Genomic DNA, 144,179 nt, shown 5'->3' with positions numbered 1-144,179 from the left:
TTTTCATTAAAGCTAGGTCAGACTTTGCTCTATATGCAAGGCACAGGTCACCGCTGTGCAGTCTATATGACACACAGATCTTGAAGACCTGGAATTTTTTTATGTAAGCAACCTTTTGTGGTCTCTCTAACTGCTGCAGGTGTTTGGAAAGGAACATATCAAAGGGACTGTTTTACTCTATTATTGGCCTAATGATGGAAGAGTACAAGGGGATTATAACCTCTTTCTTGAGGCAACGCCCTTACTTATGAGATGAACAATATAAAATGCCTTTCTTTCCATTGTGGAGACATGATCAAAGTTAAGGTTGCTGTCAACCTGTGTGCCCAGATCTCTCACCACTGACTGTATGCTTAGGGTATTGCAATTGATGTGGTAGTTTGCAGGAACATCACTCTTACTGAAGGGGGTGATGATGCATTTTTCTGCATTATGTTTAGGACCATGACTTTGGCACCAGTCAGTCTGTGTAAGCCCCTTTCTTGCAGGATGTTGACATTGCTATGGGCTTCAATGATCACTCTTAGTTTGAAGTCATCAGCAGACTATCAGCAACAGTCCTTTAGTTGTAGCCTGTACTTTGAAGTAGATTCCAAACATCAGGGGTTCCAAAACCGATCCCTATGGAACCACTGGTAGGTCTGCTGGAGGAGGAGGTAGAATCCCCTATTTTGATCATATGAGGTTCTCTGTCCCTTGTAATTTTGAATTTCTGGTCAGTGAGGATTACAGTCAGTTACAAGCGCCAACTATTTTTGAATCATAGTTTCATTGATTGATAGGACATACAAGGACATACAAGGCAAACAGACCAAAGGCCATGTGCAACTTGCCAGTAAACAGTCTCTCTAACACCCTTTAGCAGGATGGTATGCCTTGTAAAATAAATATTTGTACTCTAATTCCAGCATGGAGCAACCATATATTTTGGATAATATTTGGCTTTGTCAGTCATGCGTAGAATTTAGGTGAGGACGGGCTCAGTAATATACAAGTGTTGTACTACTTTTACTGAATTACTCTGGTCTTTTCCTAACAGATGGTAATGACCCAGTCTTATATTACACCTGTACCAGGAATATAATGAAGGTCTACTCAACAGGTAATGAGCAGCAATTATCTGTACATAAGGGGTTCGCTTGGATGAAGGTTTCATTTTGGTGCTTGTACATACCAGGAAATGTTACTGAAGGGTCATTTGGGGGAAATGCGGTAGGGATATTATTCAGAGTTTGGAGACATTTACTGAGAAGAGCTTTGCCATGGCTGTTTCAGGCTTTGTTTGGGATAAAAGCCAAGATTTTTTTTAGAGGTCTCCCTGGTGTATGCCATTGAAGGAGGTTAGAGACCAATGAGAGTCGTTCAGGTTGATACAAGATTTTGAATGCTACTTTAACTTGGGCATGCTGGCGTATATTTGTAAGTGCTAACCATTTCATTTTCTTGAGACCTGTGCAGTAATGAATTCAGTTTCATTAGAGGGCAAATCAAGCAATGCTGCTGCAGCTTTGCTCTACTTTCACCAGCTGTCCTATCTGCAAGTTAGGGAAGATGGAGAAGACGTACTAGGCCAGCTAATAGGATCCATGGATCCACACCAAACGTTTACTAGAAGACCAAACATTTATTAGAAGTGAAGAGCTTTCATTCCCCTCTTTGAAGGACTATTCTGATGAAGTTCCTTAACTACTTTTAAACTTCTTTCATCGCTATTGGTGTGTATCCATGGCTCTGGTCTTACCGAAAGAAGGTGGATTTTATTACTAGTTTGTGAATCCTTGTGGAAAAGCCTTTTCATAATTGGACAATACACAATCAGATCTACTCCAGTTTTAGAAATGTTCTGTTATTTTGTCCATTATAGTGCAGGCTATAGGTATCACAGGAAAACAGTTATTGTTTTCTAGTAAATGGAACTGTCCAGCTGGATAGGAGCCATTTTTCATTGGAGGCAAAGGCAGAAAACCTGTAAAATACTCATCCGCATATATTATGGGAATTTGGCATCTCTTACAGACAGAGGATATTGGTCAGACAGATTATTACTATGATTACTCATTTTTTTTAGTTAACCAGGGTACGTTTGCATAAACAGCTGGCATGGTTGTCTTTGTGTTGAATACAACACTGTTTGTAGAGCCATACCTCTAAAGTGTCCCTTGATTTTCAGAAATGTCGATGGTTTTCATGCAAATTTTACCTCTGTCCTTCTTTATCCCTCCTAAAACCAATGACTTCTGGAGAAAAGGTTATGAGTTACCCTTAATAAAGGGCAATAATATTATAATTATGGTTATAGAGTTTTTACTTCAAATGTTTAGCAAGTCACATTATCTAGTTCCATCAATATCTCAAGTTAACAACACTAATATTTTAAAAGTGTCCCTGATTATGTTGACATGGTGGATAACAGTAACAGTCCCGATAAATATATCCAAACGTTCTGACCGTATATTGTGATTCAGTCTTTCTTTCTACTGAATAATGTATGGGTAGTAAGAGAGGCTCAGTATTTTATTCTATTGCTGATTATTGGCATTGCTCAACCAGATATTTTGGACAACATTTGTGCCTTTTTAACTTGTGTCTTATTGTATCCAGAGGGATGATTAGGTAAGATAACATGAATTACTACTTTTTGGACTAATTATTACACTAATTAATGAGATAAGTTTGAAATTTCTGCTTGTATTATTCTATTTCTGATTATACTCAGAGATAAAGGTTATTACTTGCCAACTACTACCAGCATGGAGCTACCATATATTTTGGGCATTTTTTCTGGCTTTGTCAGTCGTGTGTGGAATTTAGGTGGGAGAAAGGGCTCAGTGATATACAAGTGCTATAGTATTTTATTGAATTACTCTGGTCTTCTCCTAACAGATGATGATGACTCTTATATAGCACCTGCACGAGGTAATATGACTGCCTACTCAACAGGTATAACAATAAGGAAAGTATCCTAGTTTGGATAATAATAAACAACAATCCTGAATTATATAAATCAGGCCCCCTACTTGAGGACATGAGTGACCACTTCCTTACCTATATAATCAGAAAAAAGAATGACATGCCTCATCAAATTACCTTTAAAACCATTAGGAACACTAAGAACTTTAATCTAATTTCCAGGCCAAACTTAACTCGTGCAACTGGTCCCAATTTTAAACTACTTTCTCTTGATGAAGCAGTCTCAGACTTCAATGTTAAATTCCTCGCCATCTTAGATAGACATGCTCCCAAATGAACTATCAGAACCAAAAACAAAATAGCTCCATGGCTAACCAATGGTACAAGACAAAAACTTATTGCTAGAAATATAGCATGGACCTCCTGGAGATCAAACAAATCCCCACAGGACCACATCAGATATAAACAATTGAGAAACAAGGCAAAGAAATCCATTATGCTAGACAAAATTACTACTACAATTTGCAGCAGAAGCACCAAAATCAACCAGAAAAATCCTGGTCAGGCCTAAACAAACTGCTCCACCCCGGTAAATCTTCAACCCTCAACTACCATACATCTACCCCCTAAACGTGTTGCAAAAACCTTTAATACTTTTCTTACAGAAACAGTGCAGTCCCGAGCCAATAAACTATCTCCCAACACCTCTAGTACTACCATACCCACACAAGAAAATATACTCCCCTTCAAATTTGATCCAATACCTACAGCCTTTATTAAGACCTTACTTAAGAAACTGAAATCCACCACCCTTGCAGCAGGCCTACTATCTGCAGAATTTCTCCAAAAAGCCGCTAATGAAATAGCATATCCTATCTCTATCTTAATCGATCGAATTATTAACGAATCCTGCATCCCCTCCATCTGGAAAATCTGCCACATTATTCCACTTCACAATGGAAGAAACTCCACTGAACTCTCAAACTATAGACCTATAGCCATCCTATCTCCCTTGGCCAAAATAATGGAAAAGTGCATACATAAGCAACTTCTAACTCACCTTACTCAGAACATTCCTAGCCCCCTACCAGCATGGATTTAGACCTGCCCATAGTAAACCACAGCCCTTCTCTGCTTTTCTCACAAAATAAATCAAAACCGTAATTACAACAAGCTCTCCTCAGCCCTCTTTCTAGACCTATCCAAGGCATTTGATATGGTGAATCACCACCTACTCCTAGACCCACTACAATCACTTTGCTTAGATAACCTAGTAATCAGCTGGTTCCATTCTTACCTGCATGGCAGACAAGCTGTACTATGGAAAGCCCCCCTTCTACCAGTCACCCTTGGTGTCCCTAAGGATCTATATTAGGCCCCCTCCTATTCTCCATATTCATTAATGACCTACCCAAAGTTATCCCAGAGGCAACATGTATGCAAATGACTCCACCCTAATCTGCTCTGCCACCACCCCTACAGAATTACAATCCCTATCCCAAATCACCTTCAACAAAGTAGAGGACTGGCTCACTGGTCGCGGTCTCCTATTGAACCCAAATAAAACCAAACTAGTACTTTTCTCCCCTACCTGTAAGGTCACATCACCACCTATTACAATCTCATCTAACAATGGCACCATAATTTCTCCAGAACCTTGCACTAAACTACTTGGAGTAATCATCGATAGTAATCTGAAGTTTGATGCTCACACAGACAAAACCATCAAAACAGTTAACAAAAAACTAGGCTCTTTATATAGGATTAAACAATTCCTAACCCCATCTGCCAGAACTGCTATCGCGCGAACACATCTCCTATTGACCCTTCTGTATACCCCACTCATCTTCACAAACCTAAGCAAGTTGAACCTTAAATTTACTAGCTGCTACAACAATACAGCTAGATTTGCCACAAGTTCTCCCTGCAGAACCCATCATTGTCTAAATCTTCAAACACCAAACTGGCTATAGCTACCCTATCAACTTCAATATAACCAACTCATAGTTATTCATAAAAATCCTCTACTAACCTAGCAGTACACCCATTCTGACAAACATTATCACCCCTACAGTATCCTAACATCCCTCTGCTCATCCAACAGAATACTAGTCCAATCTGCTAAAGTCAACAACTCAGCTGCAGAATCACTCTTCTCCAGCTCTGCTGGTAAAAAAGTGGAACTTACTCCCTGCAGATCTTACTACTACATCCTCCTTATCCCAATTCAAAATATCCCTAAAGAAACACCTAAAAGCAAATTGGCTATGTCCATGTCCAAACCCAGGCTAACCCCAATCTAAGCACAATTCACATAGTGGAAACACCCTAGAAGAATAATTTTATGAGCCTTTTACTACCCAGACTAAATACGCTTCTCAATAACCGATAAGACTTGCATATAAGGATGGAGTCTTATGTCCTAGCCACTCTAAGGCTATGTTATTCCCCTTTAATATGTAATCTCTAACTACTTGCCTTCTCAACTAACTGACCTTCTGTTGTCATCTTGAAAACCAAATGTTTAAATATTTCATTTTATAAACTTACAATGCTGTTAAATTTCAATGTAAGCATGACTGTGTATTGACACTTGTTATGTATATGTAGCGGTTTTCTCCCTGGGCCTCCGCTGAAAATGGACATGTATCCAGTCGGACTCTCCCGGTTAATAAATGTAAAATAATAAAATAATTATGTGCAGCAATTATCACCTGTGTCTGAGCATGCATAACTTTGCAGTAAAGAAATGCAGGTCTTTATTACATTAACAATAAGTGCAGTTACAATATAACACCAAGTTATTCTCACTTTTCAAGTAAAACTTTCAGCAGCTGTCACTGTTATTCACATAAGTAGAAGTCATCACATTGATGAATTCACAAGCCAGATTTGGGTTTTTGTCTATGTGGAGTCATTTCAAGCACCTCCCCCACCATCGTCCATGTCATTTTTAAAATGTGTATGATACACAGTAAAGTACCTGTTGTGGTTACGTTTCATATTTTTGTGATATTCTGCAATTAAACATAATATATCATAGTCACTTCCTGTATCACACACTCACTATATAGTTTTCTGCTGTGTTGATTTACACCTGCCTCTGTGCAATTGCTGCAAGATAAGGGAGACTGCTGACACTGAAGGAGGTTATGAGATAGTAGCACTAGCAGCAGTCTGAATGGGAAGCCAGCACAAGTATCAGACAGATCAGATGCTCTCAAGTGCCACTGACGTCCCATGCCTGTCCTGGCGTCATTAGTGGAGTGGAGATCCTTACCCTGCTTTTTCTCTCTCTATGTCCCCTTTCTGTAGCTTTTTGTCAGTACCCATTCAGCAATATGTTGGCTACACCAAGAATGCATATGTTTATATTGATACGAGTCTACTATTAATCTGATAGTGTGTGTGAGCTGCTAGTTTTCAGGTTGTTAGGCTTGTATCTCTGCATCATCTTTACAAATAATGAACCAAGAGAATAATGTCTATGTGGATAGCAGTGAGGATGCCAACAGGCAAACAAGGCAATGCACATTATATACATATACATGTCGTAGTAATGCGATAAATCCCTCAATCATCATCAGTAACAGACTTGCATTTCTTCGTTGTGCAGGTACTCTACTACCTTGTGACAGTGACATGGCTTCAAGAGCAGGGGAACAAGTGAGAGTGTGGGTGTGTGGCCATTAGTAAGTTCACTAGGCTGCCAGCCATGCCTCCAGAAATAAAATACTACAACTTGAGCTTCCCCACATCTACGGTGAAGGTACACTGGATTGCAAGAAGACGTGTTCATTGGTGTGGACTCCTGCAGTTGTTGAAAGAGAAGCGTTTCATCTACCCTGAGCCTGACATTCTTGTCTTGCACACGGGAGGGAATGAGGTCATCGCTCATCTACTTGGAGAGCTGAAGTTTCAAATCAAGGAGATTTTTGAACACATGCAGTCACAGTGGCCACGTTGTCATTTTGTGTGTGCTGACATAATTCCTCGCCAGAACTGGAGACATGCAAACAGCCAACTGGCAGCACACAAGGCCAGACAGTTACAGAATGGATTCATGTGTCGATTGATGTTCAGAGTTGGTGGATCAACAATCAGCCATAAACAGCATCACTGCAAAAGATGATCACCTTTTCAGAAATGACAGAGTTCACCTAAATGAAGATGGCATTGGCCTGTTCTTGACTGATCTTCACAACGGCATGATGGCAGCAATGCATGACATACTTGCAACATGCACCTAGTGTCAAAAGATGGAAAACAACCATGACCAGGTTGGAGTAGTATGGTAAGTGAAAGTCTATTAAATTTCATGAAAAACTTTTTCACTACTTAGAACACAGTAAAAAAAACGTAATTATACCTTTGCTAGGGAACAAGCAAACATGCTAAGTAACACCTCATTTGAAGTCCTTACAACGTGGTAAAAGAACTGCCCCCATGGGCTGTACACATGTAGAGATATCACAGTTTGTTTAGTCTTGTAGGATTATGAAAATTATACATTTGCTATATTTCTCATTATGTCCACATATTTGCAAGGGAGCATGGCGATGACAAATGATGCATCATTCTGAAAATGACATTGAGCCACACAACCTGTACACAGACATGTTGTCTCTGTCTGTTACAGGTGATGAGATGATATACTTTATCAATTGTTAGAAAAATATGTATTCACATATAAGCTGTTAGGAAAATATGTATTCAAACATTCAGACATATATAAAACTGTGTGGTCAGACATATATAAATGTACTTGAACATATATGAAGTGCAAAGATTGAAAAATAGAATAATATGTAATGCATTTAATTCTGTTTTACTAGAATGGTAGTAGAAATGAACTTGCATATTATTGCTTGAAGCATAGCTGCAGTGTGATTAGAAACTTGACCCTGACAGTAACCAGCTCGGCTGGCTCATGTCTGTCAATGAAAGATTATTTTGCAAAGTTAGAAAATAATGAATCTGTGTGCATGTATATCTTTTCCTGCTTCCACCAGAAGAATGGCCTTGTGCGCACTATCAGAGATAATGTCCAGCTGGCGAACAGAGAGACAAAGAAATGTATTAAAGAGACATTCATCCATTGTATTCGAGCTAATCTAAGAGCCTTGAATTGGCTACATCCTCGGAAGGACATTGTGGTTGACCAGGTGCTTTGCAAGGCTGTAATATTCTCATGGGAAAAAGATTTTTGAAAAACACTATCTCAGCACTTTTTCATAAGTTACTATGATGTAAAGACCCTGTCACTGACCACGTCAGTGAGGTGGGCAAAAGCTGATTGTAAAACATATAAAATGGCAGGTATTTCCTAAATAAAGTTAGACAAAATTCTGTACATGCTTGTGTATGGTTTTTTGCCTCCTAATGTACATTAGAGTATACGTATACAGTAGATACCTGAGTTTCCTGCATTACTGTCTGTTATTGACTGTCATTTAAAAATGCCTAATGATTTTTACAGTCTGATTTTAACAATTTATCTAACATTTTGGTCCTTCGGACCGGAATTCCCTTGGTAAGCTGCAGGTCAGAGTGCATGAGTGGTGATAAATCTGCGCAGGAGAAGCTGCCAAAACAAAATGGTTCTTCTTAAAGTGAAAAGACCTCCGACTGAATTGTTGTGTGTAAAGAGGCTGTCCACTTTCTGATCTGTGGCTGAAAAGCGGAAGACTGGGCCCCAAGAAAAAAGACAGTCATAAAGCGGGAGGCTCAGGTAAGAAGAATTTCCCTCTTTGTCTTTGTTTTAGATCAGGGACCAGGTTACACTGTGCTATTGCTAAGGTTTGTGATAGCAGGGAGAGAGAGAGTCGAAGTATTGTATCTTGAGTCATAGATCAGGGAATAACAAAGCAAAGTAAACAGTCATTCTAGACACTACTGTGGATATGGGGAAATAAGATACCACGTGGTACAAGAGAAGGGTTACGTAACAGTCTTTTTAAGACATGGGAGATCAGTGCACTAAGAGATCACGAGATCCGCCTAACGGATAATGTGAAGCATATGCAATTGCAGTAAGCAGATAATGTGAGATATTTTGCAAAATGTGTTAACAACTATAAATTTGATAGTAAACTAGATAAACTTTCACTAGTTAAACTCCTTAAACAAGCTTTAATCTGATGCAGGGCGTCAGGCAAAAGAAAAACAGCACCAACTAGGCATACCTCAAGCACATAGGTGGATTGAGGAAGCAAATTGTAAAAAAAACAGAAGCTTAAAAATTCTGAAACATTTTTAGACAACAGAGTGAAAGGTCTGACAGACAGATTCTCTAAAAAATGAAAACTTAGAGCAGACTGGACTTGCATTAATTAATGCATACAACAGGAAAATGAGACAGTAGATGGATATTATGCTAGATTATTAAAATGCTTTAAACAACAATTAAAAAAATACATTTTTAAAAGGTTGCATTGCCTCTGTCAGTAGCTTTATTACAAGGCATATGATAGATCACTGAACAAGCAGGCTGCAAGCCTTACTTGAGTATGCTAGACGTACTGAAAGACACTTTAATAGTAAAAGAAAAAAAGGCACAAGTCTTCACTGCTGAAGACGGAGCTGAAGTATTTGTATTACAGTCAGATAAAAAGGGCATCTAGCTAGGGACTATAAACAAAATAAGAAAGCAATGACAGAAGATAAAGGAGATGCGGACTGACTATATGATAGTGATAATAACCAAAAATCATCAGGAAAGGTTAATAAACAAAAAAAAATGTAAATGTAGTAGAGGGAATAGAGGAAGTACAAACAGATGTAGAGGATAAAAATGAAAATAAAATTTTAGATTTAGCATTGTTGAGCCTGGAGCTCTACCTAGCAGATACAAAACCAGAAGTAACACTTCTGGTGGAGGGAAGGAAAGTCAAATTCCTGTGCGACTCAGGAGCGTCACGGACTTTGATACACCCCTCCAAGTTACCAAAACATTCTGAATCACCTGATTATATATTAGTAAAAGCAGCAAATGGACAGCTATACAGGGAACCACTTTCCCATAATATAGCAATAACTGACCCTGTTTCAGGTATGACTCAGAAAAGTAAAATTGTAGTTTCTGCAAAAATATCCAGTAAACTTACTGGGAAGAGACCTTGTGCAGATATTTGGCATAGCAGTAGTTCCTACCATGCAGGGTATGGAAGCACAAAGACAAATGGATGCTTTTGTGGTGTGATCAGAGGGTGAAGCCTATTATTGGTACAGCCAGGACTTAGTTATGACTGGTCCAAGGGCAGTAACCAAAGAACTGATAAACGTAGCCATCAGTAAGGTACCCTCCCTTGACACTGATCAGCAGCACTTGTTACATTGTACTCTATACTACTGTAGCACACCAGGACCTGATAAGGAATATAAGTAAGAATCCTGCTGACAGATTAATATTACGAACTTTATGTTGGGATACTGAGGAAAACAGTGTAGTAAGCTGTTCATTACCTCAGGAGTTCATGAGATTGTATAAGTCCAATAGACTGCCACATGTCAGCTTGACAAAAACAAAAGTGTTAAATGGGCAGACTTAGAAAAAAAAAGGTAACAAAATGGAAAAACAGACTGATTTAAAAATGTCAGGACAAGGGATATAAAAACAAAACTGAATTGGTTGACACAGACACATACAGCTGTACACTTGCAATCTAGTAAGAACAGCTGATTAGCATTTTATTAAAAGAAAAAGAAGAGGCCTTGTGTAAAATTCCAACAACTCTGTGGTCAACAGGCAAGTTAAATGTAGGGCTTATTCAAGCAGCAGGACCAGTTACAATTACCCCAAAGTCAGCTTTTAGACCACAGAAAAGACAATACATTTTGGAAAAGAATGCAAAAGTAAAAATTAAGCCTATAATAAGCAGCATTACTCAAAAAAGGAGTACTGGTAGAATCTCCTGATTCACCATGTGATACACCCCTATTTCCTGTTAAAAAAGCAAACGGGGAATGGCAGATGGTACAAGATTTACAAGCTGTAAATAATGCAGTAATACCTAGAGCACCTACGGTGCCAGACCCACATACCTTGTTAAATGATTTAAAGCCACAACAGAAATATTTTACTGTGGTAGATATAAGCAATGCTTTCTTTTCAATACCTATACATCCTGATAGTCAATATTGGTTTGCATTTACATTTCAGGGTAAAAGGTATACATATACTCGACTACCACAGGGATATTGTGAGAGCCCAATAATATTTGCACAAAAAATGGCTAGCAACCTGGCAGGGTTTACCCCACCAGAAGGTAGTCAAATTTTACTTTATGTAAATGACATCTTGCTAGCAGCACCCAGCAGCAGTGCAGGGTGGATACAGTAGCATTATTAAAATTTTTAGTAATACAAGGACACAAAGTAAACAGAAGTAAGTTACAACTTTAAAAAAAAACACAGGTTAGATACCTGGGATATGTGATATTCAATAAAGGTAAAATACTAGATAATGGGAAAGAGAAAAGAAAAAAAAACAGCAATTTTGCAAGCACCCAAACCAACAACTAAAAAAGAAATAATGTCTTTCTTAGGTACAACTAATTTTTGTTGAAGCTGGGTACCAAATTATTTTACGATGGAAAACAAAAGCAGAAATGGCTTTCTGCAGGTTGAAACAGTTAATAGCTTCTTCATTAGTTTTAAGACTTCCAAGTTATCACAAACGTTTTTTAGACCATAGATTGTAAGCAATGGTACATGACATCAGTATTAAAGCAACAACATGGGGATAAGCAATGCCCCATAGCTTACTATTCATCACAGTTAGACCCAGTGGTGCAATCTTTGCCTCACTGTGTACAAGCAGTAGTTGCAGCAACAATGGCAGTGCAGGCTTCAGCCTCAGTGGTGTTATTCCACCCTCTCACATTGAGAATGCCTCATGCAGTTGCAATAATTCTGCTACAAGAAAAAGTTGCATACCTTTCTCCTGCTAGACATCTTTCATGTATGACCATACTGCTGAGTCAACCTCATATGAACAGTTAGCTTTACCTAGACAAGATCTTACAGATATGCCCTTGGATGATGCTGAGGTGACATATTACGTGGATGGCTCATGCAGAAGGGGTCCTACAGGGAAAAATCTGGTGGGGTATGCAGTAGTTACAGACACTAAAATTTTAGAAGCACAAACTTTGCCACACAACTTGTATGCTCAAGCAGCAGAACTGGTAGCTTTGACAGGAGCATGTATTTTAGTAAAAGGCAAAAAAGTAAACATATATACTGATAATCAGTATGCTTTTTCTACAGTGCATGTGTTTGCACAACAATAAAAAAAATAGAGGGATGATTACATCCAGTAAAAAACCTATTAATCATGCGCAATTTATTTTGGAGCTATTAGAATCTATTCAGTTGCCTACCAAAGTAGCTATTTGTAAATGTGTAGCTCATACAAAACAACAGGATAAGATTTCAAAAGGTAATGCACGAGCTGATGCAGCTGCAAAGCAAGCAGCCTCAGAAACTTTATTTTTAAATAAAAAATTACAACCCTTTGAGATTTTAGATTTAGACATGTTAAAAACAATGCAAATGCTTACTACAAAAGCAGAAAAACAAAACTGGGTAAAACAAGGTGCAATTTTTGAGAATGGACTGTACATTTCCAAAGGAAAAAAAACAATATTGCCGTCTAATTTATTTAGATATGCAGCTTTGTTGAGCCATGGGCAGAGCCATGTCTCAACAGGGGGGATGGTACAGTTAGTAAATAAAATATTCCAAACATATGGATACATAAATTATACAATAAAATTTTGTGCAGCTTGTCATACTTGTAACAAGCACCATGCACAAGGAGCATTTAAAAACAAGCAAGGGAGTTTCCCTACACCACCATATCCATTCCATACTATTTGTATGGACTTCATAGAGTTGAATAAATGTGAAGGAAAGAAATACTGTTTAGTGATCATAGATATGTTTTCAAAATGGGTAGAAGCTTTTCCAACCAGGAATCCGGATGCAGCAACAGTGGCAAAGGCCCTAGTAAAGGAAATAATTCCTAGATTTGGCATACCGGAAAGAATCTATAGTGACAATGGGACACATTTTGTCAATCAGACAATTCAACAACTTGGGAGATTTTTTTTTGGGATTTCCTTAAGGAATCACTGTGCTTACCACCCACAGTCAGCAGGACTGGTGGAGAGGTACAATGGGATTTTAAAAAACAAGTTAAGGAAGTTGATGAGTGAGACTCAGAAGAATTGGATTTGCTGTTTACCTCTAGCATTGCTGAGCATGAAAACAGTAACAAATGTAAAGGGTTTGATCCCCTTTGAAGTAGTATTTGGAAGGGCATATTATGTGCCTCAGTAAAAAGCTCTCATGCCTGCAGAGCTGGAGGCTGACAGTTCACTAGCTAATTATATAAAAAAACTGTTAATAAATAAATCTGTTTTGCAGTTTAACTCTTTTTCAGACAAAAGAACTTTCAGCTGAATAAAAACTTTGTGACTGATACACAAGGGCAAAATGGCCAAGAGTAAAGCAAACAAAAAGCAGAGCAACCCAAGAACTATTGCATAATTATTTTCTTTGGCAGTGCATTTGTTGACTAAATATGACAATTTTTCTCTTATTGTGGTTTTTCCCTGCACTCAACCACACAAGTAAAAGTGAGAAGACGTGATAAACTGTTTATAGACTGGCATCCAAACTTTAACACATACCTGACCATGAAGCTTGTGCATACAGAAACTATGCACATTTCAAATTGCTGGGTTTGTACAGCTATACCAACAACATATAAGAGACTGTTAATGTCCACTGTCCCTCTGGGAATAAAATGAGACTTGGAAAAGTTTTCTTGATACAGAAACTGTGAGATCACAGGACAAAATAGCTTTATTTTTACCTGTCACACAAAAAGGAGTTGTATGTTCTACAAAAGTGATACCCTCCAGGTGGGCTGGAGTAATGGTAATATAATAATGTCTTATAAATGTTACATTAAAGTCAAAAGTGGGGGTACTGTTTGTAATACTAACCATGATTCATATCTGAGTTCAATGAAAACTACATTAAATGCAGTATGTGACAATCCAGTCTTAACTAAGCAATTGTCTATTAAGGATAGAAAAATGTTTCATGCAGGGATAACACGTATTAGTACCAAAGTAATAATTTTATTTGTGGGAAAAAGGCATATGAATGGTTACCTGAGAATTGGTCCAGCAGTTGTTTTTTGGGTTATCTGGTTTCAGCAATAAGACATACTGCAGAACTACCTTTGGGTAAAATACGAAACGTAAGAAAAACAGCTCGAAAATCTGAAGGTCCAGTTAAGAAACCTGTAAATCCAGTTGGTAAAATTGAAGCTGGTTGAAAAGACCATAATTCAGTAAAAGACAAAAGTAAATTGACTCATATGGACTTGGGCAACAGTGTTATATCCAGGGCAGGAATACCACCAGCCTATGGAGCAGTCAAATCGATCTGGGAGCTGAAAAAGCTGTCAAGAAGTCATGAGCAATGCAACTTTTTCCACCCTAGAATTGGTGACTGATAAACTGAATGCAATAAAAACTGTTGTGCTACAAAATCGAATGGCTCTTTACTTCACCCTAACGGCAAGAGGTGGTACATGAAGAAGAATGCTGTGCTTTTATCCCTGAGGATCGTCACGAGACAAATAACCACCTAGAGGTAATTCAGCAAGTATCAGCAATGACTAAACCAGACCCAAACCCACTGACGGACTTTTTCCAGAATCTGTTTTGGGGGGGTGGGGTTCCATCCTATTAAACATTTAATTTGTGTGGGTATACTCCTAATAGGAGCATGTGTTTACTGTGAAATTCCCTGCATGAAAAGATTAATCAAAAATTTGTTGATATATCTGTTACTAAAACTTTTTACCAAAGTGTTGAAATTAAAAGATTAATTTCAGATGATGCTTTTTCTGAAATATAAAATAAATGACTTACTTAGCTGAAAGTCCTTGAAAAGGAAAAGGCTAAGAAATGAAATGATATTGTTTATGTTTGAATAGAATGAAATGCATTAACAGGAGGGAGAATGTTAGAAAAATATGTATTCACATATAAGCTGTTAGGAAAATATGTATTCAAACATTCAGACATATATAAAACTGTGTGGTCAGACATATATAAATGTACTTGAACATATATGAAGTGCAAAGATTGAAAAATAGAATAATATGTAATGCATTTAATTCTGTTTTACTAGAATGGTAGTAGAAATGAACTTGCATATTATTGCTTGAAGCATAGCTGCAGTGTGATTAGAAACTTGACCCTGACAGTAACCAGCTCGGCTGGCTCATGTCTGTCAATGAAAGATTATTTTGCAAAGTTAGAAAATAATGAATCTGTGTGCATGTATATCTTTTCCTGCTTCCACCAGAAGAATGGCCTTGTCGCACTATCAGAGATAATGTCCAGCTGGCGAACAGAGAGACAAAGAAATGTATTAAAGAGACATTCATCCATTGTATTCGAGCTAATCTAAGAGCCTTGAATTGGCTACATCCTCGGAAGGACATTGTGGTTGACGAGGTGCTTTGCAAGGCTGTAATATTCTCATGGGAAAAAGATTTTTGAAAAACACTATCTCAGCACTTTTTCATAAGTTACTATGATGTAAAGACCCTGTCACTGACCACGTCAGTGAGGTGGGCAAAAGCTGATTGTAAAGCATATAAAATGGCAGGTATTTCCTAAATAAAGTTAGACAAAATTCTGTACATGCTTGTGTATGGTTTTTTGCCTCCTAATGTACATTAGAGTATACGTATACAGTAGATACCTGAGTTTCCTGCATTACTGTCTGTTATTGACTGTCATTTAAAAATGCCTAATGATTTTTACAGTCTGATTTTAACAATTTATCTAACATCAATTATGAGAAATACATTAATCATATTTCTGTGAATATCTCAGTAAAGCATCACGCATTAATGGTTTAGGTATCATTTTAAAGCTGACATTCAAACAAATTAATTACAAATTGTATGGGTCTACATGGTAAATTCACCAAGATATTGTGATTTGTCTTACCAAAAGGTAAAAAATATGCATAATATCAGCATTCCTTTGCAAATATTTAATGAGTTAGATACACACTATCAACATTTACACTGAAGGAAAGGTCAGTGTCTGAACAACTTTCACATTTACATTTTTAGTCTAGCTCTTATGGTTAAATAGGTATGAACATTTGTTTTCTGTATGGCATTACAAATAGATTATTTGAAAATGAGCTCAGGCTGCACTGTTCCTATGGTGGAAGGAAGCAGGCAGCATTTTCTGAGCTGCTCTGGAGTGAATGAGTTAACCCAAATGTTATAAGTCACAGTAAACACAGTAACTATTACATTTGTAGTATTTTGTAAACAACTTACAATATCTCAGCAACCACTCAAGTTACAAATACCGTCAGCAACATTTTATTCATCCTGCTGAGAGCTTTCATGTGAGACTAAGGAGTTCTGTCTATGTTACTTGAATGTTGAGATATTTAGAAAAATGTGAGAATTATATCTATATAAATTAATATGATAAAAACAGTTAATATCTATTTACCTGCACTAGACAGAGGTAAAATATTAATGCAGTTGAGCTTGCCATTATGTAACCTTTAAGATAAAATATTTTAAGACCTTGTACATAGCATGGTTTTGGTATCATTGAAGCAAATATGAAGCAATATTTGATGCCTAGAGGCATCTGTAGTAGTTAACTGCAGATGCACCTGGAGGCGTCACTCGGATGTAATGAGTTAACTGATATAAAACAGAGGCCACCAATGAATGCGCTCAGCAAACACAGCCTTAATTCTCCAGGTCATGACCACTTCTCTTTCCATGTACTCAAGCATCTAGAACAAGAATTGCAAGGTAATTACAATGACAGACTGGAGAAAAAGGAGTTGGTTTGGCAACTGAGACTTGAGGCCAATAAGCCTCCTGGCCTCAACACAACTGAGACTTGAGGCCAATAAGCCTCCTGGCCTCAAGACAATGGTCTCAATCAGCATTCTTAACCTGAGGAAACTCTTCCGCCATGCACACTATTAAACACAGATTACTACCTAGATGATCACTTAATGACTTCATTTATAATTTTAATACTTTCAATAATTTTTAATATTTAGAGTGCATTTTACTTTCAGTAATTTTCAGTAATTTTCTATCTCTTATCTGTCTTATTCCACGTCACCTTGGTGTATATTTGCCTCTCCAGTTGCTTTTTTCCCCCTCCCTTTATTTTCCTTTACAGGCAGATCTGAGGAAGTTTGAGCAAAAGCACTGAACCAATGGCTAACACCTTGGACTCAAACTGGACTTCAGCTGGATATTTTTAGATATATGCGGTGTTCCTTTTTATAATGAATGAGTTTGATATCTCGATCTGTGTGTTACAAGTGCTTGAATTGGATAGTATATGAGGATGCAGTTTATGGTTTATTTTTATTTTATTTTACTTTGTAGTTGATTTTTCCGATAAGAGTTTAATTTAATTCAATTTATATCTTAACGGTTCAATTCATTAGCTCTTATTAATGTTAACTCTCGTACCCCCATCTATGTGTGGAACAGAAATCCCCTTGCATCTGCTCTCGCTTACTTTTAATTTCTTCATCTAACTGAATCTTTGCTTTGTTTAATCCACATGAGTACGGTGAACTGCATAACCACATGGGGACGGGGTTACATGATTCTTCTTTGGGAGCATAGGGGATTGTTGAATTGGAATCAAGTCTTCACAGATTAACAGATTCATTTTTTCATTTTTCTTTATATTTGTTCTATTGTTATGGTTCTTCATGGGTGGCTTGCACTGTTAGCACCATTAGTCATCTCTATTTATATACAGGCAAGCTCCCCAGCAAAACAGAGTTTAAATTGTTTTTTATTTTAATTGCCAGTTCGGCGAACCGGAATTAGTGAAAGTGCACTTTTGCAAAAGTAAGGTCATACTTTGTTTGAAATAATGGTATTTCAAAGAAAGTAGACCCATATATAGAGTTATTTTTTTCATGCTCACCGATGGTTAACATAAAATCCACAGCCGACTTCTCTATTACACACACTTTTACCAGTCCTGCCATTTTTTCCTCTGTTGACCACTCTCAGAGCACTAATTTTTGAATTCCTTGTTATCACTTGCTATTCCACGCCCACTGCCTCCCTCTTCCACATCCCCGCTACCCTACTGTTTTTCCCCTTCGAGCTCTTTCAGAATTAAGCCCACTGGCAGCATATCTTTGGTGGCATCTATATTATTTTCCATAGGATCCCCCCTCCATTAGTTTCCACGCATCTAAAGGAATTAGATTAGTGGCTGATACACCACCCTTCCTCTATTGGTCCTCCTTGTTCACACCCACTCTAATTGGTTATAAGAACCCCTTATTCTATCAATCACCTGAGGCCTGCCATAATTACATATTTGAATCTCATTGGCCATCGGCTACAGGTGACATCTCTCTAACCTCCCCCTTTTTTTAGTACTAAGCTAAGCCAAGCAGACAGGCCCTATGATGACGTATGCATTCAATTGGTTCCCTCACACCACACATCATCAATAACGAGATTCACGTTTCCAACATCACCATCCATTATCCCATTGGCTAATTTTCCCCACAACCCCTGTATTGCTATTAGCCACCTGACATAGGGCCAACTATGAATCGAGCTGTTTTTCACTGCCACTTTCTCGCCGGCACTGAGACGTGATTACACTAACACATTTTAAGTGTGATAATTTCAGTTATTATAATTACATAGAAAGCAAACAACTAAAACAAAGTTTACTGAACTGGTATTCCCTTTCAAGCCCCACAGCAACTACGTACTAAAAAACAAACATGAAGAATAAAAAGGAATCAAATAAACCACTATTGGGGAGCGTCCATACAGAAGACATTGAACACTATGTAATAGGTTATTTGGAATTGGTTATTGGATATATTGAATTTGTTAATGCTTCATAACGTTGATGTTGATATATAAAGCCATATTTTATCAAGTTTTAATCACATGTACAGCGCTCATCTGCCTCACTTGAATAAAGTCACAGATCTAACCAGAATACTGTGAAGTAGTCATTTTTATTTAATGATCTAATGGTTTAAAGTAAACTGAATATATTTTCTAATTTAATTTCTGAAATGAGTTCACATTAAATTTTACTGACTATTTGGCTGGGACACCAAGTATATTTTGTTTGTACTGCTTTAGCCTATTCTACAGAGAGAAAAATACCCCTTGAAAACATGGTTTCCTCCATGAGGGGTAAAGCTAAGAGGTTGAAGTTCTACAGGCACAATGGGTACAATCCATCCTACAATATGGCACTTCAATCCTGGCTCTGGCATAACTTATTCTTTCAGTATGATCATTCACTGTTTTTAGCTTTCCCTATGCATTTCCAGTCTATTCTATACAGAGAAAAATACCCCATGAATTCCCACATTTCTCCACAAGGGGTAAACTCAGGAGGCGGAAACTCTGCAGGCACACCAGGTGCTATCCAACCTACAATAGGCACTGCAATTCTGGCTCTGTCAATTTTCAGGATGACCGTTTATCGCCTTATCTACGCATTTCCAGCCTATTCTACATATAGAAAAATACCCCTTGAAAGCTTGGTTTTCTTCATGAGGGGTATATAGCTAGGAGGCTGAAATTCTGCAAGCACAACAGGTAATATCCACCCTATAATAAGGCAATGCAATCCTGCTTCTGGCACAACTTCTTTCAGTATGACCATTCACTGTTTTTAGCTTTCTCTATGCATTTCCAGCCTATTCTACATAGAGAAAATACCCCTTGAAAACTTTGTTTTCCCTGTGAGGGGTAATCCTAGGAGCCTGAAACTATGCAGGCACACCGGGTTCTATCCACCCTACAAAAGGGCACTGCAATTCTGTCTCTGGCATAACTTTTCAGTATGACCGTTCACTGTTTTTAGCTTTCCCTATGCATTTCCAGTCTATTTTGCATAAAAATCAAGTAGAAAGATCTTGTGTGAGAATCAATAGCTCCAAAGAGCACCAAATAAAACCAGATAGTGTCCAACATTCGAATAAATGATAAAATTTCCCAATATATATTAACATCCACTGTAATAAAAGCTTTAGGTTAAAAATCAGTCAAATGACATTCTTCGAGAAAGCTTTTAATCGTTTCAACACAAGTATGGTAGGCGAGTGTTTACATTATTAAACTGAATTATAACATCTCTCTTATTTATACTTATTATTGTAAAAATCCACAAGCAAACTGATTTATAAGAACACTTTCTAATTAGTCTGCTGGTCATGGCCTGGATGCTGATAGGTAGGGTTTGCAGTGTGTCTGATTGGTTGTGAGAATTGGCTTCATGCAATCAGTGTATGCATGGATTCGTGAAAGAAATTGGACTAAAAGCATGCACAAAATATTAAAATCGTTTCTCTGTTAAAACTTTAATTTGTTATACTTCTCCATTTCAAACTTCCTTTATAACTACAACTTAAAAAATGAAAAAATCCTTTCAATTAGAAAATCATTCGTAAGTGCTCCCCCGTATAGTGTTGGAGTCCCCGTAGTTATTTTAACATAAAATCTAAAAATTATATGATTTAATCCCCTAGATCAGCCAGCTTTCCTAAAAAGTAAACAAGAAATACTCTGCTAAGACTTATGGGTCTCAGATTTGGTGCCATCAAATCTAAATAACAAAATACTCAATTGTATTTCTTAAGTGGCATCATGGATATACCAACCATAATTAAAATAAAGGACTGAAAATAAAACAGGTTCATAGGTTATAGGTTCATACTAGGCTATCTGTCCTAGGGCATTTATAAGCCTAGCCAGAATGTGTTTGGCTTTCGCCACCCATTTTAAATTAATTTTGCTATGCCCTTTTTTGAGGTTAGTATACTCTGCCTCTGCCTAACAGTGACACAGAAGTGATACCCGGGGTAAACCTACGATCTCCCATCCACTCATCAAGATTCTTCTTGAAGAGAGTCAATGAGGGACTCTGTCTAACCTGGACTGGAATTTTATTCCATAGTGAAGGGAGCCTCTGGGTTATGAATCTGTCCCTCCAGCATGTCCTATTTATTTCAGTGCTGAGGTTCAAGTCTCTCGAGCGCATAGCTCGATGGGATTTGGATTTTCTGAGGTGCAGCATGTCCATTAATTCCAGGTTGGACATGGCTTTATATGTCAGGCACAGATCGCCTCTGAACAGGCAGTATGCCACTGAGTAGAGCTGGAGTTTCTTTAACCGGGCAGCTTATGGCATTTGTTTGAGCCCTTTGATCCTCTTGGTGAGGTACTTTTGGGGTCTTTCCAGTTGCTGCAGGTGTCTTGTAAGGTACATCCCAAAAGGGGCATTGTACTCAATTATGGGCCTGATGAGGGATGAGTAAAGAGGCACAATGACCTCCCCTGATCTAGATGCAAATCCCTTCATGATTAGGTGGGCTATATAAAATGTTTTTCTAACCACTTTGGCCACGTGGTTGTCAAATGAGAGATTGCTATCAACTTGGGTCCCCAGGTCCCTAATTACTTCTTCAGTTTGGGTTTAGCTCTTCTTGGAGTTCATGTAGGATGCAGCCCGGGACACCGTCTGGTCCCATTGATGCTGTGTTTTTTGCTTTGGAGAGGGTGGGGCTCTTACCTGAGCATCTGAGATGTCAGGGGGGTAGCACTCTGCTGGGATAGATATTTGCCCTTTTGGTGGGGAGGGGGGGGAGTTTGCGCTGAACCTGTCAACTAGGATGTTGGCAATGTCTGTGGGTTCTGTGTATTTTTTGTCATTTTGGACTAATTCTGAGCATATCTGGGAATTACCACCCAGGTTCCTAACATAACTAAAGAAAGCCTTGTGATTATCCTTAGTGTCCTGTGCAATTCTTCTCAAGATGCACGCACTTGAAACTCTCCTGGTGTTCACTTATTAATTTGCGGCTGTATCACTGTTGAAATCATCCATAACACCAGGTCTTCAATTGAATAAAAATCAATAAACTGTGTGAGACCCAAGAGAAATGCGCACCAAATTGACATCCTGGGTCCATATGTGTGCGACAGGGTATGTTGGGATATCCTAATCCATAATAACATTAACTCACTGCTTAGAAAATAACTAATCTAATAACCTCACTGAAAAAGTGTAGAACACTGCATGACTTTCAAACCTCAAATAAAAATATGTATTCATGCCTGATGAAAAGCTTCCGGTCAATAAATTCAATTTAATTTAAAAATAATGAGAAAACTTTAAATATGTAACTTTTTTTCATTTATCTGCCAATAAAAATAAAACTTGGGTAACAAGACAGTACTGGGGGAAAATAATCCTTATGTATGGTTTCAGGGCATGCTAGTAAGTGATTGGTACCGTTTGATTCAAATGTCAAAAGAGCCATGCTAAATATACTGGGCGTGGAAGCTTAAAAGGAGGTAGAAAATTGATTGGTATAATTAAACCAGTTCAACCAATGGTAAAGAGTGGCAGGAATTAGTCATAGTTAAAAAGTCTCCTGTTAGGAAACTATGCTAGCTAACCGAAGCTAAAAAATAAGAACCAAACCAAAAGTCAGCCATATTAAACAGTCAACAGTGGAACCCATAAATATCAAAACAAAACACTTCATCTAAAATGTCACTCCTCAAAACATGTACTGTGCCCTAAAGGAAAAACAGAGCCACTACCCTACATGGACCCCCCCCCCCCCCCCCCCATAAAACACTGCCATTCCACTCACCAACCCAAATCGAACCAGGGAAACCAAAGTCCAACAAAAGTGAAAAAAAAACAAAGCATTTCATCAAATGATGCAGGGAAACCAGTGGCCCAAATTGTCGCTTAACCAACGAGCAAGAAGCTGTAAATGCCTCCATAATGCACTAAAAGCTTAAACATGCTCAATAAACAGCATTAACAATGATGCCCTTCCTATAATTAAACCTAAAACCTAGCTTGTTCTTCATTAAAGTAGAAAATAAAACTAATTTGAGATTATTGGGGTTCAAGGACCTATTAAGATAACTAAAAAAACAGGGAAGTAATATCAAATCCAGTCAAAAATAAACTGGAATGTCTTCCTTTTAAAATGGCTGGCTTGTAATAGCTAGAATTGCTGACCTACTTTATATATTCTGGAGCTATAAATACTCATACAAATTTTGGTGTTCACTCAGTCAGATTAAACAAAATGGGATATGAGAAATCTACATTATCCTGGAAATTTGCCCTATTACATGCTCCCCCTGTGAAGCTAAAGAAACAAGAATATTGATTACACTATTCACACTTCTAAAGTATTATATTACACTGAACTGGAAAGACAGAACTCAGAAGTCTTGAAATTAATTCAAACAAATAGCTATTATAATCATAACAGCACAGATTTTTAATGCATACCCAAAAATGAAATAAACATTTTGCTGAATTTTGGAACTCACTAATGGATCATATACTGAGATAGCAGCCAATGACTCATACCCATCTCCAGTTAAGGAATAAAACTATTTTTTCTCCAGACTCCATCCCAGACACCTCTCCCCCTCCATCATTTACTTATAATCAATTTATTATTTTTATTTATTTTATCTTACATTTGTTGACCGGGATAGTCCGACTGGATACATGTCCATTTTCAGTGAAGGCCCGGGGAGAAAAGCTCCAAGATAATACACATTGAACATTTAGTAAATGCTAGTTTCAAGTAGATTACAGTCATAAGCAATACCAGCATTTAGCACATACAGTACTTATTATAAAACACTTTAAAAAATAAATTATTGTCAAAGTTATATATACATAACATTACATTCAGGTTTAAGACACATTGAGCAGCAGTTATACAATTGACCCTTCCTGAAATGATGTGGTAGAAAAAAGTTACAAGTAGTTGAAGGTAAGGCACCTAAGTATTAGAGAGGTCACTAGTCGGGGTTAGTGCAAGGACATAACCAATGAGTTTTGAAGTTTTTCTTGAGTTTGTTTTTGAATCGAGTTAGTGAGGGTTCTAGGGTCAAGTCAGCTGGGAGTCTGTCCCATGTTTTTCCAACAGAGTTGGCAAACAGAGTCCCCAGCTGAGAAGTTGGATTTATATGTTTGAACTAGGAGTCTAGTAGATGATCGCAGTGGCTGGGTGCTGGTGTAGGGGCTGATAATATTTTTAGTGCAGGTGTATTTTCTGGTTGGTAAAGAACTTTATGTGCCACTATTAGCTGGTTGAACTGCAGTAGGCTAGGCAGTTCAAGCCATCCTAGGCGATTTAGGTTGTGACAGTGGTGTGTCCAATAGGCTGTGCCAGTAGCAAATCTGGCACTGTGGTTATAGCAGGATGATAGTTTATTAATATCTGTTTTGTTTAAGTTGGAGAATAGAGGTGAGGCATAGAGAAGAGCTGATAGTAGATGGGAATGTGCAATTGCAGTTCTAGCAAGTGGGGTAAGTAAAGGTTTGATTCTGTAGAGAGCAAAGTTTTTATTAATGGTTTTGATAGTTTGATTGATATGAGCATCAAACTTCAGGTTATCAACTATGACACCCAGTAGTTTAGTTTGGGCTTCTGGGGAGATGATAGTGCCATTGTTAGCGGTTATGTTGAAAGATGGCAGGGGGGTGCTGCATGTGGGGGAGAAAAGCAGTTTAGTTTTGTTGGGGTTTAGGATTAGATGTTGATTGGAGAGCCATTTTTCCACTGTATTGAAGGTATTTTGGGTTAATGTGAATAAAGTATCTGGTGATGTGTCAGAACAAATCAAGGTGGAGTCATCCACATATTGAATGCAGGTAGCATCTGGGATGACTGAAAAGAGGAGAAAAGAAGGGGTCCTAGTATCGAACCCTGGGGGACACCTAATGTGGTGGGTCAGCGAGATGATAGCTTGTCCTGACATAAGACTGCATGTTGCCTGCCCTGCAGGTAGGATTGAAACCACTGGAGTGCATGGATGTTTAAGGAGAAGGCCTTCAAGGTATTTACAAGCATTTTGTGGTCAACCATATCAAAAGCCTTGGATAGATCTAGAAAGAGTGCGGAGGATAGTTTATTGTTATGGTTGTGGTTAATGACATTAGAGAAAGAGGGCAGAAGTATTACTGTGGTGTGGCTTAAAGCCATGCTGAAAGTTGGACAACAGCTTGTTCTGTGGGAGATAGTGCATGAGCTGTATGTGTACACACTTCTCCATAATTTTAGCTAGAGGTGACAGAATAGCTATGGGTCTAAACTTTGACAGTTCAGTGGAACTGCCTCTATCAATACACTATTCTTCCTTAATAGAAGTAATGACATACCAAGTACACCTACAATGTTCATCATATTGGTTGTTTTACTGGCAAGCAGTACATATGTATTATGTATATAGTTCATTGAATGATTTAATATTTTTCTCAATTTTTTTTCTCGTATGCAAATAACACCATCCCGTCACTCTTACATTTCATTGTACATAACATTATCTATTTTTGTTTTCTGTTCCGATAGGTTTGTTCTTGGTATTGAACTCAATGGAAATGTATTTAAGAAATGTCAATAAAGAGATTGTTAAAAAAAATGGCTGGATACGTTTTATGTTGCGGAACGGTTTAGGTGCAAAAACCATCTAAAATTAAAATTAACTCTTTGAAAATAAAGATATTAATGCTTTGACATAAAAAAAAACAAAATATATGTAAAAAAATGGGAACTACATAATGTCAGGAAAGCAGTAGCAATCTAGAAACTTTGGAAAAATAAAAACTATAATAACTATACCAAATCAATAACTAATGTTTAACTAGTGTTTAAAGCTTCCCTTTGCCTTTTAAGAAAATGAGTTCCGATTTACTGAAACAAAAGCTATAAAAGATATAAAAATATGAATACTTCATTTAAGAAAAAATGCCTGTACCATCATAGCCAACAATTAAATCAAATTCAATGATCAACAGTCTCAATGCCCAGTAAATAGGAGGGGACAGAAGGAGGAATGTAAATTCTTAAAACTAATTAGATGAAACAGATTTAGAATCCAGTAAAAAACATACGAGTTAAATGACATGAATACTGGAAATGCCTTATACCAGATAAAAAATAAATAACCAAAGCAAATAATTAGTGACAACAAGAATAATAATACAGCTTACAGGAGGAGTAAACATTGAGACAACCAAAAACATTTTGTGACACAAACTATGCTAAAAGGGGAGCATCCTATCTAGTATCAACATACTGTGAATCTAAATGCAATGATGCTTCTATAAAAAAACTTTGAATGTTAGATCATGTATAAAATATATAAAGGAAACTCCAAAATATAAAACGGTATAGTAAAAAGCAATAATCAACAAACCTTGTCACTTTCACAAATCCATGAATACAGTGACTGGATGAAGCTAATTCTCACAACCAATCACAGACACACTGCAACCCTACCTATCAGCATCCAGGCCATGACCAGCAGACCAATCAGAAAGTGTTCTTATAAATCAGTTTGCTTATTTGTACAATAAGTATAAATAAGAGATGTTTTAATTCAGTTTAATAATGTAAGCAACAACATTCGTCTGATTTTTAACCTAAAGCTTTTACTACAGTGTAGGTTAATATATTGGGAATTTTATAATTTATATGAACATTGGACGCAATCTGGTTTTACTTGGGACTCTTCAGAGCTATTGAAGCTCGCACAGGATCTTTCTACTTGATTTTTATTTTTACCATGGCACGAGTAACTAGGCAAGGAGAGCTTCAAGGTGCAAATTCCCTTTGTGGATTTATTTGTTTTGCATTTACTTGATTTTAGCCTATTCTGCATAAAGAAAAGTACCATATGAAAACTTGGATTTCTACGTGATGGATAAGGGTAGAAGGCTGAAACTCGGCAAGCACAGCGGGTAATATCCGCCCTACAATAAACCACTGCAATCCTGGCTCTGGCATAACCTTCTTTCACTATGACGTCTGTCTGCGTGAGTAGTCATGCAGCGGGGAGGCTCTGCTGAAAGGCCGTCAGGCTTGCAGCCAATACTAATCTAAACTCCTTTTTTGCTTCTACAGGTATTACAATGAAGGAACATGATTTGAGTGGTGATTCAGTGGATTTGAGTTATTTGGAGAAAAAATAAATTTTTTCGAATGAGGAAGCAGCCACAACCATGGCAGAGAAGGCTGACAAACAGCAGATTTCCAGCCAGTAGGGAAGCACTCAGCTCTGCCTGAATGCTAATGCTAGCAGGCTCGCGGATCCACGGGCTGAACGTACAGGTGACGTACTTTCAGTATTTAATGAAGAAAATTATATTGTTAGCAATGACAAAATGGAGTCTTAAAGCATCCCACCTCAGAATATTGAAGAACAAATTAAACATTTTGAAGCTAAAAATGTTAATAAATCTTCCAGGAAAGCAGGACAAGATTTTCATGCCCGCAGGGGGACACTATTCCCGGCTTAAAAACTGTTGCAGAGCTGCTAATGCCGTGGCTAGCTTCCAACTTTTTTCCTTTACAGAATTAAAATGCTATTTTTCAGGCTGGAAACATTACAGAAGATAATCAATTAATAAGAGGTGCAAGTAAAAGTAATTCTGGATATCCAACAGTATGGGAAAATGTTTTAATGATGGCAAGAACTAAGTATAAATGAAGCCTTTAGATTATTACAGTCAGTAGCAGCAGTAAAAGAAAATCCTTTGGGATTTTTTGATAAATTTTTGAAAATAATGTAAATAGAAAAGGAAGGACTAAATTTTTTCTCAAGTAACATTGACTGAATACGACATTTTGGGACAAATGTGTGCAGGTTCAGAAGGTAATAATGAAATGACTTGTAGATAAAACAATGATACGAGTCGTGTTACAAACAAGGAAATGAATGAAACGTAATTAATGAAAAAATACAGAATATGGATTTGTGCAGTCAGGAAACTGACGACAGTTTGGGACAAAATAGACGCAGCAAGAATGTCAGACTTCAAAACTGCTTTTCATTTATACAACAATGTACCTACTTGTGAAGTAAGACCTTTAGTTTTTTTAACAATTTTATGGATTTCATTTTGCAGTAAGACTATTAGTACAAAGACAACAGCTTCTTAAAGAGAGAGCATGTGTTTTTACCGCGCAACTGTCAGCAGAAAATAGGGCTATAAATGAAAAGAATGATTTAAATAAACCAAGAAATTCCAGGGGAACAGTTAAAAATGTTGCTATGCAATGAAAAGGCAGAAGTTAAAAATAAGAAATTAAAAGGAGAAGGTCAGACAATGCAGCAAAATTTGAATAAAGAATGTAATGAAAACATGAATGTAAATGGCTGGGGAACTACTATGGGCATAGTAGGCCCAATAAATACAGACAATATGAATGTAGGTAACAGTAGGCAGAACATAAAGGAAATACTTATGCAAATATTTTGAGATAAAAAAAATTGGTAAACAAATGCAGACACTACACGTACTACATTCAGACCATTGGTTAGGATAACAACGACAGCAGAGGGAATGATAGGGGAAAAAAAGATCATGGACAGAAGAAATCAAGCCGTTAGGGGCAACATCAAGTACAATCCATGCAATGATATTTATGGAGAGGGAAAAGTATGTAGATTTATTTTTTGAAACACAGATAGTAGCAGTACATTTTTATACTTTTCAATGCAAAACAGATCAGACCCTTTGGAATGAGTATTCTGTCTCTGCATTAGGATTTAACATAAGGTAAACATCTCTACAATTTAGCTCACTTTATGTTGAAGAACAGGTAAGGAATTACTTAAGTCATTGTGCATAGATTTTCAAGTCATTAGATAAGGATGTAGAAAACATATGGGATGGGGGTGGCATGCAACAGTAGCCTTGACAGTAACAGAATCAGGAATTAAACATATACCAGGAGTGTTTCGTAGCAGGCCAAAGAGGAACAGTGAGGTATTCTGATCACCCAAAAATTGTTTCTTTTGTGGTTATTTTACTCGCATGTTATCTGATTGTCCAGCTAGACAATGTGCTAAACGTGGGGCTACAAATCATTTTTCTAAGCAGCGTCCTACGAGGTGTAGATACTGCACTGGAGACCATGCTTGGTCAGAATGTGAAAGTATTTCCCATAATGAGAGAGACTTTAATAGAAGAAAATCAGGAAGAAAATGTCAAAAATATACAAGAGAATGTGGGAACAAAATGTAGATGCACAACCAACTATGGAGGAGGTAGAAAGCGTCAAGGAGATTGGAGAAAATGTTAAGAAAGGCACGAGAATACAGGATAACACAGAAACGGATATTAATGAAGTTAAAGAAAAAATATTAGAAGTTAATGATTTAAAACAAAAAGAAAAAAGGGAGATAAAAAAGGAGGAAGAAATTCAAGGGCAAATAATGAAAATACGCCAGCTTTCTTGGTTAATAAGATCAGGGAGAAAGGGAATATAGAATCTGATACACGATTAACTCCAGAAAATTAAGTACCAAACACAACACAAATAGATATAACATCACAACCATCTACACGATTAAAAGGGAGATCTTTTATTATATAAATCTTCATCTGAAAATGGTAAAGTAGGGGACGATGAGTCTTTGAAGTGGATATTACATTCAAAAAAAAAAAATAGGCCACCTAAGGGACAAAGTTTAATACATCTATATACAAAAATAATCAATAGGGATATGGTGCAAGATTATCTTTCTCGGGATTATTGTAAAGATTCTGACTTTTTAATGGAATTGTTGAAACAATCTTTTACAGAGAAATTGGCAGAACAGAACTGTGAAGTATTTTTTGAAAATTCTCAGATAAAGGAAGATTTGCAGTTAATGCTTCAGATAATGTGGGCAACAAAATGTCACGTATCACAATCTTTTTAAAGGGTTGTAAAGCCTAATAAGGAGACAATAATATGTAAGCCATATAGAAGATGGAATTTGACTGTACAAAAAGTAATAAAAGAATTTGCATGGCAAATTATTCAACCAATAAGAATTTAATTATCTTTGATGTGTGCTATATACATTGAACATATGCAAAATTATATAGATTTTACTTTGAAAAGTATGAAGCAATAAGTTTTGATGAAAAATTCAAGGAAATGAGTCAGTATTTTCCATGGAACATCTTTTTCATATCAGCTATAAATATATGAATGAGGAAAAAATAGAATTAAATTTCACACTATTTACATTCAAGAACAAGAAATAAGGGAGTATTTTACTGCTTTATGTGAGACAGTGCATGGCATCTCTAAGTTTTATAACCCAGAAATAGATGGGATTTGGGATGGGTCATATGGGTAGAACTTAAATTTGATAAAAATGGAGTACAACACTTACCAGGTGTGTGTTTTATCTCTGGAAACAGAGTATCACTAAGATATGATGGACAACCTATTACATGTATTTATTGTGGAAAATTTGATCATTTGATTACTCAATGTCCTTATAAAAAATGTAAGATGTGGTTCTGTATCACATTTCACAGAAGCATATAGTAATTTGTGTAGTTTGTAATAAGTCACGTTTTTTCACAATGTCCTATATATAATATAGATAAAGGAAAGGAAACCAAGGAGGACAGGTATGACAACATGAAAGAAAAAGATAATGAATTAAATGAATGTACATCACATTTGGAAGCTGATGGAAGTAAATCTTTGTTAGATGATACAGAAGTTTTACTATGCCTTTCTGTGTTGAAATATGAAAAAAAAAATTAAAGGGTAGATGCATTAGAAACAAATAGCTAGTGTTAAAATCACACATTGCAACATAAATGGCATGCATTCATTGTGAGGAAGATTACAAGTATATAAATGGGTCAAATGTTAAAGGATGATGTTATATGTTTGATAGATATAGGAAAAAGTATAGATAAAATACAATTACAATGGGAACATTTGTGGGGTGAAGGATCTGTATGGTCTCTTGGTAGAGATCAACACTCTGGGATTATTTTTATATAGAAAACAGTCAATCATAAGAGACATTTTACATGCATTACCAGGTAGAATTCTAATTGTAGATACAATAAGCGAAAGACATTTTGTAAGATATATTGTAACATATGCGTTTGTACAAGTCACACACAAGTGTAGAATGTTTGAGTTACTAGAACCTTTTTTTATTAATAGATAATTCTATAATATTTTGTGAGGACTTTGTCATTTGAACAGAACTGTGTTTAGAAAGGAAAGTTATAAAAAATGTTTAGAATTACAACTGAGAAATCCGAAGACAGATGGTAAAGATGAAAATATATATTCATACTATGAATCAGACTAGGATAGATTGTTGCTGTCACAGTAAAACATTAAGTTGTCTAACATGCAATTCTGTATTATTGCCTTTGACAGATCATAAAGCTTTATCTTTTAATTTTGCAAAAGCAATTACAGGAAGAGGGAGAAATCTTATAAGATATAATACTGTATGGTTACTAAATGCCATATGGAAAAAGATCTTCAAAGAATTATGGGAAGATCATTCAACTCTCATCTTTGTATCAAAATATTTCTGAGTGGTGGTTAGATTTAAAGGATAAATGTCATGATAGATGTTGTTTTGCAAACAATTTACATGTACAATTGAAAAATGTTACAAGAGAAACCATCAATGAATACAAGATATCTTTGCAAAGTGATACAAGAGAAGATTTTACACATTTAAGAAACTGTATAACTTTAAACTGTTTACAAGTAAAAACCACATTGTGGTATTTGGCATTTTCCTTGAAAGGTAGAAGTGAACAATTTTTACTGTATGCAGGAAAAATAGAGTTGGAAAAGAGACACAAATTGACTTTTTAAAATCAAAAGATTGTTATTTATTTATGGATAAGGAAGGTATAATGAATTTAGTACAGCAGTATTTAGAGACTGTATGCTGGAAAAAATGTTATAAAGTAAATTTGCCAAGACCCCCCCCCCCCCAGTACCTTCGGGTTTCAGAGAGACATTGGATGCAGCTATTACTATGCAAGAAATACATGTGATTTCTATTATGAGGGTTAAACATTCAGCTCCAGGCCTTGATGGACTTGCACATGAATTTTATAATCATTTAATGAGCTGAAAATTAAAATTATAAATATGCTTTTCAATGAATGGTATAAATATGGTATTTTAAATGAAATCCAATGAAATAGGGAAATTCAGCTCTGGTTTAACGAAACAATCCAAAAGAAAGAAAATAAAACCAGTGAAGAAAAATCCACTTTAATAGTTCTAGAACTTCAGTAAGTGTTTACTTCCTCAGACTGGTCAATACAATTACAAAACATTTAAATAACCAAAGAATAAGTCACGACAGGCTTGCTCAGTGTTTTAACCCTTTGCATTTCAAAAATATAAGTTCAGAACAATTCGTATTTTCTTTTTAGTAGTTTGCATCCTTACAAAACTAAAATAAACTTAGCCAAAGGTCAACTGATGAGAATCAGTGAGTTAACTGTTAGTGAGGATTATGTAATAGAACATGTTTTTGTGACAAATTACAAAATAGGGGGTATCCACAGAGTTTGTTTCTTAATACTATGTCTATGGTCACACAGTAAAGAAGTGCAGCTACATCTAAAACACAAAAAATCAGAACTAATGACCATAAAATTAGAGTGTCTGTAACAAATAGTTTGGATTCTAGTATTATAATAAAATATAACAAGCAACAATTGGAATCATTTTAGAGGAGCTCTTGATATTACAGAAAGTATCGGTAATAAACCTCTTTTTACACAAAGAAGGGCCAAGAACTTTAAGAACTTTGTTCAAGAAAAATTGAATTTGCCCAAAGTTAGGAATGAAAGGAAAGGCATGATCAAATGCTACTATTGCAACATGTACAATTTTCTGTACACCGAAGAGAGACCATTATTAACATGAAAATTTATATCAATGAGACATTCTCTTGCAAGTATAAATTTGTGATTTAGTATTCCGCACAACATATAAATATTACATTGGAAGAACACATGACAAACAAGAGAATGTATGAATATGAGTATACCATTTCCATAGGGGATGAAAAGAATGCATTAGCTAGGCATTTTAAATCTGGAAATTGTAAGGTTTATTTTAAGTTCTTGGTTTTATAAGCCATAAAAGATGGGGAATTATGCTTGAACCCTGAAGATGAATTAGGATGGCTTGAATATAACTGGCAGGAAAATTAAATGCATGCCATTTTCCAGGCTTGAATAATGGGGAAGAGTTCATTATGTTTTTGAAATGCAAAGGGTTAAACACCAAGCAAATCTGTCATGTGACTTATTAATTGGTTATTTAAATGTTTTGTAATTTTATTCACTTCAGTCTGAAGTCTAAGATGAAAGCACTTACTGAAGTTCCTCTACTATTAAAGTGGAATTTTCTTCACTGGTTTTATTTTCTTTCTTTCGTATTTTAAATGAAAATTGTCAGTGGCCTTGAAGTTTATTTGGAAAAAAGGAGATAAGACTGAGTTAGTTAATTGGAGGCCAATAAGTCTATGTAACACTGATTACAATTTATTTTGTAAAATTTTACAACTACAGCTGAGGAAACAAAGGCACCTTATAATAGATCCTTGAATTTATGGTGCATCAGGAAGGCCACTGTTTGATTTGTTACATATATATATATATATATATATATACACAAAACAATTCCAGCAAATATAATGCAATCAAAAAAATGCATTATCTTGCGGCTTGAAAAAAAGCCTTTGATAATGTTGCTCACCAAGCTTTGTTTGGTATTTTAGAAGGCTATCATTTTGGAAACAAATGCAGAAATTGTATTCAAAAGATTTGTACATTAAAGATTATACCTGTTGTAAATGGTTGGAAGGTAAATTCAATTAGTATGAGAAATGGAATAAAGACAAGGCTGCCCTCTTAGCAGCTATATTTATACATTAGTTATAGCTGCAGTTATTTATAGAATAAGGTCACAGTTATCTTTGACTCTCTATTCGTTTTTGTGTGCAGAAGTATTAATTCCTAATTTGTATGCCTATGCTAATGGCATATCAACTGTTGAAAAATCAATGGGAAAGCTAAAAATTGTTAGAATATTTTATGCAGAATATAAAATTGCTTGGGCTTAGTCTAGGCAAGACAAAAACAAAAGGATTTTTTGCTAATCTGATATTATCCCATTACAGGGAATTACATTTACAGATAAAGGACTTATTTTAGGTATACCATATGGAAAGAGTGAATATACAACAAAATGCCGTGAGGATGTGGTCATTAAGGTATTTAGAAAAATGCAATTTTGAAGGACTTATTTGCCATATGACAAAAAGATTTATGTTTTAAATGGAACGTTTCTAAGTTCTTTATCTTATGTACTTTGTTTATTTTTTCCCTGAAATATGGGTTGCAAAGTTGCATAAGCATTTTTTTCCATTTGTGATAGCATTTTATTTAACCCTGGTAAAAGAGGAATGCTGTATTCATCTGAAAAACAAGTTGGCTATTCTGAAGTTCTTTTTTTTTTTTTATTTTTATTTTTTTTTTTTACATACAGAATTTTTGTATCCAATTATGCAACATTATTTAAAATCTGGACAAACAAATATTATATTTAGATTATTGACTATGGAAGGAATTTTTTGGCAGAAGTGTTTTTCAGGGAAAATAGTATATAATGTACAGGGCATAGAGTTGAAAGAGTCTTATTAAAATCCAAAAATACTATTATAACTCTGCCAAAGAATAGAAAAGCATGGTATAACAATATAATGCAGCAAGGACATTTCATTAATCTACATCATTACTTTTCTTCAGATTACAAGCGATTAATAACAGAAGGAAATTATTTTAGAGATTGCCACAGTTAAAAAGTTTTTATGTTTTATGGAGATGCTTATTAGATAAATTGCCAATAAGAGCAAATTTTCTTTGATGAGAACAAAGAATTTGCTTCAGAAAGGATTGTAAAGGTCTGGAAGACTCGAGACATTTTTAAAGAATGCGAAAAAAAAAAGAGTGAAACCATTCTGGGACTACGTTAAAAAGAATTATATAGACTGCCTTTTTTGCTTTCTTTAAGTAAAGAAAACATTTATGGAAATTATCCTTGGAATAATGTATCAGACATACAGACTTCTTTCTTATAATTGCTATGTTTATATTGTGGAGAGCAAGGAATACAGAAATCAAGGCAGATAAGTTATTCTTTATAATGATTAATATGAATAAAATGGTTATGTATTCTTTCAGTAAGACCGTTCACTGTTTTCACTTTCCCAATGCATTTCCAGTTTTCACTTTCCCAATGCATTTCCAGCCTATTCTACATAAAGAAAAATACCCCTTGAAAACTTGCTTTTCTCCATGAGGGGTAAAGCTAGGAGGCTGATACTCTGAATGCATGCCAGGTACTATCCACCCTACACCAAGGTACTGCAATCCTGGCTCTGGCATAACTTTTCAGTATGACCATTCACTGTTTTTGGCTTTCCCTATACATTTCCAGCTTGTTCTACACAGAGAAAAATACCCAAGAAAACTTGGAATTCTCTGTGAGGGGTAGGGCACTGTAATCCTGGCTCTGGCATAACTTAGAAGTGTTATGTCTGGCTCTGCTGTCAACAGAAAAAAATCTCCTTTCTGCTGCTGTTATAGCTGAATCTAATACTGACTTGTTTAATTTTCAATTTAAACTGACTAATTCTGCCTCATCTTTGCCAGATTAAATGATTCTTTCATGATGTCTTCTGTGGACACTAAAGGGACAGGCCTACAAGCAGGCCTTCATCTTCCAGTCGCTACTTCAGTTTGTTATATAGCTGCAACTGCTTCAACAGATCTCTCTTCTAAGCCACAACCCCTTAGTTCTCAGTGACAGTCTGAACAAATGAATACTTTGACTCCTGCACCAGCATTTCAACAGTCTCTGCTTACATCCACTCACCAAAGGACTGTCATAACTACAGACCGGCCCTTCATTAGTCATCATCAGCTCTCATTTCTCGGGCACCTTCCATCTCACAAGGGAGTAGCGCATAGGGCAGTTCTCACTCTCCATCTAGTCTAATTGCTTTTCAGGCAGAAACTGTATCAGAGAAATTCTCATTGTTTTTCTTCATGCTCACAAGCTCAGCTGGTTAAAGAATGCACTATGGACTTTACTAACACGGTTATTTTTCTAACTGCTGTAACGGATGCTCCTGCTACTCCTCAGCCGGTAAGGCATGATTTCTCTGCAAATCCTGGTTCTCCACTTTATACAGCCATATCAACTGCATCTTTGACTACCACACAAATTTTTTGCTCTGTGCTCTCTAATTACAGGAGAAATAACACTGCACTTGTGACTGACGGCTGTTCTCTAATGATTCCACAGCCATTAATAATGGCTTACTAATGACACAGCGTAGTTCTCATTCTGCTCAATCCAGGGGTGGCCCATGCTATCGGACTGCCGGACTGCAGCCCCCTCAACCTCAAAGTACTGATAAAATAAAAAATAAAATGAAAAAAAAATTTTAAATTTCGCGGACTTCGCGCATGCGTACTGCTGCTGAGACAGTCTAGTGCATGGAGCATGCGCACGGCAGTCCTGATTGAGAATCATGGACAGGAGCGCTCCCACAAGTCTATGCAGTTTTAAACTGCCTGGGAAACGCATCGGGGTCGGACTGCAACATCGGCAGTCAGGGGAAGGATCGGATTGGAGTTTGCTGCAGGGGAAGATCTCGCGACGGGCAGGGTAAGGATCTGGATTGGAGTTCGCGACGGGCAGGGTCGGATTTGCACGGGATTTACTTACTTACTGGATGTATGGTGGCTGCAGTCTTGTCAGGATTTACGTACTGGATGTATGGTCGTTTTGCAGACAGGGATTTACTACAGGACCAGGTAAGTGGAGTGTGTGTGTGGTTTTGCAGACAGGGATTTACTACAGGACCAGGTGTGTGTGTGTGTGTGTGTGTGTGTGTGTGTAAATGCCTCTGGTGGGATGTACTGGTGATTAGACTCATGGTGGTGTGGTAGGGAATACCTCAGGCTTGAACCCTGTACCTTGCATGCAAGTGTTAAAGACCTGAATTCCCTACCCACCACCATTTGTAAAAAAATTGCAGATTTTTGCCTCACATTTGATCTGATCTATTCCTCATAATATCTGTGGTTTTTAAATATTGCAATGCTTGAAATTTGATGGTGCAGTGGTAGCATTGATGCCTCACAGCTGTAGGTTCTTGGGTTTGGTTCTTGGCTGGGGTGCCTTCTTTGTGGGGGGGGGTCTGTATCTTCTCCCTGTGTTTGTGTGGGTTTGCTTTTGTGTCCTCCCATGTTACAAAGACATGTCTGCATTATTTCTTCCTGGGCCTCTGCTGAGAATTGTTTTTTTGTTCCAAGTCAGACTGTCCTGATTAACAAATGTTAAATAAAATTGACAGGCATTTGAATTTCAGACTTCAGGTTTCTAAATGTTTAATTCCTTGCATATTTGATGGTGCAGTGGTAGTATTGTTGCCTCACAGCTATAGGTTTCTGGTTTGATTCTTCGCTGGGGTGCCTTCTGTGTGGAGTCTGCATCTCCTCCCTGTGTTTGTGTGGATTTGCTCTGGTGCCCTGTCATTTTACAAAGACGTGTCTGCAGTATTAATCCCTGGGTCTCTGCTGAAAATTGTTTTTGTTCTGTCAGCAGTAAAACTGACAGGCATTTAAATTTCAGACTTCATGTTCTTCAGAATACATAGTAACACAACCTTTTTTTTCTAGCAATTTTCTAAGTTTATAAGATGAATATTTGAAATTTGTCCCTATTTTTGGGACTGTATTCCCCCATTATTGGCTTCGTCCAGGTTTTTGTGCTAAGGTTGACAGCTATGGCAAGAACTGAATTCACTGAATATGTTTGAGGGCTGTATTCCCTCATTACTGGGTTTGTCCAGGTGTTTTGTACTAAGAGGTTGACAGCTATGGTGAGAACTGAATTCACTAAATGATAGCCATTTAAGTTTCAGTCTTCCTCTCTTTTACAAAGCAGCTGATGTGGCATACTGGTATGTTACTCTGACTGTTTTGCTCAGGGACCTTGGCAGTAAAATGTATGGTGGTAACACAACATTTTATTCTAGCAACTTTCCAAGATTATACAAGCAATGTTTAATGTGTCCCTAGTTTTTGGGCTTTTGACCCCCCCCCAATACATTTTGGCTTTTTCCAGTTTTCTTGTGCTGCGAAGTTGAGATGCAGTTGAGTATGGAGTAGATTTTACAAGGAGCGGAGAGCTGCAGGGGAACAGAAGTTTAGTGTTTTGCCTTGTTAATAGCACAACAGGTTGTGTACTTGCTTTTGATGCAGAAGGCTGTGGGTTCTACTCCCACAAGGGGTGGATGCTGCCGTACTGAGAATGTTCTCCTTGGATAAGATACTAACTATGAGTCTGTTATCAGTTTGCCATCCATTTCCTCTTGCAATATTATTACTAGCTTATCATTTTTTAATGTAATATAGGCAATTTATTCCTGAGGGGCAACAGACACTTTATTTTTCGATGAAACCATGAAATATAAAGGTGATTGCTAGCAGCAACCTCTTCATTAGTTACAGATTTCTTTAATGTGGAATTATTTAGATGACTTTTACTTCAGAGATTGTGCGTATTTACTGATAATGGACTGTAGAATTGTGCATATTTACTGATAATGGTGGGCAGTAGAATTGTGCATATTTACTAATAATGGTGGACTGTAGAATTGTGTACATTTACTAATAATGGTGGACTGTGGAAGTCTGAGTAGACTTTTTTATGATAAATGTTCTCAACTGGGCAGTTTTGCCATTATGGGTGCATACGTTTTGTTTCATTGCTTACTGGAAAAATGTTCAAAACAAATTTAAAACACCCTCTAACAACTGTACTGTATTGTACAAGGAATATAATTTTAGTACACTGAGGAAGGTGTATCAAAGAGCACATGTATGTTTCATATGCAAGGGGCCTATGATTTGAAAACAGCCCAAAATTAATCTTTATCTGCCACTGGCAACATGTATTTTCTTTGAATGTGGGTTTCAATGCTGTTTCAATGGCAGAGAAGTTTTAATGCTAAGTTTTCATTGTGAGACTGCATTGCTTTGTTTAGCAGATGGCTTAGTGTTTGTGCTGTAAAATACAAAATAAAACTTTCAAATGAAGTCCAACTCATCATAGAAGTAAAGCAGTATGCACATTAGTGTTTATGGTAAATGGAGTGAAATAGCCAAGTAATGGTTCATTGGAATGGCTGCAGAGGCTCCATTCAACCATGATTTTGTCAGGGGGGAAGGGCAGCAAACTCAGACATGCTCAGCTGAACTATACCTCCCAACTGTCCAGATTGTCAAAGAATGAATAGATTTTTGCTTCTTATTTTTGGTTTGTTCTTCATAAAATTTGTAGTTTTCTGGCAAATCATTTAGGAATTAAGTCACTAAATAATGATACACTGAGTTTCAGACTTCATAACCTTCAAAAAAATGCATGTTAAAGTAAGAGCTGTTCTATTAACTGTCTCAATTTATACAAGAGCAATTTTTAGTACTGTTTATATGTGCCCCCAATATATTTGGCCTTGTTCAGATTTACTGCATTAACAGGTTGAGAGGTACATGCAAATAAATTGCTTTATAGAATTAGGCATAGCCAACCTCTCAACTGTCCCCGATTTTGGCTCAAAATGTTGCTCTTCCCCCTAATAATCCCTCCGCAAAATAGCAATTTTGGAAGAAAACATGGAGGGGTTACAATTAAGAAATAACTGTAATAATCAAAGTTATAGTTTACTTGAAATGCATGTAGATTCTTTTATTTTGTCAGCTGCTCAAGGTAGCAGTACTAATATTAAAGTGTCCCTTCTTTGACAGGTAGCAGCTGTATTGTGTGTCTATTTTATATTTTTGCATCACATTTTTGGTCCATTTTTCATAAAATTGTGTTTTTTGGCAAATTAGTGACAAATCACTAAAGACTGAAGTTAGAAAATGACAGACATTTGAGTTTCAGATCTTATACCCTTCAGAAAATTCATACTAATGCAAGACCTATTCTATTATCTTTCTAAGTTTATTAGAGCAATATTTAAAAATTGTCCTTATTTTTGGGCCTTTGCCCCACTTCTGTGTATGGCTTTGTCCAGATTTCTTGCTCTTGAGGTTGAGATGTATGACAAATGTGTCAGGGCCATCACAGTCAGCCAGAGACATTTCAAATTGCGACATACTTGTTGCACCCCACTCCCCCATGTAGTGACTCTGGATGTGTCCAAGCAAGGCAAGGAGTAGTTGTGTCTACCTTGGATGGGGAGGACACACTGCATAAGTACTACAGTGGCTTTTCATCTGTCCTTGATTTTGCAGAATGGTCTGGTTTCTGTCATATTTTTGTACTGTTGATTTATGCTTATTACTCGGATTTATGCTCATTACTCAAAGTGCCTGTTGCTCTGTGTTTAAGTAGCAATGCTTTAATAACCATAAGGTAAGCTTGTCTGAGATCGTAAGATGCAAGTAAGCTTTAATAAGCATACTGTTGAAGAATTGCCAACATTGAAAGCCTTTCTGTTGTTGCCTTGCAGAGAATACTTGACTAGATAATGTATAAGCCTTGGGTATTAAAGGACAGGATTCCATTGTTTTAAAAAGCTCATTACACTTGTTGGACCAGTCATCTCTACAGACTTTACCCGTAAACTAAACAGAATGCCAATCATGTGTGGTCCATAACCTGTACAGTAAAATCCTTTAAGTAATGTATCTTGAGCTTGTTTCTTGTTTGCTTTTCATTTTTTACTTTAATCATGTTTTCCCCATGAAACAAGTCGTCAGGCAGCAGGTCTTTTTTGGATAAGAAACATTTTTACAAGTGGGGGCATCACAGAGATTTCTACTTTCAGCATGTTACTTGGTACTTTAATAAAGCTAAATATATTATAATTAGAACTGCAGTGCAAGGAGAAGTGGTTTGAGTTGAGTGCTTCTGGTTTTTCTTATACTTGATTTTGACTGGCATTCCAGTAATGTATTTAAAAAGTAATTTATTTTTTCATGCCTCACAACCTTTTGTTTCCATCTAGATATTAAGTAAGATGTCATGCAGCCAATGCACTGAAATATTTTTATTCTTCTACACTTATTTTTGTCTTGATTGGACTTTCATAATGATGGTTTGCCACCCAGGGCAGCGTATTTAATTAAAGTTAGTTTTTGTGGTTTTCAGCATAGCTCCTCCCCTTTCTAGTTGACCACACCCCTTCCCCTTGACCCCACCCATTCAGCTGTCTCCTGCAGCCCCCCTGTGATTTGAAGTCACCAGCCGCCACCACTGCAGGGGACCGGAGACCCATTTTGTATCTCAGCCGATTGAACACCCATGTGCAAAAGTCCAAGTTCCAAATGGTCACGTTGCAATCTATTCTCCCATTGTTGGGAAAAGAAGTGTGGATGTGCTCCATCGACTTCAAGGATGCTTACTACCACATAATGATGGACAGGGCATCCAGAAGTCACCTATGCTTCCGGCTGGGAGCCAGTCACTTTCAGTTTCAAGCCCTGCCCTTTGGTCTCACTACAGCCCCCAGCATGTTTACCAAATGCATGGCAGTGGTGACTGCTCACTTGAGACGTCAGGGATTCCAAGTGTTTCCATACCTCGACGACTAGTTCCTTACTGCCACCACCAGGCATCTGCTACTTCAGACCAGAGACGCTACTATCAACCTATGTCAACAGTTGGGCATCACCTTGAACTGAGAAAATTCTGCCTTGTTGCCCTCGCAGCGTGTCACCTTTATAGGCGCCAAATTAGACACCGTCCTCATGCGGGCATTTCTACCACAGGAAAGAATCAGAGTCTTACAACAACAGATTTACACCTTGCTCCCTCTGCGAAGAGTGAAGGCAAGATTGGTCCTCCAGTTGTTTGGGACGATGGCTGCTACGATTATGATAGTCCCCCTGGCAAGGTTACATATGAGGCTCCTTCAGTGGCTACTCTTCGCCCACTGGTCTCTTCAACGTCTTCCACTTTCTCACCCGATTCTACTCACAGACAGGTGCAAACAGGATCTTAGTTGGTGGCTTCACACAGACAACCTCAATGCGGGAAAGCCCTTTGTTCCTTTGCCTCCGGTTGCCACGGTGACCACGGATGCCTCCCAGATGGGGTGGGGGAGCGTTATCTAGGCAAGACAGTCCAAGGCATGTGGCAAGAGCATGAGATGCATCTGCATATCAATGTCCTGGACATGAGAGCAGTGTTACTAGCATTGCAAGCACTTCAGAGCTTTCTTCCTCTCAGGACTATTACAATCCACTCAGACAATATGTCGGTGGTATGGTATCTGAACAAACAGGGAGGAACCAAGTCGTATCCCCTTTGCAGAGAGGCCATGCGAGTGTGGCAGTGGGCAGTGTCTTCCCAACATTCTCTGGTAGGAACGCACATTCCAGGGAAGTCCAGTGTGATCACAGACAGGCTAAGCAGAGCTATTCTGATGCCTCACGAGTGGTCCCTGAACTGTCAAGTTGCGGAGCAGATTTTCCGCAGGTGGGGCAGCCTTGCTGTGACCTCAGTGCCAAATGCAGCAGCTACTTCACCCTTATCCCCCCTCAGGGGGAGTCACCCAGGGACGCTCTAGTCCTCGATTGGCCCTCCGGTCTACTATATGCCTTCCTTCCGGTTCCTTTGCTGTCAAAGGTTATTCAGAAAGTGCAGTCCTTGGGAAGCAAAATAATTCTGATTGCTCTACACTGGCCTTGTCAAATTTGGTTCCCCTTTCTCCATCCCTATCTCATGGACGCTTCTTGGATTCTGGACCCACAACCAGACTTACTGACTCGCATGTCAGGGCAGCTCCATCCCTCTCTTCGGACTCTCCGGTCAACATTTTGGCTACTCCATTTTCATCATTAGTTAGGCTTCACCATTTTTCGCCAGAGGTGGTTCATATTCTATCTTCCTCTCATAAGCCTTCGACCAGGAAGATTTATTACAGCAAATGGAAGAGATTTTCCATCTGGGCACATGCCAAACAGATTGACCCTTACTCAGCTCCAATCTCATCAGTATTGGAGTTCCTTTCTATGCTTTTCAACCAGGGATCAGCTGCTGCAACCATTAAAGTCCAGTTGGCAGCGATTTCTACCTTTCACGTCGCAGACAAACCTAGTCTAATGGCATATAGACTCTGTAAGGCTTTCCTGAAAGGCACTTTGTTGCTTCGTCCTCCTGTCACTGAACCTGTTATGCCTTGGGACGTAAACTTTGTTCTACAGGGTCTTACTTCACCCCCCCCCCTTTGAGCCTGCAGCCACTTGTGATTTAAAATTCTTAACTTGGAAGACTGTCTTTTTGGTAGCCATCACGTCAGCCAGACGTGTTTCAGAGCTTCAAGCTTTATCAATTAAACCACCTTATTTGATTTTTCATAAGGACAGGTTTTCTCTCAGACCGAGTCCTTCCTTTCTTCCCAAAGTAGCGTCATTTAGTAACCTTAATCAATCCATTGAATTACCAGTGTTTTTTCCTCAGTTCTCAAACAAGGCAGAATTCAAATTTCATCAGTTGGATGTGCACAGATAATTACGATTTTATTTGCACAGAATGAAGGACCTCAGAAAATCTGATCAGTTGTTTGTTTCATTTTCAGAAAACAGAATTGAGTCTCCTGTTTCCAAAGTCACATTGTCCAGGTGGATTTCCAGTTGTATTTCTTTCATTTATACTTCAGGGGGAAGAGATTTACTATTCCGAGTGAAGGCTCGCTCTACCCGGTCTGTATCTACATCTACAGCTTTTCAGGCCAGATTGTCTATGTATGATATTTGTGCTGCGGCTGCTTGGGCATCTCCTCACACCTTTATTACTCATTACAAGTTAGATGTGGTATCTAGAGGCAGGTATTCCTTTGGTTCCACAGTGCTCAGGAGTATTTTCTACTGAGCTTCCCAGGATTTAGGTGCTGGGGACGCTGTCCCACGGGTAAGAATGTGGGCGAGATTGGGCTACATAACATCAAGAAGTTATGTACTCACCATAGCATTCGATGTATGTAGTCCATCTCACCTCACATTCTTACCCCCCCACCTTCCCCCATCCTGGAGGATCTGGAGGTTAGGCCTGGTTTCAGAGTTCCCTTCATTCTTGGTTTGTTCTTCCTTCCTTAGGTGTTGTTATGCATGGAGAGTGAGTGCTGGTGCTTGCAGAAAAGTCCAGTTGGCAGCGATAGATCTGGGGATAGAAAGCAGTGCAACATGGGATACCATCTTAGCCCAGCCAATTGAAAGACTTCGAGCTAAAGTATGGCCGAGTCGGAGCAGACATTTGGCTCCAAACCCACGGGTAAGAATGTGAGGCGAGATGGACTACATACATCGAACGTTATGGTGAATACATAACTTCTTGTTTTTCTACAGACTCTCACTCTAGGCAGTTGGATGCATCATTTCTCCCTGGTAATCCCTTTCCAGGCATAAGGACTCTTCTACAATTAAAGCACAATGATCGTCTTCAATCAAATTCCTGTCTTGCGTTACTCAGGATGGTAAACCTTGCCCTTGAGTCTCCAGCGAATCTGCCATGGTTTTGAAAATCCATACCTTTATACAATAATAAATTATATAATGAGTCTCATAATGACCCAGTAATCTAACACAAATGAATTTTTCCTCTAGCTAATACATGGCATTACCTGACTACTGTCAAAGAAACACCATTTTCATATTGCCATCATATGATGTAAATATCATCAACTCTTTAAAGCCATAGTACTTATCAATACAGCAGTTTTTGCATTATTTACATCACATGTTCCAGTCAGTACTCTTAAATGCTAAATAATCCCCATTCTAGCTCAAAATCTTGGGATTTGAAACTAATTGAGGTGGTTCAGAAGCTAGATAACCCATCATACTATAGGAAGAAGGGAGTCCCCTCTGTCCCCTCTTGCTGACATCTTAGCAAACAGTGAAATATCAGGGTGGAATGCATATCAGAAGACTAAAGACCAAAAATAGCCTATGCAGTGGCGATGTTACTGTTTCCTGAAAACTAGTTACAGCTTTCTCATTTGCTATTATATAGAACTGGTAACATCTGTCACCTCAAATTCTAGTAATGGAAAAAACTCTCTTATAAGTTAGAAGTACTAACAGAATAGGATTGCTACAAAAAAAAAAAAAAAAAAAAAAAAACCAAATTAAAAAAAAAATAATAATTTCTGAAGCTCTATATCTAGTTTGTGTGACACCCCATCTACTTTAGTACTGTGTTTTCTAAACATATCCTTGCTTTTCCAGCTTCTTAAGGCATTGTCATTCTCATATCCTTTCACCATGCTATATATAGAGCCAAAAAAACTGCTCCTGTGTTCTCTTTCTGATGCTGCTGCTGCTAGGAGTCTAGGTCATGAACCTCCAAGATGGTTGCACACTCATCAAGAACTTAATTTCAACTCTGTACAAACTAAAAAACACCGAAAAAACAAATAAACAAGAATGGCTTCAGTGGTGAACAAACAATCCACTAGGCATATAATATAACACAATATACTTTATTCACAACACACACAGAGAAAAAAATAAATAAATTAATGAATAATACTATTCCAAATAGACCAAATCCAAGCGCTTTTGTCTCCTGTGTAGGAGACGTTTTCAAGAACAGAGCATGCCCAACAACTGAAAACATTTATACCAACCATAATTAAATTTCATACCAAAACATCCAATCATTTTCTGTCTCTACTAATTAATCCATTAGTGTAAGTTGGAATTAAAGGAGTAACACAATAAAAATGCAATAAAATATGCAGTTTTACCACTACCAAACAATACAAATATTAAAACATGTATGTGTGTATACTGTTTATGCAATACAGTCAGTTATCATGAAATAAATTAAAAAATATATAACCAATATACTTGTATTAGGTTTTACAAATGCATACACATACGCGCATGCTTAGGTAACCTATTCACAAAAATTCATGAATATATGAATAAATAAGTATCTGTGTAAGTAAAAGTATAAAAATGTGAGAGTATATATAACTTGTTTTTTTAAATTAAAGGCCTTAGGTGAATTTGTTGTACATTGTATTTTAACATAGGTTCAACAATTTTTTAAGTGTTTAATGTAATATGTTCATGTATTTATTTATTAACTTATTATAAATACATTTATACTCATTTATTTATTATGTTTTTTAAAAAAAATTTATGATACCTATATATATATATATATATATATATATATTCTGGGTAATGAATATATATATTGATTATGCGCATTCTGTTCTCCTATAATTAATTTTATGGGTGTATATAAGTTGTACATACTGACACATTTTTATACTTTTACTTACACAGATACTTATTTATTCATATATTCATGAAATTTTGTGAATAGGTTACATAAGAATGCGCTATGTGTATGCACTTGTAAAATCTAATACAAGTATATTAGTTATACATTTTTAATTTAGTTATTGATAACTGACTGTATTGCATAAATAGTATACACACATACATGTTTTAATATTTGTATTGTTTGGTCGTGGTAGAACTGCATATTTTATTGCATTTTTATTGTGTTACTCCTTTAATAATTACAACTTACACTAATGGATTAATTAGTACAGACAGAAAATGATTGGATGTTTTGGTTTGAAATTTAATTAAGGATGGTATAAATGTTTTCAGTTGTTGGGCATGCTCTGTTCTTAAAAAAGTCTCCTACACAGGAGACGAAAGTGCTTGGATTTGGTCTATTTGGAATAGTATTATTCATTCATTTATTTATTTTTTTTTTCTCTGTGTGTGTTGTTAAATGTGTTGTGTATTGCATTATATTATATGCCTAGTGGATCGTTTTTTCACCACTGAAGCCATTCTGGTTTATTAATTTCAACTCTCCCAGTATGCAAAAATGAAACTGAAAAATAAGATCTAGTAATACTGCCAGCTTATAGTCTTCTAAGTACATTGGATGCCAGCAAAGAAGAAATTTAGAGAACGTGAAAGAAAATCAACTAGAAAAGTTGAAGAGAAAACAGTGACTGGAAAGAATCCTGCAGCTGTTCAGCAAAAAGCAATTCGTACTTCAGCTTTGGTACAGGAGATGGTTACCAGTAATTTAGGGGAAAAATAAATCTTATGTACTCAGAAGTGATGAAATGAAACACTGGAGTGTGTCAACTCGGATAAAAAAAGGCTGGGAAAATAGAAGTAACTATAACTAGCTATTCTGATGAACTGATAAAACTGCAAAAATCAGGTCGAAATGAAGAAAAGGCTGGCGGAGTATGAGACTGCTCAAGAAGAGATGATTTTAAAAAATGTAGAGTTAGAAGACAGTTTGCACAGAGAAAACCTCAGATTTTCTGCTCTACCACAGAAACTGGAAGGAACAGACAGCAATAGTGTTATGAAAGCAAAATTAAACAACTGACTGGTATTCCACAGTAGGATGTAGTGACTGAATAGGCATATAGAGTGTATGCTTCAAACCTGGCTATGAGAAAGCAACCAAGACCAGTATTAGTAAAAATGCAATCAGATCAGTAGAAAAAGTTGATCCTGACAAAACTGACACAAGGGAAAAGTATTGAAAATTGGAGACAGCAGACTATTTGAGGAAAATGATTATTGAAGACTGGACTTTTGTTTACTTTGTTAAACATGTCGGTGGACTGTAAAGCATATACTTCACTTTGTCATTGATGTTTAGAAGAACACTTAAAAAGTAACTAAGTGAATTTTGTTTTTGATAGTATTTGTATAAAACATTTTTTGATATAAACTACATGTTTTATAATAAAGAAAAAGTTTTGTGTAGTATGTAGTCATAGGATATTTTAAATGTGGGGAGGGGGATCTTTTCAGTGATTATTCTATGTGATTAAAGTAAACAAGTACTTTTTAGTTGAAGAAATATAGGCTTTATAGTGTAATAAGAGAAGAAAGACTGTAAGAAGCAAGTTTGTTAATATGCTGTGATCTTGGACTGTTAGGGTGGGGTATAAATTGCGCTGATTACATTATATGAAGAGTGCAGATGTTTTCTCTTATTTTTGTGAAGCCAAATATTTGGATTGATGCCCATGGCTTAATCTATAGACAAGTATGTTTGCTAGCAAGAAGTCTTGAAAAACAAAACAAAATGATGTAAGCCATAAGAAGTCCAAAAACAAAACAAAATGATGTAAGCCATGAGAAGTGCTAAATTTCTAGCATATGCATATTACTTTGTTTTTTCTCCATTAGCAAATGTAGGAGTCAAGAAGTCTGCAGCTGAAAGCAATTGTACAGTCTGTTCTCGGCTGACTGAAATTGACAAAGATTCGTTCATGCATCTGCAGAGTTATTAGCTGTTTTTTTCTCATTGCTGACTATGTTTCCATGGAGATGAACTATCTGCATGTACAGGCAATTAATGTTCATCATATTGATCACTGCTTCAGTAGCTTTAGCTGTATGAGATATATCCTGCCAAGAATATAACAGCCAGCCAGCTTCCAGAGCTTCTGGGCACCTTTTACATGCCCACACTGTCGAGCAGCTTGAGCAGAGTTGACTAAAAGACAAGTTTGGGTGCAAAGCCCTTCAGAACTTTACTGCCTGCCACCAAAGAGTGTGTCCTTCTGAGGCTTTTGAGGATTGGCAGCCAGCTTGTGCTTTCCTTTGCTGGGCAGATAAGTTCCCTTTGGGACAAAAACTTCTGTTTTCTTTCATTTATTGATGTTTTATTACTTTCTTCTTCTTGGAAATTATTTTAAAGCTAGGAGCATTGTGTTTTAAGGGACTGTTTCAACACTGTAACATACTTTTACATGTAACACTCATTTGTTCTTGTCAGTTTAAAAGTGGTATTAACTAAAACATATTTTCTGTAAGAAGTTGTTTTTATTTTTCCTTGGTGGGACTGCTGGCATGGTGTTTGAAAGTGCTTTTCACTGTGTTTTTTCTGTTTAAAAAAAATAACTTTTATGGACTTGGTAGCTTTACTGGCATTTGCTGCTTGTCTTTCCTGGGAAAGAGGCACCATTTTCGTCTTGACCATGGAGCAGACCCACTCTGATGGTTAGTCCTTCTTTCAGCAACAAAAAGAAAAAGTTAAGCAAACAGCCTCCAGTACCACAACAGGCTAGAGATTTGCCTCAGCCATGGGCAAAGTGAGTGTTATACCCGAGACCACACTTCTTTTACCCAGACCCTGCAGTGTAGCACCTACATCCACTATAGACTAGGGATTAGATGGGTTCCGTTCAGAAGCTCGAAATACTGAAATCGCGAATTGCAGTATTTCAAGCCCAAGAAGCCAAATTAACATAATAGCGAAAGTTTAGAAACGCAAAATTTAAAACCTCGAATACTGGATTTTTGAATTTCGCACTTCTAAAGTTCCGCGATAGTCATGTATTCAGGTAAGTGTGTGCGCGCGTGTGTGTGTGTGTGTGTGTGTGTGTGTGTGTGTGTGTGTGTATAAGGGGTTTGGGTAGGGACTGTGGTGTGTGTCAGTGTGTTTTATTGCTGTGATGTGTGTGTGCGAAGAGACAGTAGCTTGTGTGGTGGTGTTTTGTGTGTGGTTGTATGTACTGCGATCTCGGAGTGAGAATATTTAAGTAGGGGGGTGTGGGTGGCACAGCCCTCCACATAGGGGGTTGTAGGGGGGCTTGCCCCCCTGCTTTCATGTAGTAGAGTGATTTTGTGTGTGTATGTGTGTAGTAAAACCTCGAAATTCAAAACCTCCGGTATTCGAGGTTTTGAATTTTGCGGTTTTTAGTTTTTGTTGTTTTGTGAATTCCACTTCTTGGGCATGAGATACTGAAATTCGAGAAATTTGAGATTTCAGTATTTTGAGCTTCTGAAGTGAATCTGGATTAGACACATCCTCTGCAGCTGTTGGAGTCCCCTTAGTGGGCAAGGGAGAGCCACTCTTGTCTGTCCTGGGAGAGCAAGCAGGGAAGGTATCGGTTTTGTGCAATAATGCTGTGCCTTTCCCTGGGGAAGCAGCTGCTGTCATTAGTAACATGGTTGGCCCCATTTTTCTCTCTAAAATAAACCAAAAACCAAGCATATATCTGCTCCTCCTCAAATGTCTTAGGCAGGAGTAGTTTACTACTTTTGATTCAAGGTTTAATTTAGGGTACTGATCCTTCTTGTAAAGTAGTTTCAGGTAAAAGAAAGTGAAACTCCTCTTTTCCTGAAGGGATTCAAGATTTTTAATCTGAACAGGAATATGCAGGGACAGATTCATGTTTTTTTCCTATAGATTTCTGATTCGGACTCAGAGGAGATCTCAGTTTCTGACTCTCCTTGTGTGATTTTCTTTTTCCCTGAAGCTACTACTAGAATGTGCCAATGTTTTCAGTGGGAGAACACTGAGATCTCTGTCCCTCAGAAAATACTACTAGTTGTTACAGAAGTCTTTTCCAGAACCTACATCCATTTCTCCTATTCTGTCAGTTTTAGAAGGTGTGTTTGTGTGTGTGTGTGTGTGTGTGTGTGTGTGTGTGTGTGTGTGTGTGTGTGTGTGTGTGTGTGTGTGTGTATGTTACTACCAGCTACGTAGGTTCGTAGGTGTTTGCTAGGCTAACTACCACAAGGGCCTTTTTAAGCCTATCCATGCATCCCAAATCTCTGACGAGTTCTGATACCCTTGATAAGTGTAAGCATGGGCCTGGGAGGTGAACTATTTACAGGTTACCTCTGTCCATTACAGACATAGGTGCCAAACCAGAGATGAATTTCCGGTCTTCCATCCAGTTGTCCAAGTTATACTTGAATTGGGTTACGGAGGAACTCTTCTTCACATGAATGGGGAGCCTGTTCCATAGATGGGGTAGTCTCTAGCATACATACTTATCTCCCCAGTAAGTCCTACTTATATCACAGGCAAGGTTATGTCTTTAGAATGGGTAATTCTGGTGCTGTTTGTTTTGTGGATATGCAGGAGGTCAATAACCATGGGGTCTGACAATGCCCTGTATGCCAGGCATAGATCTCCACTCAAAAGCTTGTAGGAGACAGAATACAGGGATAGGGCCTTGAGGCAGTCTGCACAGGACTTATTACTTATGCCCTGTATTCTTTTAGTGAGGAACCTCTGTGGAGGTTCCAATTGTTGGATATTCCTGGTTAGGTACATACAACGTCTCCAATTCCTTAGGAGATTTTGTACAGATACTCTCCCCCACAAGTCCTACTTACCTTCTACAGAGCCACAATTGAGAGCGTACTGACAAACATCATCATTGTCTGGTATGGAAATTGCTCTCAAGCTGATCAAAAGGCACTGGATAAGATCATTAAACAAGCCACAAAAATCATTGGCTCCAACCTTAAGTCCCTACAGGACATATATTCAAACAGATGCTATGGCAGAGTCCAAAAACTACAGAGGGATATACATCATCCAGCCTATGGACTATTCAAATTCCTGCCAACACGGAAGAGCCACAGAAGCATTAGATGCAGGACATGCAGGTTCTATAACCGCTTCTTCCCACGTGCTATCAGACTGCTGAACAACAAACCCATAGCCTAACCTGCTAAATGGATAAACAAACATTATTTATGTACAATAGGTCATTGTTATCTACACAGCTCACTTTATACTTTATTGTGTTTATTTTTAGTATCTTATTTTTGATTTCTATTTCAGTATTTTTAAATTATTATTAATCTTCCTTCTTTAACTATAATTCTTATGGTACGAGCCCAAGTAATGAAATTTCGTGCAGTGCCACACTTTTTCCTCTGTGTTGATCTGTATGACAATAAAGTTTACTTTGACTTTGACTACAAAAGGGGGCACTGTACTCAATCATGGGTCTGAAGAATGCCAAATGCAGTGGAAAAATGACTTCCTTGGACTTAGATGCCATACCTTTGTTTATAAGTTGTGCAACCTAGAATGATTTCCTTACCACTGTAGACACATGATGATCAAAGGCTAAATTACTATCTATGTGTGTCCCTAAGTCCCTGACTACTGGGTCTACTCTAAGGGTTGTGTTGTCAATATGATAATTATCGGGGGATGGACGACTTCCCAAATGATACTAGTATGCATTTCATGGCATTTAGTTTTAGTCCATGGCTCTGACACTAGTTGTTTGTCCATGTCAGCCCCTCCTAGAGAAAATTTGTGTCAGTGTGAGATTCAATAACAGCTCCTAATTTGCAATCATATGCAAATTTAGTCAGCCAGAGACAACGGACATTCACCTTGACTTCTGAGAAGTAAATGCCAAAAAGGAGCGGTACAAGAACCGATCCCTGAGGAACTCCATTTGTGACTGGCCTCTTTATAGAGGTGAGTTCCCCAGTTCTAACTTACTGGGTCCTGTCTTTGAGCCAGTTGACTATCCACTGGGTGATATACAGGTTTGTACCTAACCTCCTGAGTTTGTCAACAATACCCAAGTGGGGTATTGTGTCATATGCCTTGGCCAGGTCAAGGTAGGCAGTATGAATGACTTTGCCCTCATCCATTGCTCTGGTGACCTTCTCGAAGAAGTCCACCTGGTTAAATAGGCATGATCTGCCCGTGACGAAACCAAACTTGCTTGGGTCCAGTGTCTGGAGGTTTACTGTATCTCTATTGATCATCTCGATGATAATTCTTTCCATGGTGTTTTTTGTTAGTCAACCAGCTGTCCTTAAAAAGGCAGATAGGATGTATAAAATTCCTCATTCTTTTAATATTTTCTACAGTATTCCTAAATCTGAGCCAGCAGTATAGCCTTAGTTGATCCCCACTGCTGCTTAGTTAATTCCAATCGTACTCTTTCTAATAAGGATGAGAAAATTATTGAAGTGTATACTTCTGCAACTCTGGTTTTCAGAACTTTGAATTTTCAGGTTCATATGATGAAGTTTGTTCTGCCAAATTGTAAAAGTATAAGGAATGCTTAATCTGCAGTTTCTTCTTGTGAGGAAAAAATCTGCTTTAAATAACTTAGTTTATTCTTTTGCACAGGTCACTACTCATTGTTTGTAGCATTTGTATGACTGGCTATGGCCACTGGAACTGTTTTAAGAAGGTTTGCATGACTGCATTCTCGGAACCTTCCAGATGATGATAAAAATGAGATTTTAAATTTTCCCATGGATAGAGAATTTGTTTTTTGGCTCTCTGGTGCAGAGGTGATCAAAAAGTGTGATGAAAGGAACAAGTTGATATAGGGAATATCTAGGATTTTCAGCTCTCCTTTTCTAGCTTGTCCAAGGAATTTTCTTTCTCCTGTTCCATTTTTGGGAGAAAACAGAATAATCAATCTCAACAGAATTCAGGTAAACAGACATTTAAGAAGGAATATCAAGGAAGTTCCAAAAATAAGTCTCTAACCTCGCAAACCCAAGGACAGTCCAACATATCTGAATGTCTGTGCAAGAGATCTTGTGATCTGTTCCTACCTCGGCTCCGAAGAGTCTTAATCTCCATTATTCTCTTTGCAAACAGATTGCTTCAGACAATGGGCTCCGAATATCATTATCAAGGTTGCAGATGCCAGTGGGAGGATATTCCTCCCTTCCAGTGGGTCATTACTTTTTCTTCAGATGAGACTGTTTTGTTCCTAGTGCAAAGAAAGAAAATACTTGGAGACCTTTTCTGGATACTTTTTTCCTTAACATATTTGTGATAGTGTCCTAATTCAAAATGATGTCACTTCACAACCTGTTACTTCTTCCTCCTTCAAGTTTCCTGGTAACACTAGACTTATAAGCTGCTTATAATCACGTCCCAGTTTATCATGACTTCTAATTTTTTTTTAAGATTTTGCATGTCTGGGTCACATTATCAGCCCTGTGCCTTTACCTTTGGACTATCCACTGTACCAAGAGGTTTTTTCACAATGTGTCTAGCTCCAGTTATAGCTCATTGCAGGCTTCAGGGTATCCACATTTTCCCCATATTTAGATGACTTGATTAAAGTGTCAGGAATCTCTTTCTTGGGTAAGAGATCTCATATAACCTGAGATTCTAAGAGAACAGAAAAAAGTCTTTCTTGACTCCCAAACACAGGTGTCCATTTGTAATGACTTTTTTCTTAATTCTTTCCAATATTGATTTTAAAATAGCCCCTCTCCTATAAGTAATCTTAGGAGTATCACCAAATAGACTCATCAGGTGACGGTCATTTCTTATAGTGTCCCAATTTTTAGTAATGACTTCCCTAATTTTCTGAAAGTCTAGAGAATAAGTATGCAAAAAACTAGTGCACTATTGGAAAGAATTAAGAAAAAAGTCAATACAAATAGACACCATGGCATATATAAATGTGGCTCACGCGCCCAATGTAAGTACATCAAGGTAGGCAATCAGTTTACCATTAATAATAGGGAATATAAAGTGAATAATCACTATAATTGTGAAACAAAAATTGTAACATATGTAGCATTGTGCAATTTTTGCAAAGCATTTTACATCGGTAAAACCGAGCGTAAATTAAAATCTAGAATATATGAACACCAGTACGCGATTAGTAAAAAAGATGTTAGTAATGCTTTGGCTAGACACATTTTAGAAAACGATGGCCATAATTTGTGTTTCACAATTTTACAAAAAAGAGATTTAGATATAAGGGGTGGTCCCTGGCAAATCCAACTGGAAATGGATGAATTATTATGGCAGGTGCGTACTAGAGCCCATATTTTTCCTGGCATTAATGAAGCTTTATCTATAAAACCAGTATTAAATGGCTTTCCTATAATAGGTAATGTATATTCAATTCTTCGTCATACGAGGATTTGAACTAGAATAAAGGTAAAATGGTTCAGTAGTATCTTGGTTTGCCCCCCTTATATTTATATTAGAAGTTAATGTAAGAGGTTAACTAAATTGTGACATGTTTGTCCATGGTAGCAAGCTTGGACATGGGAATATAAAAACTGTAATGAATAGGAACACATTTAACTAATTTCTGTAGTGAAATATTTTTCGTATGTAGTTAGGATTATTGTAATAATATATTCACCCCTGTGCATAATCATGGTGTAAATATGTACTACTTTGTAAATAATATTTATTATATCTTAAATAGTACTACAGTTCTTTATTTTGTTTTCATTATATGTTAAAATATGTATACATTACCGCTGTCCAAACGTATTTCTGCATCTACTTTGTTGAAGCAACTAATGTCTGATGTGTATATATGTACATAGTTTTACTCGTGTATATTTACATTTATTTATTTTTTACTACACGAGACATTTTGACATTTTTATATATTTCTCAATAATACACTGGCAGTTCAGCTTATCAAAGCTTGGATCTATTACATTCTTGAACTACCTCATTTTTTCTTTACTTTTTTAAGGTTCCCTTGGAAACTTTTATATTCACAAATGCACATTACTGTGATTGGACCTCTTTAATTGATATATATATATATATATATATATATATATATATAAATGGTTTTAAAATGTTACCTTGCTGTTTTGTCTGAAGAAGGCGAGACATTAGTTTTGCCGAAAGCGCTTACATTGTATCTGGTTAAATAAATTTGATTTGTGATTTTTAGAAGCCTTGCTCTTATTGTGTTCCAGTTCGCTATTCACCAATCTTTGTGTATGGCTGACAGGCAGAGCAGGACCAGGGTAGAGCCTCACGAATGGAAACTAGATCTGTGGGTCTTCAAACATTTGATCCATCTGTAGGGAGTTCCTCAAGGAGACCTCTTTTTGCCTTCTGTTTGAACAGTCAACTGGCAAGATTCTGTGCCAGGACTATATGCAAAAAGTCCTGGAAGGAGGATGCTTTTTCTTTTCTTTGGACAGAAATGACCCTGCATGCTTTCCACTGATATCCAGGATATTTCTGAAGATTTAGAAGGAAGCCCCCATGATTATTGTGGTTACTTCCTTCTGGCCTAGACAACCATGGTTCTTCCCTTCTTTTAGAAATGATCAGGGGCAATTACCACAAGCTTCCCAACAGACTGGATATACTCACACAAGAACAGGGGTGTTTGATACTCTCCAACAGCAATCATTTTCAGTTGACTGCATGGATTATAAGGTCTTAATTCCTTTTAGGCACCTGTTTACTGAGGATGTGCAGTACATACTAATGGAGGCAAGAAAGCCTGCTACTAAAAATGATATAGTAGCAAATGGAAAATGTTTTCTAGTTGGTGCCAATAACATAAATTCCACAAAAAGCTCACAGGTTGAGAGGATACGCGGTGTAGCACACCTATCCAATAAAACAAAGAACTCTGCATACACCACAGCTAGGAGTATTCACTTTAATGAAGAAAAATAAAAACAGAATGTAAAGAAATGGTAAGCGCTTTCACTGCAATTTCAGGCAGCTTCTTCAGGCCTAACCAAAACCATTAATTGAATCCTTTTTAAAATCCAGATAAACCAATCAGATAAAGCATTCAGTCAAAGAGTTAAAATCCACAAAAATCAAATTTAATTACACAATGTTTGTTTGTTTCTTTCTGCTTTTCCCGGTTAGGGGTCGCCACAGTGGAACTCCGGTCCGCTAATGATTGACAGTAGATTTTGACGTGCTGGCTTGCCGGGCCTAATAGCATCCTCTGGATGTAACTTGACATTTCATAGTGGAACTGTCATAGAGAAGTTGCGCAATATGGTATTCTCATTTGATGGAGGCTAAGGAAACAAATCCAGATAGTTAGAGGCTGTTGAGTTTAAAATGAAAAGTCTACAATATTTCTTGCATTACATTAACTGATGCAGCATCTTCAGTATTGCAACTAGGTTTGAATTTTGTTCTGATCAGTGCTACCCCATGAGCATACTGCCATTCCTGACTATGAAATTTCCACGTATGGTACTGGTTGTCCTCTGAAAAGCATCACTTTTATCCAAATTTGAACTTTGCAAGAATAGACCTAGACAGAATAATTTGCCACTTATGTACATTTTTTACATTGTCCATTGTTTCTGACCAAGGTTATGTAACCTTGAATCTATTTTTGCCAAATATTAAGACCGTATTTATTTCTTTGTTTCAAAATAAGACTTGTTACAATTTTCTGAGTATTTACCTCTTGAAATTTCATCCATTTTGAAACAGTTTGCAGATAATGAATATGATTTATGGTTTAACTTGGCTGCGCAGCAGTGGCAAGCATTAAAAGAGGTGGCTTGGTCATTTGATTTTTTTGTTATGCCATCTGATCAGGAAAATTCTGTTCTTTAAATGTCAATCAGTACCATTTATGTGATGAGCTACCTATGTACCCTAAGATGTCTGTGGATGTTTATACATGTGCCATTGAGGAGTTTCAGGACTTGGTGAATAATTCTCTGTACTGCTTAGGTGGCTAAATTAGCTGTATTTAAACACAGGATGCCAAGACAATATTGCCTCCCCAACATATGCAAAAGCATTTATATCCCCTTTGGAAAACCTGTAGAGCACTGCCATGAGTGCCCTTTGCCCCTTCTTATTCCAGTTTATTTATCAGCTGTTTTAAAGTATTAAACATTTATAATCATTCATTATTGTCGTGTCATGCAGTTATGTAGTTTTTACATTGATGATTTACTGTTTATTTTCATCCATGGACTTTTGTTTGGAGTTGAAATCATCAGCTAGAAGGTTTGCTATGTCTTCTAGTTCTGTGAACATGACTGCATTTACTAGCAGCTTGGAACACTGTTGTGTGCAGCCTTGAGGTTTATTACATAGCTGAAGAAGGCCTTATGGTTGTCTTTGGCATGGGACTCTAGCTTCACCTCAAAAATTACTTAGTCCTCTCAGTTGTCTGTTCATCATTTTTGGAGTTACACTTCTTAATTTAAGCTATAACATTTTACATTTGTTGTACAACCTATTTAATTTTGGATTCCACAGTAGTGGTTTGTTTTTTTTTTTCAAGTTAATTTTGGGCTTGCTTCTGTTAGGTCCAGCTGTCACTGTGCAGTGATTGACATGGTTGTATAGAGCTTCAGTGAATATTTTTACCTAGACTCTTGGTGTTATCTGGATTTGGGGAGGCTTGAAATTTGACAGGTTATTACTTAATAAAAAGAAGCTTGCCTTCCTTTGATGATGAATAAAATAAATAATAAAGATAATTTATGTAAGAGATGTAATGTAGAAATTAATGCTGACTGGGCTCATATGTTTTATGACTGTATAAAATTGAAAGAATACTGGAAGTCAATTAATGAATTTTTGCAGGCTCTTTTTACAGATAATTTCATTATTTCTAAATCTCTTATATTATTCAACACACCTGTACCTCAAAGTGTTAAAAAGGTTAAGCTTCCCTTGTTATGGTCTATTCTAGCAGTGGCTAGGAAAATAATAACTAGAAATTGGAATTCAGATACACCTCCTTCGTTCAATGAATTTAAAAATGTTATGAATATAGTGTGCCATATGGAAATAAAAACAATTACGACAAGAACAAATAGAAAAACATCTTATTATATTGTATGGGATAATTTACAAAATTTGTTAAAAAATTTTAATTTCAATAGCATGGTATTTTAGTTTAATTAATTGATCGGATTGTAGTGGATGTCTTTGTAAATACTTTAGTTGTTTTGTTGAATGTTATAATAATACCTATTTTTAATTACTTGTATAAAATTGTTATGATATTTCTCTTGTATGTTAAAACAATAAACCTGTTTTGAAAAAAAAAAAAGAAGCTCGCCTTGGAGTAGTTCCTGACTCAATTTGTAGTGGTTACATGATTCATTTTTATTCTCAAGAGGACTACTTTGAGGTCTAACCTTACCAAAGAGGACATGCCACTGGAAGGGGAGTGTGGCAGGCCAGCATTCTTCCATGTTTATGAGTACCAGGTCTAATATTGTACCTCTGGCAGGCATAGGCACTATCTGGACCAGAGTGTTTGTGCATACAAATTCTAGGAATTGCTGCACCTGCAAATTTGGGGCCATGTAGGATTCCCAGTTTATCAAGGAATAATTAAAGTCCCCCATGAGTAATGTATTTGGATGAAAGTATGAACTTAAGTTCATTGGACATAGAGGATGACCTGCAGCACGCTATGATATGGTATGGGACTTTGTCCATGGTAATTAGGATGTGGAGAAATTCCAGCATCCTGTTTAACTAACCTAGAGGTATGCTTGTTATTAAAGTAGATTGAGACACCTCCACCTTCAGTCCTTGCCTGTGCAGTTGCAGGTCTGACTAAATGTGTGGAAGGCACTGAAGCATTGCATTGGAGGGTTCTCTCTGCAGCTTTAAACCATGTCTCAGTAACTGCATAGATTTCTGCTTTCTCCAGAGTGAGAAGAGCTTGGAGGGAGTAGAGCTTCTTGTTTAGACTCCTGGCATTGAGGAGTAATATGTTTAGATTTCCTTGAGTAGATTTTGCTATGTTGGAAGTTTTATCAATATGATACTGTCTAAGAAAGGCTCTGTGGGGAGGACAATTATTTGGGCAATATTGAAAAACCAGTGGGGGCAGAGGCAGACCATCCTTGGAAAAATATCAAGGTTTGTTACCCATTTTCTCCTGTGTTGACAAATATTGTATCTGCTAGACTGACAACAGAAACTAAGCCAGTTATTAGTCAATCATCTTCTGTTTATATTGTGGCATCATCCTTGGTAAAGATGGAATACTGCTCAATGCTATGCCTTTCTCACACAGTCTGAGAGCTCCATATTGTCTCTCTTCATGTAGTGTAGGGAGGTATGTCTTAGGTCATTTACACCTACTTGAACTATGATTGAATCATATTGGTACTTTCACTTCTGAAGTCTACACATGAATCCAGAGTTTGGGCCAGTTTATCCATTTCTTAAAATGTGCACAATAAAACATTCAATATGAATTGCATTCTGGCTGCTCACATGGTTATCTTTGTATAATTATTATGTTATAGCATAACCAGAACTATGGCATTTACTGCCAAGCTTTCCATAACAATGAAACCGTACTCAGTTTCTTCTTAACAATGACCTCCCAAGCCTCTGATGTGACTCAGTACTTTATGTTGTGATTGCTTTATGAGCAGCCAGATTGTAGTTCAAATAGAATATTTTACTCTGCACATTTTAAGAAATGGATAGATTGGCCTAAACTCTGGATTGATTTGTGAGCTTTTTTTTTAGAAATAATTCCTAGGAAATGCTGTGAAGAATTGAAGAGACATATGCGGAAACAGGTTTAGTGGCACACCAGAGTTTGACTTGTTTAACGTCTGTTGTCATGAAAAGTTGACTAATTAGTTGAATGCAGCCAAGCTGGAAATGAGAGACTGTAGCTCATTGAAGGAGGGGAGATCAGGAGAGTAACCTGGCCAGGAACTGAAACTTGCAAAATTGCTCTTTGTTAAAAGACTTATCTCAGTAATTTGTTGACTTTTTTGCAAGCTTCTTTCAGATAATGTGTAGTACATCAGCAGAATTAATGTTTGTAAAACTCAGCAAATCAGTCAATGATACATGATCTGCAGACCCTCAACCTTGGCAGTTTTTTTTAGGTGTTCCATTTTAAGTGAATGGAAGTATAGTCTGGTAGGCCTACTTAGTCTCACAATCTGGCTCTCAGTGCATTATGGGACAGATTTATTTGTCCGGAGAAATCAGGATGTCTGCCCCCATTAGGGCAGAAAAGGATTTAAACAAATTAAAATTGGGAATGAGTACTTATTTTGCTGCAGGCAGCTTTGGGAGGTGCAGAATTCATGGCAGGATAAAAAAATGTGTTTTTCCATCATTTGCACATAGTGGACCTTTAATTAAGAAAGACCAAGATAGCAATCCAGTTAGTAAAACAGACATGTACAAACCAGGTAATATAGGGTTACCACCTGTCCCACTTTGTGAGGGACAGTCCCTCTTTGGGCAGTTGTGTCCTGACAAAAAACTTAAAAATGGCAAATGTCCTGAGATTTTAGGACAAAATTATTTCCTATATTTTATATAATAGTTGCATAAAATAGTTATTCTGTATCTAAAATACCTAAATATTATAAGAAATAGAATAAGCAACTAAAATGCTACAAGAATAAGCTTTTATTTAGGCAAAAAAGTTAAGTTCTATCCTTTGTACTGACCGTGGGTATGTGTCGGCCTGTAAAATCTAATGTTTGCACTGAAAATGTCCCACTTTGGCCATTTAAAAAGGTGGCAACCCTAAGGTAATACCAGATGAGCTTTTATAACACAGCCAGATGTCATCACGGTTGCTTATAAATACTTAGGCCTCTATTTTTAACAAAACTGTCTCAACTAAATTCAGCTCACTTTGCAGGTCATTGGCAAGACCCCTTTCTTGGAGTACTTGGAGTGCTCTGACTATTTCTGGAAGGCATACATTTTAAGAGGGATGTCTGATTGCTGTGATGGTAGTACTGAAGAAGACTTCCAGTCTGCAGCACCCATGACTCTAGTTTAACAGTCTGTGTATGTGTGTGCATCTCTTTCTTTATAGGTAGATAGGTGTAGGTTTTTGAATTGTACTGTACAAACTTTTGGGAGATTGGAGCTTTGGCATGCAAAGATTAGCTGTTGTATGGAGTAGGCATACTTCTGCAGTAAGGCACATCTGAAACTGCATATGCATGCTTCCCACCTTAATGTTATTGTGCATCAGATTCTGGGAGACTGGCAGGTATGCCATGCAAGATTATTGTGTTTTAGTGTATGCAAAAGTGGTTTGCGTGTGTAAAAACAGCAAAGATCACAAAGTTTTAAGGGGGAAGGTGGGAATGAAGAATGACAGTGGAGACAGAGATTAGGAAAGATGTATTTCTTTAGAGAGAATAATAGCTCTGTGAGGCATACTGCTACGTTCTGCTGTCATGGAACCTTTTAAAAGGATTTTGGGGCAGCTGGAGGGGCATTTTTTGTTAGAGAGCAGCTGTGTAAAACACTAGATGCAGGTTTCAGTAGAAAAGACGGTCTCTGTGCCCTAGAAGAGTTATCAGTAGGTAATGTTTGTCATGAAGGAAACCGTCAGCATGTTGACTCTTGGCATTTACCAAAAGGAGACTGACAGAATAGAACCCCACTTTAATTGTCATTGAAGACTGTTGTCCTTGCTCGCATAACAAAAGGTGTGCTTTTTATAGATGGTGTAAAAACATTTTGCTTTAGTATACTGCTTCATTAAGTAATAAGTGTCTTAAATTGCTTGGTACCAGATGGTTTCCCTTTTGATGGTGCAATATTTAGAAAAGGTAATTATCAGAACAGCTGAGGCTTTGCAGTTGCTCTCTGAGCAAAAAAAAAAAAAAAAAAAAAAAAAACAATCTGCACCTTTATGCAGTTCATTGTTCCAGAAAATGAAAAGAAACTGTTGAGTAAACTAAACAATGTTTCATTAGAAATAATTTTATGGAAATTGCATCAGAACTTGAATAAGCAAAACAAGAAATGCATTATTTTTTTAATTTAGGTTATGTTTGTTTAAAAGATTTTGATGTCACATGAGTTAAGCTAAGGTAGCAGACAAATATAGCAACAATACAGCTGTGTGCACAAGTTTTTATATACTATCATTAGCACCATAAATTCCAGCACATTTAGTAGAAACATGCTGTTTGCACATGATTTTTTCAGTGTAATAGAAGAAATGTTCTAGAAAGATAGTTGTAAGTTGATGCACTCAATAGTCTTTTGACTTGAATAGAATTCTGCTGTCACTGAAACCATTATTATATCATTTTTGTAACATAAAGTTTGTTTTTAAAATGTTCAAGATTTTTTAACCATCACCATTAGCTGAATATAAAGAAGAGTTTCAATTTTGGGATGACTTATCTACAGTAAATGTGTTAGTAAATCACATTTTCCATGTTTGAGATACATATTGGTAAAAGCCTCAGTCAGTAAAGTGTTATTTTGTTTTTATTGTAAAACGTATGAGCACAAAACTTTAAAACATATCAACAGTCAACTCATGGTAATAACAAGGAGTGCCTTTTATCTAATCCTGGTAACTTGGACAAACAACACTGTGGAAAGCAAATATGTGAACTGTCAGTAAGTATAATGACCACTATGGCCATTATAATCCTTGCCGTGCAATCCAGCCCATTTGTGGCCCTATGTATCATGGGCATTTATGAAGAGGTGATATGTTAGTAAGTTTCTAGAGGTTACGTGAGGGGGGTATGTTAGTTTGGGCATTACTGCCTGCCTCTGTCTATCAGAGACTGGTGGCCAATCCTGGCATGAATTTCCAATTTCCCATCCGTTGATCAAGGTTAAACTTAAATAGGGTTAGGGATGGACTCTACTTCACATGGGTGGGAGAGCCTGTTCCAGAGAATGAGGATGTTCTCAGACACATCTATCTCACCAACATGTCTTATTTATGTCACAAGCAAAATTTAAATTTTTAGATCAAGTGTTTCTTATTCTGTTTGTTTTGTGGATGTACCAAAGGTCCAGCAGAGCTGGATCTGAATATACCTTGTATGGCAGGCGTAGATTGCTTGTCATTTAGTAACCTGTAAGAGACTGAGTACAGAGATAGGGCTTTAGGATGTCCCATATAGAGCAATGTGTTTATACCCTGGATTCTCATGGTAAGGAATGTTTGTGGGCATTCTTTCTGTTGCATAAGTCTGGTCAAGTACATACTGAAGTGGGCATTATATTCAACAATGGGTTTCATAAGGGATGAATAAAATGGCCCTATGACATCTTTAGTCCTGGATGCCGTGTCCTTACTTATAAGTTGGATGACAGAATGATTTTCTTACTACCTTGGCCACATGTTGGTCAAAGGCCAGATTGCTGTCTACATATATTCTCATATTCCTTACTACTGCGTCAGCTCTTAGGGAAGTCTTATCAATGGAGTAATTAACCTGGGTGGCAATTTTCTCAAAAGGCACTGTATTACATTTTTTGGCATTTAATTTTAATCTGTGACTTTGGCACCAGTCATTTGTCTGTGTTAGACACTGTTGTAAGATGTTTGTGTCATGGGGAATCTGTGATAGCTCCCAATTTGCATTCATCTGCAAACTTGGTCAGCCAAAGACCCTTGAAATTAGCCTTTACCTACTAGACGTAGATGAGAGATAGGAATGGTCCCAGCATGGATCCCTGAGGTACCCCATTGGTGGGTGGTCTGTTAGTGGAGATTTGCTCACTTTCCTGAATTCTTGGTTCCTATTTATGAACCAGCTTGCAGTTCAGTGAGTTATGTAACAGTTTATGTCCAGTTCAATGAATTTCTGCTATACTTAAGTGGGGTATTGTATCAAACATCTCAGCCAGGTCCAGGTAGGCAGTACGCTGCGTTTTACCCACATCCATTACCTTGGTGACCTTCTCAAAGACGTCTGCCAGGTTTGGTAGACATGACCTTCCCTTGACAAAGCCAAACTAGATTGAGTCCAGTGTCTGAAGGTTGCCTATGTCTTTGTTCATTTCCATGATAATTCGTTCCATGGCTTTGCATATTAGACTAGTCAGACTAATAGGTCTGTAGTTTCTGGAGTCAGTTGATGCCCACCTTTGTGGAGTGGGATAACAATTGCAGTCCTCCATTCTCTTGGTACAAAGCATATGTTGAGCCTATACTTGAAAAGTGACTCAAATGGTCCTGATAAGTCTTGTTACAAGCTGTTTAGGAGGCATCCTGAGATATTGGTGGGTCCCACTGCTGCTGTGTTTTTGGTCTTAATGAGTGTCACCAGGAGCATTCCCTGCTAATAGTTGGGGGGTTATGCTAGTAGGTATTTCATGGGGGGGCAGGGAGAGTTGGTTGTGAAGCAAATTCGCCATGTTGCTGTACTCAGTGAATATGGCACCACTGCCCACCAGTTTGGCACACTAATGTGTGCTGCCTCTGAAGATTCAGACATAATGTCTCGTGGTTGTTTTTAGCCTGTGAGCCTATTTTGTCCTTGTAATTTGCTTTGTTGGATTAATTAGTCCTCTCAGTTTCCTGTTTAGTTTAATTAGAGAGCTCATATCATCATGAGAGCTACTCTTCTTGATTTTAGTCATATTTTTTTTCTTTTGTTGTATACCCTGTTAAGGTTAGGATTATACCAGTCTGGTTTGTATTTACAATTTGTTTCAGGGTCTCGTTGAACAATTCCGCATAGGTTGCTGTGAACTCGGGGTTGGGGCATTGAATCTTGACAAACTATCATTTAATAGGATGTAGTTTGCTTTGGAATAGTTCCTGACTGTTACAGGATTTAGGTTACTGAGCTGAGTTTTATTCCAAAGGAGGCAGCTTTGTGGTCTAACCTCACCAGTGAGGACATGATGGAGGGATACAGCTCTCTCCCATATTGGTGAGTACCAGATCCAATAAGCTTGAGCTTCTGGTCAAGGGTATTAGTGTTAAAGTCCAAGAATTGTTCTGCTTGTGACTATGAGGCAGTGTACATTTCCCACTCTATAGAGGGATAAGGTATTTGGTTTAATGTTGAGTGTTGCCAGCTGGTCTATATATGAGCCATGTGGTTCTAGGGACTATGAGGATGACCTGTAGCTTGCAAGGATATAGTATGGGACTCTGTCTATATTGATTTGCATGTGGATAATTCTAAGACATCATCCTGTTTAACCAGTGTCCGTGTCTGTGCAGCTGATGGTCTAATTGTGTAGATGACACTGTAGCCGTGTACTCTCTGCAAATTTAAACCAACTGTCTGTAATGGCAGAGACGTCCATCTTCTCCACTGTAAAGAGAGCTTGTAGGGTATGGAGTTTCTTGGTTAAGCTTTATTTGCAATGTTGTAGGTTTGTCAATTTGGCATTGCCTAGAAAAGGCTCTAAGGGTTGGATGAGGTTTTCGCCAATATTCGGAAGCCTGTGGGAGACAGGTGCAGAACATACTTTGCAAAACAATTTGGGTTGTTAACCATATTCTCCCAAGCTGACAAACATTGAATCTCCCTGGAAATACACTAGAAGCTAAGCCAGTTATTGACATCAATCATCTTTTTTCATACTGTTCAATATACATGTATTCCGGAAACAGAAATAACACCAAACTTGAAGTTTTATCAGGAAGTAAGAAAGAGTCCTATACTGTGTGTGTATATTGTAGAATATTTTTGTCTTTTAATGCTTTAACCAGCATAGGACAGTCATTCCCAAAGTTTCAAAGATACAGATATACCTATTCTGTAGAGACAGGCATAGAATAAAGAACTAATAGATTGAAGGGGAAACTATGAGCTGTCCATCAGCTGCTCTGACATAGTAATTAATGTTTCAGCAAATCAAGTGGATATTTAAGCAATAATCAATGTTTGTGCATGGGTATATCAGGATTTACCCATGGATCGTGTGGATTGATTATGACGGCAAAGCCCAAGTGATTGAACTAAAACAGCGATAGGTAAATCCTGATGTACCCATGCACAGTCGTGGATTATTACAACAATTGTGGGTAAATCCTGATATAAATACAAAACAAAGGGAGCCAGCAGATTGTAGCATTAGATATTTATTCCAAAACTAGCTCAAAAGCATAGTTTAAAAAATAAAAAAGAGACAAAACAAACCAGTTTCAGCTGTAAAATTTATAATGCCTTCTTCAGTGCAGTTAAGACATGTAAACTTGTTTTCCTTTTTATATATAGCCACTAGGTGAGGCTCTAAATTAATGAATTAATTAACAATACCAATTAGAGGTACTGGTGAAAACAATCCTCCCTGTTTGATATTCCATTTCTTTGCTTTACTATTTAAAATCCGATGCCAACCTGCTTTATTTGTCCTATGTCCAATAATTCTATCGCAATAAAGTTAAAGGATGCATTCTTGTGTACCTCAGCATGCTTATATAAAGTGTTCATAAGCTTCTTGTGCCTGATGTCACTATAATGTTCAGAGATTCTGAATTTTAGTTGTCTGGACATTTGTCCCACATAAAATGCAGAACAGGTACAGGTAGCCAAATAGATCACTCAGTCCGTCTGACAGTTAGCAAAAAGGAAAATATCAAATACTTGGCCATTATTTTTACTACTAAACTGGCATGTCTTCATTACTTTTCTGCAGTGGGTGCAATGGTCATAGGGAAAACATCCCTTGAGTTGGTCCCCCATGAGAGTTGTTTGTATGGAATCACCCTTACATCTCCATTCATGTTTATAATGACTTAGAGATTACCCCAAATTCTTACCTCTCCTGAAAGAAAAATGACATCTATCATATAAAAAAATCACACAGTTTAGCATCTACTAAGAGGATGTTCCAATGTCTACGAACACTATCAGTGTTCCATCCATAGGTAGTGACTAGTCAGATGGTAGAATCTTTGTCCAGGGCCTTGTCCCTATATCTCAAAAGATCCTGCCTGTCACAATTAGCCACCCAATGTTTGGCTTTACAGATATTCCCCATTTTGTAGCCTCTGTTCCTGAATCTGGTGGTTAGATCTCCCTGATAAACCTCATAAGTGGCATCATTTGAACATATTTGTTTCATACGGAAAAATTGTGATTCCGGGATGTTTCTGCATATATGTGGGGGATGAAAGCTGGTAGCATGGAGAAGGTTTATATTGGGGGTATTTATGATACACTTCTGATGCCAATGTATGCTCACTATTCCTAGTGACTAGGACATCCAGAAAGGTAATCCTGTCGATGTTGTATTTAACTGTATATTGTATACCCCATTTGTTATTTAAATATCCAACAAACTTCAAAAGATAGTCAGAATCCAATCTCCATACTAACCAGCAGTCATCCAAGTATCTTCTCCAAATATCAATCTCATCTAGATAGAGATTGTGTGTATTGTCATAGATGAGCTGTTCTTCACTGTGCGCCATGAATAAGTTAGCATATATGGGAGCAAACGAGACTCCCATAGCCATGCCTTGTATTTGTAAATGCATTTCTTCTGGTAGTAGACCACATTCTTGGTTAGAATGTGTTCAGCAAGTCAAATTAAGAAGGTATTGAAACCAGGTTGGTACAATTCTGACTTATATAACCAGTATTCTGATGCTTCCAGGCCCGGCCAGTGAGGAATGTTGGTGTACAATGCAGAAACATCTAGGGTGCAAAGTAACCACCCCAGCTCAAGCTGCATCTCAGAAATTACTTTAAGGAATTCCGTGGCATCTTGGATACGAGCCCTAACCCATTTCAAAAGTGGTTTGTGATATTGTGTTAGAAAACTGGGATAATGGTTCCAGAATAAAACCCCTACCTGAAACTATGGGTCTGCTTGGTGGATTCTCCAGATTCTTATGGATTTTGGCTAGGAAATACAGATATTGACTTGAAGGGTTGGGCACCATAGGGTGGTATAGTGTGGTGGCCATAATGATTCCTTCGTTCTTGGCAGATGCCAAAAAATTATCAATTTGTTTCTTGAAGCCAGGAGTTGGGTACAATGTCATGTGAGTATAATAGCGACCATCAGTTAGCTGTCTTTCAGCTTCTGTGTTGTATTGGGTCCAATCCTGATCAATTACCGCCCCACCCTTATCCGCATATAATATTGCCAAATCATGATTTTTTTTTCTAGTGCATGGATGGACTCCATTTTGATCTTTGAGAGATTGCTCGATTTGGCACGGAACTCCCCAAAGTGAAAATGCAGATCTTTGAGAATACAAGTCTGAAACATTAGAACGTTATGATGTATTGGTGGTATAAAATTTGATCTGTGGTATCTGAAACCATCCTGTGATTCAGGATTAGATGTTGTCTGAAAAAAATAGTCTTAGGTTAAGTAATCAACAAAATGAGGTAATATCTTGTGAAAATCTATCTTCAGACACATAAAAGCAACCTTTATTCAAAACTTTAACTTGGGTGGTTGACAGAGGGGTAGATGAAATATTCAGTACATTGTTATTATCTATTTCTGCACCATCAGTTTCAACAATCCTTTCATATTATCCACCTTTGTGGTGTTTCCCATCCCCCCTTTGCTTACCCCTAAAGGGATCTGTGTATTCCTTCGTTTAGAAGCAGGGAAGCGTGGGGTGAATGATCTGTCACATACACTCTCCGAGGTTTGATTTACATACATACACACACACACACACACACACACACACACACACACACACACACACACACACACACACACACACACACACACACACACACACACACACACCAGGGAAAGGCTGGAAAAAGTTCACTAGCTATGCCCTCTTTTGACCAGACTATAAGGAGTTATCACTGCCTCCAGCCAACTCCTTATCAGCTACTTTAAGGCCCTTAACAAAGGGTAGCAAATCTTACCGTGTAATATTAATATTAATATAAATGGTAGTTTGACTAAGAGCAAGGCTATTAGGAGTGGCCCACAAAGTGTCACCAAATAAATATGCAAGTACTCTCAAAACTTATCTCTAGACAGATGAGCCACAATGAAAGGTTTAAATATATGTAATAATAAATAATAAAAGAACAAGAAAATACTTAGTATATATTCACAGTGACATCAGAGCTCAAAATCACAGGAAATATTTAAAATAGCATTGCAGGACATTCTCAAATAAATAAAGAAAAACATGTAAACTAAGCTTTGCTATATTCCTGACTATATCCAAGAGAATTGTACTGTTCCCTAGAAATTTACTTCATCAGAGCAAGGCAGATGTGGTGAATGGTTTTTGTCAGGTCCAAGACAGAATGCAGAATGCTGTCTCTCTCTAAGAGACTTTTCAAAATAATATCTCAAGTATTACTGCTGGGATAGCTTGCAGAATGACATAATTTCTTGCCATCTGATTCTATCCCAGGTGAAACCCCCACTGCTGGAAGCTTGGAAGTATTTAGCATGCATCTGTGAAAATACATAGACCTCAGATCATTGGCAGATGCTGGAAGTCATAAAACAAATGCATTCATTCATATTTCAAAACTAGTAATTAGTTCACTTCGAAGACAATACAGGAAAATTCTCAGAATAGACATTATGTCTCCAGGCTAGCCTATAAAGTAATTTAATTTCAGCTATTTTTCTGAAGTTACCCTCCTATATTCCAGTTTCCACTGTTAAAATATGTACATTTAAACAGTTACAGTAGTGCATTTACATTTCTGTTCTCTTCCAGCAGGGTACACTGTGGTTACATTTTAAGCACAAGCACTCTATAAAATACCTTTTTAACACACATGTTTGTACAGACCAGTATGGTATACACATGACAAGTTGTGACACAAGCATATTTTATAAATCATGTTGATATTCACAAACGACATATAATTATTTACACAATTCTAGAGAGCTGTGCTGGCACTATCCCCCCTTTGTCACAATAAACATACCTCCATCATGTTTTATTTATTTTGTAAAAGAGGTTGAGATCCCTTGAGTGAGTATTTATGATACCATTAGACTTGTGAATGTGTAATTGGTCTGACAATAGGGTCTACTGAAGTTCTATATGTGAGGCACAAGTAGCCTGTATAATACTGAAAAGAAGGACAAGGCATAATTTTTAAGATTTATGCCTTGATTTTTCTGTGTGTGTGTTAAAGCATTGATGTCATTTATTTTTGCAGGCAATTAATTTTTTTCTTTTTATTATAGAGCCTTTTTTATTTGTTTTCCACCATATGGGTTTATTTTTTAATTCATTGTATATTTTTGATATGGAAGGTTGTAATTTTTTCACCATTTTCACCACCTGACAGCTGACCATTAGCTGCCATCAGGGCCTCTTCTCATCAGCTGGGTCTACACAGCCCTCCTGTATTCCTCTGGACTTACTCTAACCCATGGTCAGGGCCAGTGAGGAGACTGAGACTTCCTCGATGTAGTGTCATATTGCTATATTGTGTTAAATTCTACATTCCCTGTTCCGTGCTTATACCTGCAACGCCAGTAGTCAAATTTGCAATGGGGTTGTGCTTATGTAGTGTCCCACCTCAGTGATGACTAAGCTAAGACTCCCCATGAGTCTTCAGTTTCCACCAGAAATCAATCTCGGGGAACTTCCCAAGCTTTTGTCCTCTCTCTTCAGAATGGACACAGCCATCCTTCTCTTGCTAACACCTCAGACACCCGAGTCGCTAAATGATCCTGTGTGACCTACCTGTGCCTTAGTCACAGCTTTAACCTTCTATGTCACAGTGATGACTTATGGGGGATTGCATTCTGATGCCTGTGTTTGACAATTTGCTGCAGATATACAGGGGAAGGAACAAGTTATTAAGTAGCCAGTCTCATTCACAATGAAGATTTCCATTTTATTTTTACATGCAGATTGAAACTCTTAAAGATTTGTTCAATATCTCAAACGTATAGTAACATTATGCACCAGTACCATGTAAGCATATGGAAAAGACATTGATTTATTGATTTTCACTGCATAAAACTGAAGTTCCATGCCAATCAAATTTTTGCAGTATGAATACTAACAAGAGGTCAGTGGCTAGAAGAAGGAGGAAGAGTGAGTGACAGTGAGAGTTGTCATTATGATAATGTCTAGGAGGAAATAAAGTAATACCTGATATCACAGGAGTGGTGGGTATATATAATAACGCTTGTAGTAATGTACTGAGAAAACCCCGTTCTCTCCAATACTTGACAAAAATATGTCCACAAGTAAAATCAGTTTCTTATTGTCTGCTTATATAGCAAAGGCCTGCTCCAGGTAAAGCTTTTGTTAATATTTATGAAGGATCAGACATGACCAGCACTTTTGTGCTCTTTAACAAACCCGCTTGAGATCTCTCAGAGTTTGCAACACGTGCTGCATGTGCCTTGTCAAGATATATGCATACATTAGACAGGTCCATAGCTCTTTATCTGTAAAATCGCTACCTTAGATTCCTGAAACAAAGTGCTCAAGCAGAACATACAGTGCAGGTAAAAGCATTGTGCATGACTCATAGCATTTTAGCAACTTATAAACACAAAGTGAATACCCATAAGGGGCCTGGAGCTTTACCTGATTTTAAAGACTTAATTTCTTATATTTCTATTTTAAAAGTGGATAGAACATCTGCTCATAGTGAGTTCTGGAAAACACAAGCAAAGAAGTGGTAGCAAAAACTTAGGCACACAGGGTTCTGTAGCTAGGGTCCTCTCACCAATGGTTGTTACACTCACCTTGCATAAAGTTTTGACAAGCCTTATACTGTATCTCGCTGATTGCGTACGTTTGCCTCACCACTGATATGCTAGTCCTTAGCCTGTGCTGCTTTAACCTGTGCACAACTTAGCAGTTTATCCTTTGTGGTACACTGAGCTGAGTGGAGAAGGGGCATTGACTACAACTCTGATCTGAGATATATAACAATAAGTATCCTGTTTTTTTTTTTGCTTATTTTTACTAGTTACTGCTTCTAACAATTTATATATAGCACTTTTTATTGCCTGCTGCATTACTTTTTACTGTATTTTATTGCAATTAACTAATCTGCATGGTTAAATTAAAATGGTCTGCCTTACAGGGCCTGATAAATAAGGTTTTCACTGTCACAATGTTTGCAAAGTTTTTTAGCTAGTTTCACTGTGTGAAAGGTTGCTGTGATTTTCGGCTTTTCCCGGTTAGGGGTCACCATAGCGGAACTCCGGTCCGCTAATGATTGGCAGTTGATTTTTACGTACCGAGTTGCCAGCCCTAACGCACAACCTTCAACGAAGGTACACCCATTCACGCATGTCTCCACACACAAGACGCTCTAACTGAGAGTCGAACCAGACAGCGTCTTATTGTGAGGCGACAACGCTACTGCACCACCACTACCACGGATCACTGTGTGAATGGTATATGATACACTCCTTGGCAGGAAATCAGAACAAACAGGTGCTTAACAAGCAGATAAATTTTCCCGGTAATACCTTTAAGGTATTACCGGGAAAATTTCTCTACTTGTTAAGCACCTGTTTGTTTGTTCTGATTTCCTGCCAAGGAGTGCATCATATAACTGATTTGTTTGCAGTTAAAAGCATTCTATAGAGTCTTCTTGCTCCTTTATCTGTTTAAAAACTTAAATTTTGTGGCTCACTGCTGTTCTTCTGCTGTGATAAACATTTCTGTAGTGTGTACTGTCTAAAAGAGTGTAGGCTAGTAGCTGTAGTATTGTTCCCCAACCTCCCTGTTGGTGTCTTGCTGTTATACTTGATGGCTTTGCAGTTGCCTGCCTCTACTGTAAATTTGATCTGGGACACTCCTCCCAGTCTAGTGTCATTAGCTCATTCTACCCAATACAGAGAGAACATTTGAGAAGGTGAACCCACTTAGTTTCTAACCTTGAATTATCTCCTGCTTCTCCTCTCTCCCTTTTCTTTACTAGTCTAGTCCAGATACAGATTTGCTGTATCCAGAACTTTTTGTAAGCTCCTGAGCCCCCCCCCCCACCAAGCCTTTCTGTGTTGGAGGGAAACCTTCTAGCTTATCAGTGGGAGTGGTAAGCACTAGTTAGCATATCTACCACATAAGGAGTAGTTCTGGCCCAGAAATTGTATTATTGGCAGTTTTTCCATCTCTCTCAACTTTCTGATTTAAAAGCCTGCATTTGCACTTGTTTCCCCCCTTTTCTGTAACTAGTCTAGTTCAGATACAGATTCATAGTTTTAGCACTTGAATTTGCTTATTCATGCTTAGCACTTATTCAGAACTTGTTGTAAGCACTAAATAAGCTACAAATTACTACAGCACTCAGCCTTCCTCATTACCTAGATGAAAACAGTTTTTGTACTTACCTTCCTCACTTGCTTAGAGAAAAACAGCTCTTGTACTCACTTTCCTCACTTGCCTAGAGGAAAATAGTTTTTTATTCAGGCATGTTCAAGGGTCAGCTCCCAGTGTTCTCTTCTGTCTATCTGATGAATCTGGGTGTCTTGGGGCAGTGTAGCAACTGCGTCATGTACACAGACAACCCTCTCCTCCTACCACTCAATGCTACAACCTGTGAGAGATGCATTTATCTAGCCAAACTGGAGGTAAAGCTCTCTCCAACCAAAACTGAACTTGACAGTCAGGAGGAGAAGGTAAACACTTGCACCACACCACACACTCATCACATAGTTCCACTAAACCTACACCACCAAAATCCACACACAGAAACACAAAAACATTCGCTGAGGCTCTCAACAATAATCTGCTCAAGCAACAGAGACCTCCAAAGCAGAAATGCAAGTAACCTCCACCCCCAACACAACCCAAAGGACACATAGCCCACAGACTCAGTGTGCCACTCAACCACAGCCCATAAGGCAAAACAACGTACCCAACACACTAGTCATAGGTGACTCTATAGTCAGGCACACTGATGTCCCACTCAGCAGGCTAAAGGAGAAGGTTACTGTCAGCTGCCTGTCAGGTGCCAGGATCCGCCACATAATCCATGCACTCAGGTCACTCCACAATAAGTACAGATATGACTCTGTCATTGTCCATGTTGGTGTGAATGACTTGAGATGTGCCTCCCTGGACTACATGAAAAGAGACATGGAAGAGCTCTCCGATCTTGTAGCCCAGGCAGGTATGACACTAGCCCTGAGTAGCATCCTGCCATCACCCATGATACCACAGTACAAGGACAAAATGATTGACTTCAACAATTGGCTAAGCTTCTGGTGTCATTCTAAGGGGATCCGGTATCTGTCTGCCTGGGATGACATGGTCGACAGACCGCGATGCTTTGCCAGAGCTGGCCTGCACCTGTCACCCCTGGGATTCCGGATACTGGCTAAGGCTCTTGCCACCCCTATAGTGCCTTTTTAGGCAAGGTTCAAATGACAAATCCACCACCGTAACAGGAACAGGCAAGCAAAAACTGAGGGTAATGCTACTCAATGCTGGAAGTCTAAATCTCAAAATGCAGTCCCTCGAGGCACTCCTTAAAATGGAGAACATCAGTATCTGTGCAGTGACTGAGACCTGATTCAATTCTCCAGAGAGCACCCCTTCATTACCAGGCTATAACTCATACCACACTTTTTGGCCATCTAACCTGGACCGGAACACCAAAGGCGGAGGTGTGTCCATATTCATTAAGGATATCCACACCTCCAGGCTAGTTGCTCAGCATAATCCATCCGAGGTTATCCAAGTGCAACTAACTCTGGACAAAACTGCAATCAAAATTGTAGCTTGCTACAGATTCCTCACCATGACTCAGAATTCCCACTACTCTTTTCTTGATATACTGGAAAATATTAGGGTTCAACCAAGCACCCTAATAATGGGCGATTTCAACTACCCCACCATTAACTTGGAAAACTACTCATGTACCAACTCCTTCGCTCAATGCTTTTTGGAATTCATAAATTCCAATGCCCTGGATCAACTTATCCACACTCCCACCAGGGACAACAAAATGCTAGGCCTAGTCATTACCAACATGAGTGACCGGTGTTCCACACCTGAAGTCAACTCCTCGTTGGTCAAATCCAACCATAAGCTAATCACCCTAGATATCCACATCCCGCCCCACCCCCATTATGGAAACCACGGTAAAATATTTCTCCAGAGCCAACTTCATGCTTCTTAAGACAGAAGTGGCGAACTTCATGACACCCATGCAGATGGACAATACAGTTACGACTGCTGAATCTTACACAAATGGACTCTATAAGCACTTACACAAGTGCATGGATTGTGGTATCCCAAACAGAACCAAGACGCTTCCCTCCAAAAAAAGGAAGCCAGTCTGGTGTTCCCCTGCCATAAACAACTCTACAACAGAAGGAAGAAACTGTTGCAAGAGAGAGCAAAACCCCATGAGTAGAGGAGCTCCCTGGTCAGCCTCAGTAAGAAGCTAAAATTTCTTATAAGATCTTCCAAAGCTAGCCACGAAAGCAAAATCGCCATTGATTCTAGGGACAACCACAAAGCATTCTATAGCTATGTCAAGAATCTCAATGGCAATACCCAGATCTGCTCTGAATTATAGCACAATGGCACGAAAATTACAGAACCAACTGATATTGCCAACATCCTGGCAGATAGGTTCAATGCTAACTTTACCCCCCTCTCACCCCCAAAAGGGCCCATATCTATACAGGAGGAATGCAAAGTCCCTGTAATCACAACTATGCAGGTAAAAGCTGCACTCTTTAAAGCCAAAAACACAGCATCCATGGGACCCTACAACATCCCAGGCTGCATTTTACATGAACTTCAGAATGAACTGGCTCACCACCTAAGCACCATGTTCAATCATAGCCTCACATCAGGCTTTGTGTCCACTGAATGGTGCACAGCAACAGTTATCCCACTCCACAAAGGGAGAGCCACCACTGATCCCGGGAACTATCGCCCTATTAGCTGATCTGTAAGGCCATGGAATGTATCATCATGGAACTCATAAACAAAGACATTGGTAACCTCCAAACTCAGGTCCCCACCCAGTTCATGTGTGTGAAAGGCAGATCATGCCTTCTGAACCTGATTGACTTCTTTGAGGCAGTCACCAAAGCTGTAGATGAGGGTAAGGTGGTCCACACAGCCTATATCTTGACCTCGCCAAGGCATTCAACACCATCTCCCATTCTGAAATTATAGCTAAACTTACTAAACTACGTATAAATCCCTGCATCATAAGATGGGTTGCCAACTGGCTCACTGACAGAACCCACACTGTAAACATTGCAGACTCCAAATATGACTTCAAACCAGTGATAATTGGAGTACCACAGGGTTCAGTCCTGGGACCTCTCCTGTTTGATATCTACTTCTCTGAAGTACGGGAGTGTCAATGGGGGCTGCATGTGCCCCCATATATGCTAATTATATAATGTCCTTCTGGGAACAGGAATATGTTTTCTAGTGAATACAAGCAATATATTCAACACTATACCCGTTTTTGGATGATTTTTTTGTGATCTGGGAGGGTGGTGTTGAAAAAATCTAAATGTTTATTGATTATATAAATGATACAGTGCAGTTTAAGTTCACCTTTGAATTTAGTAAAGATGAACTGTGATATTTAGATGTTCAGTTGAAGGTTGTTAAAGTAAGGAAATGTTTGACTTCTGGTATTTGTAGAAGGCCCACCTTTTCAAATTCATATCTGAATTATCAATGCTGGCATCCTAGCCATCAGAAGAAGGCCCTAGTAAAAGGTCAGATGGTTAGGGCATCCAGAATGGTTAGTGATGAGCAAGAATTTTTTTAGGTGGAATTTATAAAGGGTATGTTTATTAAGAGAGGGTATCCTATTATTTTGTGTGAATCCATAGGTGATGAAGTAATACGGAAAAGGAATGATGATACTTATAGGGCATTATTAACTATGAGTAGTAGTGTGAATTCTTTAACAAGTAACAATATTAATGTTAACAATGCAAATCCAATAATTGAAAGGGGGAGTTGTATTGTAGGAAATGGTGTAAATGACAGTATAAAAAATGGTTCTGGAACAGGTGGATCTGAAATTTACTTTATTACCACATATTCCTATGATACTGAGTATATAGTGGATATTATACATAATTGGAGGTTGTTGAGACTTGATAATAATGTATGGAGCAAATTAAATAATCTCCCAAAATATGCATATAGGAAGGGAAAATCCTTTAAGCAACTGTTTGAAAAGGGAGGATGTTGTATGGGTGATGTAAGTAATTCAAGCAGGGCTAAGGGTAATTTTAAGTGTGGGAGATGTAATATGTGCCAGTACATTTTGGTTACGGGTTCAAAAATAGTAGTGGCTAACGTGTCTATTGGTTTACATGGGCATTTTGATTGTTATACCAAAAATGTTGTTTATTTAGCCAAATGTTGTCAATTCTCAGCTTTTTATGTAGGAAAAACTTGTAGATCTTTTAAAGAAAGAATCAGTGAGCATATTTTGGATATTAAACATATGAGAAATACCAATGCATTAGTTAGGCATATAGAACAAAATAACGGGCATCAATTTAAATTTTGTGTGATACAGCACATTAAAAAAAATAGTCAAGGTGGAGTTTTAGATGTTCACCTTGACATATGTGAAATGAAGTGGCAGTTAAGGTTGGACGCCACAGTGTTCCCAGGCATCAATGACAATATAAGTATTGCCCCCATTTTAAAGTTAAAACATATTATGGGATAAATTAATATTTTTATTTGACATATATTTTTTCAGTTATCATTAAATTATGAAATGGTTAGTTTATTTGAATATTATGTGCACATTTAATTTGTATTAATTCATTTTATTTATACTTGTTAAAAGCAGTTAACATCTGTTAAAGATATTTTGTGAATTATTGCTTTTGTGTAGTTCATTTTTTTGTTCTTGTTTTTTATGCTTTAAAATTAAAATTAAATATGCTATGTGTATTAAATATTATATATTTGATACTACATAGTTCAGTGGTTTTACATGAAAATTTATGTGCATAGTATATGTTAATCAAAAATTCAAAAATAAAATACTTGTATAAGTCAAATTTTAATGAGAGTTGGGTATGCTCAATTAGATGTAATTGAGATTTAATTAATTGAATTCAATTAGTGGGAGTGTATTTATTGCCTAAAGTTTGTACAAGTATTTGTTCTGAAGAAGTCTGTGAATAAAGACGAAACCTAGGTAAACTGTCGTCCTTTGTGGTTGATGCCAGCTTGCAGTTCCTGATTACGGACCATTCCTGTGTATCTTCAGTCAGAGGGAATGGTTTCAACAGTTGGTGCACCCTTTCCCACAGTTGTACCTGGAGATGAATAATTTTCACATGCATGGGTACTTTGATTTGATACGGTTCCTTTTAGAAGTATATGGCGTGATTCTGCAAGCTACTACACTGAAAAATAAGCTGTGATTAATACAAAAGCAGAAAATATCCAAACTGTCTGATTCATAAATCATTATCAGTATGGCTCTCAGTATTTTCTGATGTAAGAGGCTTCACCTTACACACCACTGAAAGTTTTATAATGATGTGCTTCAGAGTAGGTGGAATGCTCTAAGGTACTACAATCTCAGACTTACTGTTAGTATGTATTAATCAACATTAGCACTCTTGTAGTAGTGACAATTATGGTCCTTAGAAATTCAATGAGTAACCATTCAGCATTGTTCTCATAACTTCTTTATGGGACATAAATATGATTAATCAGACTAGTTCTTGTATTTTTGTCTCTGTTATGTGCAGTTTGTAGTTATTCTGAAAGTACATCTTTAAGATTTCTTTCTAATATCCTTTCAACATCCGGCAGACCTCTGAATAAAGTTTCTGCTTTTAAATAAATGTACTAGACCTCAGTACCCACTAAGTGTCATAACTGAGTTCTAGGTATTACTTTTTCTACTCCTAATGAACATGTTTCTGGTGGTATTACAACAGATGCTTCTGTACAAGGTGAGAGAGTTGATGCTTTTAATGGGCGGACAAATGGGCCATTTAATATGTTAAATTATGTTCCTTCACTCAGTGAATGGCTCAATGTGAATGATTATCTGAATAATGTTGTTGCTGCTAGTTATAGTTCTCTGAGAAGTTTGCTGAACTGGACCATAATTTGTTAAAAGTCAGAAAACCCAGATGGATACCAACTACTTTAAGAAATGTATTACAATGAAAGTAGTACCTAAAGGTCTTAGACTATGGAATTTTTCTATGGGTTTGGTTCCCAATTCCAGCTTTCATAACTAACTTCTACAATTATTTGATAGGCATGGTTTCAAATATATGGAATTGGAGACTAAACACAACACAGAACTGGTTGAGTACCTCACTAGAGACACTTTACATTTAGACCAAACTATCTTACAAGATGACTTTTAGTGACAATATGAATATGCTCGTATTTTGCGTTTGATAGATGAACAGATGACAACCATTAAGAATAGGAAACTTAAAAAACAAGGGATATAGAGGAATATAGAAGTAAGACTGCCTATCCCCCACCACCACACAAGTGTGGAATAGAACATATTTTGCCTCTGAGATGGGAGAACAGCCTGATTTGGCTGTCATGGAGAATGCTGCAAGAGAATGAACTTAAGAATGATTTTTTAGGCAATGACACTTTCCCTCCCCTGAGACTATCAGTACGTCTGATGAACCAGCAAAGAACAAACATGAAGTGGAATGCATCAAGACAACAGGGACACAACCAATATCAGAGGGGGTCCAATCAATTCTGAGAGAACAGAGGTTCCTGGAGAGGAAGAAGATACGTTTGCCTACTAATGACTTCTCATATGCAGCACCAGTTTTAAATATTGTGGAAAATTCCCTTGATTTTAAAATTTATAATTTTTCTTCAATTGTCATTCATATTGCCATGTGTGATCTGCTAGCTAAAGGTCTGTCTTTTATTCCCAGCAAAAGTATTAACTTGGTGCAAGTGCTGCTTGATTTGAAACTGTGTGTGCAACTTAATTCTGAACTTAATGTTTCACAATGATACCTGTCCAAATAGTTTGACAGTTTCTAGTACATTTAACCCCCCTCCCCCCCCATCCTTCTTTGGAGCTTTTTGAATGTACGTGTGAACTGGACATCAAGTCTACTTGTTCTAAATCAGAACATTTAGTTCAGCAAGGTAATAAACAAAGTGAAAACAGTTTATCTGAACATGAGAAATTGAATTTAGACCTGCTTTTGTCATCAGTTTGTATCAGATTCATGAAACCTGACAAGGGAGGGAGGTTGGTTATTGATTCTAATAGTAAAAAAAATATCTTAGACAGTGAAACATATGATCGCAGTTCATTAAATGAGCCGAATAGCACATTCTAAAATTAGAAGTGTTTTGCAGGACCTCTTTATTGACAGGTCCATTTCTGTGGATGAGAATAGCTATCTGTATGTTATACCCAGTCATGCCCACACTTTTTGGTTTACCAAAAATTTGTAAAGACCTGAACCAGCCCCCTATGCAACCAATTGTTGATGCTAGAGGGTTTACCACTCACCCACTGGCTAAATTCCTGGACGCCAAGTTAAAAGATGCAGTTAGGAATGAGTCACATTTGTGTATAGAGTTGTGGGATTTAAGGAGACTGGATACAGTAACTTTTGATTCAAATTATCTGTTTGTCACCATTGATGTCAAAGATCTGTATTCAGTCACATCCCATGATGTTGAAGACTGGTTCTCTAAATACCTTAGGCTTAAGGGTATAGATCAACAGCAGATTAACACCTTTGAACAACTATTAGATTCAGTGTTAAAGTCAAATTTTATTTTGTTTAACAAGGAACTATACCATCAGAAAGAGGGGAGAGCTATGGGGTCCTCATGTGGCAGTTTATATGCCAACATAGTGATGCTTGAATGGGAGAGAAGATTTCTTTTTCCATCTGATTGGTACAACTACTATGCGTCATATACCCACTTTTTGGATGATATTTTTATTTTATGAAAGGGCCCCAGTACAGCTGTTGTTGACTCTGTTCAGTACATCAATACTACACTGTTTAAATTCATCTATACTGTTAATACAGGCCAAATGGCTTAGATGTTCTTAAGGACATCTTTAAATAACAGATTTGTAGCCAAAATTTATTGGAAATTGACATTCCAATACCTTCTTACACTTCAGTAGTAACCATCCTTGTACACAAAAGCAAGCAGTTGTCTAAGGACAATTTGTTAGGGTGGCGAGGACGGTTACTACTTGGTCATCTTTTTTAAATGAGGTTGACAAAATGAAAAATATGTTCTTAAGAGAGTACCCTAACTATGGTTAATGAACTAAGTCGGAAAGTTATTGAAAAAAGAGCTAGGGGGTATTTTAGACCCATTTTGGGTGATGAGCATAAAAGGATGGTCCCTGCTGATATGACTGAGGCAGTTTCTTCTGTTTCAAAGGATAGTAATAATGTTAATATTCCTATTATAAATGGTAATGAAACAATGAGCAATAATAAAAATAAATTCTCATCCTTTCCATACTACACTTAGCAATGATAGCTATATGATTAGGAACATTCTTTATAAGAACTGGGAAATTTTGCGGAGAGAAAACACCTTAAGGGACCATTTGGGTGCTTCACCCATTTTTGTCTGTACAAAAGGACAAAATTTAAAGTCAGCCTTGAACACATTGTGCCCAATTGTAAAATAGGTCATATGCATAAATGTGGTTAATGTGTATTTTGTCACTACATTCTTGAAACTAGTGAAATATTTAATATAAGGTGGGCATAAGAAGTAGACCTAATTGTAACATAAGTAAGATAATGTACTGTGCTATTTGTTCCCATCGATCATGTTTCTATGTAGGAAAATCTGATCACAAATTAAAAAAACAGAATGAGTGAGCACCTTAGTAACATTTGTCTAGGGAAAGAAACAAATGCTTTAGCAAGACATATTGCTAGTCCTGGGAAAGTTTTCAAATTTGTTTTATAAACATTATGACAGAATGTGGAAGTGCCTGGCCCCTTTTACTTGAGAAAACAGAACTGCTTTGGCAGCTTTGTTTAAATGCATGATTTTGACCAGGGTTAAATGATACAGAGAATATAAAAAGTCTGCTTAAATTAAGAGCTTTAAATAGAATGGATCTTTTTTCCTTTAGATGAATTTTACCCTTAGAATGTTACTATTGTATATAACATGGTACATTCCTTTTATGAATGAAAAGAAAAGGGGGTGTTCCTTTTACTATGCTCGGTGTTGTCAGGCTATTTCATACAATAAGGGTGTGTTCTGAATTTTAGCGGTGATTGGCTTAAGAGCATTTAAGAAACCTAATGGCAGTTTGTTCATTTATCTGATGAAGTTCCTTTTTATATGTCAGTGGAATGAAAGCGCTTATCTTTTTGGATTATTTTTAACTGCAGTGTTCCTTTTTTTATGTACTGCATTTGGCTGAAGCAGTTTTTAACTGTACTAGATGGAATTAAAGCATTTTGGAGTGTGGAAGCCTTCTTTTGTCCTGCTTTTTGGATATTCTGATTTGTTTAATTGTTCTGGGTATTTTAGTTTTGGAACTTAACTGCATGACAATTGTTTTTTTCTGCCATTGTTTTTTGTTAATTAACTTTTGGATTACTCTGCATTTTCAGGGTTAAAGCCAAGACTGAAACTTTGCAGGCTCACCAGTCACTATCCACCCTACAATAGGACACTGCAATCCTGGCTCTGGCATAACTTCTTTCATTATGACCATTCACTGTTTTTAGCTTTCCCTATGTATTTCCAACCTATTCTACATAAAGAGGAATACCCCTTGGAAAACTGGTTTTCTCCGCAAAGGGCAAAGCTAGGGGGCTGAAACTCTGCAGGCACACCAGGTACTATCCCACCCTATAATACAGCACTGCAACCCTGTCTCCGGTATAACAATCTTAGTATGACTGTTCACCGTTTTTAGCTTTCCCCATATATTCCCTGCCTATTCTATGTAGAGAAAAATACCACATGAAAACTTGGATTTCTCTGCAAGGGGTAAAGCTAAGATGCTGAAAGTCTACAGGTACACAGGGCACTATCGACCTTACAATTTGGCACTGCAATCCTGGGGCTGGCTTCACTTTTCAGTATGACTGTTCACTGTTTTTAGCTTTCCCTATGCATTTCCAGCCTATTCTACAGAGAAAAAGACTCCATGAAATCCAGGATTTCTCTACGAGGGGTAAAGCTGGGAGGCTTAAACTCTGCAGGAACACCGGGTACTATCCACACTACAATAACATACTGCAACTCTGGCTCTGGCATACCTTTTTTCTTTATGCCCATACACTTTTTAGCTTTCTCTATCCATTTCCAGCCTGTTCTATACAGAGAAAAATGCCCCTTGAAAACTCTTCATGAGGGGTAATGCTAGGAGAAACTCTACAGGTGCACCAGGTGCTATCCACCCTACAATACAGCACTGCAATCCTTGCTCTGGCATAACTTATTCTTTCAGTATGACTGTTCACAATTTCCATTTTGTCTATGCATTTCCAGTCTATTCTACATAGTCCACAGGGGGAGGCACTGGGAATGCAGATATCAGTCCTTGGCTAAACACCCAAGTTGGTACCTAGCAAAACCTCAGATAAAAATACAGTGGAGTCAGGCTTAAGCTCTACTGGGTGGGAGCCTGCCTTGCTGGATAAGAACAGTACTAAGTACAAAAAAATAGCACAGACAAAATGAAGACAATGAAGACAAACTCTCTAGTCCTTGAAGTTTATTCCAGCCATCAAAGCGTAGTTCCAATGAATGAGACAGAATGAACAGCTCACAGATTTATACAGTAAGATGGGGGTGTCACTGGGACCCAACATAAAGTGGGAGTGCCCTTGAATGGGAGTGGGTCATGGAGCCACGGGTTTTTTCTTTCCCTTTTGCCCCAGTGTCTGCTCGCACCAGGATCCCTTCTCAGTCCCCGATTATTTTACTGGGTCCCCCCTCTTTTTATTTGAGATGCTTTTATTTGCGATTCTTTTTTGATTAAGCATTTAGTTGTTGCTTTTAGAGTTTCCAGTTTTATTCCATGGCCATCCTAAAGATACAGACAAAAAGCATAGCCTTATCTGCCTTCACAATATTTATACATATAGGGACACTTTTTTTAACAGTTATTTTAGTTGGGGTTGGAATTTTTTGCAGTTAACATTGACCATGTTCAATTTTTGTAACCAAACTAACTGTGGATTCTTTATTACTTCCAATGGCACTAAGGTGGTGATTTCAGCAGGGATGACCCAATCCCATTAAAGGACACTCCCACCTTGGGTTGGGTGCCACTGACACACCCCCCATCATACTGTATAAATTTGTCAGCTGTTCACCATTCTGTCTCATTCATTGGAAATGTGCTTTGATGGCTGGAATAAACTTCAAGGACTAGAAGAGTTTTTGTCTTCATTTTGTCTGTGCTTTTTTTCTACTTAGTACTGCTCTTACACAGCAAGGCAGGCTCCCACCCAGAGGCTAGGCCTGACACCACTGGATTTTTATCTGAGGTTTTTCTAGATACCAACTTAGGTGTTTAGCCAAGGATTGATCTGTTTTTCCACCACTGTGATTTTGTCTGAGGAGTTGCTAGATACAAACATTGGTGTTCAGCCAAGGACTGATATCTGTGTTCCCAGTGCCTCCCTCTGAGAACTTCATTCTTCCACCGAAGCACCGAGATACTGGGACATACCCTTTGTTCATTTTAGTGGCCACCTTTTCTCAAAAGGACATCTCTCAAAAAGACACTTCTAAAGAGGGCACTCAGGGTACTGGCGACCCTGACTCCAGTGAACCTTAGAAAGTCACGAATCCCCCAAGAAGTTATCATGGCTTTCAGAATGCCAATGGCCTCAAGGGAAAGACAGAGGAATTACAGATTTTCCTAGACTCACGCTCCATTGATGTAATGCTCATATGCGAAACCCATCTACGCCATGTCACAGAAGTTAAATTTAGAAACTATCATGTTTACCGGCAGGACCGCAATACTGGTAGAGGAGGTGGCACTGCAATCCTCACAAAGAAAAACTTGGACCAATCAGAACTCCCCAACTCTACTTCTATCCACTTAGAAGCCAGCATGGTGATCATTAATACTGCAGGGGGCCCACTCAGATTGGTTGCTGCCTATAACCCACCCACAAAGCAGCTGATACATGAAGACTTGTATTTAATCTTTCAGTCTAATACACCAATGGTTTTGGCTGGGGATCTGAGCACTAAACACCCTACTTGGAACAGCAATACCACTAACTCAAAAGGAAAATCTCTAGCAAGCTTCTTGGACAACAGACAAGTGGTGGTCCTTGGCCTAATGAACCAACTCACCATTATCCTCATGGTCACCACCCAGACATTCTGTACTCTGCTCTATTAAAAAATGTGGCCCATATTCCCACCATCTACACCATCAGGGAATTAAGCTCCGATCACAACCCAGTAATACTTTTCCTAAATAGTCCAGGAACACTCCCACCCACTGTCAATCCAATTACAAAGGGAAAAATCTGCTGGCCAGCTTTCACATTCTGCAGTCTAACCTGCCTCTCTTGCCTACCATTCTTACTATGACCCACCTGGACAAAGCAACAAGCTCCCTCTAACTATCCAAAGAGCTATTTCCGATGCAACCAGGAAACTTCCGAATTATGGGAAACATTACTTTTCAGATACCACCCTGACTAAAGGAAAAGATCAGGGAAATAAACCAAACTCGCAGGAAATGGCAGAAATTCTGCAATCCAGATGATCGCACCAAAACAAACCACTTAATAGCGGAAATCCAAAAAGCATTAGCAGCTATCAAAAATCATAGATGGACCTTAACCATATCGGAAATGGAAAACCATCCAAATGTCAAATGGAAAGTTGCAAAAGCACTGAGACAAAAAACGGTCCCAGTGCCTGCCATTCATGAGATAAACAGGCTAGTTTTCACTGGTCAAGACAAGGCTGAAGCCATAGTGCAATGCCTTGAATTACAGTGCTCTCCAAATTTTCATGAGGCAGATTTGGATCACATCGAGGAAGTCCACAAATTCATAGAAAAATATCTGCGCAAACAACACTGCGATAGTATAGAAGCTGACAAACCAAGCAAAATCAGGAAAATGCTTCAGAAAGTTAACGTTAAGAAAGCAGTGGGGTCCAGACAATATTCTTAGCAAGGCTCTGAGATATCTACCAAATAAGGCTGTCGTTGCAATCACCAACATTGTCAATGCCACATTGAGACTTGGCTATTTCCCAAAGTGCTGGAAATGGCAGATGTGGTAGTACTACCCAAACCTGGCAAGGATCGAGCCTTCGTACAGAATTATAGACCCATCAGTCTACTTGGAACCCTGGGGAAAGTGATAGAAAAAGTTATCCTACAAACGCTTGCAAAAATATGCCTCACTAAAGGAGGTGATCAACAGTGAAGAGCATTGGCTTCAGAGAAATTATTCCACAACACATTTGCTATTGAGAGTCGTTGAATACATCACAGAAGGATACAACTCAAACAGGGCAACAGGAGCTATTTTCCTAGATTTCTCCAAGGCTTTTGATAAAGTGTGGCACGAGGGCCTGATATACAAATTGATCACCAAAAACTTCCCCTTTTACTTGATCCAACTTGGAACCTGTAGGGTAAAAATGAATGGAGTCCTTTAAAAGGAAAAGGAAATCACAGCTGGAGTACCACAAGGTTCCAGTCTATCACTGCTGCTGTTTAACATCTACATTAGTGATATTCAAAACGCAGGCAGTAGCATGTTGGCTCTGTATGCAGACGGTACTGCAATACTGTATAAATCTACTCAACCATGGCTAATCTTTAAAAGACTCCAAGAGGCTGCTGATGCTCTAGAAATCTGGTTCCACACCTGGTGTATAAAGATTAACCCTGAAAAAAGCACGGCTATATGGCTAAGTAGACGTTTCTTATTCCCTGATGACATGATCATAATGTTCAAAGCCATCCCCTGGAAAGAATCTGTAAAATACCTCAGTTACAATGGACAAGTGCCTTTCCTGGAAATCACATATAGAAACAAATATGGCGAAAGCAAGGGAAACCTACAAACAACTTTACCCACTACTGAACAGGAAAAGTACCCTGAGCATTAAAAACAAATTGCTTCTTTACAGGACTACAATCAGAGCTCAGTTGCTCTAAGCACCACCAGTATGGGGATATGCAACCTTCAGCCATATCGAACCCCTCCAGAGATTACAAAAAAAAATCCTTAGACTAATCTTACATGCCCCTTGGTATGTAACCAATGTACAGCTGCACAGTGATACTCACCAACCATAAAACAATTCATTCATGATTCAGTGACTAAACTATTCACACAGCTGGAAAACCATCCACAGAGTGACATCAAGTCAATGATGAATTACAATGAATCACACTAAACACAAAAGACCCAGAGCAAGCTTGGACAATTAACTCCCACCTATTGTACAGTTCTGATCAACCTTGGATAACACAATTTGTCAAAACAAATCTGGGAAGTTTAAAATCAAAGATGAAGGAGAGAGAGGCTATGCCTCAGGCCTCCATTGGAGCAGAAGATTCAAGCAAGCATTGTTCATTCACTGGAACAACGCTTCGGCTGGCTGTAATAAAGAGCTCCTACCAATAAGGAGAGAAGTGTCCATGTCTTTTGTCTACTGAGCTTGACCGAGTATTGTCTTATGGTTTTGTCTACTGCATTTTGTCTTAAGTGGGGTTTAAATCCACAAACTGCTTCACCATTGAGATCTGGTCTTTTTCTAGCTGAGTCCATGCCCAGACCTGCTACGCTGCCTCACCACTATAACCTAGAGAGGCACCTGAGGTCAGGACACCCAAGGCAGCCACTGACTCAACTAGGACTTGTGACTACAGACAGCCAAGCCCACTCAGCATCTTCTTTCCAAGGCTGCACTAAAGGAGTATAGCTTATTCTACATAGAGAAAAATACCCCATGGAAACTTGGATTTCTCCATGAGGGGTAAAGATAGGAGGTTGAAACTCTGCAGGCACACTAGAAACTATCCACCCTACAAGACAGCACTGCAATCTTGGCACTGTCATAACGTTTCAGTAGGACACTTTCAGTACACTTTCCCTTTGCATTTCCAGTGTATTCTACATAGAGAAAAATACCCCATGAAAACTTTGATTTCTTCATGGGGGTAAAGTTATGAGGCTGAAGCTCTACAGGCACACTAGGTACTATCCACCCTACAACAGGGTATTGCAATCTTGGCTCTGGCATAACTTTTCAGTATAACTGTTCACTGTTAGCTTCCCCTATACATCCAAGATGGTGGCTGCTCTAGAGGGTGGTGTTGCCTTGGCACCACCTTCTGCTTTTTTTTGTTGTGCCCAGTGCTCATTTGCTGGATTCATTCATAGATTCTGTTTACTTAATATTTGCTGGTTCTCCTGCTGACCATTTCGGATTCACAAATTATGCAGGATACTCAGACTGATGCTGTTTTATAGTGGGGTACGGAAATGCAAGAGATTCCACCCCCTGAGGGTTCCTTATGTGATTTACTTCTAAGATTGTTCAGTCTGCCTCTCCTAGTGTTTCTGCAGCTGTTGGGATGGTGGCTACAGCAGATTTGAAGGTTTCTTCTGCTACTTCTTCAGTTTTACCTTCTGTTGCTGCAGCTTGCACTCAGTCGGAGCGCACTTCTGCTTTCACTGTTGTTGTGGCTGGGATGTCTACTTTGGCTGGTGCTACTGCTGTTGGTGTGGGAATCCACCTGGGCCTGTGCTTTCCTCATCTTCTGGAGTGCCAAAGTCATCGCAGATAGGAAGCACTCGAAGTTATGCTGCTTTTTTGACTTCTGCTCAAAAGCAGTTTGTACAAAAGCCATTTATCAGAGTTAAGATGATTTCCTGACTGCCTTTGACTAAGCAGCAGCTTTAGGATAAATGTTTGCTGCCTTCAGTGGCTGTTTTGTGTTCAGGCACTGTCATTCATTGGGGAACAAAATTTGCAGCTATTTATTTTGACACTCAGGACACCGTGGCTTCTTTTTATTCTATTTTAGTTGCTAATAAGGATAAGGATTTGTGGAATGCTTTTAGTGTTTCTCATTTGGATGTTCAATTACATGAGAAGGTTCAGCTGAATCTTCATACAATTTATGTCTCTGAGGAGCAAGTTTGGGACTTTTTGCTCATGTACTATGCGGAGTGTCCATTCTGTTACCAAGACATTTTCCAAGGAGCTTAGTGGCATTTGGGCTGGGGGCTGGGAAGCTTGGGTTTCTATGACAGTCAAGCAAGATGGCATTCAGCACATACCAGGGTTGGGCTTTGTGGCTGAGCAGTGTGGTATAGTGCGGTATTCTAGTCAGCCACATTTCTGTTTTTTGTTTTTTTTTTTGTGGTGACTTCTCATCTTATTACGGTCTGTCCAGCAAAGAAGTGCAGCCACTGTGCATCTTTGGACCATTTCACTCTGTCTTGTCTGATTAAATGTTCCTACTGTGAGGGTTCCCATCACTTGACTGATTGCCCCATGGTTTTTGTGTCTGTAGCATCAGCTTCCACATCCAAGGGTGCTCATGATCAGGGAGAAGATGGTTCGGATGGTGGTTCCGTCTCTGGTCTGGCTGTTCTGCCAGGGCCATCCATACATCACAGGCTGTTGGTCCTTCCTCAGATTTTGAGTTTAAGTCTTTCCTCATTGCCATGCCCGGGTATTTCTTATGTGCTCTATCAGGACAGTGATTTGGTGGTTGTGACATCTGCCTTTGTTAAAGAGCAACTGTCCACTTCGACAGTTTCTAAGTCTTCTCCAGAGAATGGTGAGCCCATTTTGCTTTTGGAAGGGTAGGACATGGATAAGGATGATGTGCAATCTAATTCATCGGTGGGGGTCCCATTTCAGACCTGTGATGAAGACTTCTTCCTCTTCCTTGGGCAATGGTTGACATTTCTGAGACATTGTATAATCTGAACTCCACTGTTTCCTTGCCATAACTATTGAGTGTTTTTGACTAGGCATGTAAATTGACTGTGGATATTGATCGATACAGGAATTTTGAATTCTGAAGCTCGCTCACAATAAACTTCATTATGGGGAGATGGGGTGATCTCTCCCAGGGTTTGGACTAGCATTCTGGACTTGCAGTTTTGTTTCATTCTTTCTCTATACAGGTGCATGATATTTTACATTTAATACCATGGAGGGTGCCGTTATTCGATGTGACAATGTCTGGGCAATTTTTGCATTTGATTTTTTTGTATGCTTACACTGCAGTTGTAGAACATTGTAAAATGTTTTATTTTATTGCATATTTATTGGTTGATGTTCCACTTTTGGTGTGTGGGGATTTTAATTCTCATTTGCTGGTGGGGTCTAGAAGTACTCATCAAAATGTTAGGGAGTGTTATAAAGTCATGCGAGTTGCTTCATTGGTTGTGGGGCCCTCGCCTGCCTTCACTTATCATAAAGGTCAGCTCACCACCATTATTGGAGTTTTGTTGCCCAGTGTTTCCTCGTATGCAGACAATACTTTGTGGAGGATGTTGCTTTTCATTATTTTTTTGCTATTCTGTTGCCACTGTTCCGAGTAGTTGGGTTGACCTTTAATTATTCTAAGTCAATGGTGTTTTCCAGGATTATTGCTTTCTTAGTCTTTGACATGTGGTATTCCCTCTTCTGATAGGGGGTCTTTGCATCTTGGGGGTCCCCCTTTGGCACTCCTGACTTTGTTAAGTTGGGTTGTCACATGGTATTTGTTAAGGCTTGTTTGCTTTTTTCTTTATGGTCTACTTTTCGGCTTTCCTATGTGAAGGCTTACTTGTTGGTTGGATCTTTTTTGGCTAGGTTGCTTTATGTTTTTTGGGTGTGTTTCTTTCCCTTGGTTTGGGGGACATTTTTTTTTGACTGGTTATTTTCATTCTTTGAGGAAGTCTAATTTAAATCTGTACGGCGGAGTGTTGTATATTCGCCTCCTGCTTGTGGGGGATGTTCATTGAAACATCCTTTACTTTTTTGCATGTTCTTTTTTTTGTACAAGTTTTTTGTAATCTGCGCTCAGTTTTACTTTGGTTGTGCAAATGTTTGTTGTTGCTCCTTTTTGGTTGTTTTGTTTGTGTGAAAAGCGTGTTTCTAGGGTTGACATTGCAGAATTGCATGATGTTCAGCTAATTGTTTTCTGATATCATTTTTCAGTTGGATGTGGGTTTGCCACGCAGCGTGCGCTATTCCCATGTTTTGGGTGAATTCCATGCAGTTAATGCATACGGCTGTTATTCCAGTTTCTTTTTACATGGTTTGCAGCATCGGTGACAATTTCTTCACCTAGTCCCACATTGGCATGATTTCCTTTTGCATACCTCCTTAAATCGTTTGCCTTTGAGGGGTTCTTTACATTTTCATTAACTTTCTTATCAATTACATTTTCGTGGTTGTGATGAGGTGGAGACTGCAGGGCATGCATTTTTTTTTTTTTAAAACTTATTCTAGGTTGACTGCATTTTGCAGAGTGTTTTATGTTCTTTCACTTTTCCCTTTTATACTGGGATAAATGTTTGTATGGAGATTATGGATGTTTGTGGTTTCCAGAAATTTCTTGGGCAGATTTTGCTGGCTTCTACGTTGCATCTGTTATGGCTGGTTAGATGTAATGACTTTAGTACCTCTACTTCTGTTTCTGTTCCTGTTTTGCATTTGCAGTTGCGTGTTTGGCTTGGGAGGTGGAGCTATTCTGATTTATTCCTTTAGTTTGTTCTGGGTATTTAAGTTTTGGAATTTATTGCATGACACATTGTGTATCTGCCATTCTTTTTTTCTTAATAAAAACTTTTGGATTACTCTCTGTATTTCCAGCCTATTCTACAAAGAGAAAAATACCCCATGAAAACTTGGATTTCTCTGCTAGGGGTAAGGCCAGGAGGCTGAAACTCTGCAGCCACACAGGGTAATATCCACCCCACAATAGGGCACTGCAATCCTAGCTCTGGCTTAACTTAATTCAGTATGACTGTTCACTGTTTTTAGCTTCTCTATAAATGTCCAGCCTGCTCTACATAGAGAAAAATACTCCACAAAATCCTTGCTTTCCCTGCAATGAGTAAAGCTAGGAGGCTGATTCTCTAGACACCCCAGGGACTATCCACTCAACAATACAGCACTGCAGTCCTGGCTGTGGCAGAACTTCTATCAGTATGGCCATTTTTAGCTCTCTCTATGCATTTCCAGCCTATTACACAGAAAAATACCCCATGAAAACATTGACTTCTCCATTAGGGAAGAAGTCAGGAGGCTGAACCTCTGCAGGTACAACAGGTACTATCCACCCTACAATAGGGGACTGCAATCCAGGCTCTGGCATAACCTTCTTTCAGTATGACCTCGGTTTGCATTAGTAGTCATGCAGCAGGGAGGCATTGCTAAAAGGCTGTCAGGCTTACGGCCAATACTAATCTAAATTCCTTTTTTGTTTCTACGGGTATTACAATGAACAAATATGATTTGATTGGTGATTCAGTGGTTGAGTGATTTGAAGACATTTTTTTTTCGAACAAGGAAGCAGCCGTGACCTTGGCAGTGAAGGCTGACAAACAGGTTTCCAGCCAGCAGGGGAGCACTCAGTTCAGCCTGAATAGTAATGCTAGCAGGCTCATGGATCCACGGCCTGAAGGTAGAGGTGACTAATACTTTCAGTGTTTAATGAAGAAAATAATATTGTTAGGAATGACAAAACACAGAGTCACAAAGCATCCAACTTCAGAATATTGAAAAAATGAAAACTTTTGATGCTAAAAATGTTAATAAATCTTCAAGGAAGGCAGGAGAAGCCTTATTTTCATGCCCGCAGGGGGGGGACACTAGTCGCGGCTTTAAAACAGAGCGCCGCTGGTAATGCTGTGGTCGGCTTCTGACATGCTTTTTCCTTTACAGATTGAAAATGTTATTTTTCAGGCTGGAAACATTACAGAAGAGAATCGATCAATATGAGGTATAAATAAAAGTAATTCTGGATATCAATCAGTATGAGAAAATGTTTTAATGATGGCAAGAACCAAGTATAAATGAAGGCTTTAGATTATTACAGTCAGTAGCAGCAGTAAAAGAAAGTCCTGCGGGATTTTTTGATAAATTTTTGAAAATAATGGAAATGGGAAAGGAAAGACTACATTTTTTCTCAAGTAACATTGACTGAATACGACAGTTTGGGACAAATGTGTGCAGGTTCAGGAGGTCATAATAATAATGAAATGACTTGTAGATAAAGAAAACAATGATGTCGTGTTACAATGATTTGAATGACACTGTAAAAGAAAATGTAATGAAAATACAGAACATGGATTTGTGCAGTCAGGAAACTTGACAGTTTGGGACAAAATAGACGCAGCACGAATGTCCGACTTTAAAACTGATTTTCATTTATATAGCAATATACCGACTCGTGAAGTAACAACTTTAGGTTTTAATAATTTTATGGATTTAATTATGCAGGAAGAAAATTCTTTAACTTTGGAAAAAAAGACAACAGCTTCTTAAAGAGAGACCATGTGTTTTTACTGAGCAATTGTCAGCAGAAAATAGGGCTACAAATGAAAAGAATTATTTAAATAAACTTCAAGAAATTCCAGGGGAACAGTTAAAGACTTTATGCAATGAAAAGGGAGAAGTTAAAAATAAGAAATCAGAAGCAGAAAGTCAGACAATGCAGCAACATTTGAATAAAGAATGTAATAAAAACATGACGGGAAATGGCTGGGGAACTACTATGGGTATAGTAGGCCCAGTAAATACAATGAATGTAGATAGTAGGCGGAACATAAGGGAAAATACTTATGCAAATATTGTGAGTTACAAAATATTGGTAAACAAATGCAGACCATACATATTATCCTAACCAAAGGTCCGAATGGAAAACAAGGACAGCAGATGGAATGATAGGAAAATAGATTATGGACAGAAGTAATCATGCCAGTAGGGGCAAAATCAAGTACAATACATGCAATGATATTCATGGAAAGGGAAAAGTACGTAGATATATTTTTGAAACCGATAGCAGTAATTTTTTATACATCTTTCAGTGCAAAACAGAATCAGACCCCTTGGAATGAGTATTCTGTCTCTGCATTAGGGGTTAACACAAGGACAAAACTTTTACAATTTAGATCAATTTATGTTGAAGAACGGGTAAGGGGGATTACTTGTTAAATCATTGTGCAGAGGCTTTTCAGGTTTCTAAGTCATTAGACAAGGATATAGGGAAACATATGGGAAGGAGGTGGCATGCAAGAGCAGCCTAAACAGTAACAGAATCAGGAATTAAATGCATACCAGCAGTACATTTCATAGCAGCCAAAGAGGAACAGTGAGGTATTTTGGTCACCCAAAATCTTGTTTCTTGTGGTTCTTTTACTTGCATGGTTTCAGATTGTCCAGCTAGAAAAAGTGCTCAATGTGGCACTATACAACATATTTCTAAAAAGTGCTCAATGTGGCACTATACAACATATTTCTAAGCAGTGTCCTACAAGTTGTAGATACTGTGCTGGAGACCATGCTTGGTCAGAATGCATTTCCCAGAGAGAGAATAATAGAAGAAAATCAGAAAGAAAATGTAGAATATAGAAGCGAACGTGGAAACAACTATAGATACACAAACTATGGATAAGTTAGAAAGTGTTAAGGAGATTGAAGAAAATGTTAAGAAAGACATGAGAATACAGGATAACACAGAAATGGATATTAATGAAGATGAAGAAAAAATATTAGGAGTTAATGATTTAAAACAAAAAAGAAAGACAGTATAGGAAGATAAAAGAAGAAATCCAAGGGCATGTAATGAAAATATTCCAACTTTCTTAGTTAGGATCAGGGAGAAAGGGAATATAGAACTGGATACACAATTAAATGCAGAAAATTCAGTACAGAACACAATATAAATAGATAATACAGAAAATATAACATCACAACCATCTACACGATTAAGAGGAAGATCATCTTTACCATTTTCAGATAAAAATTTACATAATAAAGTAGGGGAGGATGAGTCTTTGAAGTGGGTATTACATTCAAAAAAGAAAAATAGCCCACCCAAGACAAACTGAATGATATAACAGGAGATACATCTATAAACAAAAATGATCAATGGAGAAATGGTGTAAGATTATCTTTCTCAGGATTATTGTAGAGATTCTGACTTTTTAATGGAATTGTTGGAAAAATCTTTTAGAGAAATTGGCAGAACAGAATGGTGATGTATGTTTTGAAAATTCTCAGATAAAGGAAGATTTGCAAAGAATTAATGTTTCAGAAAATGTGGGTGACAGTGTCAAAACTATAACCCTTTTAAAGGGCTGTAAAGACTGTAATAAGGACATAATGATATACAAACCATATAAAAGACTGGATTTGACAGTACAAAAGGTAATAAAAAATATACGGCAAAATATTGAAGCATTAGGAATTTCATTTTCTATTTGTGCTATATACATTCAACATATGCAAAACGATGTAGATTTATTCTTTGAAGTGTATGAAGAGGCAATAAGGTTTGGTGAAAAATTCAAGAAAATGAGCATTTTCCATGGAACATCATTTTCATATCAGCTATAAATATAGAATGAGGAAAATACTAGAATTAAGTTTCGTACTATTTACATCCAAGAACAAGAAATAGGGGAATATTTTACTGCTTTATGTGTTGAGAGTGCAGGACATCTCTAAGTTTTATGACCCAAAAACAGATGGAATTTTGGATGGATCGTGAATCATATGGGTAGACGTTAAATTTGATCAAAATGGAGTACAACACTTACCAGGTGTGTGTGTTTTATCTCTGGAAACAGAGGCTCACCAAGATATGGACAAACTATTATATGTACTTATTGTGGAAAATTTGATTACTCAATGTCCTTATAAAAGATGTAAGGTATGTGGTTCTGTATCACATTTCACAAAAGCATGTAGTAATTTATGCGTAGTTTGTAATAAGAGTCATGTTTTTTCACAATGTCCTATATATAACATAGATAGAAAAGGAAATTAGAATGACACTAGCAAAACATCTTAGAAAATCCCTTACACAAGTTCCAGTTTATAGTAAGAAATCAAATAGGTAGGAACATTAGAGGGTGTCCTTGGGAACTGAAATTAGAGGAATGTGAATTAATTTGGCAGATTAAAACATATGCCCACATTCCACCAGGACTTAATGAATATTGTTCTATCAAGTGTATTCTAAAATTAAAAGCTCTGGAAAGATAAAGATAGTTAGACCTCCATTATAGTGTAATAATTTTTGCTTTTCATTTCTCAAAATGCCTTATACATGGTTTTTAATAATGGCATTTTATTTTCATGAAGCAGCATCAATTGTTGTTCACAAATGATTTTTAGAAAATGTATATATTCTGAGAATTAATTTAGTATTTAAATGTGGTTTTTAGGTCACTAATTGAAAATTTAAGATTAATGGTCTAATTTAATCGATTGTTGCATATATAGCATGAGATCTTGGGTATGTGTTGTTGGAAGTTAATTTACTGTTTTGAATGAAAATGCTAATAAAATAGCTAGGGGGGTTTTACAGTCCATTGCCATTCATGTTTTTTCTAAGTTTGATGTTTTGTGTATTATGGCTGGCGGAGCTGTTACAATTTCCCAGCCTTTATTTTCCAAAGATGGAACCAGCACAGCAGGAGGCTCGACTACTGAGACGAACACCGTGGGTAACCTGTTTTGGTGCAGCAGTTGCTCGAACATGTGAATACTTTGTCTAGAAGAATGGAGTCAAGAGATGCAATGGCTGAGAACACGGTTTGTCTTAAACCCGAGCCATTGGAAGCAGTACCAATCTAACATGTGAAGTTTCTACTGCACCTTTGAGCAACTATACTAATAAGAATGATTTCCACCCATTAACATAGACATGAAGGGACAACTGCATTTTAATAATCAATCTGGGTTTAATGTGGTACCCACAATGGCAGATTATCTAAAAGTGCCTAAGTTCTTTAGTTTAACTGAATTAGACACCAATATAACAATTCAAATATTTCTTCAACATCTTTGGTGTCTAAAAATATTTTGACCAAAAGCTTCATAAGTGCTGTAAACTGTAGTTTGAAGTCTCGTATTTTCAAGAATGCATTGGTAAGAAAATACCTAAAGGACTGCGCCAATGGCGATACCCGGTCGGACTAATTAATAATTCAAATTTTCACCATGAACTTATCTGCCTATTTGATAGGCAAGGGTTTGAGTTCCTCAAGGCACTTATTAAACAATACAATCTGCAAATTAAAACTTTGAAAACTGAATTTGAAGTCTTGGAGCATAAAATTGTAATAGATGCAGACTTCCAAAGGTATAAATATGACTATGCTCGGATTTTTTCAAGCATTGACCAGGCTATTGCCAGGGCAGTGGATATTAAAAATAAAAAAAAAAAAGAAAGAGGTCAATGATTACACTAATGGGACTGTCTATCTGGCTCCTTTAGACCCACAAAATCCTAATTTTAATAATAATAATGATAATAAATAATACCGTGGTTCAGTCTACATCAAATTTGCAATGCTCACAGTTGGACAACACCATAGATCAACCTAGGCAAGCCAATGATTAAATCACAACACAAACACCTCCTCCAAGCCATTCCAAATGGATTAGGGATAACCAACAGAGAAACAATGGCTTCCAGAATACGGACTCGCAAAGGGGTGAGCCCCCTAACCATCAGGATTTTTGGGCAAACAGTACAATCAACGGCACAATGGCAGAACTTTAGGACAGCCATAGCGGAAGCAGAATCGGAGGAGGTACCTCCCATACCCCTTCAAAAAAACAGAAGTACTTACAAACTTAGTAGGCAATTTCAAAATCTATAACTTTTCCGCAGTTCCTGTCACTAGAGAGATAGTAGACATTCTCTCTAAAGGACTATCTTTTGTACCAGGCAAAAGAGCTATTACAAATATCATAGACTTGAAATTGTTTATCTGAAAAATGAATTGGGCTGTTTTATTGGGTAATAACACGTGTATGGTGAATGACCTAAGAACTTCTAGCGAATTCAATCCTCCTACACAAGACACTTGCTATTTTTGAATGAATATCCGAAATGGATACAAGAGCTACCCTCAATAAAACACAGCATAAAATAAGTAAAAGAAATATGTCTGTTGAAGAGTTAGAATTTTTGGATCGGTTAAAAACATGCAATGTGACAGTAATGAAGTCTGATAAGGGGCGGGCGGGCTCGTGTTTATGGATGAAACAGAATATGTTGAAAGAATGTCTGCTATTCTAGAGAGTGAAAATTACTGTCATGTTAGCTTAAATGAGGTTAATGGTGCATACAAGAGAGAGAAATTCTTGATTTATTTTTGGAAAATATAGTGTTAGTATTGACACTTTTCATTACTTAAGCATATCAGCACCAATGACACCTGTTCTGTTCGGCTCCCCTAAGATCCATAAAAATCTTAGTGATCCACCCTTTAGACCCAATAATGGATGGACGAAGATCCATAACATATACATGTGCCAAATTAGTTGACAGTGAATTGAAACCTATAATTAATAGTGAACCCCAAATCTGCCATTATTCCTGGAGTTGTTTTAGAAAATATTGATCAACTAGAATTTAACGAGGAACATCATTTCTTGACAGTGGCCATCAAAGACATGTACACTGTCATACCCCAGGAATTAGGCATAGAATGGGTCTGTGAATTTTTAGTCATTAAAGGCATTAAACATAGAGAAATAAATTTGATCAAAATTCTTTTGGAATTGGTTTTGTCAAACAATTTTATGTTATTTAATGGCCAGTTCTGTCTGCAAAAAATGGGTGTTGCCGTGAGTTCCCCTTGCGAAGGTAGCTTCACAAATTATGTTATGGTATATTGGGAAGAGTCAACTCTTGTTTCACAACATTATGTTTAAGGAGTATGCTGTTTGGTATACCCGTTATCAGGATGATATGTTCTTCATATGGAAGGGGACATCTAATACTTGATATCTTCCTGAAGGCCATAACAGTTAACATTTTTTTAGAGTTTACTTTCTAGTTTGACACAGAATCAATCAATTTTATGGATGTACAGTTGTCTAAGGATAGAATCAATAAAATATATAGGACAACTATTTATAGAAAACCTACATATTCGAATGCTTTCCTCCACTTTACTAGTAGTCATCCATACCACCAAAAAAAAAGCAGTTATAAAGGGACAACTAGTTAGAGCCACCAGGATGTATTCTTCAGAAATAGATTTTCTTATGGAGTGTGACATATTAAAAAAAATGTTATAAAAAGAGGTTATCCAGAACGTTTTGACCAGTTATTGGATGAAGTACATAGAAAAGGGAGTAATGGTCACTTTAAGCCCATATTACAGAGGGGCTATACAGAACAGGAACAAACTGTGGTCATGGAGAAAAGTTTTTTTAATTCTATGTTGCATTATGATTCAAAACATTTCCTGACCACTTTCTATGGATGCAACTGAAATAAAAAAACATCCTGATTAAAAATTGGGCACTTATTGCAGAAGATAAGAATATTTTCAAAAGTTGGGTGAAAGACCACATACTTATAGGAGGGGCCCTAACCTTTAAGGGCTTGTTGGAAGGAAATAAAGCAATGCCCAAAGCTAACTGGGGCATGAAAAAATGTAGTAGATGCCAGCAATGTCAGCATATAAAAGTGGGTAAAACGTATTCTGTAAAAGGGAAATATAATTGTGAGTCAGTAGGTGTTGTATATGCAGTCTTATGCCAACAGTGCCAAAGTTATTATATAGGGAAAACTGAAAGGATGCACAAACAAAGGATTTATGAGCATCAATATCACATAAGTAAAAAAACTAATACAGATGCACTGGCAAAACACATCGTAGAAAATAGAAAAATCAAACCAAACCAGCTTCTGGTTTAGGAGCCTCTTCAGATTCAATGTAGTAATTCGTAGACAAACAGAATGAGACTCGCCACAGCACAAAGTAAAATTAGAACACAATTTATTGACTGCAGTAACCAAAGTAAGCGCTTTCACGCTTTACAATGCTTCATCAGACTCTTACAACTGCTAGCAATTCCAACCACACTTAAATAGTAACATAATACACCCTCTATTCAATTAATCAATCAAATCATAAAAGCCATTCACATTCTAAAAGCAAAAGGCACACAATCACAATATCAAATACATGCTCTCCTCACATATATAAAAAAACATATTACAAATATAAATAATATATAAATAATATATATTATTAATTTAAGTGTGGTTGGAGTTGCTAGCAGTTATAAAAGTCTGAAGCGTTGTAAAACATGAAAGCGCTTACTTTGGTTACTGCAGTCAATAAATTGTGTTCTAATTGTACTTAGTGCTGTGGCGAGCCTCATTCTGTTTGTCTACGAACATCTTAGAAAATCCCTTACACAAGTTTATTTATTTTTTATTTATTTTACATTTGTTAACCGGGCTAGTCTAGCTGGATATATTTCCATTTTTCAGTAGAGGCCCGGGGAGAAAAGCTCCAAACAAACAGATATAAAAAGTAAAAAATATTGTTACATGGTAAGTAAAGGATTAATAAAAAATACAAGTAATTATTACATACAAAAGGTATTAACACTTGAGAAAAGCAACATAAAAAATATTTACACTTAAGAAAGCAACAAACAAATGTAACACAGTAAGATGTGCAATTGTTCACATCAGGTAGAAAGATTTCAGCAGTAAGTTGATTAGAGTTTAAACAGTAACAGTCTTGCTTACAAGACTAAGCATTAAAATGCTTGGAAGTTTGTTTGGAAGAGGAAGAAACAGTGAAGAGGGTGGTTAGTCAGGGTTACTACAAGGGCATAACCAGTGCATTTGGTGGTGGGGTTTTTTTTGTTTAAAGAGTGGCAAGGATGTGATTAGAGTTAGTTCATTGGGTAGCAGGTTCCAATTTTTTCCTGCTGCTTTAGTAAACAGAGTCACCAGCCATATTATTAGACTTGGTTATACTAGCTAGGAGTTTGTTAGAAGAACGTAGGGAATTCAGATTTTTTATAGGGGATTAAGAGAATGGAGAGTATAGGGGTGTTATTGGGTTGGTAAAATATCTTGTGGGCAATCGTGAGTTGGGGGATTATCAGATGGTTTTGGAATTCCAGTCAGTCTAGTTGCCTAAGATTAAAACAGTGGTGGGTTCTAAAGGGATTGCCAGTAGCGAATCTGGCAATGTTATTATAGGAAGTTGCTAGTTTGTTAAGGTTAGTTTTCTTCAGGTTGGTATAAATAGGTGAAGAATACAGAAGAGTCGAGATTAGATGAGAATGAACAATCTTGGTTCTGGCTGCTGGGATTAGGAAAGATTTTATTCTATATAAGGAGCCTATTTTTCTGTTGACTGCTTTAATGGTGTTATTTATATGGTAATCAAATGTGAGGTTATTGTCAATGGATATTCCTAACAGTTTAGTGGTAGAGTCTGGGAGAATAATAGTGCCATTATTTGAAGAGACTGAGAAGTCTATGCGGGAGGACTTGGTAGTGGGGGTAAAGAGAAGTTTTGTTTTTTTGGCATTAAGAAGGAGGCAGCGTTTTGTAAACCATGTTTCTACAGTGTTGAAACCATTTTGAGTAAGAGAATATAGTTCTGATGGAGAGATTGCTGAGCCTATTAGTGTGGAATCATCTGCATATTGAATGCAGGTGGCTTGAGGAATTGCTACATGGAGATCATTGATAAATAATGAGAAAAGAAGTGGTCCAAGAATGGAGCCCTGTGGGACTCCAATGGTGACTGGCAGAAAGGATGAAATTTGATTTTCCCAGAGAACTAACCTGTTGCCTGTTGCTGAGGTAGGATCTGAACCATTTAACAGCCTGAGAGTCAAAGGAAAGGGATTCAAGAATATTGATTAAGAGGGTATGGTTTACCATGTCGAAAGCTTTAGAGAGGTTAATAAAGAGTGCAGATGAGAGGATGTTTTTATTACGGTTTCTATTGATGGTATCTTTAAAGGATAGAAGGGCAGTAGTGGTGCTATGTGATGGCCTAAAGCCATGTTGACAGTTTGCTATTATGTTATGTTGAGATAGATGATGTAAAAGTTGTTGGTGAATGCATTTTTCCATAATTTTTGCTAAGGGTGATAAGAGAGCTGTTGGCTGATAATTAGAGTAGTCATTTGAGTTCCCACCTTTATGTAAGGGGATAATGTGGGAGATTTTCCAAATATCTGGAATGGTTCCTTCTTGGATTGTCCTATTTATAAGGATGGATATAGGATAGGCAATTACTTTGGCTGCTTTTTGGAGATATTGGGAAGGTAGATGGTCAGCAGAAGGAGTACATGGCTTGAGTTTTTGAATAAATTTATAGATGAGAGTAGTAGAGATGGGTTGTAGTTTGAATTTAGGAAGAGAGTCTGGTGAGGTGATGGGAAGGCTTGAGTTATCTGGGATAAGTTGACTAGCTAGAGATTGTATGGTGTCAGTGAAGAAAGAGTTAAAGGTATTGGCAGTTTGATGGGGGGTATATGGATCTGCATCAAGTGGGGTGGGTGTTCGAAAGTTTCCTGGGGAAAGGAGCTTATTGATACTAGACCAGAACTTCTGAGGATTATTTTGGTGAGTTTGTTGTAGTTTACAGTAGTAGTTTTTTTATCTGTAAGTATTGCCTTTTTTGTACTATTTCTGAGCTGCCTAAAATTTAGATGATCACAGATATTTATGTTAGCTCTCCACTTAGCCCAAACTTTGTTCCTAAGCAAAATTTGATGTCTGGTTTCTTTAGAAAGCCATGGGGCAGGGTTAGACTTCATTCTAATGGACTGTTTAGGTGCATGCTTATCCAGGATAGATAAGAATTTAGAGTTAAGATACTTTACAGCCTCTTCAAGTGGAAGGGTTTTTAAAGGGTTTCAGTCGCAAGCTTTAAGCTCAGTTTGAAATAATTCTGAGTTAGTGTTTGGTAGAGTGTGCTATGCTAAAGGAGGGGAGGTTGGGAAGATCCTTCTTTTCTCTTATGATGTAGGTCAAATAATGATCACTTACATCATCTGGCAGTGTTCCTACCTTGTAAGATTGTTTATTTATGAGTATCCAGTCTAAGGTGCTCACTTTCTTATTTGGTTTGTTAATTCTGGTTGTAGAGGTTATGGTTTGGCTAAAGCCATGGAGGTTAATATGAGAGGTGGGATTTTCTGCACTAACACCTTTCCAGTCAATATTAAAGTCACCTAGTATTATTGTTTCTTGGGGGTAAGTGGAAGACACCCAGCTTAGTATAGCCTCTATTGAAGTGATATTATTTCCCGGTGGTATGTAGATGCAGATTATGTATAAAGATTTGTTTGTGTTGATTTGAAGATTGGTAATGAGGACTTATGCATTATTATCCTGGGTTGGATTATATGGTAGGGTGGAGATATGAAGTCCATCTTTAAATAGAACTGCTATTCCAGTTTATAGCAATAAATCAAATAGGTAGAAATATTAGAGGGGGTCCTTGGGATTTAAAATTGGAGGAATGTGAATTAATTTGCCAGATTAAAACATATGCCCACATTTCACTAGGACTTACTTAATATTGTTCTATCAAGTATATTCTAAAACTAAAAGCTTTGGAAAGGTAAAGCTAGTTAGACCTCCATTATATTGTAATATTTTTTGCTTTTCATTTCTCAAAATGACTTGTACATGGTTTTTAATAATGGAATTTTTTTTTTATTTTCATGAAGCATCATCAATTGTTCACAAATGATTTTTAGAGAATGCATATATTCTGAGAATTAATTTAGTATATAAATGTGGTTTTTAAGTCACTAATTTAAAATTTAAGATGCATGGTCTAATTAGATTGTTGTGTGTGTATGTGTATATATATATATATATATATATATATATATATATATATATATATATATATATATATATATATATATATATATACATACACATACACACACACACTGAGGTGGTGGTGCTGTGGTAGTGTTGTCGCCTCACACTTAGACGTTGCCTGTTCGATTCTCAGAGCGTCTTCTGTGTGGCAACATGCATGAATGGGCATTCCTTCGTTGAAGGTTGTGCGTTAGGCCCAGCAAGCCAGCACGTAAAAATCTACTGCCAATCATTAGCGGACCGGAGTTCCGCTGTGGCGACCCCTAACCGGGAAAAGCCGAAAGACAAACAATTATATATATATATATATATATATATATATATATATATATATATATATATAAAATGTGATTTTTGGGTAGGTTTTGTCTGAAGTTCATTTACTGTTTTGAATGAAAATGCCAACAATAAAATAGCTTAAGGATTTTTACAGTCTGTTGCCATTCGTGTTTTTTCTTTACTTACCAGGTATGCGTTTCATCTCAGGAAACAGAGGATCAAAAAGATATGGACAATGTATTTATTGTGGAAGATTTGATCATTTGATTACTCAATATCCTTGCAAAATATGTATGGTATGTGGTTCTGTATCACATTTCACGAAAGCATACAGTAATTTGTGTAGTTTGTAATAAGTCATGTTTTTTCACAATGTCCTATATATAATATAGATAGAGGAAAGGAAACCAAGGACAGGTATGACAATATGAAAGAAAAAGATAATAAATTAAGTGAATGTACATCACATTTGGAAGTTGATGGAAGTAAATCTTTGTTAGATGATACAGAAGTTTTATTATGCCTTTCTGTATTGAAAAATGAAAATGAAAAAATGAAAGGGTAGATGCATTAGAAACAAATAGCTAGTGCTAAAAACACAAATTGCAGCATAAATGGTATGTATTCATTGTGCAGAAGATTACAAGTATATGAATGGGTCATAATGTTAAAGGATGATGTTATATGTTTGATAGATATAGGAAAAATTACAGATTAAATACAATTACAATGAGAACATTTGTGGGGTGAAGGATCTGTATGGTCTCTTGGTATAGATCAACACTCTGATATTTTTATATAGAAAACAGTCAATTATGAGACATTTTACATGTATTACCAGGTAGAATTCTAATTGTAAGTACAATAAGCCACGGACAATTTGCAATATATTGTAATATATGCATTTCTACAAGTCACACATAGGTGTAGAATGTCTGAATTAATAGAACCTTTAACATATAACTGTATAATATTTTGTGGGGGACTGTCATTTTAACAAAATTGTGTCAAGAAAGGAAACGTATAACAAATGTTTAGAATTGTTAAGATTGGGAATTCTGAAGATAACTGGTAGATATATTTTCATTCCATGAATCAGACTAGGATAGATTGTTGCTGTCATAGTAAAAACATTAAGTTGTTTAACATACAATTCTGTATTATTGCCTTTTATGGATCATGAAGCATTATCTTTTAATTTTGCAAAAGCAAATCTAGGAAGAGGGAGGAAGATATAATACTTTATGGTTACAAACTGTTGTATGAAAAAGATTTTCAAAGAATTATGGGAAGATCATTCAACTCATATTCTTATCCCAATATGTCTGAGTGGTGGTTAGATTTAAAGGTTAAATTTCATGATCAATATTGTTTTGCAAACCATTTATATGTACAACTGAAAAATGTTACAAGAGAAACCTTTAATGAATGCAAGATATTGTTGCTACGTGATACAAGAGAAGTTTTTACATGTTTAAGAAATTGTATAATTTCAACTGTTTAGTAGTAAAAACCACATTGTGGAATTTGGCACTTTCCTTGAAAGGTAGAAGTGAACTATTTTTACCTTATGCAGGAAAAATAGTTAGAGAGATAAATTTGACTCAAATCAAAAGATAGTAATTTATTTATGGATAAGGAAGGTATAATGAATTTAGTACAACAGTATTTAGAGATTATGTATGCTGGAAAAACTGTTAAAAAGTAAATTGGCCAACACGCCCTGTACCTTTGGGCTTCAGAATGGCACTGGATGCAGCTATTACTTTGCAAGAAATACATGTGATTTCTATTATGAGGGATAAACATTCAGCTCTAGGGCTTGATGGACTTGCATATGAATTTTATACTTATGTAATGAACAATTGAAAGTTATAAATATGCTTTTCAATGAATGGAATGAATATGGTATTTTAAATGAATTTTGTTGGTCAGTGGACTTAGTTTATTTGTAAAAAAGGAGATAAGACTGAGTTAGTTAATTGGAGGCCAATAAGTTTATGTAACACTGATTACAATTTATTTTGTAAAATTTTACAACTACAGCTGAGGAAACAAATGCACCTTATAATAGATCCTGGAATTTATGGTGTCAGGAAGAGCATTGTTTGATTTGCTACATATATACAAAATTCCAGCAAATATAATGCAATCAAAAAACGAAACATCTTGGGATAATGTTGCTCACCAGGCTTTGTTTGGTATTTTAGAAGGCTATCATTTTGGAAAAAAGTGCAGAAACTGTATTCAAAAGATTTATACATTAAAGATTATACCTGTTGTAAATGGTTGGAAGGGAAATTCAGTTAGTATGAGAAATGGAATAAAGACTAGGCTGCCCTCTAAGCAGCTACATTGATACATTAATTATAGCTGCAGTTATTTATAAAATAAAGGTCACAATTATCTTTGACTCATTCATTTTTGTGTGCAGAAGTATTAATTCTTAATTTTTATGCCTATGCAGATGACATATCAACTGTTGCAGAACCAATGGGAAAGCAAAAAATTTTTTAGAATATTTTATGCAGACTATTAAATTGTCAGGCTTAGTCTAAGCAAGACAAAAACAAAATGATTTGTTGCTAATATGACTATTCCCCACAAAAGGGAATTACATTTACAGACCAAGGACTTATAATTTTAGGTATACCATACAGAAAGAATGAGTATACAACAAAATGCATTGAGGATGTGGTCAATAAGGTATGTAGAAAAATGCAATTTTGGGGGACTTATTTGTCACATGACAAAAAGGTTTATGCTTTAATTGGAATGTTTCTAAGTTCTTTATCTTGTGTACTTGCAGTTTATTGTTTCCCTGAAATATGGGTCGTAAAAAGTTGCATAAGTGTTTTTTATTTTTATTTTGGGGGGGGGGTTATTTAACCCTGTTAAAAGAGGAATATTGTATTCACCTACAAAACAAGGTGGCTATTTGTTACTCCAGAAGGTTTTTTTTTTTTTTTTTTTTTTTTACATACTGTATTTTTGTATCCAATTATGCAACATTTAAATTCTGGACAAACAAATTTTATATTTAGATTATTAATGACTATGGAAGGAACTTTTTGGCAGAAGTGTTTTTCAGGGAAGAGTACATAATATACAGTATATAGAGTTGAAGGGCATAGTCTTTTATTAAAATACAAAAATGCTATTATAACTCTGCTAAAGAATAGACAAGCATGGTATAACAGTATAATGCAAGGACATTTCATTAATCCATATCCTAACTTTTCTTCAGATTACAAGTGATTAATAACAAAAGCAAATTCTTTTACAGATTGCCAAAGTTAAGACTTTTTATGGAGATGCTCATTAGACAAATTTCCATAAGATCAAATTTTCTTTGATCAGAACAAAGAATTTGCTTCAGAAAGGATTATACAGGTCTAGAAGCTTCAACACGTTTTTATAAAATGTGAAAGAGTGAAACCATTCCGGGACTATGTTAAACAGAATTAGACTGCCTTTTTTCCTTCATTTAAATAAGAAAAAGATAATGTATGGAAATTATAATTATCCCTGGAATAGTGTTATCAAACATACAGATTTCTTTCTTATAATTGCTATGTTTATATTGTGGAGAGCAATAAATACAGAAATCAAAGCAGATAAGTTATTATTTAAAATTTTATAATCGGACAATTGGAAACTTGCTTACAAAATATAAATGGAAGGAAGAACTATGTAAACTGAATATATTTGTATATATTGCTTAAATTGAAATGATTTTTACATAAAATGTACGTATTCTTTCAGTATGAACATTCACTGTTTTCACTTTCCCTATGCATTTCCAGTTTATTCTACATAGAGAAAAATACCCCATGAAAACTTAGAATTCTCCAAGAGGGGTAGGGCACTGCAATCCTGGCTCTGGCATAACTTAGATGCGTTATGTCCGGCTCTGTGGTCGCAACAGAAAAAAAAGCTGCTTTCTGCTGCTATGGCTGAATTAAATGCTGACTTGCTTAATTATCAATTTAAACTGACAACTGACTAATTTTGCCTCATCTATGCCAGATTCTTGTATTTTAAATGATTCTTTGGTGATGTCATTTGTGGATGCTTAAGGGACAGGCCTACTAGGAGGCCTTCAACTTCCTATCACTATTTCAGTTGGTTATATAGCTGGTACCACTTCAACAGATCTCTCTTCTATGCCACGACTCCTTAATTCTCAGCAACAATCTGAACAATTAAATATTTTGACTCCTGCACCAGAATTTTAACAGTCTCCGTTTACTCAACAAGGGACTGTCATAACTATGGACCGGCCTTCATTACAGTCAACCTCAGTTCTCATTTCTTGGGCACATTCTGTCTCACAAGTTAACTAGTGCACGGGGCAGTGCTCACTCGGTCTAGTCCAACTGCTTTTCAGGCAGAAACAGTCAGAAAAATGCTCAAGAGTTTTCTGCATGCTCACAAGCTCAGCTAGTTAAGGGATGCACTATGGACTTTACTAACACAACCGTTACTTTTCCAACTGCCATAATGGTTGCTCCTGCTGCTTCTCAGCCAGTAAGGCACAATTTCTCTGCAAATCCTGGTTCTCCACTTTATACAGCCATATCAGCTGCATCTCCAACTACTGCACAACATTTTTTTAGCTCTGCACCATCCAATTCTGGCAGAGAATGCTGCATTTGTAACTGTTGCCTCTAATGATTCCACAGCTGTTAATAGTGGCTTTCTATTGACACAGCACAGTTCTCATTCGGCAAAGGTAATCTCAATGTTGACTTCCCACAAAAGCCTGCAAAAGTAAGAATTCACACTTTTCCATTTCAATCTCAGTTTGAACATTTACAAAGTACTTCTCTACACAGCAGAAGTTTTACTACTTCAACCCGATCAGTTGCAATTGTTTCAAGTGCAAATACTCTGATACGAGGGTTGTGACCTCCTGCTCCTGTTTTCTCTTTTACAGTGGAACAGCCTTCATTCCTTGGCTCACAGACTCTCCATTCTATTGATCAACATCAACTTAACAGCTGACACTAACTACCCCATTGTCATTCCTAACAGTTTGGAACCACACCAAAACACTTCCGATATTGCTGTTTCAGTTACAGATAGAGATGCTATTACACAAAAGCTGCATTATCGCACAAGATAATTCATCAAAGATACCCACACCTCCAGGTTGGTGGCAAAGCACGAAGCATCAGAGACTATCCATGTGCAACTAACAGTGGGTAAAACTGCCTTCCAGTTTATAGCCTGCTACAGACCACCCTCCCAAACCCAGGAACCCCACTCAGCTTTTCTGAGAACACTGGAAAATATGAAGGTCTCTCCAAACACCATTATATTGGGCGACTTCAACTACCCAAACATAGACTGGGAGCATTACTCTAGCTCCAATACCCTAGCCCAAAGGTTCCTAAAATTTATAAACTCAAATGCTATGGAACAACTTGTTACCACTCCCACAAGAGAGGAAAACATACTGGACCTGATCATCACCAACATGGGGACTCTATTCTCCAGACCAGAAGTGTATCCCTCACTGGTAAGATCAGACCATAAACTAATCTCACTAGATATTCACATCCCGACCCCACCCCCTGCCCAGAAAACCACAGTGAAAAACTTCTCTAAAGCAAATTTCACACTCCTCAAAACCGAGGTGGAATCCTTCAAAGCCCCCGGGCCTGTGGAAAATACGGCCCAGACCACAGAATCCTTTATAAACGCATTCTATGAACACCTTCAGGAATGCATGGATCATGCGATCCCAAACAAAACCAAGACCCAATCCTCCAAAGGCAGAAGTCCTGTCTGGTGGACCCCAGCCATAAACAAACTATACAATAGAAGGAGGAAGCTACTAAATGATAGAGCAAAATCCCAAAAAGGGAAGGAATCACTGATCAGTATTAGCAAAAAACTACGGGCACTCATAAAATTGTCTAAGGCCAGCTTCGAGAGAAAAATTGCACAGGACACTAAGGATAATCACAAGGCTTTCTTTAGTTATGTTAGGAACCTGGGTGGTAATTCCCAGATATGCTCAGAATTAGTCCAAAATGACAAAAAATACACTGAACCCACAGACATTGCCAACATCCTAGCTGACAGGTTCAGCGCAAACTTCTCCGCCCCACCAAAAGGGCAAATATCTATCCCAGCAGAGTGCTGCCCCCCTGACATCTCAGATGCTCAGGTAAGAGCCGCCCTCTCCAAAGCAAAAAACACAGCATCAATGGGACCAGACGGTGTCCCGGGCTGCGTCCTACAAACTCCAAGAAGAGCTAAACCCAAACATAAAACTACTGTTCAATCTTAGCCTTACTACAGGATATGTGCCCAAAGAGTGGCGTACAGCAACAGTGGTCCCTCTCCATAAAGGTGGTGCCTCAACGGATCCTGGAAACTATCGCCCCATAAGCCTGACTAGCTTGGTCTGCAAAGCTATGGAAAGGATCATCATGGACCTCATAAATAAAGATATTGGGGACCTACAGACACTGGATCCTACCCAGTTCGGCTTTAAGGGCAGATCCTGCCTCTTAAACCTGGTTGATTTCTTTGAAACAGTCACCAAGGCCATTGACGAGGGGAAGGTGGTCCACACAGCCTACCTGGACCTCGCAAAAGCCTTCGATACAATACCCCACTCGGGCATTATAGATAAGCTCACCAGCTTAAATATAAACCCCTATGTCACTAGATGGATTGCAAACTGGCTCAAGGACAGAACCCACATGGTTAGAATTGCTGGAGCCATGTCAGACTCCAAACCAGTTACAAGTGGTGTCCCACAAGGCTCAGTCCTGGGACCTCTCTTGTTCGGTATATATTTCTCGGAGGTACAGGCCAACACGGAAGGACTGTGGCTGACCAAGTTCGCAGATGACTGCAAACTGGGTGCCATAATCGACTTTCCAGCCAACACAAGCATCCTCCAAAAGGGCCTCATAGAAACAGACAACTGGTGCCAGAGCCATGGCCTCAAGCTAAATGCCAAAAAGTGTATAGTCACCCCCTTTGGCAAAACAAAGTGCCCACAAATTACCACATAGGTGGTAATCCATTAAGTACAGAAGAAGTAATTGGGGACCCAAGTTGATAGCAATCTCTCATTTGACAACCACGTGGCCAAAGTGGTTAGAAAAACATTTTATATAGCCCACCTAATCATGAAGGGATTCACATCTAGATCAGGGGAGGTCATCGTGCCTCTTTACTCATCCCCCATCAGGCCCATAATTGAGTACAATGCCCCTTTTGGGATGTACCTTACCAGACACCTGCAGCAACTGGAAAGACCCCAAAAGTACCTCACCAAAAGGATCAAAGGGCTCAAACAGATGCCATATGCTGCCCGGTTAAAGAAACTCCAGCTCTACTCAGTGGCATACCGCCTGTTCAGAGGCGATCTGTGCCTGACGTATAAAGCCATGTCCAACCTGTAATTAATGGACATGCTGCACCTCAGAAAACCCAAATCCCATTGAGCTACACGCTCGAGAGACTTGAACCTCAGCATTGAAATAAATGGGACATGCTGGAGGGACAGATTCATAACCCAGAGGCTCCCTTCACTCTGGAATAAAATCCCAGTCCAGGTTAGACAGAGTCCCTCATTGACTCTCTTCAAGAGGAATCTTGATGAGTGGATGGGAGCTCATAGGTTTACCCTGGGTATCACTTCTGTGTCACTGTTAGACAGAGGCACAGTATACTAACCTCGAAAAAGGGCATAGCAAAATAAATTTAAAATGGGTGGCGAAAGCCAAACACATTCTGGCTAGGCTTATAAATGCCCTAGGGCAGATAGCCTAGTATGAACCTATGAACCTATAAGACTACACAGTATTTTCCTCCCTCTAGACAATTATCCCATGCAGGTGATGCTCTAGTGCAGGATTAGACTTCACCATGCTGACCCTCCACAGTTACTCACATTCCTGCTGAATGCCCTTCTGTTTCTTCCAGTAATAATGCTTCAAAGTTTTTCAAGAGCCCAATGGATGCTGGCTCTCAAACATCTCACTGAAAGAACGTCATGGGCTGGAGTTCTGAGGTCGATGCCCACTTTGATCTGCATTCTGCACCTGATAATTTACCTTCCTTTGGTCTTGCACCTGATTCTCCCCACACTTCGCAATTAGTAAGAGATATTACACAGTTCAACACATGATGGAAACTGCTCCTAAGTGATCTTATGCTACTACTGCTCAGGCTCCACTGACAGGTCCTACCCAGCGACCTCCTCATTCCAGGCTGATTTCAAAGCCTCAGATATAACCTTCATCAGCCTTTCTCAAAGAAGTTCATATGGCACATGATTCTGAAACCTCTTGGCATTCCACTTAACTCTATGTGCTGTTCATGTCGGTAGGGAGGACTATGCTGACGTATACTTTGAGAAGCATGAACGGGCCATGGCATTCAATACAGCTTTCAGACAAACAGCTTCCTTGGAAAGCTATACAATTTCTATTATGTTCCAAAGAAGCTGTCACTCCAATTTCACACTGTATACATCCAAGAAGACACAAGAGCTTACTTCACTCATTATCCTGCTGTCTACACCATTTCCAAACATCATGGCCTGGACAAAGAAGGACTCTGGGATGGGTTCTAGACAGTATGGGTGGAACTCAATATTAAACCTAATGGCATTCAGCACCTACTGGGAGTCAGTTTTGTTTTGGGACAACAGGGCTTGGTCAGGTATGTAGGTCAGCCCCATTCCTGCATCTTTTCTGGCTCAGTCATTTGATTACAGAATTCCCCATATGTAAATGTACCAGATGTGTCTCAACCTTACATTTTTCCAGGGACTGTCCTAAGCACTGCATGTATTGCAATGGTGCTCACTCATGGCTGGACTGCCTGGCGGTTTTTCCCACCATGGCATCACATGGACAGGGCTCTTACTCCACTGATGCTACTCAATAACTCTTCCTTGCATCCACCTGAGACAACTTCCCAGCCTGCTTCACCTCTTCTTGGGTCTGCGCAGCCTTCTCCAGCTCACCCAGATGATGATTCTTGGCATGTTCCTGTCACTTCTCCATTTCCAACAACTCCATTTCCAACAATTCCAGATCCCACCATTTCGTCTTCAGCTCCAGACCATCATACCATTGCTCCAGAGGAATTGCCTCCATGGGAAGTTCCACCAGCTGACAACTCTTCTCCAGCTCAGCTTTACTCTGTAAAGAAATCCAAGCAAATCCAACTCTCTCCAACCAGCACTCCAGTGCTGGCAGAGGAAGAGGCCAACATGCTTGAATTTGATGAAAACCATTGCTTGCCTCTCCAAGTTGATACCTCAGAAGATGATTCGCAAATGGATGTTACTAAAACTCCCTTCATCTTCCTTCTGCCTCACAGAAAAAAAGGAGGAACTAAAAAGAACAAGCAAATGGCAGTTCCTGATGACCTTCCCACCACACATGGCTAGCTTCTCCCCCAGTTTCTGCAATATTAATGGCACGCTTTCCACGACTGCTCCAAGTCTTTGAATGGGTTTGGACTCTCACCACTGATATCTGCCCATTGGACACAAGGTAGTCTTTCACCAGATCTTCAACTGGAATAGGATATGCTTTTGACCAAGGGTTCCATCTGGTCCACTGGGTCTGATCCTCATACTGGTGTTGCCTTTCTGTACAAGAAAGACTCCATAACCATTCAAGATGTTATACTTGTTTTGCCAGGAAGGGCACTTATAGCTGACATTTTGCAACGCTGCTTTTTATTTATAGTTATTTACGCTTTTGTTAACATGACTCATCATTGTAAACTTTGAGTTATTGTGTCCTTTTCTGTTGATTGTCATTTTCTCCTGTGGCGATTTTAATTGTCATTAGAATTGGGGATTATGCAGAAATGAATGTGATATTTATAAATGCTTTGATTTGTTACACACTAACCTTTCTATTGTAGGTACTGATACCCCTACTTATCTCCATTCCTAAATATAAACCTGTATAGGTTGTTGCCACACTCCCACCCTCACTTAAACCGCTCACAGTTCTACCAGTTTACCTTTCACTGACCACTCTGCCCTTTGTTTTTCTTTTGGCAAATCCACCTCCATTGGCAGGGGAAGGGGCCCTCCAAGATTAAATGCTGCATGGTTGACCACTCCACAATGGCAGGCCATTTTTGCAGAACTCTGGGAAGATCGCCTCTCTCTTTGATCTGATTCTATCACCAGTTGGTGGACAGATTTAAAGCAATGCCAGATGCACAATTTGCCAAGCTCTTCCATACCCAGTTAAATGGTGCCACCACTACTGCTTACACCGCTTTCACTCAATCTCTTGTAGATTGTCACCCAGACACCTTCACACATTTGCGACCCCTCTACCAATGTAACCTTACTCGGTTGCATGCCACTCTTTGGAACCTAGCTTATTTTTTCAAGGGAACAGCAGATCAATTCCTTACTTTTCCTGGGAAAAAAGACTCTTCATAAAGAAACATTAATTCAATCTAACTACTGACACCAGTATCACTGTCAATGATACACAAGGCATTCTTGCTGCTCATACCTACTTCTCAAATCTATACGTGGGCAAGCCACGTGTTGACACCCAGTGGCCCATCCCTCCCATTCTACCTTCCTTTAAAGCTAAACGTGATGCCCCATCACCAAATCAGAGCTGCTCCATTCTATTTCTTTAATGCATAAAGACATTCTGTGCCTGGCATAGATGGCATTCCCTATGTATTTTACCACCACCTCGCCGATTTCCAACTAAACATTATCTTACAACTTTTCAATGAATGGCTCCTCCAAGTAATTACCTCTCCATCACTACTCACCATCTTAAAATTCATTTGGAAGAAGGAGGATAAAATGCATCTCATCAATATCCATCTGCCACACTGATTATAAACTGTTTTCTAAGATTTTACAACTTCACCTCCACTCCGTCTTACATTTCATAACTAGGGTTGCCAGCTGTCAGGTTTTTGACTGGACTATCCGGTTTTAAGTGAAAATGTCCGGTGAAAAAAAATCATCAAAACCGGACTAATGAAGTCCGGCTTTTTTTTTTTTTTTTTTTTTGTGCAATCAGGAGTCATCCGAGTCAAGGAGGACTGAAAAGTAAAAAAAACTGAAACATAACGCAAATTCAGTTAGCAGCAGACACACACAGTGCAAATTACTGCCGCCGCCCGTGTTCTCTCTTCTTTTCCCTTTAAGTTGACTACTCCAGGCTAGGCTAGCAAAAGGCAGAGTCAGTAACTAGGATATTGCGTGTTGCGCCTTTGTCTAATCAGCAATACCCATACATAACCCACAACGCTTGCTGACTGTCTGTAGCCCAAAGTTACACAAGCACAAATCCAAGTATTAGCCACCGATATATGCAGATTTAGGACCATAGCAAAAATACCTTTAGATTGAAAGAATATAAAATTAGCTACCCAGTGATTAAATATACAAAACATCAGTTAACAAAAAAGACAAATAAAACGATAGCCATGTTTGGCACTGTTATGCTTTAAGTGTCAGATTTAGCCTTGCATATAGACCTTACCGATTTTCTTAGGGACGATCAGACCAGTTTACTGTTTACAAGTACATTCCTTACTAAATAAAAATAAGCTTATACACAGATTCTCCGTCTGTTACTAAATACGCATGTTCTGGTAAGACAGTCTATTGTGAAAACTAAAAAAAATGTACCCCTTTCTAACTTTTTGCTCTTCTTATTTTGTACATCAAAGCTACAACTATAATACGCGGGGACTAAGAAGCAGACATATACAGCATTTTAGTTCGCTAGTGGATTATTGTAAAGAGACTCATAAATAAAATGTGGATCAAGTAGAGTCCTAATAGCATATAATTTAAAGGGCAACAACATCCCCACAGTGGAAAACGACTTGCTGCTCAAGTCTTGCTGTTCCGTGATAACTAGCCAAAATAATATAACTGAATAAAAGATCACAATCTGCTTTGATCACACGCACCAACAACATCACTCACTTGAATCACGATCATCACGGACCGGTCCAACCAAGTACTGTACGGGCCGGCTTGTCAGTTGTCATCATCAGACATCAGCTGAGCTGACAGCTGTTCAGCTCATGCGGGCGTGCGTGCGTGCTTATTCCATTCACCAGTCAGTGTGGTGGAATGGAAATAAATCGCGCAAAAATTTTAAGCAGCACAGCACAGTTCCAGGCTCCAGCGTGTGATTGAAGTGCAAGAGCCGGCCCAACTTGCCCAAGACTAGGGGGTGTGTGTGTGTCACCACCACCACAACCACGTACGCGGACTGCTAGGTCAGGTGACAGGTCAGTCAGACATCAGACTCAGATTATTCTCTCTTTTTTGTTTTAATAAGTAAAGTAAGACATCACCATATAGGCTAGCACTGCAGCCTGTCCTCAATGACAAAATTAGTGGATGGTGGAAAAGGTAACCCAGACTGGGATTTTGGGAATAATGACAGATAAAGTTATATTTATTTTATTTTAAACAAAATAATAATGATGTGAAGTAACAAGTAATAATGAATATAGTGATATAAATACATAATTTATTATTTATTGATATAGTATTTTATTCATCTGTTAAACAATTAACTCTACTAGGCATAAGTCTGTTTTAGGGGTGACCACTGACCAGGGAACACTGGCGAGTTAAGAGACTTGTTTAGAGTCAGACAAACAAACAGTGGCTGAAAGAATCAAACTCTGAACTACAGGATGAAGCTTATCAGCAGCATAGCTTTTCTCAGTATTTTTTTCTCCTTGCAGCTATCCATTAACTGTCCCTAGCACCTTTTCTTGTCCACCAGTTCTACAGCACCCTCCTCCCCATAGACTATACTCTGCCTCATGCATCAAGGCCAGTGAAGAAATTGAAGCAGTTGGGGAAGCAACGTACTATTGCCAAGGAGCATTTTTAAATCCCCTACGTCCTCTTTCTCTTTTGTGTGCACTCTTCAGTCCTTATCCAGCCATGAAATGGTGGCTGCTGGCATATGGTTCCACATCTGCAGCAGTTCAGCAAATGTCCAATACCACCACCACCCAATGGAACTCCAATCATACAAGTAAGGGTCCACCCAATCTCCCCTTGCCAGCATCTCAGATGCCCAAGCTACTAATCAAACCTGGGACACTTGGACTATAGTCAAGGCTTTATCTCTCTATACTATATGTCAGGTTTAATGTTTCTTTCTTCTCTTTCTGATTATGTATGGAAAAAAACAATGGTTTAACTATTTTTGTTAAAGCTTTATTTGAATTATTCATTTGTCTGTTTATTTTTTTATGTATTTATGTATGTATTTTATCTGGTTATCTTTTGTTGTATCTTCTTTGTTTTTCTTTTACATGTCAGAAATAATTTATACTGAAAAAGTAAGGCAAACTGAAATATTTTTTCTCACATTAAAATTTACTGTGATTCATAGCTACAATGCAGTTGGCTAGCCTGGCTGCAATCTGACACCTCAAGACATGGCTTGAATATCAGTAGCATAGTTCTTTACAAACATGTAATATATTCCATGTAATAATTGGCCTGAGTGTGAGAAGCCCACTATACTACTCTAGTGTAATTCCCATTCAGTACACCTAACTCTGCTATTATACTTTACATGTACACCTGTCACCCAGGACACCCTATAACTATACCTCCATAAACAACTTTATAATATTACAGAATCACTCTCATCTTCCATCTAACATTTTGCATCATTCCCAACAGCCTTTCTCCCTCCAATAGTGCCTTGCTCTATATACACTCCAAGTCACATCCCCTTTCCCAACAGTAAATAAGACATTCATTACCAAAACTCCCTTTACCATTCATCCCTGCAATCTTCTCTTATATAATACAATCAGATTGATATTCATCTCTAATCAATAGTAACATGTTACTAATTTGCTTAAACTCCTCTAACCTCAATCTCTCTATATACATTCCCATTTAAAAAAAGTAATTTTTGTCTTACTACCCTTCCTTTCTCATACCTATTCTGCTATGTTAGCAGACCCCTAACCACATACATTCAAGCTCATTTATATTGATATCTCGGGTCTATATTATAGCATCGAATGCTTAAAGTGAATGATGAATAATTGACCCCATGTCAGCAAAAGCTTACAATCTCAAAAGCTCAGAACAGGGATTTCTTACCAAGGGGAAAAAAAAAAAAAAATCGCTGTTCCAAAAAAAGAAAGAAAAAGAAAAAATAATTGAAAGAATACATAAAGTGGGGGGCTTTGCCTCCCACCCCCCCCCTACTTAAATATACCAACTCCAAGATCGCACTAATCAAAGGCAGTTTTGATTTATTCCAAGTTTTAGTTTAGTACAGACTAGTGTAAACGTTTTAGTGTAAAATGACCAGACAGGCATGATTTAACTTTGGGTGTGTAATTCGGTGAGCTCTCTCAATACACACATAACAGTATTCCTCAGAAACATTGCCAGAATGCCAGAACTTTCTGCAGAACTATAAAGTGCTACTGTCCTCCTGCCCCTTAGGCAAGCCAGTAACCTTTAACTTGTTTCTACAGCAGCAGTATTCCAACTCATTGAGTTTGCTTTCTAGTTTCTCTGTACTGTATATATATATATATATATATATATATATATATATATATATATATATATATATATATATATATATATATATATACTGTGTGTGTATTTTATATATATATATATATATATATATATATATATATATATATATATTTATAAAATCTATACAAGAGAGAGAGAAATACATGTATAAAATACAACAAGTATGTGTGGGTTTAGTGTATTTATAGGCTGCTAATGGTAAATGTGAATTCAAGCACCACAAATAAATTAAAAAAATAGTAAATTCTGTACAAATCAGTTTAATATACAAATGACATACAATTCTTTACAAAACTCCAGCTAGCTGTGTTGGCATAATGTTGCACATCCACTGCCCTACTTCACCAGGCATGGCTGGCAGTACCTCCTATCGTCACATCTACTATCAACATTTTTCTATAATGCTTACATTGCCAGTTTCACATTTAACATTATAAGGATTTTCTTTACTCCTGAGCAGCCAGTAGTATTTTCTTGCTTGTTTGTTAAGAGTTCTTTCTGGATACCAATAACAGTAGTCCAAAGACATGCAAATATGTAATGCACATGGCAATTTAAGCAGGACAGTGGCTGGAGTATCCAAAGGTGAGTTCTGCAGCTGTTAAGATGGTATTTTACCAGGACAAAACAGATTATCTTTTTGGTACACCCTCCAATTGCTTATAATAGGGATTACGTAGGGTTGCCAGCTGTCCGTTTGCCCCTAGTCTTTTTGAGAAATACTATGATATATTTGTGCATCTACCTGGGTACTGCCAACTCAGTGTAATGTCTCATCTGAAGAACAGCACATTCAGAGGAGTGCAGCATCCCTTAATACTGCACTACAGTGTCAGTAATGGGAAAAAAAAATTAGTCCAGTCACCTGAAGTGGCACTAGAACTCACAATCTTCTCATCTTCAAGAACCAAAGGCAAGTGTGTTACCTGTTGAACACTGACACTGCAAGTAAACATTTAGAACTTAGCAAGGAGATGATGAGAGTTTGAGAGTCAGGGCCCAGGGCAGGGGTCAGTATAATTTTTGTATGGCATATATTGAGTATAAGTGTGTGTGTGAGAGAGAGGGAAACAACAACAACAACAACAACAACAACAATGTAGGGCATCAGATTAGATTTTGGTGTTTAGGGCAGCCAACGCAACTACTCACATTCTTCTTCTTTCAGCTGCTCCCATTAGGGGTCGCCACACAGCGGATCATCTGTTTCCATTTCTTCCTGTCCTCTGCATCTTGCTCTGTCACACCAACCACCTGCATGTCCTCTCTCATCACCACATCCATAAACCTTATCTTATGCCTTCCTCTCTTTTCCTCAGAATAAAACAATATGATGACCCAGAAAGCAAAACAATAAAGCACAGAACGGTGCTGCCACTTCCTCTTTTCCTGTTACCTGGCAGCTTCATCTTTAGCATCTTTTTCCCAATATGCATCCATCCTCAGCACATGTCCAAACCAATGTAATCTTGCCTCTCTGGCTTTGTCTCTAAACCTTCCAACCTGGGCTGACCCTCTAATATACTTATTTCTAATCCTGTCCACCCTTGTCACACCCAGTGCAAATTTCAACATCTTTAACTCTGCCACGTCCAGCTCGGACTCCTGCCTTTTTGGCAATGCCACTGTCTCCAACCCATATAACATACATAGCCTTCTAGCTTATCAGTGGGACTGTGGGACACCATGGTGTGGGAATACCCGATGCTACTAGACAGTAGACTCTGCCAGTATAGCCTTGCACCAGTCCGGGGACAGACACTAACAAGCAGATGTTCCTTTCATAAGAAACAGATACTTCAGTGATGCAAAAGTAGTTGCACAGTATTTATTAACGCAGCTTTTTGTCTTTAAGTTTAACTAACTCATTATATGTCTGCTGTCACTGTCTACAGGTACTTTATTAATACTGTTATTATGGAAGACAGGAATAACGGTGTCCGTGTCAACGATAATGAGAGTTTTGGCAGCCCAACTACACGGTCAGACAGGTCTACCCCACCAAAGAAGTGAAAACGAAACATCTGTTATTATAATGCAGAGTGGGAAAGGGAATTTTCATGGATACAAAAATGCACAGAAGATACAAAAGCTAGATGCAAGCTTTGTGCAACATCATTCACTGTTGCATATGATGAAAAAAAAGCAGTTACAGCACACCAAAGCACTAAAAAGCATACTACTTGTTCCCAAGCTAGTGCGTCATCTCAACGACTGAAGACATTTTTCACATCGCCAAACAGTATGGCATCTCACAAAGTATCCCTAGCGGAAATTGCTGAAGTGTATCATGGAATTAGACATCATATTTCATATAATGCACAGGACTGTGGTATCAAAGTTATGAAGTCTATAATTGATGACTCGGAAATAGTTAAAAAGATGACCTGCGGCCGAACAAAAGTTTCCGCCATAGTCAACAATGTTTTGTACCCATTTTCACTAGAATTCGTCCTTGATAAGCTACATGCTGGTTTGCCATTTTCCATTGCTACTGATGCATCTAACAAAGGGAACCGTAAATTCTATCCGGTTGGTGTTCAGTTCTTCACCCCGCAGAACGGAATTTCTTTCTGTGTTATTGACTTTTACGAGGATGCATTTGAAGACTCCAAGTCCGTTAAGAACTCTGTCGTGTTTTATCAGAATGTAAATTGTCTTGGCAAAATGTTACTGCTTATGCCACAGATAATGCATCGGTAAACTATGGCATAAACAACTCCGTTTATCAGAAGTTAGTTTCAGAGGAGAATCCTAACATTATTGCAGCAGCATAACTGTGCGAAAAATGCTTTAAAGGTCATGTCATTTGATACTGAAAATTTCGTCATGAAAGTGTTTGCTGAATTCAGTAACTCTGCCTTGAGGCGAGCAGAACTGAAGAGCTGCTTTGATTTCTAAGAGTCTGAATACCATGAGATAATCAGACATGTTCCAATGTGCTGGTTGAGTTTGTTCAAGGCTCTTGATTGAATTTTGCTGTGCTGGATGCCTTTGAAAACGTATTTCTTGTCTCAAGGAGAAGCTGATTGTCTGAAAGTGATATGGAAAATGATGGAAAATGTTGAAGGACCAGGAAAACGAACTGGCACCAGACGACAGCCCAACAAAGTCGGAGCTGTATCTATATTTTACACACTTCTTTATGTCATCCTTTCAAGAGACAATTTTAAAGCTTGAGAACAAATCAACAACAGCTTGTGAACTGTACGGTATAATGGAACAGTTTAAGCTGTCTCTGCAGAATAGGACTGATGATAAATTTTTTGGTATGAAGGTAGCATTTGTTCTGCGCAAAAATTATCTACCATAGCAGTTCATTGAGAAGTTCATAACTGAAGCTCTGAATGTGTACAAGTGAGTAATGACATATTTGAACAAATGGTTTGCATTTGAACATTCCCCATATCGTCACTTCAAGTCACTGTCTTTGACTAGTGTCACAAGATCGCCTTCGCTTGATGAAGTGATTGACATTTGGATGCAAACGCCTCTATCCACCCACCGTCCATCCGACAGCCTGCATGATTAAGTGCGCGCTCTTAGTGAGGTGTTTGACGTTATCCATAGCTGTGCAACCACAGCTGAGGCTTGGTGTAAGTTTTTCGAGCACGAGTCTGCACCAAATATGTTGAAACTTGTTCAGCACATTCTGTCTGTTCCAGTCTCAAATGCATCCGTTGAGCGTGTGTTTAGTGTTATGAATAACATTTGGACGGATGAACGAAACAGACTTACGCCAGAATCAGTTAAAAGTGAACTGTCAGTTTTCTTTAACCTGCCATATTCCTGCACCGAGTTTAAGTCTGTTATTTCACAGAACAAGCGCCTGATCAGGGCTGCTCAATCGAACTCCAAATACCACAAATGTGGAACTTCAACTGAACTATGCACTACTCCTAACAGACTCTAAAAATGGACACTCTACACACAGTGCCCAAACTGTGACCACATTCCAACTATGAATGTACAGTACAAGTGCATTTAAAGTATGGCTGTACAATGCCCTGACCATCACCACAGACCAGAGCTGCTCCACAAGAGTTCAGACAGAATGAAAGAACAGGTCTTTGGGAGCATAATCTGTTGTCCACCCTCTCAGTCCATATAGGTGAGGGATGCTCTCAAGTCACAAAGTTTGAAAGTTATGATAAAAAAAAATTCCACAGGCACAGTGGCACAGAGTGACAGAGGTTAAGACTGTTTCAAACCCTCAGGTCGACACAGTTCAGTCCCATCCATTGGTTACTGTATAAAGTTTGAATGTTCTGAGTGAGCTTTTTTTTTTGTCTACTTAAGTCTGTTCCTGCCTTCCAAAAATAAATTAGCTGATTGACTATTTTAGTCTCTGTATATATTTAATTGTCCTTGCTCTTGTGGCCTGGGTCATGGCTGAAAAGGGTCAAAGCACCAGTTCATTTACTCAGCAAATGAATATTGCCCAGAAGTTAGCCTACTCCAACGCAAATATTAGGCTGCATAATTGACAGATTTCTAACAACATTTATTTACATCAGGAAGCAGCAAACACAGCAAAGCAGGCCAAACTGAACCGAGTCTAATGGATTTGTTGTCAAGACTAGCTCTGAATAGGTTTCCCTACAAGTTTGCAAAGGATAACTGGCCATTTTATGAATGGCCAAATGTCTTTGCCCAACACGGTTCAGTTTATGAATGAAAATTCGGCAAACTGACCTGTGTGAAGGAAGGAGGAGGTACAATGAGGAGAAGTAGAAGGACGGAGGAGGTTACTAGGGAGCAAGAGGAGGAGTTAAGGTGTGCAGGAAGTAGGAGGTACAATGAGGAGGAAGTAGAAGGATGGAAGAGGTTACTAGGGAGCAAGAGGAGGAGTTAAGGAGTGAGAATGAAAAAAAAAAAAGACATCGAACATGTTACATGGCACTTCACCACCAGTGGAATCTGGGGAGATGCTTTAGACACTGATTAATGTGAATGAACAACTCGTAAGAAGCCCATGTTTGAGTTGCTTATTTACATTTTTTATAGGACATTGCTCATGTACAAGGAACACTTTATAAAATATTAGCGATGTTAATCTGAGAAGTTGACAAAATAACTGGATATGTGAGCTGCACCTATCTCTTTGGCATGTACTTGACCAGACACACAAAACAGCTGGAACATATTTAAAGCTTCCTTACTAGAATAATCCAGTGTCTAAACACATTGTCTTATACAGATCTCCTTAAAGCCCTATCACTATACCTGGTCTCCAACAGGTTACTGAGAAAGAATGTCTGGCATACAAGGCATCCTTGGATCCAGCACTGATTGATGGACCTTTTGGACAGCCACAAAATGAACAGTATCAAAACCATTATATCCAAAGATTTAAATTTTGCTTGTGACATAAATAGGCCATGTGATGTTGTGTTGATGAGACACAAATGTGTCTCGGAGAGGGTCCCCATGCACGGGAACAAGCTTCCCATTTATGTGGAGCACAGTCCATCCCTAGGCTAGCCCTATTTAAGCATAACGTTGAGTCTTTGAACAATAGGTGGGAAATTGGAAATCACCCTGTTGCCACTGCCAATGTGCAATGCCACTTATCTGTTTTTTTCTGGACTATCCACACAAATCAAATCAATTCTCTGCTCTGGACTGGTAGTCAGGAAATTGGGAAAACACTGTACAAACTCCATTTTTCTGTTTCACAAAAAGAAACAGACTATCAGTGTTTGTTACAATTGGCTGATTTGCTATGCTTTTTTTACAGAAAAGCATAGTAAATCGGCTGAAAGCAGGCATCCGGAACAGAAAAAGAGGGCGTTCCCATCAGCTGATGTCACAGTGATGTCACAAAAATGGGCATGGCATTGATGGGAGAGTGGGTGGGAATGGGTGGGGTTATGTGTGATGCGAGGGGCGTGACCTTAGTCCGGTTTTAGCCACAAGGAAATCTGGCAACCCTATTTGCATCACCCCTCCCCCCCTTGTGCTATACTCAAGTGTCAGTATTTGGTCGACTTAATGTGGGATTAGAACCCACAGCCTTTCACACCAAAGCCAAGAATGCTAGCTGGTGCACCACTAACACTGTTTATCCTCTTCAGTTACTCTGCTTGACAATTGTGAGCTTTATTGATAGAATGTTGTCAGTGCCGAAATATATCTGCAAAGACAGCTACTCACTAGGAATGACAAGTTGCAATAGTTTAAGTGGTATGCATCAAGACATGCTTAACACTTGCTGAAGACTGGAAAGGTTACTGGGGGCATCAGCAAGGAATGATCAGATTCTCTCACTAGTGAATAATTCACTTACATTGCAAAAATCATATTTCTGAGTATCAGGAAAGCAACAGTGAAAAAATTAAATACAAAATAACAGTATTACACTGTCAAAGCAGTTTAACCTTATTGTGTTGTGCAGAATGTTAATACTCTAACTATAGTCATATTTAATCATTCATTATGTAAATTAGACACTTGTGAAAGAGCCATTATACTGTGAACATAGTCAATACTGGATTGTGTGTCTGCGTTGCTTATACAGAAGTGGTTTTGTTTCCCTTCGCTTGCACACATTAATTTAGGTGCGCAGATCCAAGTAACTTAGAAAGTTATGCATTTAAAAGCTTTTGTTTAAGGTATTTAATTTACTCCAAACAGTAAATGTGTACACAGATGATTGGAAAAGGACTTACATTATTAACATTTCATTAAGCAGGCACCTTAAAGTTTAACTATGAAGATGTCAATGAGCTATTACCTAAAAGTCCTTTTAGAGGTAATGGCACCACCGACTATCAGAAGAAACTCAGCTGCACTGTAATACAGATCATAAACAAGTAATTAGCATTCGAAGACTAGAAACAAAGGAAATAGTCATGCCAAACATTTTTCAGCGTCATTCACTTAAGCTGAAGTTGTGCAGATGAGACAGCTGAACAAAATCTTCACTTGGCCTCTGTCTCACTGAGGCAATAGTATCTTTATATTTCCTACATTCACTGCTGCAGTATTCCTTACTAATGGGATTTTGGGATTCCCTGCCATGAATTCCTCCATCCAGCCAGTTTACAAAAGATTTCCATTGTTTAGTGGTAAGGAGAATGTCACCTGCTTACTCCTTGTGTAAGGAAGGGCATACAGGTGACTTCAGGCGCACCATCCTCAGAACGGTTTCACCTCCAGTCTGAAGCCAGTCTGTTGCATGCATCCATTTTTCTGTTTGTTGGCTTTTTTGTGCTTGCTCCTGTTGCTGGAGCCCTCACAGTTGCAGATAAGTCACCAGTTGGGTTTTTGATTACTTTTCTGTTTTGTTTAATACTGTTTGGAGTTTATGTCATCCAGGAAGGGTCTCATCCCATCCCCATCTATCCACGCTTCAACTGACACTGTGGGCGACAGTGTTTTGATCCCTTATAGACACCTTTTTTTCTGAGGACATGTGGCAGGTCCTACAGGAGGCCAGGAAACCTACTACTAAGAAATCCTAATTGTCTAAATGGAAGATGTTTTCTATTTGGTGTCTTTCTCGTGGTCTGGACCCACCTTACTGTGGATGTTCCTTTGGTTCTTATTTGTGTGAGTTGCTCAATGCTGGTTTGGCCAAGTCTTCTGTTAAGGCCCACTTATCAGCTCTTTCCACTTGTCTGCCTTTAACTCCCTTGTTAGCTTCTATATTTGAGGCGAAGCAGTTTCTTAAAGGCTTCCTTAATATTAGACCTCCCAGGAAGAGTGTTCCTCCTCCCTGGGATCTTAATTTTGTTCTAGAAAAATAGACTCTGGATCCTTTTGAGCCTGTTGTTTCTGCTTCCTTGCAACATTGTTCTTGGAAGACAGTTGGCTCTTACTTCTGCCAGATGGGTGTCCGAGTTGCAAGCCCTTATGGCTTGTCCACCTTTAATATTTCATGAGGACAGGGTGCCCTTATGTACAAAACCTTTTATGCCCAAGGTGGTTAATGAATTGTCACTTAGTCTATTAGCTTGCCTACCTTTTATCCCTCTCCGCAATCTGATAGCAAGAGGGTGATACATACTTTAGATGTGCATAGACAGCTCAGATTTTATTATAATAAAACTATAGCTATCAGGAAGTCTGACAAGTTGTTTCCTTTCATCCTAAGTCTTTGGTTTTGCCTGTTTCCAATCAAATTATTTCTACTTGGATTTCAAAGGCTACTTTTGTTACACTTTTCATGGTGAGAGCCTTCCTTCCTTCTGTTAAGGCTCATTCCACTAGAGCTATGGCTTCTGGTGCTTTTTGCAGGGGCTTAGATGCCAATTCTACTCTTGAATCTGCTATCTAGACTTCTGTGCATACCTTTACCAAACATTACCAGTTGGATGGTATCTCCAGAGCTAGAGCTGGTTTTGCTGTGGCCATTCTTCATGGCTTCTTGGAGGGCTCTGCGGCTTCCTACTCCCAGGTTTCTTCTTGACTTTTTGCACTCTCCCATTAGTAAGGAATACTGCAGCGGTGAATGTAAGGACATAGTACAGTTATGTAAAATCTTATCGTAATGGTAGAGGTCTTTGCCTTCACCACTGCAGTATTCACTCCCTCCATCCCCCTGGTCTTTTTCCCTTCCTGGCTGTGCAGGTTTTCCTTGGACTGATGTTCCTACTGGTGCAATCTGTTCTGAGGATGCTACGTCTGAACGTCACCTTCATGCCCTTCCTTATGCAAGGAGTAAGCAAGTGACATTCTACGTACCTTAAAAGCAATGGAAATATTTTGTAAACTGGCAGAACAGAGGGCTTCATGGCAGGAATCCCATTAGTAAGGAATACTACAGTGGTGAAGGCAACAACATCTACCGTTATGGTAAGATTTTATACAAATGTACTTCCCTTAAAGATTTAGCGGACCTGGAATTATTTCAGTAACATAGGGGCATGCAAATGGTAAGGCCTTCTATGGATTTAAGTGAAGGCATTGCCCCCCCCCCCCCCATGAAGACAGTATTTGGACTAAGTACACTTTTTTTGCTCACAATTGCATAAACTACAAAAAAAGCAGCATCTGTTACTTCATTGAGCACACAACAAACTAAAATTTTATTAAGAGCTTTTCATCTTAAAACCAGTGCCATACTTCATCAGATAAAACCTGGCCCACAAAAATGCAGAAGCTTTTATACAAAACTCATGCCCCACGTCATAGGGGCATCATCTTAAAGGTATACAAGACAATTAAACCATGTCAAAAAAACATATTTAAATATTTACTTACAAGAACCTTTTAAAAATAATTATATTTAACAATAAAGGTATCACTTAATTAAAATTACAGGTAAAGCTACCTTTGAAATGCTTTAAATTTGAGAAAACTAGTAATAGACAATGTTTCATTAAGTCCTGGAAAGGTAGCAGCATTAAAACATACTTGCCAAACCAATTCTCATGTCCAGGTGTAATCCAAAAGGACCACCTCTAACATTAGGAATCAGTTTCTCCAGTACTGAAAATTTAAAGTGATGACCAGAATAAGCAACTACATGCCTAGCTGGGGCATTAGCTACATTTAACTTAGAAATGGCATAAAGCTGTTCTTTTTATTCTTTCAACTTGCGTTCTGTTTCCCTGTGCAATAAGCCGAACAGCATTCACACAGAGCAATGTAAAAACTTCCCTTATTATTGTTGGCTGAACTGAAGACAGTAAAACTTTTCCTGTTGACAATAACACAGTCAGTTTTAACATACCGACAAACATTGCACATATTGTATTTGGACGGTCCTTTCACAACATTGATACACTTAGGTTTTGAAACTAAAGGAAAAACTTTTCTTAAAAGATTGTCTGCCTCTATGTGATTATAGGGTATTCACCCAGTTTCTTTACCCATTCAGGGTTCTCCAATTATAACCCATTTCTTTTTCAAAATGCCTTCTATAATTCTACAATCCATAGAGAAGGTGTTAAAAAAAAAGAACTGATGTAATTAAACTGAACTTCAGAAGCAGCTTGAACTAACGAGTTAGGATTGTGTCCTATGGGGGCCATTATTGTTGGTCATTACGCCACCATTAATGGACATCAGCTTGTGGTTATGTAAAAATGGAACATACACATTGGTACTTCAACAATGAACTCCAGAGTAAGAGCTTCAGGATAACCTCACCTCATGAACATAGTTTTTAAATTCTCACATTCCCATAAAAACTCATCTGGCCTAGTTGTCATACAGGCTGCCCTTACTAGTTGCCCTTTAACCACTGATCTCTTTTGCTTATAGTGATGTGCACTTGAAAAATGCAGAAGTGCATTTGAGTAAGTGGGCTTTCTATAGATAGATGACCCCAAACAAATTAGCATGTTCCTTTTCCAACCACATATCCAGGTATGAAGCTTTATCCACCTGGTGTATAAACTTAAGGGAATCAGTTGTCCCATTGATGTACTCTAAAATATGGGAATTTTATGTTTTTCTGAATCAAGCCATAAAACAAGTCATCTTGGTAACATACGTAAGGTACCTACGAGTTACAGAACACATTTTCCAATGCGACCATAACTGCATTATCATAAAAGAAACCACAGGCAGACCCCATAGCCACCCCTTTAGTTTGTAAAAAATATTGACTTTCAAAAAATATATAATTGTTGTGTAAAACAATATCAAGAAAATGCACAAAAAATATTTTCCTGTCTTGTCCAAAATCTGAATAATCATCCAGAAACTCAGCAAACAAGACAACCCTATTACATGTGGTATTAACATCAATAGTGATGAAAACATCCTGTTCTAAAACTAGAGAGTTGCATCATTCTAGAAAATACCAAGAATCTCAGTACGACACTTTTTGTAACATTCCTTTCAAGTGAAAATCCAAACATTTAGCAAGTGGTGCAGTAATAGGAGTATCTACTGTCCACTATAGGACACACAGGAGGATCCTGTATGTTCTTGTGGATCTTGGAACACCAAAGATGGTGGGCACCAGTGGGTCTTGCACACAAAGTAAATACTTTCATCAATCTGATCTTATACAAGCATATCGTACAAAAAGGTATATATTTTACCATATGCTATGTTAACCTTGCGTTTTGAAACTTTGACATAAAAGTCATTCAAATAGGATGTTGAACATTTTAGCAACATATTGTACACTACCCCCCCCCCCACCACCACCACCACCACCATTGTCTGGTTTCATAAGCTTATTTTTGTTCATACTCAGAAATGTTATGTACGATATTGTTTTTGCTGTCTTCGGTCCAGTTCAAACTTTTTACACACACTTAACATAGGGTAGAGGGGGATTAAATGTACTAGGTACTCAGACCACAATGAGTACTTCTACAACCCATCAAAATCGGCAAATTAAGTTCTCATATAGAACTTCAAATCAGTCAACATATCAGCCATCCAAGCTCTTTTAGAAATGGCAAATACGAAACCTTTCACAAACAAACAAATTTTCATGCTCTTTAACAGATGAAGTGTTATAAATATTAAAGTCACCAGTAGCATTAGAAACAATACAGCAACCGTCTTTGCTTATACTGTCCAGAAAAGTATTTCATGTCTCCAAGACCTCCATGTCTGTTTGTGTCGTGGGTTGTTCCATCGCCCTTTAGGATTATGGAAAGAATGGCCATATGCTTCCCATGAATTCCCCTGCCTATACTGGTTGTCCTTCAAACACTCTGATAGTCTTAAAGGAGGGGATGCTGACCCCAAAGGGAAAACTTACTGCGGCTTCAGTGTTACCATTCTCTGAATATGGTCTAATAGGTTGATTGAGTCTGTTAGTAAACTTATTACCCCATTGTTGTGATTTTGCGGGTGGGGGATAGGCAGCATTACATTGATAATCTATTTTGTCCCTTTGAATTTTGAGATTTACGATCTGTATGGCAGTAAGCTATCAATAGCAAAAATTTTGCAAACTGGCTTTCACAAACTTCATAATCTGTGTTTAAGAATGTCAAATTCCTGCAATTCGTCTAATAAACCTCATCTGTTTATGGTTATGTTTTACTATGAGCTCCATGAGATCACACCCATGCTTTAACAAAACATTGTTGCAGCTCTTTGTGCATGGGAGAGTTACCCACCAGTCCTGTGGGAAACTTCCATACCCTCCTCCCCTTCGGTACAATGTTAGTTCTAAGACATTCTATTCAGTATTTATTTTCAAGCTGTTATTTACATACCTTGAGAAGCTTGTATTCTAATGTGTCCAAATGTTCACAAATAGTGACTTCCATAGGCCCAGGTTCTGATGGTAGTGGAACAAAAAAAAAAAAAAACCTTCTCTGTAACCATTCCTTCTGTTAGAAGCCATTTGTTCAGCTTCTGCATGCTGCCTTCCATCCAATTCCACAACCAAGGGCAAACGGCAAAAATATGTTAACAGAGTCCTTCTGCTTACTGGATTGGAAAACAGTATAAACCTCTCTATCAGCAGAACCACAGAATGGTTGAAAACAATTACCCTGCTGCGTGCTATCCAGTTTTCCTGATAACTGTTGTACCAACACAGTTAAACTGCCGACACACTGTTGTAGTTAATTAAGATCAACATCAGAAAACAAAGGTGGTGATTCCTGCTTGCTGCCAATGAGAACAAACAGTCCTCCAAGAAAAGAAAACACAAACTGCATAAACTACAGAAAAATAAAGCAGCAACATCAAAGCACACAACAAAGTAAAATTTTAGTAAGCACTTTTCATCTTAAAACCAGTGCCAGACTACATCAGACAAAACCAGACCCACCCCAATGCAGAAACCTTTATACAAAAGTCATGCCCCACCTCATAATGACATCATCTTAAAGGCATACAAGACAATAACTAAGCCATGTCAAAAAATATATATACATTTAAATATTTGCTTATAAGAATCTTTTAAAAATAATTATGTTTAAAACTACAGCTATCACTTAGTTAAAAATTAAAGTCAAAATTACTTTTGAAATGCTTTACATTTGAGAAAACTATTAATGAAGGTAGCAGTATTAAAATGGACTTGCCAAAACAATTCTTTCATTTCCATCTGTAATCCAAAAGGACCATCTCTAACATTTGGAATCAGTTTCTCCAGTACAAACATTTTAACTGATGGCCAGGAAAAGTAGCTACGTGCCTAGCTAGGGTGTTAGCTACATTTAACTTCGAAATGGCATAAAGAAGTTCTTTTATTCTTTCTTTCAACTTGCGTTCTGTTTCCCTGTGTAATAAGCAGAAATGCATTCATACAGAGCAATGTAAAACCCGCCCTTATTATTGCTAGCTGAACTGAGGACAGTGAAACTTTTCCCATTGACAATAACACCATCAGTTTTAACATACCAACAAACACTGCACATTGTATTTGGACGGTCCTTCCACAACATTGATACACTTAGGTTTTGAAACTAAAGGAAAAACCTTTCTTAAAAGACTGTCTGCCTATGTGATTATAGGGTATTCACCCAGCTTCTTTACCCATTCAGGGTTCTCCAATCATAACACAGTGCTTTTTCAAAATGCCTTCTATAATTCTATAATCCATAGATAAGGTGGTGAAAAAGAACTGATGTAATTAAACTGAACTTCAGAAGCACCTTGAACCAACAAGTTAATTGTCTCATGTGGGGGCTATTATTGTTGGTCATTACGCCACCATTAATGGGCATCAGCTTGTGGTCATGTAAAAATGGAACATACACATTGGTACTTAAACAATGAACTCCAGAGTAAGAGCTTCAGGATAACCTCTCCTCATAAACATAGTTTTTAAATTATCACATTCCATAAAAAAATCATCCAACCTAGTTGTCATACAGGCCGCCCTTACTAGTTGCCCTTTAACCACTGATCTCTTTTGCTTATAGTGATGTGCACTTGAAAAATGCAGAAGTGCATTTGAGTAAGTGGGCTTTCTATAAATAGATGACCCCAAACAAATTAGCATGTTCCTTTTCCAACCATATATCCAGGTATGATATCTAAGCTTTAGCCATCTGGTGTATAAACTTAATGGAATCAGTTGTCCCATTGATGTATTCTAAAATATGGGAATTTTATGTTTTTCTGAATCAAGCCATAAAACAAGTCATCTTGGTAACATACGTAAGGTACCCACGAGTTACTGAACACATTTTCCAATGTGACCTTAACTGCATTATCATACAAAACCTGACAGGCAGACCCCATAGACACTCCTTTAGTTTGTAAAAAATATTGACTTTCAAAAAATGTATAATTGTTGTGTAAAACAATACCAAGCAAATGCACAAAAAATATTTTTCCTGTCTTGTCCAAAATCTGAATAATCATCCAGAAACTCAGCAAACAAGACAACCCTATTACATGTGGTATTAACATCAATAGTGATGAAAACATCCTGTTCTCAAACTAGAGAGTTGCATCATTCTAGAAAATCCCAAGAATCTCAGTACGACACTTTTTGAAACATTCCTTTCAAGTGAAAATCCAAACATTTAGCAAGTGGTGCAATAATAGGAGTATCTACTGTGAATCAACCAAAAGTAACAACCGTAACCAAATAAAACTCAGCAACACGGATCAATGAAGGCTGTCTTCTTACTCCAAATACTCCACCAATAATTCCAAGAACAGTACGAAAATACGAAAATTGTAAAATGTGAACTTTATTCCACTACAAAGGTAAACAGGATTGAGCGCTTTCGTCTCCGCACCGGAGACCTCTTCAGAATCAAATAAAGCTATCAGTAGCACTTATTTATATCATTGCCATTAACACCATAAAACAATAATTGATGTGCTTTCCATAGTTAATTAATTAATTAACTTGTCCACCATCACTTTTAAAGTGCAATAACAACCTATAAGAAATATATATATCTCTTTATAAACTGGTATATTCATAAACCCTAAAATAAATAGAGCCTAAAATATACAATACATAAAATGCATAAATACATAAACTTGAATTTGTCTAAAAAGATGTACTCCAATAAGAAAGTATATAAATATAAATATAAAAATATGTAAATATATGTAAAAGTATATACACATATATATTCTAAAATGTATATTATAAAGTATATAGACCCTAAATATATAATAGTACCAATTATAATAGTTAATGTACATACCATGGTTGGTAATTTATACGTGTATGTATGTTTTTCGAGGGTCCTGAGATAACAATTTTAATGCTGGTAATATAGAAATATTATCATTAAGACCCTTTCCACTACATGCATCTAATTTTAATTGCCACATCATTTCCCTGTATGTCAGTCTAGTTTCCCAATCACCTCCTCTTTCCAAGGGTTCCACTATCTCCAGTACCCAGAATTTAAAATTCGCTTCCATACAAACTAATGAATGCCTATATAATGCATTATTTTCATTTTTACGGTTGATGTCCCTAATGTGTTCATAAATTCGTCTCCTTAGGTGTCTTTCAGTCTTACCAATATAATAACACCAGCAGGATTTGCAGTAAGCTAGGTATACAACTCCTTTAGTATAACAGCTACTATATTTTGTAGCTTTTAGGGTTGCTCTGACACTAGGTAACTTCACCATCTTTTCGTCAGCAATAAAAGAACATTGGGGACACCCCCCACATCTAAAAGTACCTTTTTTGTTAATAGCGTAACTGTAACTACTATTCGAATACCGTTAATTCCCCTTTTCTAGGATATTTTTCAAATTGAAGTTTCTCCTATAACTATAGGTCAAAGTATTTTGAAATACTGTCACTCTAGAGGGCATAGATCTAAACATATCCCAAGTGTCATTAATACATTTTTAAGCCATCCAATATTTTGGTGGTACATTAAGGTCAAATATGGGATAGTTTTGATGTTATTTTGTTTATTTACTATATTTATAATACCCACAGTTTCCCCTAAATTGTAATCAAGCCTGAGTAAAGGTGGATAGTTGGTTTCTCTTCTTTCTATTACAAATTTTTTAATAGTCTGTGTTAAAGCTACTGGGTATCCCCTTTGGTGAAACATATTTTCTAGAATATCTACTTCCTTCAAGAAGACTTCTTGTTCTGTTGTCATCCTGGACACACAAATCATTTATCCCTTAACAATATTCTTTTTCAAATGGATGGGGTGATCACTCTCATAGTGTAAATAGGCATTGGAAAAGTTTTTTTTTCCTATAAATGGTAGATTTATATCTTTTAGCTACTTCATCCTTGTAAATAGTTACATCAAGATAATGTGTTACATCTTTATAGGTTTCATAGGTAAACCTAAGAAAAGAGGTACTGTTATTGATGTATTCAATAAACTCACTAATAGTAGACTCTGGTCCTGTCCACAAAATAAATATGTCATCCAAAAACCGATAATACCCGTGGATATATTGGTAAAAATCAGATGTAAAAATATACTGTCTTTCCCAGTATAGCATAATAATATTAGCATACATGGGAGCACATGCTGCCCCCATAGCTACACCTTCAGTCTGGTGGTAATATTTGCCTTGAAAGAATATATAATTGTTTCTTAATACCAACTCCATATTTTCTAAAATTATCCTAAATTCATCCGGCTGCAAAAAATCCATTTCAATTAATATCTTTTCAAACCAATCCAACCCTATAGAATGGGGTATAACAGTAAATAGATCCTTGACATCAATGGTGATGAAGTGAGCATTCTTCTTATATGTCATGCTTCCAATCTTTTTCAGAAAATCCCAAGAGTCTACTAATATGTGATGATATTTAGAGTGGTACCCCTTTAATTTCGTATCTATATATATTGCTAAGGGTTGTGTCTTTGAACCTTGGGATGACACAATGGGCCTCATTGGAGGATCGTGTAAACATTTATGAGTTTTGGGAATACCAAAAATAGCTGGAATAACTGGCTTCCTTACCTTCAGATAATTGTGTAATTCCATATCAATGAGCCCTTGTAACAAATTATCATCTAAAATGTAATCAATCTTTTGGTATGAAATATTGATTTCATTCTTAGAAACAAGGGTGTAACTATTAGTGTTGTTTAGAATGTCAAGCATTTTCCTAGTATAGTCCCACTGATCCATTAGAACCATACCCCCACCCTTGTCAGGTTTCATCACTCGGACTTTTTCATTACATCTGAGCTCATAGATAAGCTTGTTTCATCCGATGTTAAATTACTTTCATTCTTCTCTATATTGTAATAATAATTATTTCTGATTTGTTTGGTAAGTACATTCTCGAAATACAAAATATCATGCTGTAGTGGTGGGTTATACATACTACGTTTTTTTTAAATTCTTTGTCCATCAGATAGTCCTGTATCTTTAAAAATAACTGCTAAATTTAACTTCCTGCTAAATAGCTTAACATCTAGCAAAATACTATCAATACTGGGTGTCCTATATGGTACAAAGGTAAATCCTTTTATAAATAGATGAAAAAAGGTCTCATTAATCTCCATGTCGATGTAATTAAAAATGTTAAAATTGTTGAAGGAGTGTATAATAGAGCCCGTCTCATTTTCAATATGTATGTTCTCATGAGAAGAACTCCCAAACACCATCAAATTACTTCTCATTTCTATTTGTGCATTCCCCTGTTGTAGAATCGATAATCCCCCGTCACCTGTGCATATGACTGTTGTTGGGGGACTCGTTTCTTTAACCTCTCCGATCTCCTGGGGCCTACATCTTCTAAAGGGATGTATTCTTCTCTATTGTAGTTGTTCTCCCGATAATCCTTAGTATTTTCATCAAATGTTCCCCCATTGTCATAATTGTTGCATGTAACCCCGTATTCTACCTGTTCTGTTCTAGAAAAGGTACCTTGGTTCATGGTATAACCCATATATGATCTGTGGTAATATCCCCTCGGGAAATGAGTTCTCCTATTGTTGTCTCCCATGTATGCTGTACCAGACCGATATTCATTTAAATCCCTTCTAAGCTTGGATGTTTTCCTATTATAATTACGCGTGGTAGCTGTATCAACATCTTGTATATTTCTATAATATATGTTCTTGTATTCTTCTATAGAGAATAATAAATCTTCAGTAATTTCCTTATACAATTTATCAATCTCAGTTTTTTCAGATATCATTTTGTTCTCATTGTGTTTCATAAGTGCTCTAATAACAGACAATCCACATTCATTAAAAATGTTACTAATGTTCTTAAACAGTTCATTCTCAACTTCATAGTTAATATTACTAGAAAATTTTTGGATCCTCAGTCCTTTAGGAACAACATTGTCGTGGAGACACTTGTTGAAATACCAATTTTCCACGACAAGGTTCCTATATCTGGTTAATAAAAGTTTAAAAGTCTTACACTTCTCTTTGTATGTCGAGTTGTTTCTCCATTCCAACTCTACCACAGGGGTAGAATTGCTGAAAGATTTATTTAACCAGTTATGAAAGTCCATATGGTAATATTTAGTGAAGTCGTTCCCCCTAGAATGTGGATGAGCATTGTGTCCCAATCTGTTAAAATTATCCGGAGAACTCAAAATGTGCTCGTTTGATGTAGATGGTCTTCTCATCCTTGTATTTCCGCCTTCTCTAACGTCTGACGTCAACGCATCATCAGCTCTGTTTCTAGGGCTACTCTGAGCACAGGGAATGCTATTCCCCACCTCCACAGGGGTGGGGATAGTTTGCGAGTAACTTTGAATGACTCTAACTAACTCACTCAAAAGTGAACTGTTGTTGGCCATATTAAGTCCCAATAGAAAAAGAAAAAACAGCAGCACAAGGTCCCAAAAGTATATTTTAGTAATGTAAGTATAGAGTGGCTAGAGTCCCCTCCTCCAATGTACTCAATCAGTGTACTCAATACAGTAACCGCTCAAAATCACACAGTCCAGGAATGGTGGTAGTAATAATAATAATAATAATAGTAGTAGTCCAAGAAACTAAGAGACTCCTCGAATCTGGGTGCTGTGAAATACCAAGAATCGACCAAAAGTAACAACCGTAACCAAATAAAACTCAGCAACACGGATCAATGAAGGCTGTCTTCTTACTCCAAATACTCCACCAATAATTCCAAGAACAGTACGAAAATATGAAAATTGTAAAATGTGAACTTTATTCCACTACAAAGGTAAACAGGATTGAGCGCTTTCGTCTCCGCACCGGAGACCTCTTCAAAATCAAATAAAGCTATCAGTAGCACTTATTTATATCATTGCCATTAACACCATAAAACAATAATTGATGTGCTTTCCATAGTTAATTATTTAATTAACTTGTCCACCATCACTTTTAAAGTGCAATAACAACCTATAAGAAATATATATATATATCTTTATAAACTGGTATATTCATAAACCCTAAAATAAATAGAGCCTAAAATATACAATACATAAAATGCATAAATACATAAACTTGAACCCCATAGCCACCCCTTTAGTTTGTAAAAAATATTGACTTTCAAAAAATATATAATTGTTGTGTAAAACAATATCAAGCAAATGTACAAAAAATATTTTCCTGTCTTGTCCAAAATCTGAATAATCATCCAGAAACTCAGCAAACAAGACAACCCTATTACATGTGGTATTAACATCAATAGTGATGAAAACATCCTGTTCTAAAACTAGAGAGTTGCATCATTCTAGAAAATCCCAAGAATCTCAGTACGACACTTTTTGTAACATTCCTTTCAAGTGAAAATCCAAACATTTAGCAAGTGGTGCAGTAATAGGAGTATCTACTGTCCACTATAGGACACACAGGAGGATCCTGTATGTTCTTGTGGATCTTGGAACACCAAAGATGGTGGGCACCAGCGGGTCTTGTACACAAAGTAAATACTTTCATCAATCTGACCTTATACAAGCATATCGTACAAAAAGGTACATATTTTACCGGGTTCACTACATCTGATTGAAAGTTCATAGGACCGAAGCCCATTTGACTGAGACCAAATGACCGAAAGTTCATTTGACCAAAAACTCATATGACCGAAAACACATTTGACCGAAACACAGCACTGGCAGGTATATGCCCTGTTCCCCACTGTAGTGTGACCCTGGAGTGAGAATCTAAAGTTGGGGGGCCCCGCACATTATGCAACCTGTTTTTACTGATGTTATATGTTTTAATGTATTGTTAATGGATGCACATGTATATAATAGTGCATAAACTGCAATTGTATGGGGGGCTGTGCCCCCCACACCCCCCTAACAATATATTCTCACTCCAGGGTCGCACTACAATGGGGAATAGGGCATATATCTGCCAGTGCTGTTTTTCGGTCATATGGGTTTTCGGTCATATGAACTTTCGGTCATATGTAGTGAATCCATTTTACCATATGCTATGTTAACCCTGCTTTTTGAAACCTGGACATAAAAATCTTCCAAATAGGATGTCGAACATTTTAGCAACATATTGAACATTATCCAGTACCCCCCCCCCCCCCATTGTCTGGTTTCATGATAAACACATTTTTTTTGTTTGTTTTTTTAATTTTAATACTCCTGTAGTTCATACTCAGAAATGTTGTGTATGATATGTGTTTTTGCTGCCTTAGGTCCATATCAAACTTTTTACACACACTTAACATAGGTTAGAGGAGGGATTAAATGTACTAGGTACTCAGACCACAATGAGTACTTCTACAACCCATCAAAATCGGCAAATTAAAGTTCTCATATAAAATTTCAAATCAGTCAACTCATCAGCCGTCCAAGCTCTTTTAGAAATGGCAAATATGAAACCTTTCACAAACAAATTTGCATGTTCTTTAACAGATGAAGTAACCATTCCTCCTGTTAGGAGCCAGTTGATCAGCTTCTGCATGCTGCCTTCTATCCATGCTATCCAGTTTTCCTGATAACTGTTGTACCAACACAGTTAAACTGCCGACAGACTGTTGCAGTTCGTTAAGATCAACATCAGAAAACAAAGGTGGTGATTCCTGCTTGCTGCCATGAGAAAAGAAAACACAAACTGCATAAACTACAGAAAAAGCAGAAGCAGCAACAACAAAGTAACATTTTAGTAAGCACTTTTCATCTTAAAAACCAGTGCCAGACTACATCAGACAAAACCAGGCCCAACCCAATGGGGAAACCTATATACAAAAGTCATTCCCCGCCTCATAATGACATCATCTTAAAGGCATACAAGAGAATAACTAAGCCATGTCAAAAAATGGGAGCTCTACAGAATCCTGAAAGCCCGAAATCCTGAAGACCAAAATCCTGAAAGTTCAAAATACTGAAAACTCAAAATACTGAAAACACAAAATCCGGAAAACATGCAGGATAGCAGCACTTACTATATTCCAGCACAAGTACATAAATAAACAAATAAAACACAAACTATATTACTGTTCTCCAAGTATTAGCAGGGGGCAAGTCGAAGTTGATATATTTAAATAGCAGGGGGTATGGGGGGTGCAGGGGGTGCTTGCTCCCCTGCATATAGTTAAAAGGTAGTATGTTTCTGTATGTACTTGTGCTGGAATATAGTAAGTGTTGGTATCCTGTGTGTTTGCGGGATTTTGAGTTTTCAGTATTATAAACTTTCAGGATTTTGGTCTCAGGATTTTGGTCTTCAGGATTTTGGGCTTTCAGGATTCTGTAGTGCTCCCCACAAATATATATATATATATATATATATATATATATATATATATATATATATATTTAAATATTTGCTTATAAGAATCTTTTAAAATTAATTATGTTTAACAACAATAAAGCTATCACTTAGTTAAAAATTAAAGCTAAAATTAGCTTTGAAATGCTTTAAATGTGAGAAACTATTAATAGACAATGTTTCATTAAGTCCCGGAAGGTAGCAGCATTAAAACCAATCCAAAACAATTATTTCATTTCCATCTGTAATCCAAAAGGACCATCTCTAACATTAGGAATCAGTTTCTCCAGTACAAAAAAATTTAAACTGATGTCCAGGAAAATAGCTACATGCCTAGCTAGGGTGTTAGCTACATTTAACTTAGAAATGGCATAAAGCTGTTCTTTTTATTCTTTCAACTTGCGTTCTGTTTCCCTATGTAATAAGCAGAACAGCATTCACACAGAGCAATGTGAAACCCGCCCTTACTATTATTGTTAGCTGAACTGAGGACAGTGAAACTTTTCCCATTGACAATAGCACCATCAGTTTTACAATACCGACAAACACTGCACATTGTATTTGGCCAGTTCTTTCACAACACTGACACACGTAGGTTTTGAAATTAAAGGAAAAACCTTTCTTAAAAGACTGTCTGCCTATATGTGATTATAGGGTATTCAGCCAGCTTCTTTACCCATTCAGGGTTCTCCAATTATAACACAGTGCTTTTTCAAAATGCCTTCTATAATTCTATAATCCATAGAGAAGGTGGTAAAAAAAAAGAACTGATGTAATTAAACTGAACTTCAGAAGCAGCTTGAATCAACGAGTTAATTGTCTCATGTGGGGGCCATTATTGTTGGTCATTACGCCACCATTAATGGACATCAGCTTTGTGTTATGTAAAAATGGAACATACAGATTATTTCTTTTTTCATTACTTCAACAATGAACTCCCAAATGGGAGCTTCAGGTTAATCTCTCCTCATAAATAGTTTTTAAATTATCACATTCCCATAAAAAAAATCATCTGACCTAATTGTTATACAGACTGTCCTTACTAGCTTCCCTTTATCCACTGATTTCTTTAACTTATAGAGATGTGCACTTGAAAAATGCAGAAATGCGTTGGAATAAGCGGGCTTTCTATAGATAGAAAAACTAAATTTTGTGTGTGTGTGTGTGTGTGTACATATATATATATATATATATATATATATATATATATATATATATATATATATATATATATATATATAAACACTAAACCACTGGAAAAACGGAAACTTCTTGGCCATTAAAGTTGCTGGCTAAGACTTCTAAAAATCAGGAAAAACAGAATGACAAAGTCCAGCCAATCTCAATTGAGAAGTCAAAATAAACAAGCACTTAGATTCATAGACTGGTACTAGGCTAACTGCCCTTGCGAGCCATTTTAAGCTTAGACAATTATCCTCTGTGAGATTCAAACCTTGTACCTTGTGTTTGTAAGGCAAACACCTTAACCATTAGGCCATCTTCCCAATCCCCTTTAGCAAATGATACTACTTTGTTGAAAAATAGAAGATGCTAAATACATGAGTGCTTTCGCCCTTAACAGATTATCATCAGATCTAACCCCAGTTAATATGACATGCAGTAAACACAGAGTTCTTTCTCAATTCACTTGAGTTGGTGTTATAAATGTATTCTATAGGCTATTTGTTCAAGCTAAAGTAGGATAGGTCTCATCAACTTATCTGTGATGCATTAAGTAGATGTTGTTTGCCATGTTTAAAGTGGACAACAAGTACTAAGAAAGACATTGCAACTAGTTAAAGTTATAACCCTTAAGTGTTACACTGTTCTAATCATAAATGCAGCTAGTCAAGCCCATGCCAGGAACTGTCTAGCTGTCCGAGTGACTGGGTACATCTATCTCATATGCCAGGTAATCCACCACCCTTTCACTGAAAGAATGAATATAACTATCTAGTGATATATCAATAAGAAGTGCATGCCAAGAGCCATACAAGGGCTCTACATGTGCTGAGTCTAAGATAAATAACAGTTTTCTATTAATGTGAATCGAACAGGGTTAAATATAACTGACTCCTATTTCAGCATGCTCACTATGACAAAAAAAAAGTTAAAATGGGTAAGTTATAAGATATAGACAGCAAAGTGTGTTATAAATCATAATTAAAATTTTGATGATAAGTGACTCCAGTATCATGGCAGTCATGTTGAAGTTGCTACAGCTGCGATCTCAATGTTATTCCCAGCATGAGAATCGGTGAGCCTGCAGCCAGTGTATGTTGTACCAGTGCCTGTTGCATAACGCCTTTGCTGAGTTGTCCAGGGAAAGTGGAAACAGTATGAGTGAATGCACTATGTAATCAATATTAATATACTAATAATATTAATATACTAATGCCTATAACTGAGACAAGTATAGATTACTTCATTGATTGTTATATTGTCTAAAAAGAATTATATATAATATGAAGGTAGGTCCACTGCCAACACTCATATACATTAAAACTCTACAAATGGTACAGGCTGCAGAACTAAACACAAGATCAGCCTACGGTAGGAGGGTGAACCCATATCTGCAAATCTTTGTTGAAAAGAGACCTAATCCAAATATGTGAAGCTAGAAATAAGTTATAAGAAGTGGTGAATCTGTTCAGGAAATAATTTAGAACATGTGGAAGAATGAATTGTATTACTAGTTGTGTTTTGTAATGCTTTACATGAATTCTTTTAAGAGTTCCCAAAGTAAAAGGGAGACAAGCAGGCATACAGAGAGAGTGCACTCTCTCGTACATATCTACAAACTAAAATGTTGACATGCCCTACATCATATTGAATTCTGAATTTCTGAAATGCCAGGATAGGCTCTACCATGGGTTCTGTAGGTAGGTAGGTAAGTAACTGTCCCATTACATTTCAGCAGCTGACAAAATGGGAGTTGACGAAACAGTGTCAACCAATACCATGTTGACCAAATGGTATTGTATACATCGACAGATACAAATGTGTTTGTGTGACAGTGTGTGTGTGTGTGTGTGTGTGTGTGTGTGTGTGTGTGTGTGTGTGTGTGTGTGTGTATGGATGTATGTGCATACAGCTGTAACCACACATATCTATGATTTGTTTGTTTATACATATATATTTATGGGTTCCTATCACATCATCGAACTGTGTAATCACCGACACTCACCTCTTCGACACCAATCCATCGACGTCCATATCATCGACAATTCCGGTAAGCGATCTTCCCCCTCACAGGACCCATGGTAGCGCTTCTTCCTGTGTTACACCGATCAGGGTTTACGTGATTCCGTAGAATTTACCTTGAAAGCGCTACCATGGGTCCTGTGAGGGGGAAGATCGCTTACCGGAATTGTCGATGATATGGACGTCGATGGATTGGTGTCGAAGAGGTGAGTGTCGGTGATTACACAGTTCGATGATGTGATAGGAACCCATATTTATATATATCGCAGCATAATGTGGTGGTTCTTACAACTAGAAGAGGACAAGGGATCCAACAATGTGTACATAGTGTAAATAATGCCTACAATTAAACGATTTGTTGCAAATATGATGTGCATACCTTTCAACTGTACAGATTTTCATAGAATGTCCTGATTTTTAGCTCATATTTTAGTCTGTTCCTCATAAAAGCTGTGTTTTTCTGACAAATTACTGGGATGATCTGAGGACTGAAGTCACTAAATAATTATATACATTTGAGTTTCAGACTTCAACATTTTCAGAAAATGTATGTTAAAACAAATCCTGTTATTCTAGCAACTTTCTAAGCTTATCAGAGTAGTATTTAAAATATGTTCC

The sequence above is a fragment of the Protopterus annectens genome, chromosome 9.part0 (genome assembly GCF_019279795.1).
Source record: "Protopterus annectens isolate FY-2018-M chromosome 9.part0, PAN1.0, whole genome shotgun sequence".
Lineage (NCBI taxonomy): Eukaryota > Metazoa > Chordata > Ceratodontiformes > Protopteridae > Protopterus > Protopterus annectens.
The sequence above is the reverse complement of the archived record's forward strand: the minus strand, read 5'-3'. Positions refer to the sequence as shown.